The sequence below is a fragment of the Aulonocara sp. 'chitande type north' Nkhata Bay genome, linkage group LG3, assembly GCF_057382095.1.
Source record: "Aulonocara sp. 'chitande type north' Nkhata Bay isolate Kocher_YH1m ecotype deep benthic linkage group LG3, A_spYH_male_GT1.1, whole genome shotgun sequence".
Lineage (NCBI taxonomy): Eukaryota > Metazoa > Chordata > Actinopteri > Cichliformes > Cichlidae > Aulonocara > Aulonocara sp. 'chitande type north' Nkhata Bay.
The window spans coordinates 18,327,900-18,445,575 of NC_141346.1; the positions used below are offsets into that span (position 1 = coordinate 18,327,900).

At 41.2% G+C, this 117,676-nt stretch overlaps 8 protein-coding genes and 1 long non-coding RNA gene across 16 annotated transcripts; 6 read left to right on the forward strand and 3 right to left on the reverse strand.

Annotated features, from left to right (window-relative positions):
• Window positions 1-3,836: 3,836 nt before the first annotated feature.
• On the forward strand, window positions 3,837-23,072 carry LOC147334317 (antiviral innate immune response effector IFIT1-like). The gene is made up of 10 exons (XM_086286514.1): window positions 3,837-3,904; window positions 5,320-5,496; window positions 6,252-6,441; window positions 6,515-6,706; window positions 18,771-18,998; window positions 20,663-20,804; window positions 20,874-21,000; window positions 21,082-21,226; window positions 21,542-21,589; window positions 22,257-23,072. The coding sequence occupies exons 1-10, from the start codon at window positions 3,900-3,902 to the stop codon at window positions 22,467-22,469; spliced, it is 1,467 nt and encodes a 488-aa protein (XP_086142640.1). The 5' UTR covers window positions 3,837-3,899; the 3' UTR covers window positions 22,470-23,072.
• A 10,031-nt stretch (window positions 23,073-33,103) lies between these two features.
• On the forward strand, window positions 33,104-36,225 carry LOC147334318 (myelin-oligodendrocyte glycoprotein-like). The gene is made up of 2 exons (XM_086286805.1): window positions 33,104-33,337; window positions 35,625-36,225. The coding sequence occupies exons 1-2, from the start codon at window positions 33,265-33,267 to the stop codon at window positions 35,966-35,968; spliced, it is 417 nt and encodes a 138-aa protein (XP_086142931.1). The 5' UTR covers window positions 33,104-33,264; the 3' UTR covers window positions 35,969-36,225.
• A 9,108-nt stretch (window positions 36,226-45,333) lies between these two features.
• On the forward strand, window positions 45,334-55,397 carry LOC147334319 (uncharacterized). The gene is made up of 6 exons (XM_086285908.1): window positions 45,334-46,092; window positions 48,246-48,270; window positions 48,840-49,499; window positions 51,642-51,811; window positions 51,943-52,078; window positions 53,613-55,397. The coding sequence occupies exons 1-6, from the start codon at window positions 45,617-45,619 to the stop codon at window positions 54,354-54,356; spliced, it is 2,211 nt and encodes a 736-aa protein (XP_086142034.1). The 5' UTR covers window positions 45,334-45,616; the 3' UTR covers window positions 54,357-55,397.
• A 6,456-nt stretch (window positions 55,398-61,853) lies between these two features.
• Window positions 61,854-68,125, forward strand: LOC147334320 (uncharacterized). The gene is made up of 6 exons (XM_086286499.1): window positions 61,854-62,295; window positions 62,438-62,551; window positions 63,722-63,854; window positions 64,346-64,693; window positions 64,823-64,958; window positions 66,200-68,125. Exons 1-6 carry the CDS (start codon window positions 62,055-62,057, stop codon window positions 66,950-66,952), a joined length of 1,725 nt encoding a protein of 574 aa, XP_086142625.1. The 5' UTR covers window positions 61,854-62,054; the 3' UTR covers window positions 66,953-68,125.
• On the reverse strand, window positions 66,015-77,151 carry LOC147334321 (uncharacterized). Its single transcript, XR_015128478.1, has 3 exons — window positions 77,065-77,151; window positions 72,385-73,044; window positions 66,015-66,731 (listed from the first exon to the last, which is right to left on the reverse strand). It is a non-coding gene; the product is annotated as an uncharacterized LOC147334321 (long non-coding RNA).
• On the forward strand, window positions 73,810-81,103 carry LOC147334322 (uncharacterized). Its single transcript, XM_086286500.1, has 6 exons — window positions 73,810-74,211; window positions 74,354-74,467; window positions 77,631-77,763; window positions 78,255-78,602; window positions 78,732-78,867; window positions 80,109-81,103. The coding sequence occupies exons 1-6, from the start codon at window positions 73,971-73,973 to the stop codon at window positions 80,856-80,858; spliced, it is 1,722 nt and encodes a 573-aa protein (XP_086142626.1). The 5' UTR covers window positions 73,810-73,970; the 3' UTR covers window positions 80,859-81,103.
• Window positions 81,104-82,197: 1,094 nt separating this feature from the next.
• LOC147334323 (uncharacterized) lies at window positions 82,198-87,414 on the reverse strand. 3 transcript variants are annotated; one of them, XM_086286653.1, is made up of 4 exons: window positions 86,934-87,414; window positions 84,810-85,166; window positions 84,535-84,571; window positions 82,198-82,817 (listed from the first exon to the last, which is right to left on the reverse strand). In XM_086286653.1, the coding sequence occupies exons 1-4, from the start codon at window positions 86,998-87,000 to the stop codon at window positions 82,643-82,645; spliced, it is 636 nt and encodes a 211-aa protein (XP_086142779.1). In that variant the 5' UTR covers window positions 87,001-87,414; the 3' UTR covers window positions 82,198-82,642. The 3 variants fall into 3 exon arrangements, with proteins under 3 accessions (XP_086142779.1, XP_086142778.1, XP_086142777.1); XM_086286652.1 differs by lacking the exon at window positions 82,198-82,817 and adding an exon at window positions 83,436-84,503 and having other exon boundaries at window positions 84,534-84,571; window positions 86,934-87,355; XM_086286651.1 differs by lacking the exon at window positions 82,198-82,817 and having other exon boundaries at window positions 83,436-84,571; window positions 86,934-87,354.
• A 7,900-nt stretch (window positions 87,415-95,314) lies between these two features.
• On the reverse strand, window positions 95,315-106,842 carry LOC147334324 (ICOS ligand-like). Its single transcript, XM_086286760.1, has 3 exons — window positions 106,691-106,842; window positions 100,390-100,737; window positions 95,315-99,091 (listed from the first exon to the last, which is right to left on the reverse strand). Exons 1-3 carry the CDS (start codon window positions 106,746-106,748, stop codon window positions 98,916-98,918), a joined length of 582 nt encoding a protein of 193 aa, XP_086142886.1. The 5' UTR covers window positions 106,749-106,842; the 3' UTR covers window positions 95,315-98,915.
• Window positions 104,911-115,832, forward strand: LOC147334325 (low affinity immunoglobulin gamma Fc region receptor III-like). Of its 6 annotated transcripts, XM_086286560.1 has the most exons (10): window positions 104,911-105,048; window positions 108,754-108,890; window positions 109,329-109,364; window positions 110,648-110,908; window positions 110,988-111,233; window positions 111,318-111,506; window positions 112,080-112,163; window positions 113,735-113,818; window positions 114,948-115,040; window positions 115,605-115,832. In XM_086286560.1, exons 2-10 carry the CDS (start codon window positions 108,860-108,862, stop codon window positions 115,688-115,690), a joined length of 1,110 nt encoding a protein of 369 aa, XP_086142686.1. In that variant the 5' UTR covers window positions 104,911-105,048; window positions 108,754-108,859; the 3' UTR covers window positions 115,691-115,832. The 6 variants fall into 6 exon arrangements, with proteins under 6 accessions (XP_086142686.1, XP_086142681.1, XP_086142687.1 ...); XM_086286555.1 differs by having other exon boundaries at window positions 110,988-111,506; XM_086286561.1 differs by lacking the exon at window positions 111,318-111,506.
• Window positions 115,833-117,676: the final 1,844 nt, after the last annotated feature.

Sequence of the window (117,676 nt, forward strand, 5' to 3'; positions counted from 1 at the left end):
ATACGGATCAGTATCTAAGGTTTGACTTTCATCATCCACTGGAGCACAAACTGGGTGTCATCAGGACACTACAACACAGAGCGAACATGATCCCCACTGACACAGGCAGAAGAACAGCACATCAAGAAGGCCCTGAGTAAATGTGGTTATCCCAGCTGGACTTTAGTCAAAGCTGGAAAGGAACCTAAAGAAAGCTCCAGCTAATCCAGGAGAGATGGACGATGGACAACCGCTGCTCAAGCGAAAACCTGTAGTGATCCCGTATATGTCCGGAGTATCGGAGCAGTTGAGACGCATTTTTTCTAAACGCCGCGTCTCTGTGGCTTTTAAACCCTAAAACACGCTTCGCCAAAAATTGATCCACCCAAAGGATCGGGTCCCCCGACACAACCAGAGTAACATAGTGTACGCTGTTAAGTGCCAGGAGGATTGCCAGGATTTATACATCGGGGAAACCAAACAACCTTTGGCGAAGCGGACGGCACAACACAGAAGAGCTACCTCGTCAGGCCAGGACTCTGCAGTCTGTTTACACCTACAGGCCAGTGGACACTCTTTCTATGATGAGGATGTACACATCCTAGACAGGGAGGAACGCTGGTTTGAGCGCGGAGTCAAAGAGGCTATTTACATGAAAAGGAAAAGACCATCACTGAATCGAGGAGGGGGCCTAAGGGTACATCTTTCGCCATCTGACAATGCTGTGATTGCAGCCATTCCCCAACTCTCTGTGAATGGTACTCATGGCCATTGATCAGTGGTTGTTGATCAGTGGGTTTTGGTCAGTGGTTGTTGATCAATGGTGATGAGAATTTGCATCGTTATGATTAAGGAACTGACCTCCCAGCCCATTGTTCCTTCAGTGGGCTGGTTTCAGTCATTATGCAAATGTACTGTTTATAAGATTGGGGAAACCTGCAGTCAGCTGAGACTGAAGAAGTCACTTGGATGAGTGATGAAATGTTTGTCCCACAAAACGCTACGCCCAGATGAACAGAATCAACTTTTGGAGATGCTAACTAAAATGCTCATTCATAACGAAGAAAGCTTTGTAACTATCTGTGGCGTGAATAAGGCACGACGGGACCCCGGAGCACCGTTCAGAGCCAACTTTATTTTCTTCATGTCACACCACACACACCAACCCCTGAGTCCCCGTGTTTTAACACGGCGGGCGTGATTGCGGATGCCGTGCAGGTGCGTCCGCACGGCACCACAGACCACGCCCCACCACATACCCCCATCGCCCGATTGAGGCCGGGGAGCAATCTGGCCGAACCTACTCCTCCCCCCCGGGAACTGGGGCGAGACTCGGCCCAAACCATCGGCGCCCCAGTCCCTGGCCAAGCGACGAGGGAGCGTCCATTCTGGTGGCCGCCCGCGCATCCAGCGGCAACGGCGAAGCTGGTCCGGAGGTCGGCCGCGTAGCAAGCGGACACGGTCCCACCGGCATGGCCGTGAGCTCTTGCACACAGGCGGCTGGGCAGATATCAGGCGCGCCCACTGGTGGCAGCGAGGCTGGACTAGCCAGCCCGCCGACCCCCGGCTTAGCGGGGCTGTCCCGCTCCTCTGTCTCCAACTCCGGCTGCGCAGGCTGCCCTGGAGCAGGGACCTCCGTCTCCTCGCACAGCTGCTCCGCCACCGCCTCCGCCACTCCCGTTTGGAGCGGCTCCCCGCACTGCACCTCCACCTCCAGCAGGCACAGCCCCTCTCGCCCCTCGTCCACCTCTGGGTGGAGCGACTCCTCTTCCTCCGGCAGGCCGGTGTAGACCCTCGCCCGCCTCGTCCTCCGCCTCCGATTGGAGCGGCTCCTCCACCGCTCCCGGCAGGAGCAGCCCTTCACCCGGCTGCTCCTCCTCCTCCGGCAGGCTCGGACCCCCGCGTGACTCGTCCACCACCTCCGGCTGCCGAGGTGCCCCACACAGCTCCTCCACCGCTTCACTGTCCTCGGGACACACTTGGGGGGTGGCGCCCAGGCCCAGAGCAGCGCCACCAGCTCCCCAATCCTTTCCAGGTGGCGCTCGGACCGGTCCTGCAGCTCTTCCTGCTGGCGACGCACCTCCGCCGCCTGCTCCCGCTGGGCGGCCGCCATTTCGGCCACCCTCTGGGCCAGCTCCTCCATTCCCTGGCTCCGATACGGACCCGCCGCCTCCTGGGTCTCGGCACCAATGTGGCGTGAATAAGGCACGACGGGACCCCGGAGCACCGTTCAGAGCCAACTTTATTTTCTTCACGTCACACCACACACACCAACCCCTGAGTCCCCATGTTTTAACACGGCGGGCGTGATTGCGGATGCCGTGCAGGTGCGTCCGCACGGCACCGCAGACCACGCCCCACCACACTATCCCCATAGGAAGGCGAGTCTTGGAGGGGAGTAGAGGTCCGGGTGAGGCTTAGCCAGTTCGCGTACACTCACTGTGAAGTGTTGGGCAGGGAGGCAGGCAGGCAGGCGTATAGCGCCAAGAACAGAAAACAAACCAGCGACAGGAAATTGAGTGGTTACTGACAACAAGATCCAACCCTCAGAGAAGCTGCAGTGGAGACTAGACAGGATCAGCTTGAAAAGAAAGAAAGAAAAAACACTGGAAGAGTATTTACTGAGCTATGACTCTCACTAACGTGGGTTAGCTGACATTCCGGCGAGCAACGTTTGAGAACGCTGGTCTTAAGAGTCGGCCAGCTGATTGCAGGTGCCACAAACGAGGGGGTGTGGTGACTCTGCCCAGTGATGGGTAGACTGGGTGGGTTTACTGTTACCTGTGCTTATGTTGTTTGTTGCTGTAGTTTTCCTACTGTGCTCTTTTCATTTTGCTTGTTTGTTTTTCAGCTGTTGGCGAAGCAGATTTTTAGTGATTTTCTCTCTATCCCTCTTCTCCCCTCTTGTTCTTTCTCTCTCCTTCTGTTTACTTTACTCCCAACTTTTCTTCTTATTTCTCTTTCCTCTCCCCGAGTCCGTCCGTTCTGATTGTAATAACTTGAAATAAGAATAAATAATAAAGCTTGAATAAACTATGACAATCAAGTGGACCAGTATAGCAAAAGGTCCACTTGTGGAAAAAATGAGAAGAAAAAATAATTAAATGTTGATGTAATTTATTAAAACTGGAAATAAATACTTTATTGCATGTTTTCAATAAAATAAATAGACATTTAATTGTTTATCTATTTATTTATTAATTCCAGTTTCAGTTAATTATTATCATATTTTATTCATTCATTTTGGAACTCCTGGCCCTCTTTTTCTACCTTTTAAAAAAACTTATTTTTTACTTGAGCAAAGAAGTTGAATCTGTACTTCAGCTTTTACTTGAGTATTTTTACTGCTGAACTACAGATTGTCTGTACTTTTGCCACCTCCGTTAGTGTCTGTATTATTTGTGGTGGTTTTCAGGAACTAGAAAGTTGCTGTGAAGCTAATGTGGACTCACGTCATGCTACAAGAAACAGCTCCTCTCTTCCTCAGAAAAAATACAGATAAATCGCTTATTTACAGACCAATGGCTGATCAGTGATCTTTGGTGACGCTCTCAGCTGAGATGCAGAAACGAAACCTAACGTTCCCTCGTGGTGCCTTCAAAGACCCCTCCTGAGGTCATGTAAAACAGAAAGCCCAGCCTTCTCGTCGGTACGCTTTCCTCCTGTCTCAAATGTGTGACTCCCGTCTCCTAACATCCTTTATATTTATGGCCATTAAATTCACGAGAGGAGAGGAGAGGAGAGACACGAGCAGATGGATTCTCACTTTTACTTGTTTTCAGCGGGGCCCTGAAGGCAGCAGGAGCAGGGGTGTGTGGTTTGTGTAACTGAGGTGACAGCTTCACAGATCGGTCCACGCACTCTTTGTGTTCAGTCATCACTTTGCTGAGTCTGAGGAGGAGGTCTCTGTGTGCTCCAACATGAGGTCAGTCTGCCAAACCTTTGATAAATAATCGGTCATTTATCACAAATTGTCCACCTGATGGACTTTAAATCCAGCAGTAGTTTAGTTTACCTGGCGCTCAGGTGCACACAGAGGGATACAAAGTAACACAGTCCAGGAGTCTGTGAATCAGAGGAAGAGGAAAAAGTGGAGGTTATAAAATTATAAACCTGTTATGTAATAATAATAATCTGTGCTGCAGGTATCGATTATTTTAGTAATCAAATATTCTATCAGTCAAATAAGAAATAAAATAAAATTAATAACCTCCCACTTGGGTATCAAAATCCACACAATTTAGCCCTGATTGCTCACAACTACCTTGCATGCATGTTCGAGTCCGTGTCCCTGCTTGCCTACTTCAGTGCTTAACTCTTCAACAATATTAATTCCACATCATGAACACTGGTAACTGAAAAAACACGGGCAACTGATGCATCTTGTCAGGGTCCTGGGTTTTTTTGATGAAGTGTTTTGAGTTTCCTGTGTTTTTTGTCACTTTGTGTTGTAAGTTATGTCCTCATTGTTGGTCTTTAGTTACTCCCTTAAATCTAGTTTTTTTTTGTGCTCCATGCCTAGTATTTCCGTCTGTGTATTTTGGTCCTTAGAGTGCTCTGCCTTATGGTTTATATCTCTGTGTTTCTTAGTTGCTCTGTCTCCACGGTGTCAAGTTCACGTCTCAGTGTTGTACTTCCTGTTTTACTTTGAAGGTCTGTCTCATGTGCGTGCATCCTGCTTTGCTTCCTTGTCTCGTCAGTTCTGATTTCTCCCAGCTGTGCCCTCCTTCTGTCTCATTCCCCTCATTACTTCACAGTGTATTTAAGCCCTGTGTTTCTCTGAGTCAGTGTCGCGTTGTCCCTCATGTTGTGTGTTACTTGTGTGCCTCACTGTGAAGTTTAGTTTTGTATCCTTTCCTCAAGTCTGAAATAAAGCGGTGCTTTTGAGTTTATTTCCCGTGTCCCCGTGAGTTTGTGTTTGGGTCCTTTCCTGCCTGAACACAGCTGAAACATGACACATCTTACATCAATAACTAGACATTTTAACACTGGCATGTGATCAAATGAATTAAACATTGTATCACAAAACTTTAGCTGTCCCCCTGTGTTTGTGTCTCACTCCACATCTAAGGTTTCTTTTGGTTCCTCAGTGTGAGATTCAAACCACAGATCTACTTCACATCACTGATTTCATTGGTTGATCACACAAACTGAATTTTTATCAAGGAGAGGAGCTGGGAAGTGTGGGTGAGCTGGCATGAGAGTTTCTGAGTGAGGATGTTTGATCATGTGCTGGTTGTAGTGTGTCAGAGCACTGAGTGAGCCTCGGTTCAGCCAGTCCTGGTTTGATGCTCTCCCTCTGATGCTCCTCACAGCGTTTTCTTTGTGACTCTCTTACAGTGAAGATAGCAGCGCTCTGCTCAGCAGGCTGCAACAGTTGCAGTGTCACTTCACCTGGGATCTGAAGCTGGACGTATCCCCGAAAAAACTGATCACCCGAACAGAGATCGACATAGAGTTTCATCAGAGTCCGTATAAAGGAGCAGGTTGCTTCTACAGCCTCTTGGCTTATTTCAGGTACAGTTTCTGTAGCTGTCTGATGAAGGAAAAGCTAAAGTGGATTTATTCTGCTCATTCAAATCTCAACACTTTTATTTCTGTGACTCTGCTACAGAAGAGAAGAGCAGAGCTAACATTAGCCAGAAGAAAGACAGTTCTTCTCACTGAAGTCCGTCTGACCAAAGAGAAATTTGACTGTCAAAGGAAACAGTGGTCAGCATCAGCAGGATCTATATTTGAATGATAGAGAGATTGTTTTGTTTTCAGGATCAGATCCAACCCTGAGCTGTGTTTCTTCTGCTAATGTTACCTATCAGCAGTGCTCCTGCTGCTAACACAGATGAATTTTGTCTGGACTAGATATGGCTGGCTCATTTTTAACTCACTTCATAAGTTAACAATATAAATAAACAATCACCAGATTGATGCAGCTTAGCAAATACAGCTAGAAGAAAAACGTCAGCTTGCTTTACGTTTACTTCATTATTTCAACCTTAATAGATACACATGATAGAAAGAGAAACATTATTGGAGTATTGGACTGAAGTTTCTGATTCTTTAAGAATCTTGATATAAATCTGATACCTGAAGATTGTTTTGACTCTTGTTTTTCTGGTGGAAATGCAGTAATTATCTAACCCTGGAGTCATGAACCTCAGATAAAAACCTTAATGAATCATCAACAAGTGTTAGTTGAACCCTCAAGTCAGTTTCTTGTCAGGTGTCGTAAACACCAGATGTGGAACAGCTGTTGATGACCTGTTGGTCCTCAGGTATCTTCAGGATCAACGAGAGGAAGCGCTGAAACTTTTAAACCAATCAGAGGAGACCATCAGGGAGAGTTACGGTGATGAGAGTGAGAGGCGGCTGATTGTGACGTATGGAGACATGGCCTGGCTGAAATATCATGATGGAGACTTTGCACAGTCAGAAAGCTACTGTCAGAGAGTCGAGGACATACTGGTATGTAAACCAATCAGATCAAACATGATGATCACTGCTGTTGAACCTCTGACGCTTCCTTCTCCCTCTGCAGGTGAAGTATCCCACTGGTTCATCAGGAAGTCTCCTCCCAGAGGTGTATGGGGAACAAGGCTGGGCCTATTTCAAGGTGTCGAGGTCTTCTATATCAAAAGCCATCGACTGTTTTCGTAAAGCACTTGAGGTACAGACTCATGATGTTGAGTGGAACACCTGCTACGCCGTTGTCCTCTTTTGCGGAGAACAGGTCAGTTTTATGATAAGAATTCTTTATTTATTCATAAGGAACCCCATCAACTTGAACAATAGTGGTTGCTAATCTTCCTGGGGCCCAAGCCATCAAGTATAATATAATAAAACATTATAAAATAAAGATGATTGTAATACAGATGCAAAACATCCACATAATTTGGCTCTTACATCCACAATAATCGTAAAAATATAAGCATTGAGGCACAATACATGTGGAAAACAGGTCACAACATTACCCACTTACAATATTTACAATATTTATTAAAACTGTATAAATAGGCTTTTAAATGTTTTTTTAAATTATGAATAGTCACTAGTTCTCTAATTGCATAAGGCAGTTTATTCCACTTAAAAGATGCTCTGAATGTAACAGAGTTTTTCAAAAAGTTACTTTTTGCTCAAGGAATCTCTAAATTGCTAAAAATGATGTAGCATAATTATGTAGTTTATCTGGATACTGCAGCTGAGCACAGAAGAAATGTGGTGTATTTAACAGTATTGCTTTCTTTACAAATAAAAGTAAGTCATAGTTTAATTTAGCTTTTACTGGAAGGCAAAAAAGTTTATTGTGCTTTTAAAGGATACTGGTATAGTATCAACATCTTAACACTAAGGATGAAGAGTTTATTATCTTATATGGGTCCTCCTCAATTCAATTCAAATTCTTTATTGTTCCACAAGGGGAAATTAGTTTAGCAGCAGGATAAAAGTAAACAGAACAATAATATGAAATAATAATGACAATAGTGATAGAAAGTCCAAGGACAGTTATTTGTGTTAAGGTTCACCAGATGTGGAACAGCTGTTGATGACCTGTTATTGAAACCCCTCTTCTTAACAAAAGACAAAAAATTAACAAATCTTCTAAACGCTATTCAGTTCATTTCAATGAGTAATGATTAAACATGAAAGTGATAGTTTATGCTTTTTCACTGATTCTCTAAAAGGTCCGTCTTCTCGGACCGCTATTAGCTTAAGCTTTACCATTCCTAAATTATTAAAGACACAAATGAAGTTATAAAATGTTCAAATAATCCTGGTTTGATGTTAAAGCTCAACCTTCCCCCCCTTTTTTGACACATTCCAATGTGTCAAATCAACGGAGCTAGAACATTCAAAAAAGTTAGGCAGCTACAAAGTTTCCCAGACTCTTAAGGTGATCCGCGTGTAACGTTCTGACTCAGGTATTTAATATTTTAATAAATCTCGTTTAATTAACTGCCACTATTTAAACTAACCTTAAAGACATAATTTAAGAAAAGACCACAAAGAATAACATGATATCAGTGTTTTGTAAGCGCGTGCGGCCTTCTATGCTCGAAGCCTTTCCCCTCAATAGATCAGTCAGACATTCGCGCTGACTGTAGCTTTTAACCCTTATTAACTTGAGCACAACTCTACAATGAGCAACAAGTTGCAATATGTATAAAAATGATCATGGTTACACTTGCAATGAAAAATTATATCATTATCCTAACACCTGTAAATAGAAGATTCATCAGAAGTTATAACCATCACAGGAACACAGATGTTAGTATAAGGTCAAAAACTTCAATAAATGATCATCGATGCAATGCTTGTTGCATGATTCTCATACAATAATAATGCTGACATTGAAAATAACAGTATAACACCCCCTTTTGTCCCGTTTCACTTGACACCTAAACGTTTATAAATGCCTCTCTAATTCTTGATTTTATTTCCCCCTTTTCTCCCCTTACTGACCACAGCAGGGGGATCTTAGTTTTGAATCAGCCATGAATCCAGCTCACCTGATTCATCAGTGAGCTCCACCATCACTGGCGTCTGACAGGGTGGTGCTGCATACTCTTCCTTTAATATCACTATTTTCAACCTGTTAATGAGAGTGTTTAAACCTGAAGTCGACTACGTCCACAACAAGTCAATACAGCTGTAAATGAGGCCAATTATCAATCTATTACCAATCAATAACAACAGATAACTTCTATTTTATGCATGCTTTTAATCAACCACTCACCCAGAGGATCTCCAATCCCAGGAAATGCCTTCTCCTCCTTTAATGAGTCTGTCCTCCTTCCATGCCCTGGTAACTGGTCCATCCAGAGCCATATGATCTCAAATATACATACAACAAGCCAAACCACACCTTGGTCACACCAACCCCTTTCCACCCCCAAGATGTCCAATGCCATCCTAGTATGGACTGTCAAAAGTGGCTTTAACGCTGACTGTTCTGACAATCCATTTTATAACGTTCCTGGTCAGATTTGCCAATCTCTGCACCAGAGTTTTAAACGTTTCGCCATTTTCATTAGGTTTTATCTTTTATTTAGTTTCGACTCCAGATTTTCAATTTTTTGCCAGTTGTAATTAGTTTTTACCAATTCTTTGCTAGTTTAGGCTAGTTTATATTTTCTGAAAATCCTTAGTTTCAATTTAGTTTTATTTGTGTTTTGCAAAAGTTAAGTGTAACAAAATCTCAGTTGCATCATATCAGTCATGCTCTTCTAATTATCCTTGGGTGTTGAGACTAATAACTATTAACTCTTGCCGCACCGAGTGTTCCTAATTTTGGTTAAAGTTAATTGATAACCTTTTGAAGGCGATTGTTTCACACCTTTATTTAGATGTCCCAGTCCTGTTATCTCGGGATACATCACGCTGCCTTATCTGGGGTTAGCTATTTTCTTGGGATGCGAGTTAAGTGGGTGAGCTCTTCAACGAGGGGGAGCGTGCTCCCCCTGATGAGGTCTTCTAGGTAAGCTAGGTTAACCTTCTTGTGTGAGCTTTTCAAGTGCACTTTTAAAGTTTGTGGGATTTTTTGTTTTATAAATGTCCCTCAAGACCCCCTGATGACCCAGTAATTCATTCTTGCGCACTGTAGTACACATTTAGTTTTTTGCTTGTAGCTCTCATACTCTACTTGCCACTCCTCTAAGTCCTGATGTTTCTTAGAGAGGACAACAGAACCTTTAAAATTATATCACATGTGTGGGGGTGTGGCCTTGCCAATTGTTTTTCCCACCTTTTCAAAATGGCTGACGTGCCCACAAGCACATTTTATGGAAGAAAGAAAGGTAAGCTTGATATTTACAATTAAAATGTTTTGTTAAACTCAGATTTTTATTTTATTCAAAAAATAAACATCTGGTAAATAATTTCAGGGGTCTTTAAGAATTAGGCTCATTTACTTTCACAGGGAACATGACTAATTTATTAATGTGTGCTCTACACATTGGGACTTTATATTTATTTCACTTTTTCCTAATACCCAACTTTTGACAAAGGCGGAGAGAATTCTTAACACAATTATTAAGGGAGATTTTTCAAAATATGAGAGGGTCAGGACCCACTAAAAGCCACACAAAGATTATCGAGATGCAGTGGCAGATGTAATAGAGAAAGACACAGGGCCACCTGAAATCTGTCGTCCTATCTGGTGCAAAACCAACATGTAGTAGAATCTGGAATTTTGATTTTGAGTTAAAAATAAAATATGGGTAAAATGCAGAAATGTTTTCCAGTAAAGTAAAAAATAAGAGTCGCAATTATAGTTGAATCCATAACACCTAATTGTTCCTACGAGATCACGTCATTGCTGAGAGTTATCAGTGATCTCAACGTGTGAAAAGAACTCACAGTATCTGGGGTTTAAGCTCCTCTTGGCTGAGAAACCTGGGACAAACATGTGAACAAGACCTGAATAATATCAGTAATGAAGACTTCTCTCCAAAGATCAATAAAAGGAAGCCCCAATCTGATGAGAGTCTAGCAAAATATGGTTCACTCCACTTGCCTGAAATGGTTAGCAGTCCAAGGCATTTCAGTTGTAGAATGATTGGGTACAACAATGAAACAGATGTGAGATGAGGGAAGTGCCAAATGTTCCTTTGTGTCTCCAAATAAATCAGTACTTACTCAGATATCCTAAATAAATTGACTTTTGTGAAATAGAAAGGTCAGTGCCATCACTTATTCCTAAACCAATAGTTTACAGTTAGTGAAGTGTCAGTGACTTCTGGGTTGGTCCCTGATCTTCATCTTATGAGATTGTTATTTTAATAACACTTGATTCATTTAAAAGAAAAAAGAAAAAAAGAAAAAACGAAAATAATTTCTCCCTGTTTTTTCTTATTCTCTGGGTCTCAGGAGGACATTACGTCCCTCTCCACTACAAGACTCTTGTTATGTCTACAAAACAATCATATTAAAATCATCCTCAATTCTATTCTGGCGCTGTCTCCCGACTTTTCCTGACCAGATTCTGCGGGTGAACGGAGCAGCAACCCAGACGACTCGACTAACGTACTCCCTTAATTTCACTATAGCAGGGCACGCACACATCAATGCAACCAAACACATTTTGCTATAAATCTAGTTAATTTTAGTTAGTTTTGTGAACATTCAGTACAGTTTTAGTTAGTATTTCTTTTTTTTTTTGATTTTATTACCGTTAACGCAAATTCTTTCCACTTCTACTTTTCGTTATTTCATTTGTTGTCTTTAATAATAATAATCTCCTCTGCACCCTTGAATAAACACCATTAACATGATCAACCTTTTGCTGCTTGTTACTTCACCATCTTATTGAATCAAATACTTCATGCTTATGTGGTTTACGACATTATATTTATCTAAATCTCCACTTTGTGTCTAAATGTTTGAAGAATTTTTGAGGGTCAAATTTTGAGAATTTGACCATAGTGAAAGTTATGGCATTATCACCCCCTTTGGGGATTACCTGTTTCCAGTTTTGATGATATTCCTCCCCGTTCTTTATTTTTTTTTCAAGTACCCCTCTTCGGTGGCGAGAAACTGTTGGTGTGATCAAGCGGGTGCTGTAAAAACAAAAGCTCAGGACAGAACAGTCACCAGTCATGTACTTCATTCAAAATTAACAAATATTAAGCTTCATATTGATCCTCTGAGTGTAATGGTACATTTTAATTTGCACTTCTAAAAACAATATTTTCTTTATTTTACTCTTGTTCTTGTGCAGCACCACCCCTCAGCACATGCCCCTGTTATTTTATCTTACTTTTAAATTGTTGACTACTTCAAGAAAGCGCCCAAAAGACGGGGACCAGTGTTTATCATTACATATCTCCATTTTGAGTGTGGCTGTCTATCATTCCCCTCTTATTCATAGACCTCGGTGGAGGGTTTTTTGTTTGTTTGTTTTTTTTTTTCTAAAATTAATTGACTCTCTATAGTGACCCACTATGGTTAATAATAACATGCTCAGTCATGAGTGGGATCAAACCTTTTCTTCACTTTAGCATTTAATATTCCCAACAATATAATGTAATACCTTAATTAAAACACAGCTACTAAAACACAATTTCCTTAATGCAAACATCAGTAGCTCAAAATTAGCAACCAAAGGGTTCAGTCTGCAGTTCACACTGCTGTGAAGCTACAGCTCTTTAGTCTTTGTCATTCTTCTGTTCTTGCAGACAAAACAAAGCAAAACAAAACATCCACCCTTCTTTTACAGGCTGGGTGAATTGTCTGTGGACATTCAATAATCCTAAAGTCAGCACCGTTTTTGTCTCAGTATCAAGTCAGTTAAACTTTTAGTCGTCAGTCCATGACTTTTAGTCGTCAGTCATATGCATACATCCACACACATTCATACCAAAAGTTGCTGATAATGGAGTCTCACGCGCAGCCTATTCGAGGCTCCATCACCAGCAAGATGACGTCATCATTTTAAAGGAAACAGCTCCTTGTTTGTTTTTCCTTCTTTGGACTGGATTGACTCGCTGCAATCCTTTTAGGCTTCAGGATCAGTGTCCCATATAAGTCAATTTTCTCCCAAGCTCATTATAATCATGGAGAAAAAATACTTTGCGACTGTTTTCAATAAGAATATTTTATAGCGCTTTAAAGTTCAATCTCTCAGGCCTGGATTAAAGAGCTGATTTGTTAAATCAGGAACTCACAAAATACCAAAATATCACCACCGGTGGATCACACCTCTCAGATGTTCTTATCTCAGTGCACTGTAACAAAAGCAAACACAGACGTAACCAATTAAACACTCATATAATAACAGATACTGGGGCCCATTGCAAACATGTCCAAAATTCAAACCATCTTTCTCTCTCTTAGAGAAAGAGAACAATCCAAACCTCACTGATAGAATCAACCTAGTGTCAAACAAAACCCAAAGATCAACCAAAACTCCTTTTTGCACCAACAAAACATGTTGGATTTACTTGACTCAATAGTGGACATTAATTACACACCAACTCTTTACTTTGGCAAAAACGTAAACAACTAAGTTGAATAAACACAACCTTTTCATAATCTCTTCGAAATAAAACTCACACCATTCATTCATCATTTTCGCTCTGTACCACTGCTCCTTGTTAGACTGTGTGAAGCACAGTAAACAATTCAGTGGAGGCTTTGAGCCATAAACAGACATCACGCACAGACATTGTTTTCATTATCAAAGTGCTTCAGACCATGTCCTCTAAATCTACACAAATGCCCTCTGCGTGGCATGAAATACATTTAAGCAGTAAATAATCAATCAGTTCTTGCTGTTGTAACCAACTCCGTATTTGGATGTTTGTGTGCAGCATTTGTTAGTAAAGCATTCTTCATTGCATCAGCGTGTGTGTGTGTGTGTGGATCACTTCTCAGTTCATTGAATCAACATTTTAATTTGTGTGTGTGTGTGTGTCATTTCTCCCTCAATCAACGAGTGCATATGCTCATATGTATGTTTCTTTTCACTCTGAGTCGGTGCATGTAGATGTGTGTGTTTGTGTGGGTGTTTGTGTTCATCACTTTCCTGTTGTAGTGTTCTGGGTAAACCACGGCCTGAAGCGTGCCCTGGGTCCTGCCCTCCTCCTTTTCAGTCTGTTTGCATCCATTGGTGCTGCTGCTCAGAGTTCTGTCCATACTGGTTCTGGCCCCAATTGAGGCAGTCCTTTTCTCCAGTGTCCAGCATCTTCTCCTTATTTCGCTCCTCCTTAACTTGACCCTTTTGCTTCGGTCTTCCTTCAGGGTTTTGATACGCAGCTCAATTGTCTGGATGTCCGTTTGTTGCTTGCAGAAGTACGACTGCTGTCCGTTTGTTTGCAGGTGGAACGGCTGACATCCAGAAGGTGTATAGGAGAGTCTGCAGCTTCCACCTCCCCAGTGGAAGACCTCAATCTTTGTTCTGTTAGTTTTACACAGGCCTCAAGGCTCTCTGGGATCCCTTCTTGCACTCTCAAGCCCACGGCTGAGGTCGTAGTCGTGGTCCCATTCCACGGGAATGGAGTCCATGGTTGTTTGGGTGTCTCGGCCCGAGCGTTCAGTCCAGAGCTGGGCAGCCCAGGACGCTGAGCGATCGGAGGACGGCAGAGGCGACAGGAAGCCATCCCCCTAACGTTCGCTCCATAGCAGACCGGACAAATCACACTGCTCATCTAGCTCCAGGATGCTCCGGCCTGATTTCAAGTCCGGTGTCTAGGACTCCAAGCCTGATGGGTTCGATTTTCAGCTAGCTCCTCCTGGGCCATGCTCAGTTTCTGCTCTGATGCCTCGAGGTCTTATTGAGGGCAGAAACCTCAGAGTCTTTTCCGTAGAAATCAGATTTAAGTCCATTGATGTTTTCCTTGCTTTGCTCCACGGCCTTTTGCGGCTCTGCTGTTCGGCTCTTCTCAGAGGTCAGCTCCTGGCCGAGCCCCGACACCTGTGCCTTCAGCTTATTTTCTCCTGGTGTTTTGTCCATTCTGAGGTGACCTCAGTTACTCCTCCTGTCCCTGGCACGCCCTTTTTGCTGCCCGATGGTCATTGTTGGTCCGTCACTGTCCTGCACAGTTTTAATGCAGAGTGGTTAAGGTCAGCATGGTTTTGCTCGGCCTCACTTTTCATCTGGGCTTGATGGGCGTCTCGTCACAGCTCTGTCAGCTGAAGCTGTCTTTTTCCATATGGCAAGAATGTAAAGAGTGTGTGAGAGGGGTGTGTCCAATCAGGCACAATGCTGGTGGCTTTGCGAGTGCCTCGTTTTCCAAATCCAGATGTTTATTTGTCACGTACACAGCAACAGAGAGAACAGTCTGTTGTTGGGATGGCTGAGGTCCTTCACCATCTTCCTGGTCGTGGTCCAGCACCGCCTGCTGTAGATTGAGTGCAGGTCAGGGTGCACCGAGCGGATGGTGCGCTCAGCTGATTGCACAACCCTCTGTAGTGCTTGTCTGTCCGGCATGGTGCTGTTCCCGAACCAGACAGTGATATAGCTGCTCAGGATGCTCTCAATAGTTCCTTTATATAAGGTGGTCAGAATCGGTGGTGGGAGCCGGGCCTTTCTCAATCTTCTCATAAAGAAAACACGCTGACAGAAATCTCCCCGTGTAGTGAAACGGGCCTTGGATTACCGCTCTCCGTCTCTGCTGCATGAGATCATTTTCCTGCAGCACTGTTGACATTTTCAAGTTGTTGTTGCGGGTTCAGCTGCTTTAGCATTTAGTCAGGGTCACATCAAAGATGGTAGAGGAGAGAGCAAAGATGGTAGAGGGGAGAGCAGGAGTCCAGGGTCAGCCTCGGCTTTTCCGGGCCGACAAAGCAGCCTGTAATCAAGCATAAAGAGAAAAAACAAAACAAAACAAAAACAAACGAACAGGAAAATCATGTTGTATTGGCTGTGTTACTCAGAGAGGGGAAAAACAACGGGACCAGGCCCTGTGTCAGCCTTCTCTCCCCCTTTTTTTTTTTTTTTTTTTTTTTTTTTCACCATATAATCCTCTCATAACCCACCAAGCTGACAGGACAACACAGGTACATGTTAAAATTCTTAAGATCATGTTTAAAGCACAAAAATGGAATTTTCTTTCATTCAGTAATCACTTGTATTAATCAATCAGAAGAAAACATGTCACAATTTGACTTTTATTAACCACTAAATTTGTCGTGTAATCACTGGTTGTGATTTTTTTTTTTTTTTTTTGAAGTTAAGTTGTTGTCCTGCAACCCAGAGGGTTTATTTGTTAGTAGTGGATAAACTTTATTGTGTAACGGCGGGTGTATGTTAAGTTTCACTGCTTTAAACTTGCTGGAAAATCTTCACGTGTTCATGGGTGTAAGCTGTTTCTTCATTGCGTGTATGTGCGTTTGTAGATGGGCTAATTTAACGTTTTTTCTCAAACGAGGCATTTCTCTAGCACGTGCCTCTCTCTCACATTTCTCTGCTTGTGTGTGTTTTTGTTTCACCTTCTTGTTGTGATGCTCCAGGCGCCTTCCCAACCTCCACAAGTGCGTTGGCCGCAATTTTATGTGTAAAACTTCTCTTAATTTCTCCTTTAATTCGCTGCTAGCTGCTGTCTTTTCCACAGCTGCTGATTCTTGCTGATTTTGTGTCCATTACTATAATTTTGCTTCGGCCGCCGTGCTTGTGGGGGCAGTTGGTCCAGCCCCATAGCCACCTGTATCAACACACTGAGAGATTTATTTAATATCATTTTCATTACTGTTAAATAGACTAGCAGGCAAGACGCCCACCTTTGCACTGCAGACTACATGCCAGTCTCCCAACACACTCCTCTCTGAGTTTCAGCTTTAAACTCCAACATCATTCACACCCCAGTCATTCAACACCTTATTTGTAGTATCATAATCAGCAAAATCAGCGTTTTACTTACAGGCATGTATCATTGTTTGCAAATCAAAATTATAAAACTCAAAAACACGCTAAACAGGAAGCAAAGTCCTCTGTGCGCGTCACAGCTCATTTGCATGTTCACACACCGTCTAAAAATAGCTCGCAGCGCTGCAGTGCGCTGTCGTCACACACAGGGTCACACAAAGCTCAGACAAAACTCTTCTATTTTATATTACAAAGACGTCTTATATTTACAATTACTGACAGGGCTGACAGATTCAGCACCTAACAAATTTCGACAAATTTAAGTTAACGGGTCCAACCGAAGAAAGCTTCACTTTTTTGTAATCAATTAAACAGTATCTGTTACTTCTGGGAACAGTTTCTGACCTAACTTCTAAATCCCTAACTCAATTTAACTTTGTCCAAACAAGCACATGACACCGTTTTAAACGATGAGGAGTCTCGGTAACTCCTAGCTTATTTCGGGATGCCCTGTACCCCACAGTTAAACCAAAACTGAACTACCCCTGTTCGCCGACAGGTCAAGACCGCGCGTCCACGGCCAGGAGGGAGCGTAACCTCCGGGCTATGTGCTTCTTAGCATCTTCCAGTGCCGTCCTATAATAATTTTAACCTAACCGATTTTGAAAAATTTTACCATAACGGGTCCCACCGAAGAAAGATAACTTTTTTACGACCAATTAAACAGTCTCTGTTACTTCTGGGAACAGTTTCTGTCCTAATTTGTAAAACTATTAAACAGTATCTGTTACTTCTGGAACAGTTTCTGTCCTAATTTGTAAAACTATTAAACAGTATCTGTTACTTCTGGAACAGTTTCTGTCCTAATTTGTAAAACTATTAAACAGTATCTGTTACTTCTGGAACAGTTTCTGTCCTAATTTCCCTACCAAACTACCTGAGCCTTCAGCTCAATATCCAGGGACTCAAACCCAACATTATTACTTTCATATTTCTTCAACTTCATTAAACATTCTTAAGCAACTTTAACTGCATACCACACGGTGATTCTCATCAAAATCAAAACAGACACTCTACCAGTAATTTCAGTGAGTAGACTTTAATTTAGTCATATCCAATTTGGCACATTTTGGAAATCATTCAACAGGTAGTGCCTTACCTTTAGATAAGCCGGCTTTTGTCCACTCACATCAGACCACTGGCTCGTGCCTGTCCGTTCGACAACCTCGGACCGTCCAAACTTTTAAATTCCACCCCAATACCACAGGACGAGCCCCCAAGCTGTTAAGGTTCAAAATATTGGGGATGGAGACAAGAGAAAAAACCACAATAACAACACTGGTCCGGCCGGGTTGAGTCAAACGATGATTTAATGATCACACACGTGGGAGATGGACACTGATGCAGACAGCCTCAAAATCTCAAAATGGTGGAGCATTGCTCAAACTTTTATAACCTCTGGTGCCTCCACCTTATCATAAAAAGCCTAAACATTCACATGCTCTCTCTCACACAGCGCCTAAGCTACGACCTTGGCTCCCTGTTTATCTGCTCCTGCTGAAATGGGGCAGAAAACTCCAGCACACTCTGTTCTCTTCTACTCAGACAAATTAGACAATAACCTTCTGCGAACAGTATTTCTTATAACTCAGCAATATAATGCATCATAAAACAATATCATTCATTCACAACAAGTCAGCAATTTAATGTAATGCAAATCAGTTTAACTAATGCAATAGTTATCAGCTTCTTCTAATTCAGGAGAATAATGCAAACTAAAACTACATAATAATTCACAATCTTTAATTAGGGGTATAACATGGCATAAAATAATATCATAATTTTACATTTGCCATTAAGGAGACAAGATGCAGTGGGGATAAAAGAGACCTGGAGTCTTTTGGTCTTCCTCTGAGGTGCTCTAAAACAGCGCCCGGAAGACAACAACTCAAACTCACTGTGAAGTGGATGGTTCACACAATTAATAATAGAATGAGCCTTACTCAGCACATTTCTATTGTAAATGGCCAAAAGTCCATCGTGCCAATGCCCTGAAATTTTGCGAGCAGTTTTTACCAGAAGTCCCAACCGATTCTTATTCCTCACCGTCAGGTTACCAAACCAGGCAGCGATACAAAAAGACATCACAGATTCGATAAAACTTCAATAAAACAAAGAAACATCTGAGATTAGACATTAAAAGATCTCATTTTACTTAAAAAGAACAGTCTTTGTTGAACCTTTTTAGTAGTGGCATCAGCATGAGATTCAAAACACAGTTTATGGTCAAGTCAATCAGCAGCTTTAATGACAGTAGGTGATGAGCTATAAGAGGACTTCCTAAAATTGAGACAGCACCAAATGATGAGAGTAAACTTTAGGGCTCCTTCAGTGGCCTCAGTTACTTCAGCGTCAGTATATTTTTTAGAAGTTTCAATGACTAATATTTATTCAAGCAAAAGAAACTGTGGACTAACCAGTTTCTCATCTGCAGTGGGTTTTAGAAAACTTACAGGAAGATGAGGAATCCCAGGCCATCAAACAGCTTCGCTTTGCATTGGAGATCAACCCAAATAACGCTGCTCTGCAGTGCACGCTGGGTGCAAAGCTGGCAGCCTATAAGAAATACGAAGAGGCTGAGAGTCTGGTGAAGAAAGCACTAGAAAATGATCCTGATAACCCTCATATCCTCCGCCACTCAGGAAAATACTTACGTGAACGGGTAAGTCTGCAACTTTGGTCTTATAAATTCTTACTTCTGCTCACTGGGTCTTTGGCTTAGTAACAGCAGACCAAACAAAAGTTAGGAAATCCGTCTGTAGAGACTCATCCTCAGTTTTTTAAAAACGTTTTCTTCATAGAAACTATTCTAAGATTATTTACAGTATGTCAAGGCACCTGCAGTGTTATACTTAGAAATTAATTCAATGTTAACAACTTGGTGACAGTGGGGAGAAGAGAACGCCAACTCTGCTTGAACCGAGGGTAAAGGTACCAGATGATCGAAGTCCAAGATTCTAGTCTGGAAATCTTCCTGGGCCCACCATTCATGCCATTAGCTTCTGTCTATAAATGAAAGCACATTCACCATCCACTTTAAGGCCTCCTCAACCATACAAGCCTTAATAGAGCATCATCAACAGCAGCCAGGTCAATAAAGACACTTTATTTAAAGGTTATAAAACCTGTCCTCGTATGACTCCAAAAGTTTGGTGTTCATTTTTGGCTCCTGGGAGTTTTTAGAACAACTCTGTGATCTCTGGGGATGCTGGCTGGCTTTAGGCTTTGGCCTTCATTTCCTTTCCTATTTTGTAATCCTGAACAGCTTGGGTGTTTTTGCTCTCCTTAATCCTGATACTGTACTGATTCAGGGACAGGAACAACCAGCCATTAAACCTGAGGTAGACAGTCAACTGTGGCGTCCACTGCTGCAAATTTGTATTAATGTTTTACAGGAAGTTGCATAAATTTCCCATAGTAAGTACAGACACACTGATTACATTTCAAATTTATGAATATCCATCCATCCATTCATCTTCTTCCACTTATTTCAATGTGGAGGAGCAGCGGCTCTACTCTGAGCCCCTTTTGGACGGCCAAACTCCTCACCCTATCTTAAAGTGAGAGGCCAGCCACCCTTTGGACAAACCCCTTGTATCTGCAATCAGATTTGGTCACTAGTCAAAGTTTGCAAACATAGGTGAGGGTAGAGGCATAGATCGACCGGTAAATCAAGAGATTCGCTTTTATGCTCTCTTTTCACCACATCTGACCGGGGCAGCATCTGCATCACAGCAGCTGCAGGACCAATCCATCTGCCAATCTCCCCTCATTTGTGAACAAGACCCTGAGACACTTCAATTCCTCCACTTGGGGCAGTAATTTGTCCCTGAATCAGAGTGGGCACTCCACCCTTTTCTGGCTGAGGACCACGGCCTCTCATTTAGAGGTGCAGATTCTAATTGCTGCCACTTCACACTTGCCTGCAAACCGCTCCAGTGCAAGTTGGAGGCCAAAACCTGATGAAGCTTATAGAACCATATCCCCTACAAAAGCAGAGCCGAAATCCTGATCCAGCCCTAACTATATGCTTTAGCAAAAAGGAAAGTTTTAAGCCTAATCTTAAAAGTAGAGATAGTGTCTGAGGGATTCCATTCGTCTTTTTTCCCCTTTCCCTCCTTTTTTTTCTTTTTTATAGACTTTCATGCATTTATATAAGTTGTTGGTGTGAACAAGAGAGAATTTCCTTACAAATTCATTACCTTTTCAGTGTTTGCATTTATAGCTGTTAAGAGAGTTTGAACCATTCTTCTGTTATTTTTCTTCTTCTATCCTCAAATTGATCTGAATATTTGTATCTGATAAGTGTTTTTAAATCTGTTCCAGAATCGACTGGATGAGGCTATTGTCGTGTTTGAGCGAGGACTGAAAAGGGGCGATCAATTATCTTCCTTCAACTACCAGCTGGCTCTGTGCTACAAGCAGAAAATGATTGCTGAGGAGCGTCGCAGGCGCTTCAGCAACAGAGGTACACAGAAATATACTGCATATTGTCCTTAAATAAACACCACTCAAATCACCCTTTAATGCTCCACAGAAGAGGTGCGTAAGTGGAGGCGTATTTGTATCAGTCACCTTGAAGAATCTGTGAAGAGGAAGAGACCTTTTGTCCTGGCGTGGGCTGAACTGGCACTGCTGTGTGCAGAGGCAGGGGATATGAGCAGGTACTTGTCTAAACAAAGCTGCAGGTTTTCCTTCTTTCTTTCCTCTGGCTGTAGATTCCTCATCATCTCTTTGTTTCTCAGGGCTGAGGAGGCTTTCCAGAAGTGCTTGGAGACGTTATCAGAGGTGGAGGAGGAAAAGGATTGTCAGACTATCCATCAGCGCTGCGGTGACTTTCTTCATTATCACAAAAAAAACGAGGCTCAAGCCATCGCTCACTATACCAAGGTAAGTTTCCAGGTGCCAGACTGATTGGTCCTATCTGAAGAAAAAATGAAGGTGACAGGTAGCTGATCCATCAGAGGGCAAATTACACCAAGGTGAGGCAGCTGCATGTACAGTGTTAGACATGCAGCTGCCTCTTAATGTCCCACGTTTCAACCCAAGAAGAACAAATGAAAGAAGAAAAACTAACAGGCCTTGTTTGGAGGGTGGAGGTGTCGGGGCAGTAATGTGAAACATTTCACCGCTCACATCCACCACATGACCTTAGTATGGATGGATTTATCTTCACCATAGTCTTCTGCTGTTTTCTCTCTGCAGGGGCTGCTGATACCACTGAAAAAATATAATTGGAGACAGTGTGCTAAGGTGAGCACTAGAGACATAACAAAGGTTACGTGTTATATAAACTCAGTGTTGTTACTAACTCGTGCGGTGTGAGCAAAACCTCATATCAAAGCTCGCTTGATTTAAATGATTTGTTCAATACCACCTACTTGTGCTCCTGAGGACTGTTTTCAACTTACGTTTTGAAAACTACTGGTGACTGTCAGTGGTACTGTCTTTCACTAGGTCTTGTGAGGAGATGTGGCATCCATCCCACTTTGGATGGAAATCCTTTCATTTCAAAAAGTCTGGCCAAATTTATGAAAACCCCCCAAGTCACTATCCAGAGTTGCAGTCTTACACACCTCTCTATAGCTTTTCTCCTTCTGTTGTCCCCCGAAAACTCTTAGAAACATTTTAAGCTGGTAATCAGGCCCCATCTTATCTTAAAGACCTTATAGTACCATATCACCCCATTAGAGCAATTCAACCTCAGATTGTGGGCTTACCTGTGGTGCCTATACTATTTAAATGTAGGATGGGAGGTGGATCCTTTAGCCTCCAGAGTTCAAATTTCAAAATGTCGCTTTTTTTAATTAAAGCATAATGTAATGTTTTCTCCCACTAAAAACGTTACACCCAGATGAACAGAATCTACTTCTTTGGAACATAAATTAATCTTTCATTGTTCCTCTATTTTTTCCTGCAGAAACTGAAGCAGATCGCTGACAGGCGTCTGGCAAAGAATCGGGGTGATGGTGAAGCTCTCGCTCTGCTGGGTCAGGTGGCCAGAGCTGAGGGCGACAGGAAGAGAGCTGCTTTTTTTTATGAGAAAGCTCTGAACTGTGACAAGGACAATGAAGAGTACCTGTCTGCTCTGTGCGAGCTGCGCCTGGAGCTGCAGGGATCATCCTCTGATTAATCAGGATCACTGCAAAAACTGGCTATAACTAACTTACAATCTTACAAGGAGCCAAAAGGTATTTTAATTTTGTTTTGGGAGTGATACACTCAGAGAGAGCAGGATGGAATTCATCTTTTACAATATGTATTTTATCTCTTAGCTTCTAAATCATAAAATGTGTTATTTGCATATGTAATTTTTTGTTGTGTTCATATATCTTGGAGAAAAATGTTAAATGTTGCTCAATTTTCAACAGAAGAGTATTCAAAAACGATAAATAGGAAAGTTAGGAGAACTTAAATGAAAGTTTAAGTGTAGAAAGGAAAATCATGTCAAAATACTTTTTTGCAGAATATAACTAATGTTGATTAATTCATAAGAATAAGAGAAAATTTCCACCCTTTAACTGCAGCCAGGAGGTGGCAGCACATCTCCTTTCTTCTTAGCTTTCTACTCATCTACATGTACCCCCTTAGTGGATTTTAGTCCTGTGTTTTTTTTTTCTGTACCCTCATGGTTGTGTGTTTCCCTGAGTGCCTTTCTGTGTGTCTAGTTTATATTATTTCCCAGAGTAGTTTGTATTGTTTTACCAGCCAGCAAATAAAGCTGTGTTGTCTTCGCCTCCATGAGTCTGCATTTGAGTCCTCTCCTGCCTGCACACAGCCAGGAACCTGCCCAGTTTCCAGACAGTCGGTCACACACTCCCCACTCTGACCAGCTCTGCTCGAGCCTTCATGTTAAAATCTGTGTAAACAATAACCTGGCACCAGAAGTGGCTCTATATTAATTTCTATGAGGTGAAATAATTTGCTTTTTTCCGTTTGATCCCACTCACTCAAACATGCAGTATTTGATGATTAACCCCATCTTAGGAAAAGTCATGTAATGTGAGATCTTTGGGGAGGGGGGGGGGGGTTGTTTTTTCTTAAAGCTTTGAGGTTCCAGTGGTGGTTCTAGTGTTAACAGAGTGGACAGACAATACAGATACAAACAACATGATGCAGACACTAGCAGCATGTAGGAGGACTACAGGGAGGGTGTGAGACTTTTGCAGGATGGTGCAGTAACAGAAACTTGTTCCTGAATGCAGAAAAGACCCCAAACAAAACTGGTATTCGACTTCAGAGGAAAGCGGCCCATGCACACCCCGATATGACTCAAGGACACTGCTGTGGAGGTTGTGTAGCATGTAAGATTCCTGAAAGTCTGCCCTCGACCCCGTACGCCTCCTTCATTGTATAATTTAAAACAGTAAAAGTTTGCCATTACCTGAACGTCCTCATAGAAGAGCTCATCTCAACTCTGCACCTGTCCTTTCTACTTAACTTTATTCCATATTTTACGGCCTCGGATCACATACATGAGTAAAAGTAAAAATGAGATAAAAGGAAGATTTCTGCCTTTATTTCTGTTAAGAATGCTGCAGAAAACAGCTAAAGCGTCCAGATGTGCCGTTGCAGTGCAGGAAGGATTCTGCGTAGGAAAGAAAAATTTCACATTACATGGAACATATTTTTCAGATTTAGAAATTCTCTACAAAGTGATTACATCTGCGATATCCGTCAAATGTTTCAATAATTTTAACAAATGTATGTTCTTACTGGTCCCAAGAACCGGTGTGTTTGAATGTATTTCTTTGAACTGTGTCTCAGGGTTTGCATCTGTTTTTAATTCAAAGCAGAGATTCTTGTTGAATTTGTTTTTATTTATTCTGTTCTTATTCTAATGAAATTGCACATTCAATGCATATAAACATATTTTATCAGACATTACAGTCTGTAAGGCAGGGTTAGGAGAGGTGTGCTCACATGTTGGTGTCATACTCTACATTCTTCTGACAGCTGTAAATAAAAACTGATTAGAGCATCCGAGAGCAAACATCTGGCACTTTAGTTAAACACAGTTTAACTGTGGGCAGGATTGAACACAAATATTGCAGGAGTTGGATTAGAAATACTCCCACATACAGCTCTACTCTGAACTAACCTGAGTTTAATTTCTCTTTAGTTCTGATCTCACTGCTGAGCTGCACCACAAACCAAGGTCAGTAACCTTCTTCTGTCACACTGTAAACCTGACTCTTCAAGGAGACTGTGGGACACATTTATTAAGAACAGGGTGCAGCTAACTGCAGACAGACTTGCCTTCAGTCACATCAGTGATATCTATCCTCCTCCTCGCAATCCAAAGGTTTTCATTTCCCACTTCCTGTAAACATAATACAAATCCTGTTGTTGATGATCAGACAATTTTAAGAAATTAATTTTTTTCTTTTAAACATCCAATACTCAAGAATGGCTGATTTGAGGAGTTTAGTGTTTGTAAGGGGTGTCTCAGTGCTAAATTAATTAAACATTTCTACGTGTCCCTTTTTGTTCAAGATACAATAAATTCTCCCCCAGCTCGTCTGACTGTGAGTCCCAGCAGCTCTCAGTTCTTTAAGGTCAAGGTCAAGGTCAAATTTATTTATATAGCACATTTCAAACAGCCGATGCTGCACAAAGTGCTTAACAATATAAAAATGGTATTAAAAAGCAACGTCATACAATAATAACAATAAAAAACAATACGGTAATAGGACAGTAAAAGAATTAAAACAATAACTAAACTAATTCAAATAAGACCAAAATGCTTGGGTCATAGTGTGTTAAAAGCCAGGGCATAGAAATGTGTCTTTAGTAAAGATTTAAATTGCTCAAGTGTTTGTGCAGATCTAATATTTAAGGGGAGACTATTCCAGAGTCTGGGACCTGCCACAGAGAAGGATCTATCACCACGGGATTTGAGGTTAGTCCGTGGGATGGACAACATTAGTTTTGATCTAGACCTCGTGGTTTTTCCTGGAGCATAGGCAGAGAGGAGCTCAGACAGGTAAGGAGGGGCTCGGGCGTTAAGTGACTTAAAAACAAAAAGTAGAAGTTTAAATTGGATCCTGTAGGAGACAGGAAGCCAGTGTAAAGAAGCTAAAACTGGGGTTATATGCTCTCTCCGTTTGGTACCAGTTAGCAGGCGAGCAGCAGCATTTTGAACCATCTGAAGACGATGGATGGTGGCCTGATCTAGACCATAATACAATGAATTGCAGTAGTCCAATCTGAAGGAAAAGGGAAAAAAACACGCTAAAAGACATTAGGTATGGCTTTACCTTGGCTAGCTGTCTTAACTGAAAAAAACAGGACTGAACTGCTGCACTCACCTGCTTATTCAATTTAAAAGAACCATCAATGTAGACACCGAGGTTTTTTACATGTGTTTTACAATACGAGGAAACGGTGCCCAGAGTGCTGTCGATATGATTAAAGTTGCCAAAAATGACAACCTCAGTTTTATTTTCATTTAGCTTTAAAAAATTTAATGACAACCACTGTTTGACATCATCAAGGCAGCGTAATAAGTGCTGCGGATGGTCTGACCCTGCTTTTAAAGGTAGATAAATCTGCAAATCATCAGCAAAACAATGAAATGAAATGCTGTACCACGAGAAGATGGAGCCCAATGGCAACAAATAGAGTGCAAACAGGGCAGGACCCAAAATAGAGCCTTGAGGTACATCGTATTTAAGAGGGGCTATTCTGGAGTTGTGGGGGCCCATATTGACATAAAAAAAACCTTTCTGACAAATAGGAACAAAACCACTGTAGGGCAGATCCTTTTAGGCCAGCATGAAATTCTAGCCGTGATAACAGGATGTCATGGTCGACCGTGTCAAAAGCTGCTGACAAGTCCAACAATAAAAGGGCAGCAGCAAATTATTTTCAAGTTGGGCACCTGGTTGTTTTTCTTTTGTCCTCTGTGTTCACGCTTATAAGAAGTCTTCAGTCTGTGCTGTAAATATGTTGCAATAATCCACTTCTTTGAAGAACCACAGGAATGTGAGACTGGGCAATCGACTTTTTAACGGAAATTAGACCTCCACCTCTCAGCTGCTGCATGTCTCTTCTCATGGAAAACCTGATGAACGGATGCCAAAGAGCAAACAGCCAACAGCGGAGCTTTGTTTTAGGTGGTGGCCACATTATTCATAAGCGATGTGTGCTTCCTTCAACTTTGTTTAAAGTCAGGCTTACAAATCAGGCTTTTTCTTAGTTATATGCTGACTTATAAATAAGTAAGAAAACTAAAATATTTGATAACATCTGGCAGTAAAACTTCTTTAACTCTAACTCAGAATCAAAGATGAAGTTGTTTGGCTGCTAAAGCTCAGTCTGTTCCTGTGAGACAGAAACAAGAAGACAGATCAGAGTTTGTGAAACTTTTCATTCTTTTTATTGTTTGAGGAATGAAAGTCAGTGTCAGTGGTGATGATAGCTTTGTTCACTCAGGCCCGTATAGACCTTGGTTAGATAGCAGTGATGTTTGTTCATCATCGTCATCATCAACTTTATTTATAAAGCACTTTAAAATAGAATAGAATAGAATTCAACTTTATTGTCATTGCACATGCACAGGTACAGGGCAACGAAATGCAGTTTGCATCCATCCAGAAGTGCTTTAGTGATATAGATATATTACAATATATATTAGCAAAACAACCACAGCTGTACATTGGAACTGTAAAATAAAATTACATGAGCTATAAATAAAAACCAAATAAAAGAAGAGGTCAGAACACACAGGACTCTTAAATAAACTTCTTTACTGTCATTCTGCAACAAACAGCACAGGAATGCAAACACCGGCTTACAGGTGTGGAGAGCGCTCTGTAAACGAAATGTATACAAACGTGCTGAATGTAATTAACATCCAAGTCATATCTTACGTTTAATTAACTCTCTAATAGTAAAACCAGAAACACAAATGAATATGTCTGTGTATGATCACCTTTATGCACAAGTTTCATCCTCACCAAACCAAACAGTACTTTACATTTTGTTGTGTTCACTGCAGACATACAGAAGCTGTGTGTCAGCAACATTTCAGGTGACCAGTGTGTGGTGGTTTAATCTGTCTGAATAACTCCAATCACATTTCATTGGCTGCTTTAGTGTTATAGAAATTTTAGTTTATCCTCACATCTAGATTTATGTGTTTACAATCTCACTGTAGGATTTGGCATAACCTTTGTTTGCTTAGAGGAAGTATGTGTGTGTGTCAGTATGACCCTGTGAAAACTGCTTAGCTTGGCGTAACAACGTTTCACTATGTTATCCGCTAACTGTTTTACTCAGAAGGACAAAACTCCCAAGATGACCAGTGCCAGGAGCTTCCTGGGAAAAGACAGTGGGAGCTGCTCTCTGCCCAGCCACAGCCCGTGGGACAGAAACCTGTTGTACGTAAGTGTGTGGGGGTATAAGAGAGGAGCTGAGACGTCTCAAGGGCAGAGCTGGCATGACTGTGAACTGTGATGTTTGATGTGTGTTGGCCCTCCTTCATGCATGCAGTAATTAAAATAGCTTGACCAGAGCTGACTGTGTTGCAGAACTTTTTTTTACAGAAGATTCCACAACAGTAGATTGAGCAGTTGTCCTTTGACCTTTAACCTTAACGCTCTGTGTTGTTTCCTCTTTTAGACCAGAAAACCATCACATACCATTATTTCTGGTACTGAAAAAAAACACAAATAGAATTAATGAGAATGAAGAGGACAGAGGGAAAGTTTAAAAATCTGTGAAGGTTCTCAGTCATCCAGGTCATCGTAGTCTAAAGAGCTTGTAAAGAAAAGCGTCTGGACTTCTTTAAGTTGCTTGAAGACGTTTCACCTCTCATCCGAGAAGCTTCTTCAGTTCTAAGGTCAAATGGTGGAGAGTCCCAGATTTAAACCCAGTGGGAGTTTCCCCCCACAGAGGGACAAAGGACCCCCTGATGATCCTCTACCTAACCACATCAGCCAAGGTGTGAAAATGGGTGTAGGTCACAATCAGCCAGGGTTTCAGATGAGCTCATTGTGAAACCTGGCCCCACCCTATCATGTGATTTCCTGAGGTCAGATGGCCCAGGATGTGAGTGGGCGTTAAGGCGTCTGGGAAGGGAACTCAGACCCCTTAATGCATTTGTTCCCTGGTTTAATTTTTGTTCTTTGTTTGACTTTAATTTCCCTGTGAATATGATGCACTAACCCACTGCCTTAAACAACAAAATGAATTTTAAAACTGGAATGTTCACTCTTTAACAGATTCAGTAAAAAGGACTGGATGTTGAGGTTACAGTCCCTAATAATGCATTGCTTTAGATGTTGAGGGATGGCTGTTATGAGAAAAAGCAGCCCAGAAACTTTGCCAGCAGCACACATCATCCAAGGAGGCCCTGCCAGGGTTGATCAGGCCCTGGTGTATGGAACGCCAGGACTGCCATAATGAATTAATTAAATACACCATTAAATAATTAATTAAATGTGGCAATAATTAATTAAAATTGGAATTAATTAATTAAATAAATAGTTATGACACATGTAATTAATTAATTATTGACACATTTAATTAATTATTTATGTATTTCACATTTTAATTAATTATTGACACATTTAATTAATTATTGACACATTTAATTAATTATTTAATGATATATTTATTTATTTCATTTTGGCAGTCCTGACGCCTGGCTCTCGTCATGAAATAATTTTATCTGTCAGCCTCACCCATCAAACTCAGGGGGCGGGGTTAACGCTGCCCATGCAGCTTCTCTAACATTTGATTGGTTGCCGTGCAAAGTAAGTCAAAACAGGTCGATCCTAGATAATCGATTGCTTGTGTAGACTTGGGGCAGCCAGTTATCCCAGAATGCAGATCAAATCACAGGCAGCAATGGTGGTGGTGTAGTTTTAAAATACCCCGTTTTTCTGTCACCAGCTACACTTTTAACAGTGTTTTAGCCGCGAATGTCGCGACGTATGTCTGGTCAGGTTGTCAACATAGAACATGTTTGCAAAAGTGCTCAGATGTTTTCAGAGATTTCACTAGCTCTGCTAACAGTTAGCATGCAGAGCGCACCGAGGGGGTACATTAACCGGTTTGTTTACATATTCCACTCTCCGTGTTCCACATGTTGCATTCGCAGATTCTCATTTTCACCGAACGATCGTCTCTTTCCGCCTGGTCTTGTGTCTCTGTGCTTCTGTAACATAAAGAACGAGCTGACATTTTTCTCACGAAACCAGCGATCAGCTCAGCAGACCCTCAGTTTACCTGCATGCATCCTCCTCCTCATCTGTCAGCTGTTTAACACCTGCTGCTAATTCAAGAAACACGCCTAGTTACCTGGTGATAGTCACAGTTTTAACTGGGCAGCCGGTGCTCGATATAAAGCAATGTCAGCACATTTTTCTGCACAAGATAAGGAAATATAGTGTTTTCCCCGAGCGCAGAGCTGCTGGAGCTTGTTTCCTTACAGAGCACTTTATAGGCGAACAGCTTTATCAGCGGCTGATGTCCAATCACCAGCACACAGCTTTCAAACCTCAGCTGAGTTTTAGCTCTCAGTGGTTAAACGCTGGACTTCATTCACTCAGGTTCTGTCTGTCGGGTCACGTTTACTTCGCTGTTTTATTTACAACTGAGCAAATCGGTTTGGCTGAGGTTAAAGTTACGTTTCATAACTGCATAGTTTCACAGACGTTTAATGGTTCACTGGCACATGTGTTAGACTGAACTATCATCTAAATATCATCTGTTTTTTAATAGTTATTCAACTGTATTCTAAGCACCAGCTGTCTGTTAGAATGTGATTTTTTTTCTCTCTCTGTTGGCAGAGGTATAAAAATGCGCAGGAAAATCTGACGTGCATGGCAAACTTCACCGACGATATTTAGGGAGGAATAAACACATCAAACATAAATGAACCATTTGTCTGTCTCCATAATTGAGAGAATTTTCTCTTCTTATGTCATCACTCTCTCTCTCTCTCTCTCTCTCTCTCTTTTTTTTTCTTTTTTTTTGCTTTTTCGGTCATGTTATGTTTACCTGTCAAAGGCTTGTTACAAACTATGAAACACATTGTGCAGACTTCTGGATGTTAGAAGAAAACTAATACTGCTCATGAAGGAGACTACAGGCAGGAAGGTGTCCTTTAAAACTAAACATGTTAATAGGACCTCCCTGTTTATATCATAGTTTATGATATAGCACGTGTATTTCAGTAATAGCCTGCTGAGGCCACTATACGTGCTGGCCTCATATCAAATGTGAAGGCAGACTGAGTCTATGTTTGACGTTTTTTATATCTAATCTTCCTTTTCAAACATTTAAACAGCAGCGAGTCTGCAGCTGAGGGAACACAAACTCAAATTGTCTGAACAGGTTTGCTCGTTTCTTGGATTCATTGGTGATTTATTAAATGTATAACTGTTATTCTAATCTGCTGCTGAGTCTCTTACACTTTTCTTTATGCTGTATATTTTCACGTCTCTGGAATAGTTGGAAGTTAGATAGTCAGCTGGGAAACTTTGTGTTAACTCATGGAGCTGAGGATATCGTGGATATGCTGACCTCGCTGCGTGGTGTACAGAGCGAGGTCAGCATGATTAATATTCACAATAAAAATATTAGCCGAACATCATGAAGTCTGTATGTGTTTCATAGTGTCGAACAACCTTTGTACAGTTAAAGCCAGCAGTTACTACATGACGGAAACACCAACGTTATCTCTTTTATGTGTTTATACACAGGTCACGCTGATTACTGAACAAAAACCCAAAGATCAGATGTTAAACAGATTTATTTGCTCTCTCTCCTCCTTAAACATGTTTTTAATGTTAGTTATAATTCAGAATTGGCGACTGAAACACGTAGGACACATAAGAACATCAGGAAATAAAACACCGATAAATATAACCTCAGTAAAAGAAGTCAGCGGGGGTTACTACAGCTGTGTACCGGGGCCTGCGCTTTGTCGGTGGGATTGCTTGCGAGGCGAGCGGGTCTATCCCACGCTTTGCCGTGAGACTGGGCAGACATCTCCGAAATCATCGAAACACTTTTGCAAAGAGGCTGTATCTTGACAAACCGACCAGACACATGAAGATTAAACCACTACATTCTCGGCTAAAAAAATATTAAAACGGTATTTGGTGACACACAAACAGGGTTTTTCAAAGCTCAGTTCTGTTAGCTTCCACATGCCGGTTGTTGTGTGCTAGAAACAATGGCCACCAGGCCAAAGCAATGGTTTTGACTCGATCAGCGTTAACCCCGCCCCCTGAGTTTGATGGGTGAGGCTGACAGATAAAATTATTTCATGATGAGAGCCAGGCGCCAGGACTGCCAAAATGAAATAAATAAATATATCATTAAATAATTAATTAAATGTGTCAATAATTAATTAAATGTGTCAATAATTAATTAAAATGTGAAATACATAAATAATTAATTAAATGTGTCAATAATTAATTAATGAAATGTGTCAATAATTAATTAAATGTGTCAATAATTAATTAATTACATATATCATAACTATTTATTTAATTAATTAATTCCAATTTTAATTAATTATTGCCACATTTAATTAATTATTTAATGGTGTATTTAATTAATTCATTATGGCAGTCCTGGCGTTCCATACTGGAGTGTGTCACTGGTTTATGTTAAATTGTTATTTCTCGTCTTCTTTCTTCTGTTTAGTTTCCTACAGTTTATTTTTATATATTCACTGCAACTGAGAAATAATGCTTAACTCTTTAGCATTTATGAAGCCTTACTTCTGCAAAGGGATAGAAAATGTGATGTAAGACAAAAGGGACAAGATAGGAGAGAGCAGAGAGGAGAGCCGAAGGGGGGCGCCCGATCTGGCTTCCCACACCTCCCCTCTGGATCAGGCTGTACGCTCTACCTCCCCACTGCCTCCAAGAATGGGGATGAAGAGCAGAGGAGAGAAGAGCGGAACATTGTTGGTGGGACTGTACACAGGGGGCAGGGTGGGTCCTTTCCAAACCACAGCTGCAGATTTATTGGGGAAGGTAGCAGATCGTATGTCGCTCGGATGATGAAACTTAGTCTATTATATTCCATTCCGCAGATTTCACTCCATGAGAGTTTCCTCTTTTTCCACACTCTCCCAATCCTCCTCTGCCTCAGTCTGTTCTCCCAAGACTTTTATGACATTAACTTTTTTTTAGCGGATGTAGTGTAATATAATCACTCAGTAAATAGCCGTTCAGCGGTGTGACTCACAGGGAAAACATCTTACTTTCCATTATGTTGGCAAGTGGAGCTGTGTGCAGCAAATGATAATGATTTCATTGTTTGTTTTAGGTTTTTTCTTTTATTTCTGTATTTGAAAAGAAACGTGTTGGGTTATTTTGAAGAGAATAATTATCACCATTCAGATAATACATGGTTAGGACTGCCAAGAGGAGCATAGCTGACTAAGAAGTCGCCTCTCCTCTCCTGTCTGCCTGGCTTACGTCCCACATCCCAAACAAGCCATGTTACCCTGGTCTGTCCTGTGTGTACCCCACCTCTCCCTCTATGATTGCTGGGGGAAGCTCCAGCCCCCCCGCCTCCTCTCATCAGGATAATTGTCAAAGAAAATGGAGTCATGTTGGTTCTGCCGGGACAAGCTGAATACAAAAGTGTGCTTAAAATCAGTAGTTTACCTCTGATTTACTGTAGGAACAGAACTGAGGAGGAGGAGACACAAGGAGGAGTCTTCAAAGAGCCCCCACCCCCTTTCCCTCACACTTTCTAGAAGCATCCCAAGTTTCAGATGTGTGATAAAAGAGGAACACGCACTTTCCTCCCTTCTTTCATTCAAACATTAGCTCTAGATACAGGTTTATCTAAAAATCTGAATTTATCAGTAGATTAGCCGATTAAAAACTAATTTGGAACATCATTTATAGAAAACAGAAAAACAACGGCTTGATCGGAAAATCTGCGCTGGAATGGATGTTTGGATAACTATGTCACACTTGTTGAGTTTGTCCTCTGTCTTCCTCCTGGAGTTTACTTCTGCAGGTGAGATGTGCTAATAATGCTTTTGATTATGCTGAGTGAGTTCTTACTTGGTGACATGTTTTTTCAGGTGTTTTCTGCTGCTTTTATTAGTGAGCACTTGACATATTTTACCTACATAATTCAGGCCAGGTGGTTACTGACGTCCATTCATTCATTTGCTGATCAGAGAATACAAATGATTGAATCAGTGGGTTGATTAGTTATGATGCTTCCTGTGCAGAGAACAGAAACTATGTACGTGGCGGTTCTGTTCTCCTAATCTTAAGGAGCTTCATTATTCCTTTATTGCGCAGTGTAGTACAGGGACTATCAGTTGTTTATCAGACCATCTGTTCAGTTGTACAATATAGTTTGCATTAGTTATGGCCTTTGCTTTATTGATTATCATAAATTTATGTGTGTGTGTGTTTGGGGGGGGGTTACAGAAAAACATGCATCACAAATATATAGCAAACGAGCGCAATGCCCCCTGCTGGACATAGAATAGAATAAACCTTTAATACCTGACCTGCAGTCAGCTGAGACTGAAGAAGTCACTTGGGTGAAACATTTCTCCCACAAAACGCTACGTCCAGATGAACAGAATCAACTTTTGGAGAACCTTTAATATCCCACGAATGAGAAATTTGGCCGTCGCACAGCTCTTATAGCAAGATGAATATGACATTTAGAAGGAAGGCACAAAGTGGTCTTATATACATAAGCAACCATGTACAGAGATTTGTACATGTAAGTGTGGGGGTGTATGGATGCTCCTGGTGAAATAAACAGTGTACAAACAAGCTGCAAATAAGTAGCAGCAATAAAAAAAAACATATGATCCGTCAATTAAACAGGTGATGAGTAAGATAACAGTGTTAAACTGTGTTATAGAGTCTGACAGGCCCTCCAGACCAGTTTGTTGAGTTCCCCCCTGTCCCTCTCTGCCATTCCACCACTCCAGCAGACCACAGCAAAAAAGATAGCAGACGCCACCACAGTGTCCTAAAACGTCCTCAGGAGAGTCCGGTTCACCCCAAGGGATCTCAGCCGCCGTAGCAGGTGGAGATGACTTAGACCCTTTTTATAGAGTGCATTTGTGTTTGTGGACCAGTCCGGTTTGTTATTGAGGTGAACACCTAGGTATTTGTATTGCTCCACTGTTCCAGTGTCCAAACCCTGGATGTTCACTGGTGTAATAGGGGATGGCTCCTTGCTGAAGTCAATCATCAGGTCCTTTGTCTTGCTGGCATTGATGCAAAGATGGTTCTGTTCACACCAGCAGACAAAGTCCTTGATGACCCCCCTACTCCAGTTTGCTTCCCTCAAACACCCCACCCACAATGGCGGCGGCGTCTGAGAACTTCATGAGTTATACTAAAACTTGCTGATGTCAGCATTGTTATGGAAAATGAGTGCATTACATTCATTTATTTTGGTGACTTTAAGAAGTCATATAAAGTTATATTATTTTTTTAATTGAACTGTTCTATGCAAACAGAACTAATTTACCATCTGCCATTGTCACGGTTAGCGAGGCAAACCATGGGAAAGTGGGGAATGAGGACCCAAATGCTGGACTCTTTGTGCTGAACAGCGCGTTTATTTACAGTGCAACAAATGACAATAAATCCCTGTGCTCTTGCTTGACTGCCGTGTCATGTCTTTCCTCAAAAAGTCTGTGTCTTCGCACTCCCCGTGCTCGCTGCCTTCCTGTTTGCAAACTCCTCCGGGGGGGAAACCACCAAAAGCAACCGTAAGACACAAACTCTGGTAGGGATGCACTAACTGGCTTTACGCTTAGCTCTCACACTGCCATGGAGTCTTACACAACAATCCAGCATCAGTGAGAACTCAGCCACTCTGCTAAAAAGGTCCCATGACGAGGCTTGAGCCGCTGCAGGTGTGTGTGTGATCGTCCTCTTCAGGTGTGGCCCGCCTCCAGGCGGGACACACCCACCAGTCCTGATGATGCCTGAAACCCAGTGTTCTGACACACCCACACACACACTCATACACACCAACATAGTAATCAGGGACAGCAGCAACAAATACATGTCCATAGATTATTACAGCCATGATAGGAAAACACTGTCAAGCTAGACTAGCCTATGTTGTTCAGTTTATTAACGGACATATTAAAAATAGGAACTAGATGTAAAACTATGATATTAAATAACATTTAATACTTGTGTGATGGTTTGACCAGTGTGCATAACTCCAGTGTCTTCTGATTGGCTGCTTTAAAAGTGAACAGTTATACTTGGATCCCTTTAACCTCTCTGATCTGTGTTGTTTCCTCTTTCAGACCAGAAAAACATCACAGCTGAGTCTGGACAAGACATCACTCTGACATGTCGAGCTCCAAACAACAACATTGATCTTGTAGAGTGGAGCAGAGCTGACCTGACAGATAAATATGTTTTTGTGCACCGGAACGGTCAGTTTGATCCAGACAACCAGCATCCATCTTTTAAGAACCGGGTGGATCTGCAGGACAGACAGATGAAGGATGGAGACGTGTCTTTGATTCTGAAGAATGTGATGACTGCTGATGCTGGAAAATACGAGTGTCGTGTCTTTATGGAAGACACACGCTCATGGGAAACCACCATCATCAACCTGACTGTTGTTGATCCTCCAGGTGAGTGAGTAGAGTTGAGTGTGTGTGTGATCAGAGGTGAAGCTGCTTCCTGGTTGTTGATGTTTGTTTCTAAAGATGTTGTTGATGAGACTTTGTAGAAAGCAGCTGGTCTGAGTGATGTGATCAGAGTGCAGTAGATAATGTCTGACAGCAGTTTGAAGAGGAAATGGATTCTGTTCTGTTCTTCACTCATCACCTACCTGACAGCTGACACCTCACACCTGTTTCTCACCTGCAGGTCAGCCAGGAGGACACACAGAGGATGGAGGGAAGGAGGATGGAGGGAAGGAGGATGGAGGGAAGGAGGATGGAGGGAAGAAGGATGGAGGGAAGGAGGATGGAGGGAAGGAGGATGGAGGGAAGAAGGATGGAGGGAAGGAGGATGGAGGGAAGGAGGATGGAGGGAAGAAGGATGGAGGGAAGGAGGATGGATCTGTTGGACTAATAGCTGGTCTGGTAGTTCCTGTTGTGCTTCTTGTTGGTGTTGCTGTTTTTTTTTATCTACATAAACCATAACAATGAGAATCAGGATTGATACTAACCTCCTGTTGAAATGCACTTGTTTGAAACATCTTACGGCTTTTCCACCTGATTCTCCTGCTGTTGCTCCAAATTCCCAGCATGTCACTCAACACAAGAACAAACAGATGATCTGAGGACATGTAGATCATGAAATTTGGTTTCAGGGTTTCAGGGACTGAACTGACTTCAATTCTGGATTCTGTTCTGTTCTTTACTCACCACCTTCTTCTCACCTGCAGGTCCTCCAGGAGGACATGGAGGGTTTGTGGCACTGGTAGTGAGTCTGTCAGTTTTGGTGTGTTTGTTCTTGTACCTAATGATTTGATCTGTAAAAGAAGAAAAGGGAATGGTGCTGAATATGTGATTTCTGCTTCTCAGAGATCCTGTTAAAGTCTAAAGACATTGGGAGGGTTTCACACTGTTTGGAGCAGGGAAACAGGTACTAATGGTGCAATACTGACTGATGTGTTTGTGGATATGAACTCGTACACATGAACATACCTCAGGTTCATGTATTCAAAGTTAGGTCCCAGGACACAAACTTTATATTTCCCATTTTTAAAGAGTGAAAAATGTTACATTTGGACATCTGTGGGGTTGGTGATGGAGGGAATCATTTAACAGCTCACAGGTTTCTACACTTATGAATTAAAAATGCATCACTTTAAGAATTAAATCTATTACATTAGATGAGGATGACGGTTTGGGATAAAATTGTTTACACTCTTTAAGCTCTGTTTCTTAGTTGTCATGGTGATGCATCCTGGCAATGTTACAGACATGAAAAATATCTCAGAGTGAAACACTTTAGTTACAGTCAACATGACTGTAACTAAAGTGTCATTTTTATAACTCCCTCTTTATAACTGTCTTTACTATGTAATGTTTCCTAAATTTACACAAACAGGGATTTTAGACTGCAAAAGGCAATTTTGTGCAGCTAAAAATGACAAATTTTGTTTTATGAAAACTGAAGTTAATGCAGCAGTGACTGGGAAATGACCTGTTCTAGAGAACAGACCATCTCAGTACCACTAACTTTATGGTATTTTTCAAATTTATTTATTTCCTTCAGCAGGTACTTGAACTTCCTTCAGTGGAAAATTGAAACAGTGTTACAAAAACTTGTGTTTTACGTTTCCTATTTGTGAAACATTGTTTTTTGGTGTAAATCAACAATTTAAACAAACTAAGTAATTTATGCTTTTTTTTTTTCTCTGGGTTTAGTGTTTTGCAAGATTATGAATGCATAAATGCTGTGATCTGTATTAAAAAATACTGTTGCTGTCTGTGCATGTGTGAAGTCAGCCACGAAATCCTGAAGGTATCAGAGTAAAAAAAGCTGGTTTAGATTTAGTTTGTTTCTCACCTCTCCTCCAGGAGCGGCTGAAACAGTCCAGGTGTCTTTTTTCTGCTCAGTGTTCTGGAGGAAATTGTGCAAGGAAGGAGGAAAGTTGTGCGACATGTGTTGATTTGATCACTTACAGCAGTTTCTCTCATGTACTGTCTGTGTTCACCTGTTTACATTTTCTGTGAACGATACATCAACCACTGCCGACTTACGGGGTTCAGCCTGGTGCAGAACTTTTCCCTCATTTGTTCCCTGGTTTAATTCTGTTATTTGTTTGATTTTAATCTCCCCGTGAATCTGATGCACTGAGCCACTGAAGTGGAGAACCAAAGAAATAAAAAACTGGACTGTTGACTGTTTAACAGAGATTTATTTTTGCACTTTCTCACTGATTCCTGCTGAATCAGCACCAAAGAACACACAGCAAACCCTCTGAGCTTTGCTTCAGGTCATCGTGTTATTCATAATCAGAGCGATCAGTGAGAACAATCTGATGTGTGTTTACTTAAACTCAGTAAAAGGCTTCTCCTCACTTATGTACATCTTCTAAACCAGAGTGCGTATAGCACACGCTGGATGCTGACATTTATCACACTGTGAGGTTTGTTATCAGAGGATCATTCTGATAACACAAACCCCTCCAGTGTGTCTGAGGCCCACTGAGGAGCTCAGAAAGGACACAAGGAGAGAGGAGTCAAGGAAACAGTCTCAACAGAACGAGACATCAGCGTCTCAGAGCTTCATTTTAAACTCTGGTAATTAAATAACATTAAATTACAACTAGAATACAAACAGTGCTCCAGAACTATCATATAAATGAGAAATTCTTCAGCATGAAGCACTGAGATTGATTTTCAGGTAACAGGCAGGAAGACGGAGGAGACCAGGAGGCACAAATTAGAAAGAGTCCTCAGTTTTCCCACCCCTGAGCAACAAGAGCCAATCAAACAGAAGCAGGAAACATATTAGCCTGTTTAAGCCTGACCACTACACTTTTCATAGTGAATATAAATCTGTTATAAAAATGTGGAATTTGATCTATGTTGTTGTCTGAATGAGGTTGTAAACAGCAGAGAAAAAGAAAAAGATCATTTTACAGAAATGAAACAGGATAAATCCCAAAAAGTTGATTCTGTTCATCTGGACGTTTCAGTGGGAAAAACACTCATCCAAGTGACTTCTGCAGTGAAACAGGATATAAATAAAAGGGATGAGTTCTTCAAAGAGTCCTCCTACTTCCAGGCCTCCTTCTGACACACTGCTCTCCTCTACATAAGCAGCCTTTAGAAGTTAAATCTATCAGTTAAAAAACTACAACCAACAGGTGGCAGCACACCACCTTTCTCCTCAGTAATACCCCACGATAACAGCCACAAAAAGGCCAATACTCCACTTTAAGACCTGTTTCTGTTTGCTCAGTTGTTTAAAAAACACAGAGGACCAAATGCAGATTTAACAGCCTCCAACTGTTCTTCTGCTACTCCATCACAGAGTGCTCCACCTCCATCAGTCTGTTCTGAATTTTGTTTTAACGTCTTTCAGACCAGAAAACCATCACAGCTGATTGTGGATGCCACTTTAACACGTTGAGCTCAAAACAACAGGATGGATGTGTCCTTGTATATGAGATGAGCATTTGGATCCAGAAAACCAGCATCCAAGTTTCTTTGATTCAGTGGTGCCACGTGATGCTGTGAAGGCTGAATCTGAGCCTGTGGGTGCTGCAAAGCTTCTTTTAATAAGGAATACGATTTTTTTTCTCTGTATGTATTATTGTAGGGTCTACTTTCCAATATAACACACCTTGAGGTGACTGTTATGATTTGATGCTGTATAAATAAAAAACTGACACATTGAATGTATAAGAGAACACGGCAGGAAGTCTGCTGAGATCTGAAAACAGTCCAGAGGTGGCCGAGGTGATGATCTTGAATGCGAGATGAGCCGAGAAGGTTTCTGATCTTTACATATCCAGTTCAGAACTTTTCACAACTCATATAATAATGGAATATAACCATTATAATAAAGATTTGTATGTGTTTTAAATAAATATTATGGCTACACTATGATCACAAATTAGATTTAAAAGTGCAAAATAAAAGCTTAAAGGAGTTAATAAAGTGCTTAATTAGCTGTGAGACCCTGTTAACTGTGACCCCTATTTTAATGCACTGTCTGAACTGATTTACTCTACGTCTGTGTCCTCCACCTCTCTACTTGCTAAAAGCTCCACTACGCTCACCTGCTGTTCTCCACCTGCCGCCTGTTCTCATCGTAAAATCAGGCTCTGCAGAAAAGTGCACAGAATACATTTCAGATCAGCTCTTTAATGTTCATAAGAGTCACTGTGTTTTGATGATTTCGGTTTTGAATAAATAAAGCAACACAGACAATAACAAGAAACATCTGCAACAATAACTATAACTAAAAAGTATGTTTCCTTGTCTCTTCTATCCTTGCCTCCTCTGTCCTTGTTATTATCTTCAGTGCATCAGAAGACAAAGCTCCGGTTAGCTCTGAGCTCACAATCCTCCACTGAGAAGAGAGTGAAATTCAAGGTCACATGACTGAAACTGTCATGTGGACCAAAGTTAATTATATGTCATGAATAACAACAATATCATGTTTACATTTAGGATGTACTTGTGAAGTTTACTATAGATAATGAAAACTACACACTCAAATTAGGTGTGAAAAACATAACTTGAAATTGAGCACAAACAATCTACTGAGAACGTTTATGAACAATAAAAGTCCCACTTCAGTGATCACAGTCCAGCCTTTGGTTTAAAATTTATTCTAATATAAGATAATATGGTAATGCTATAGACATAATAATAAAGGTAATGTTTATGGATGGTGGCGCCCTCTTCTAGATTTGTAGACTTTTAACAGTGAAACAGCCACATGTTCAGTCTCCACTAATAAAGTAAACAGATAAGTAAACCTGGTTCAGGCTGTGGTTGCCTTTCTTGTCCTACAAGCATAGACTGAACTTTAGGAGCTCATCTATGTCACAGAAAAATAAAGTTTACTGTCAAAAATCTTTATTTATTGTTGAAAACTCACAAACAACTGATAAGATGCCTGATTTAAAAGCTTTTATCAGATATGAAGAGATACACATCAGACTGTCCTCACCGATTTCTCTGTGAATGATTGTTTCCATTTGTGTGTTTGTTCTTTAACGCTTGTTCAGCTCAATTACAGCAAGAAGACAAGAATTCAGTTTAGACTAAACATATGTATCAGCGCTAAAACTGACCTTAAAAATTAAACACATTCAAAACTTCTGACAGCGTCAGTTTATCAAGTCAAATGTCACAAATGCAAATGTAGACCAGTTTACTATAAGACGCCTGGTTATCCACTGAGGGAAGTTCATTTGGCTCCTGTTAGCACAAAAAATAATGAACGTTAGCTCAACATTTATTACAACAGCAACAACAAACTTTATTGATATAGCACATTTAACAACCAGGGGTATACCAAAGTGCTGAACATACAAGAGGGTCAGATATAATAATAGAGACAGATGAAAAGTACCAAACATGCTCGCAGGTTGATGCCGTTAAAAACACCAAAACAAAATAAATACAAATAAAAGCATAACAGAACAATATGTGTAACAGATAAAAGAGTCAATGAACATTTAAAAATAATTAGTAGTTAAGAATAGGACGATTAAATAAATAGGTTTTTAACTGCGAATTGAAGGATTGAATGGAATCGGACTTACGGATCGTAATGGGGAGGTTATTCCACAAATCGGGTGCAGCCAAGGTAAACATGTGGTCACCTCTAGTCTTCAGTCGGGATCTCGGCTGTACAAAAGTGACTGGGAAGATGATCTTAGTACCCTAGCAGGGGTGTATGATCTACGTAGTTCATTGAGGTAACTTGGCGCTATATTGTTAATAGTTCTAAAGGTGAGCAGCAGGATTTTGAATTGAATGCGATACTTAACGGGAAGCCAATGCAGGTCAGCAAGGATGGGGGTAAAAGAGACACGCTGCCCGGTACCAGTAAGGAGACGAGCCGCCGCATTCTGAACAATTTGCAGTCTATGGAGAAGAGCAGAGTTAAGACCAAAGTAAAGGGAGTTGCAGTAATCCAACCTAGATGTCACAAAGGCCCCTCCAGGTCCCTATGCGGGACATAATGTCTGGCCTTGCAAATAAGACGCAATTGATGGAAGCAGAATTTGACAACAGAAGACACTTGTTTGTCAAATTTAAATAAGCTATCCAAAAAACACACCTAGGTCACTAACAAGGAACCAAAGGCTCACGGAGTTGGCCACGAGGGATATTACTGTCATTTTGGTTTTCCTGTTATTTAAGCTACGGGAGTTACTAGAGAGCCAATCTTTGACCTCACACATACACTCACAAAAACAGTGCACAGACATGGAACGATCATCAGTTAATTCAAAATAGATCTGTATGTCACTGGCATAACAATGATGTTGTACTTCTCAAAGATTGCGCCTAAGAGAAGCATATACAGTGAGAAGAGCAGGGGACCAAGGACAGATCCTTGAGGCACGCCGCAGAAGACAGGTGCAGCAGAGGAAATAATAAGGCCCCAAATTGATTGAGAAAGACGAAAGAAAAGTATGACATAAAAGATGGTCACATCCATGAAAGAAGCAATTTTACTCTCAGCATTAATCTGCATGAATCTGACAGCTCGGGTTACAGGATACCTTCAAATACTTTCAAAACATGAACATGAGTTAACAAACTTTTCCTTTCACAGAGTAAAACCACAGCATGGCTTAGCTCAGCACTTCAGAGTAATCAGAGGATCACACAATCTTAAAGGTGGAAACTTCTGATTTCACCTTTAACATTAAACACTTCATAACAGCAGAGAAAAATAATCAGTGCTTCTGTGTCCAATAAATAAATCATGTAACATAATTGTATGTTCTCTCAGAGTGCTCTACAACCACATCAGACACTTCTGGACATCAGTTTAACCTCTGAGATAACAGAATCTGACAACATTCACATGTTCATTTAGTCAGAGCAAATTTCAGAGACACGTGACTGAAACTGATGTCCTGTATGAGAGCCCCTTATGTAGCAATAATGAATCGCTTTGTTGTGGATCATACACCCAACAAAAATATAAACGCAAAACCTTTGTTACTGCTCCCATTCCCCATGGGATGGACGTAGAGACCTAAAATTCATTCCAGATACACAATATAACCATCCCTCCCAAACAGTGGTCACAAATCAGTCCAAATGTGTGGTAGTGGGCACATCTGCTATATTGAGATAATCCATCCCACCTCACAGGTGTGCCACATCAGGATGCTGATCTGACATCATGAGTAGTGCACAGGTGTACCTCAGACTGCCCACAACAAAAGGCCACCCTGGAATGTGCAGTTTTGTCTCACAGCAAAATGCCACAGATGCCACAAGCAATGAGGGAGCGTGCAACTGGCATGCTGACAGCAGGAATGTCAACCAGATCTGTCGCCCGTGTATTGAATGTTCATTTCTCAACCATAAGCCGTCTCCACAGGTGTTTCAGAGAATATGGCAGCACATCCAACCGTCCTCACAACCGCAGGACATATTCTGATCCCAGGTCAGCTCTGCTCCAATCTGCAACTATGATGTTGTAGTTTGGAGCTCGACATGGCAGAATAACATTCTGTCCAGCTGTGGTGTTTATGTCTGAAAAAGAGGAAACAAAATGAGAAGTTAACGACATCAACAGCATCGCTCACTTCTGGAGCAGAAACCACCTGCGGAGCCACAGGCAGTACAGCTCACACAGCATGCTGAAATTTAACACAGTGAGGTTTTGTGACATAAATTACAAAGGTGACTCTTTCCCTAGATGCCACTTGTCAACTCAATACACACGTCTTGTTCAGTCCTGTACTCCATTCATCACCATAAACACGGGTGTCTGCTCAAGAAAAGATGTTGATGCAGAATTGTTTTGTCTCACTTAAACAAACAAACAAATAAACAAACAAACAAACAAACATCTTTTATCTTTATTAGTAAGTTACAGGTCACAAAAGCTTACATGCATTTGAACCAGAACACAAAAATGTAGACATTATTTAAAAGGATCAGTATGAAAATAGAAACAGACCAGAGTTGATCAATAAACTTTATCAATAAAGTTTGTCTTCAACAGGTTGTAAGAGTGCATGTGCAGGATGAGCTAACAGGTGATCTGTTTCACTCTGAGTGTGTCAAAACTTGAACACACATGGTGTAAATATATATTTATAATATTTAAAATTCCAGATTCACAGATTATTATCACAGTACAGTGAAAAAAATTCTCAACAGTGATTGTGTTGTGAGACAGTGTTTTGGGGTTTTTTTTGCTCTGTGGTCAAATTTGTCAGGCTACAGTTTTGTGTTCGTGTCCCTTCCTGTTGAACAGTCATACCCCCCTAAGTTCTGTGTGGCTGCTGTATTTGCAGCAGAGCTGTTAAACAGGGGGGAAGTTTCCTTGAGTTCACATCAGCACTGTTCTTTTTGTTTCATAGCCAGAATCTCCAGAAATTGTGCCAATGTTTTTAACTACTTAATAATAATAAGCTGACAGAAGTTTTGATAAACAGCACAGTCCCATTTAAGGAAACTTGAACTTCATTCATTTATTTTTTTCTTGCCTGAAATTCTCACTGAGGGCTCATATTTTCTTTATGCCTGGTCTAGAAGTCAATTAAATTTTTAATGGATATTAATCTGGAATTTGTTCCCATATCACTCAAATGTAAGCACATATGACACATGACCATCCCTTAGAGAAATGCATCCAAACTACTCCATACATTACAACAAGCATGCAGCTACACAGCTTACCTTCATGGGCATTGACCAGAACACAGACCAGCAGCAGCATGTAGAGGACTGTACTACAACACAACTGCATCATAGTCGGGCTGTCTATGTGTAGATGGCACAATGAAAATATAAATCCAAGGTCCAAAGACACCGGCTATCAGGACAGACGCTCTCTGTTAACATCCAAGTCATTTAAGCCACCAGCTCTCTAGGTACTCACGTAAAAAGGGTAGGGAGGATGATCCCCCTCCTTCCACCTCAAACTGACTGGCAGAACACACCCACCTGTTCTTATCAGAACAGGAACAACAGCTTCACGTCTCAGCTCTGAAACCTCAAGAGCTTTTATGAAAAGATCTCCAGGTGACAGGAAGATTTGTGGCTGGGTGTGAAGAAAAAGAAAAGAGGCTCATAATAACATTCTGTGTATGTGGAGAACACGACGCGTGGTCGCCTGTTTGCCTTTGGCCATTTAGTCATTTAGTGACCACAACCAAAGGGAGATTGTTTTCTTTAGAGCAGTACATCTGCTGTAGGCTGTGTGGAAACCATCGGCCAGTCTACAATTCCGTTTTTTAACCAGATGTCACGGATTCATGTTTTCTTGGAAGCTTCCGCGCTGATCTCGACAAACAGTGTAAACTTACCTCTCCATTAATCTCCCGCCGTCCGTGGAGGGACCCAGGTGTTCCACGCGCTCGCTTTGGTCGATTAAAATGCCTCCAGTAAACCTGAAATACAACGAAGAACTAAAGCTAGCTTTGTAGGACTGTGCAGGGTTTGTTTTTTCCTGTTGCTGCTCGGTGCAGGGAGATCGGTGAGGAAAGGAAATGACCCTGTGAACGAGAAAACGCTAACTTCCTGTTTTAAGACCGGATGTAGAGTTGTACATTTCCGGCAGCTTTATATTGCGATCTGCCGCTACTGCGAAGAAGATAGACACCAAAATCATGTCCAAAATACGAAAACGGAAAGATCGCGTTAAGCTACAAAGAGCAGAAGGCGGGAACACCCACCACTGCTGTGTCCCGCTGTGCACCGCTGGGGGGAGGTTTAACAAGATGTTAAGTTTCCACTGCTTTCCCAAGGATCCTGAATTGCGCGCACAATGGCTAATGAAAATCAGAAGGCACGGCTTCACTGTTACCACCAGCTCTAGAGTGTGTAGTCGGCATTTCGAGACTGGAGACATCTTCGTGTCTTCCTCTGGGAAGCGCTGTCTTCAGCCCAAAGTTGTCCCGTTGTTATTCCACTGGAATAACTTTTCGAAAAAGACAGAGCGACCTGGAGTTTTGGAGCATCGCGTTAAATATGAAACCATATCAGACGAGCTCGACGAGCTCAGGCTGCAGCTCGGGTCTTATCAGTCGACTCAGGGACTGCAGCGATTTGCTACATCAGCTGATGACAGTCGGGACTATACAAGGTAAGAAATCCTCAAGTTTTCAACTAGTGACCCATGGCTTTTGTCATGTTCGGAGGCAATAAGACGCAGGGTTCTCAAGCACGAACCGCTTTTTAATTGAATTGTAGCAGCAGTGTACGTGGCTACATCAATTTCTGGAAAACACATATACACACCGGTCTTCTAGCGACCTCTAGTGGCTGCCCTCATGGTAGCCTTACTAGGACAACATAAACAGATTTCACAACAGCTTTATAACATTACCACACAAATGTGCATTTTAATACGAGGCTGAAGTTGGTTTGCCTTTGTAACTTCCGATTAGGGAAATGGATAAAGCATGTTTGATCTGCTGCAGAGCAAAAACTACACAACCCTGACATTTCAAACCTGTACTTGATTATTCCACACTAACAGAAGAACAAAAGCACAACAAAACAACGATTTTATGAAAACTTTCTGTGATTTGTGAAACTTCAATAAAGACAGGTTTCAGCACTTTCTTTGAACTTGCTTTAAATGATACAGCATCTCAAATGTCAAATTCTGATCACCTTAAAGCAGACGAAAAGCATTTGATTACATGAAATACACTTTATTGAAGCAAATGAACCCTATTAGTTGACGATATTAACTATCAACAATAACACAAACCGTCAGCTGTTGATTGAAGTCACCTCAGATCTCTGGTCCAGGGAATACAGCTTAAATCCATCAAGAGCAGATAATATAAAGCAAAAGGGCTGCTAACTTTGACTATATATTAAAATACTGACCAAAACAGCAAATGCATATTCTCTTATAATCCTGGCCACTGCTTTCCCCCCTCTCTGTACTGCTTTTTTTAACCTGGATTAATCTTGTGTTTCTTTGCTTTCTGCACAAGTTTTATGACCAATTTCCAAGGATCTCATTCATAGATTTAATTAATTGCATTAATGCAAAAAAAACAAAAACAAAAAAACGCTAAACAATGCAGGGCCCCCTACTGTCGCACAATGTGTAATTTAATATCTCAGAGGAGTTTAACTTAATGTCTTCTCTATGAAGGTATCTACACAGGATGCAGGTCAGATGTAAAGTAGCTGGAAGTGAGAACAACTGAAAAAACCCCCACAAAGTTTAAAGTTGCAAGAACGGCTAATAAAGCAAAATTGGACCGTAGTATGAGATCTGTTCTACTGTGGTCCAGATGCATGAAAATGTATTAAATGAACCTTTATTTAAACATTTCACAAATCCAATATATAGTTTTAATTGTTCTGCTCTTGGTGTAGAATAATCGAGTTCAAGTCGATGAACATCATCTACAGATATATAAATGGTAAATGCCCAAGACATCTCGAGATATGTAAATCAGAATCAGAAAGGGTTTTATTGCCAAATGTTGAGCAGGTTTACAACATTAGGAAATTGCTGCGGTGCTTCAGTGCAAACATACTGTCATAAATTGCGCTTAAATAGACATGAAAAAAATAAAAGTAAGAATAAGAATTAAAAGTGCTACGTAGATAGATATATACATGATATATACATGATATATACATGATATATACACATGAGTGCAGGTGGTGATCAGTGCCAAACATGGAATGATGCAGTCAACACAGCGTAGGGTCATGTGTTAGGGGTGGGAACAGTCATAAGGTTATTGTTCATGTGTCCAACAGCAGAGGGGAAGAAACTGTTGTTATGGCGAGAGGTTCTGGTGCGAATGGACCGGAGCCTCCTGCCTGAGGGGAGCAGGTCAAACAGACTGTGTCTAGGGGGCCGAGATATGTAAATCGCCGCATGATTCATCCATTGGGTTAACTTGTTTTGGAAAGTTTGACCATAAACAAGGCACGAATATCACACCGGAAACGAAGTGCTCTACGGGAGTTTCCCCACTGGAAGTAGCAAATGCCAAGGCGCACACACAGTCTATTAGAGCCGTTAAAGGTTAAAGTGAGGTTAATATTAGAGATTTGTTGAAACTAACAAATTTATAAATTAACATGACTTAAAACATTCAACTTGTTAAGAAAACAAGGTGAAGTATCTGAAAGTTTTATCATTGTTATTTTTCTTGTTATGTGAGACACCTTTGAATGTCCAGTCACAAAAAGAACAAAAGATTAATGTGACATGGGATTTTGTTTTGTTTTTTCTTACTTTTTTTTCTTACTTTTCAGGGACCCTGAAGCCAAGGGTGCACAGGTACGGGTGTAATTTATAAAATGTGGCTTTTGCAATACCCCCAAAATGACAAAAATAATGTCAATATACACAATCACCGAAAAATAAGCTATTTTAAGAAATAAGTGGACCCATAAAAGAGGTCAGCTGAACAGAACTCCTTCAAAAATAATGCTTAGCAAAATCATATCATAACTCAACAAACTCCCCAAATGAGAGACAGCCGAGCCTATAGAGACACTGAGAAAACCATTTTAAAAACTAAAGGGAAAACCACAGGGACAACAACTAAACATAATACAAAAAATAATAATAATCCCAATTACCCCATGTGGTCACAACACACTGTTAATTTCACTTGGCTGGCCTCTGTGTGTACTGTGTTACATAAATCAAAAGAAAGAGAAGCTTGAAGTGAAATCAGGTATGAATAAAATGTGGTCGTCTGAGCGTCAGGAGGAAAGCTCTGGTCAGAAACAGGATTTCTTTCACAGTTTTTCCTTCTTTGTTCTTAAAAGGAATCCCGACTATTATGTCAAGTTACTCTAAATATGTTACAAATTATCTCCACTACATAAACATTGTTGAAAATAACTAAAATGTTTTCGTTATCCATTAAATCTTTGTTGTTTAAAACTATTTTGAAGCCTTGGGAGCGGCCATGTTTTTGTTCACGCAATGCATTCTGGGACGATGATGTATATTGGTTGTGGGCAGGCGCTTTCGTTCAGCTAACCTGTTGTTGCAGGAGAGGAACTACTATGCCGCATTGTGTAGCTTTCGGTTGTAATTTCCAGTCGAAGCTCAACAAAGGAACAGATGTAAGTCTGCACAGCTTTCCTCATGACCAAACAAGAAGAAAGCAATGGGAAGATGTTTGCGGTCGAGTACAACTCCCCAAAGACCCGCGGCTGTGCTCTAGCCACTTTAGCCCTGATGCGTTTGAGGCATTTAGTCGACCACGGTTGATAAAAGAGCTCACAGGTGCTTCTGGTTATAAGCGAAGACTAAAATCAAATGCAGTCCCGACAATTTTTCGCTATGAGGAGACCACGGGTCTGGGAAAAGCGAGTGAAAACCGCGCTAAGAAACGCCTAAGACCAGAGATGCTAAACAGTTTCCGGGATGGTTGTAAACAACAACCCGCTTCTACAGTAGCCAACATGTTCGTGGATGATGGTGACCAATCAGACACCGTGTCAGTTATGGAGAAGACAAGCAATGAAGCAGCTGAAGCTACTAAAGTATCCGTGAGTGTTCAGTGTTCTTCAAGTGAAACTGATGCATCAACCCAGACTGAGATAAGTCCGATGTAGCAGTACAATTTTTCCCTTTATTGTCAAAAAATTACAATACAGCGCTTATTTTACATGTCAACAAAAAGTTATATACAGTTATAAGTGGTTAAGAACAAAGCAGTCGTCAAACAAAGAACATTTAAAGAATATTATAGGACAGAAATACCATAAAGCAGCATAAAAGTACAGTAAGGTGACCTATCATACAAAAGTAGGCACATAGAAATCTAGCTACATCAATTGAAAAGCTGCATCAAAAATTCAAGTAAGGTGTGAGCTTTAAGTTACACTTGTCTAATGAAGCCTTCCACAGCAGGACTTCATTTTTAAAGCCAACAAAAATCGGAGTAATTTTCATGAAGCGACATTTGTGAATGAAAAATTTTGCTACTATAAATAAGTTTTGGGGTTTTTTTTCGGTTTGTAATCCAAATCTAATTACTTGTCAGGTTAGAGAAGGGCAGTCAATGTTTTTAGAGGTTAACCAGTACAGAAAATCATCCCAAAAAGATCTGGAACTTTCACATGAATAAAAAAAAGATGCAGTAGTTTCAATATCAGTATTACAGAAAGTGCATGCGTTCGTATCTATATTTAATTTCTTGTGAAGATAGTCATTGGACAGATATATGGCATTTATAATTTTAAAGTGATTTTCTTTTGCTTTAGGTGGACTTGAAAAAGAAAGATATTTAGTCAAAAACTTCAAATAATAGTCTCTAACCATTTTTTTTCTTTTTAGTTGCGAAGGGAAAATTGTCCTTAAAAATTTATTATTGCATGCCTTTCCTTTAAATTGGTGTTTAAGAATAATAATACTGTGATCTGTCAACGGGGCTGCTGAGATAGAAACATGTAAAACATATCTATAACATATCGAGCCCAACCACAGATCTAGACATAAACATTTACTAGAATCACAAATGAACCATCAATATTCAATAAAACTACCAGCCAGTGTCCTGAATCATCAGCCTGAAAAGTCACGACCTTCCCTGGACATTGGTAGAAACAGAGAGCTACTCCAGCAGAGTGGTTGGATCAGTGGCCGAAGAGGATTTTTCACCCCACTCATTTGACCAGAAGGTGGCATCAGCGTCACTTGAATGAGTTTCTTGTAGTAAGGTGCAATTAGCTTTTAGCCCTTTGATAAACATAAACATTGCTTTTCTTTTAACGTTATCCCTGAGACCTTTAACATTCAACGACACAAAGGATAAACATGTGCGTAGCATTAAAAATAAACAAAAATAGAGTTCAAAATATTAAGAATATCAAACTTGAATAGAAAAAAGAAAAAGTTAGTTTACTTTCCTGTTTAGAAAAAGGTGAAAGAACAGCGGTGCTGGCACCTCCCATCACATTCAAAACTGTCAAACGTCCCTCTTTATGTAGAGTTCAGAGAACAAGTAAGAGTGAACACTTTTCAACCATCCGCCAGAATGCGACGGCCATTAATATAACAGACAGCTCCTCTGTAGTAAGCCTATAAATATAAGTATTTATAATATAATCAAAATATAATCAAGTATTTAAAATATAATCTGCTGACTGGAGCAGTCAGGATCTCCATGCATTAGCATGCTGCTTTTGCTCCCAGTGAAAATGATTCCTCTTGAGTTTTTAGTGTATTTAATTCAGAGTCAGCTGTTTAAATAAAAACAGAACATTTTACATCAGGGGATATGACGGGTGTAGTTCAAAATACAATCACCGCTCTCTAAGTAAGATTTCAGTGTTAAATAAAACCGTCCAGTTATGAAGCTGAACTTTAATCTCAGCCAAACTGACTCAGGAACAAATAAAACACTAAATTAAACCCAACATTAAAATTTAGAAGTTACCTAAGAGACTTAAATATCATGTTTAACCTGAGTAGCAAAAGACCACGGGCGGTTTAAAAATGATATGCTGGGATTTCACTCATCTCACCAGCTGTAGTGATCCTTGACCTCCCGGTCAGCTATTGCTGGTGGGTAACAGATGTCTCAGAAAACATCAGAGTACTTTTGCAAATATGTGACGTCTTGATAAATCAAGCAGCTATTTGAAGTTCATATAGCTACATTCTTGCCTGAAAATATCTCTCAACAGCACAGTGTTACAAGAGATCATGACTACTGCTCAGTCCCTGAGCCATCAGCAGAAGACCTGTCCAAAGACGTGGAGAGTCTGAGGAAGGAAATACAGGCGTTACGTGTCCAGCAAAAGTTTGGGTTACAGCGGTTTGCTGGCTCTGACACTGACATCCAATTCTATACCAGGTACATCGAAGTTCAAGTGTTTCCAGTCTTCATGAAAACAACATAGATATTTACTTTTTATCTGCTGACTGTATGTTTCATGAGTGATGTTAATTAATGATTGACACGATGTTTGTCTCTCTTGTGAATAGATTTCCAAGCTATAATCATTTGATGGCATTCTGGGTTTTGATTGAGCCTTGCATCTATAAAATGATCCGGGCTTCAAGAGCCAAGTCAGCTGCCAACATGGACGAAGAAGTGTTGACACCTGCACGCACACAAACGGTAGGCTATGGCTTTGTTGGTAGTTGGAACTAGAGGTGCGATGTCATTGTGTTTATGTAGATCCTAAACGGCTCAGCATCCTTTGCATACTTACATCTGTGTACTACAGCACCTGTTTTCCCCATCGTTCTGTTGTGTTCATGACATGGGAGAAAAAAAATAAAGATGAACTTTTGCGAGATCTGGCAAATGTTTTGGCTGCATCCTCCGGGAGGTCGAGGCACTATGTGCCTGGAGTGCGGTGTTCCCCCCGGCTGTAGTGGGCCTCGACCTGCTGTTAGCTTTCAGCTGGTGGGTAACAGACATCTTCAAAAACAAAAAAATTACCACTTTTGCAAATATGTGATGTCTTGATAAACTGAGCAGATATTTGAAGTTTACACAGCTACATTCACGTCTGAAAATATCTTAAAAGTTTATTTTGTGACCCAGAAAGAGTCATATTAAAACTAAGTAGCTGCTGCAATTGTTGGAAACGGATTGGCTGGTATGAGTTCTCGGATAGGTTGGGTCACGAAGGATACGCCAACTTGGCCTTCAAATGCTACCTACTTTTGAGAGATCCCGAGTTACTTTTGTGAGATCTTGCAAAAGTTAATCTTAATTTTTTTCCCCCCCTATGTTCCTTGCGGGGCTCCATACTCCATGGTACTGTTGTGTGTGTTCAGAAGGAATTTCAGGAGAACGTTCTGTCATTTAAAAAGATTTAATTTGTGTTAGCAATTCAAATTACAAGTTTACACAGCGCTGTGGACCTCTATGTGAGATCAAGCATCTGGTTCACAAAAAGGATAACCCTCCACAACTTTATATAGTGAGACAATAACAAAGATTGTCATGGCTATCGTGCTCTCACACAGAGATGGCAGTCCTGCTGTCTCCCTGCGAATCTTCCTTGTACATTTGTGACCTCCTCTGGTATCTGCTCTCTCCTCTGTAAGAGAGAAAAGAAAAACACCTCCCCGCCTAGTTTTGATTATTTCTTGATTATTTAATTCTGTCCCACTGCTACTTGCAGACATATTATTTGGCCCTCTGAACCAGAGAATATCCCTGTAATCATGTGTGTGTGAGCGTGTTGCAAGCAACCCTCTGCACTCTACATCATTCCTACAATAATCAGTCCAGACAGTCACGTTGAACTTAGCTTTTGACCTTCAAGAGATGGAGTGCCAACTCGTATGAACACATTTGCAGTATGTATATAAAGATAATAAAAACAACTATTTTGTAGAAAAATTAAAAATGTACGATATGATATGCATAACCATTACAACAACCAATTACATTGACAGCGTAGCATTTTATTCTATTGTACACAGTGTCTTATTCTTATTATATTATTATTCTTATCCCATCTCATTGTTTTTCTGAATTTTTGCCACTTTCTGCTGTAACTCAACAAATTTCCCACGTGTGGGACTAATAAGGGTCTATCCTGTCTTATCTTACAAAACATTTAGCCAAGAAAAGCATGATCTTACTAGTTCATAGATTAAGGAGTAACCTTTTCCCTTTTGTTTTAACCTTTCAGAGGCAGCTGCTCCAGCCAATCGACGAGTTCTTTCTTTTCCTGGTTTTCCTGTCTGTTGGTCTGAAGGAGAGGGACCTGGCTCATCGATTCAACATACACCAGTCCACAGTGAGCAGCATCATTGCAACATGGACAAGTTTTCTTGCCACTGCACTGGGGGCTCAGTGCATCTGGCTTACACGTGCAGAAGTGCAAGCTTACCTCCCTAAGGAATTCAAAGGTTTCTCAGACACCCAGGTGATCCTTGACTGTACAGAGCTGAGGTGTCAGACACCATCCTCACCACTTCTCCAGAGTGAAACGTACTCTTCGTACAAATCCCACTGCACGATGAAAGCCCTGGTTGGCATAGCTCCACATGGTCCAGTCACATTCATCTCTGATCTGTACGCAGGTTCGGTTAGTGACAAGGAACTATTCAAACAATCAGGCATTGCTGAGAAGTTGACTGAAGACATGGCAGTGATGGTGGATAAGGGCTTCCTGATCACAGATTGTTGTAAATGCAAAGTGTACCGCCCCCCTTTTGTATCTAAGCAGAAGAAGAACCAGGTTAAGGAGATGCAGGCCACAGTCAGACTCAGGCTGCATGTGGAGCGAGTCATTAGGAGGATCAAACAGAACAAACTTTTTGATGGCATCATCACCATGTCACCTGTTTACAATATCAACCAACTGTTTGCAGTAGCATGTATGCTGTCAAATTACCAGAACACAGCATTAGTTCAAAAACGGATTAAGTGAGACGAGATGGAGTTGTCCCAAGACACCAGTGCAAGTAACTTATGCTAGACATGGAGCTTGAAATACTTACTATGTAAATAAGTTCTGCAAACATTCAATGTGTAAAATGTTTTTGATATTTTTGCTAAAATAAGAGTTTATTGGTTTCACACAACAGTAAAATGTTTTTTAAAAATTCATTAAATGTAGAAACTTAAAGAAGTCCAGACGCTTTTCTTTGAAAGCTCCTTTGACTACAATGACCTGGGTGACTGAGAACCTTCACCTGTGAAGGTTCTCAGTCATTCACAGACATTTAGATGTTGTATGTTTGCAATATTAACTTGATGTATATTTGCTTCTGATCACCCAAACACATGTTGATTAAACTATCTGACCAGTCAAATTGGGTGTGATAAAGCAGAGAGGAGTAACGCAATGTTTAAATTTGACGTTAGCCAACGTTATTTTTTGTCGGTTAATTTCTGTTTTCTTACCCTCGTAGTTGTGTATCTGTGATGCAGCATATAACGTAAATCCTTTATCTAATTTTCTGGCAGTTGTTCAATTTTGGGAGCTCTTGTAGGCAGCGGGTGTAGAACATCGCCACTGTTTAACCACTGCAGAAACAGTGGGGCAAGGATGAGTATAACGCAGAAGTGATTGTGCAAGTGGCTGCTGTTACAACCAAATTTCCCCTTGTGGGACAATTAAAGGATTATTCTAAGTAGGACTACACATTGGTGGGACCATTTTAGATGGTTCATGTTTTATAACTACAGTGATGCACATTGCTATAAGAATATGTTTATTTCTCTAACACTATTTTAACCAAGTAGTTAGAGGATACTACATCCCATTCTTCATATGTTTAAACATGTCAGAGGTTTATTTTTTAAACAGTTGGTTATGTCAGCAAATAAAAACAAAAAGTAGTCCCCATCCCCACGTTTGAAGTATAGATTATTAAATTTACAGGGTGTAAGTTAAGGCAACACAAAACTTTTGCCACATGTGGAACCGAAAATAAAAGTGAAGATGCACAAAATATTTTCAAGAATAGACTGCGTGACCATGGTACGTGTTTTACTGCAGGTTTGAGACGGACAGACTCCCCGCCTCACCCTCCCTTCCCCAATTCAATTCAATTCAATTTTATTTATATAGCGCCAAATCACAATATAAGTCGCCTCAAGGCGCTTCATAGATACAGAGAAAAACCCAACAATCATATGACCCCCTGTGAGCAAGCACTTTGGCAACAGTGGGAAGGAAAAACTCCCTTTTAATAGGAAGAAACCTCCGGCAGAACCAGGCTCAGGGAGGGGCGGCCATCTGCTGCGACCAGAGCAGATGGCCGCTTCAGACATTGACCCCCAACACATCTTCCACCTCTCCCCCCTTCACCCTCTCCAATCCAGTCTCAACGACCACCACCACCCTCTCCAATCCAGTCTCAACGACCACCACCACCCTCCCCATTCGAGTCTCAACGACCACCACCACCCTCTCCAATCCAGACTCAACAACCTCCATCACACCTCTCACCCCCCTTTCCTCCTCCCTGAAACTCAGAATACACACTGAGGATGTGAGCCGACTATTTCAGAAACAGAAGCCCAGGAAAGCCCCCGGACCAGATGGTGTCTCACCCTCCTGCCTCAAAACCTGTGCTGAACAGCTGGCTCCCATCTTTTCTTGCATCTTCAACAGATCTCTGGAGCTGTGTGAAGTTCCCTCCTGCTTCAAACGCTCAACCATCATCCCTATTCCCAAGAAACCCACCATCACAGGACTGAATGACTACAGACCCGTCGCCTTGACGTCTGTGGTCATGAAATCCTTCGAACGACTGGTGTTAGCCCATCTGAAGGACATTACAGGCCACCAGCTGGACCCTCTGCAGTTTGCCTACTGGGCAAACAGGTCGGTGGATGATGCAGTGAACATGGAGCTGCATTACATTCTGCAACACCTCGACCGCCCGGTAACTTATGCCAGGGTCCTGTTTGTGGACTTTAGTTCGGCTTTTAACACCATTGTGCCTGAACTTCTCTCCTCCAAACGCTCCCAGCTCAGCGTGTCACCAGCTACCTGTCAGTGGATCACCAGCTTCCTGACAGATAGAAAGCAGCAAGTGAGGCTGGGGGAGATCACCTCTGAAACTCGGTCCCTCAGTATTGGTGCCCCTCAAGGATGTGTCCTCTCACCACTACTGTTCTCCCTCTACACTAACGACTGCACCTCCAAGAACTCGGCTGTCAAACTCCTAAAGTTTGCAGATGACACCACTGTCATTGGCCTCATTCAGGATGGTGATGAGTCTGCATACTGGCAGGAAGTTGAGTGGCTGGTACTCTGGTGCAGTCAGCACAATTTGGAGCTGAACACTCTTAAAACTGTAGAGATGACATCCCTCAACTCTGCGGGTTAAATCCATCAACCCATGTTTCCCAATTTATTAATGGTTTCTGTAAAAGACCCTCATCCCCAGTGTTATTAGGAATTGAAGCACACATGCATCACCAAACATCACACACACTCCTTTGTGCCATTTGCTTTGCTCTGTCCAGATGTTTGCCATAAAGGACAGCGACTATATTTGTACCTAAGTGAATACCACAAACATAAACTAACTTCAAAGTTAGTGCTTCCCAAAGTCTGGGGTAAAACCCAGAAGTAGCCATGAATTTCCACACAGCCAACATATATCAAACACTTCTGAGCTAAATTTACAACAGAGAGATCGATCTTTCCTCTCTATCTATGCATTGTGCTGTACTCTTTACTACTGTAGACCCATTTAAACAGTGTAAACCCTCTCAAAGGCATTTGCAATTATCTTTACTGTCCTCACATCAGTGATTGGGGAAACCAAAACAACCACATTTAACTCTAGAAGAACAACCTCATTCTTTAGGTGCTTCCAGCATGTTTGAGACCTATCAAAATCACTCACTGAATTGTGATGAACCCAAAATCCTACTTTAGGGTGTCAAACAACATGTCAAAGCTGAGTATACATGTCAAAAGAACTCACAACTGTTGTTACTATGTTTACTCGGACAGTGAGGGCCTAATGCACTTACACATCAGGAACTGACATGCTAGAAAATCAGTCTACAAAATATACACAAATAATTATTAGTTAGGTTGCTGTAAAACGTGCATCCTAAAACTACTCCAGTCACTTCTGCTCAGGCTCAGGACTCTAACAGAGTTTGTGATGTTCACAGTCATGTAAATGCATATCAGTTATAAGATGATTAGAAATGTCACACCAACGACCCCCTTAACACAAAACCACACGGAACTACTTCCGGCACAACTGCCTGATTGTTTAATAAGGTGTCATCTGCATTCATGATCCCTCTTAGGTGCCACAGAGTCTGCTCTGCAGTCGCTGAGTTGGAGCTTGGCATGCTCTTTTTGGAGGAGGGCGCTCTTTTCACCCCTCACCCTCTCGTTCCAGTGCAGCTTTATGGTTATTGCTGTGGTTCTGGAACCTTCTCATAATGACTAGTAGGGCCCCAAACCGCACGACCTTTGACCTCAACTACTGCCTGGGCTTTCAGCTCTGCCATGACTGTTTCTTACTTCTCGCTGGGTCTCTAAATACTTCTGATCAGCACCCAGTCTCAATCTCTGGAGATTCCACCCTTGGGATGATTTCTTCCAGCAATACTCTGGCCACTGCACCTGTATCTCCCTACTAGAAGGAAAAACTTCTAACCATTTGGAAAATATATCAACCAACATCAATCCACATTTTTCCTTTCAGTTTTGTGAACTTCACTTATAGGTTTTCAAACCCTCATCCGAACATACCTGTCCATAACGTGTTAATCCCACAAGTCACAGTAAAAAGCCGTGGAAAAAATCGTCATGGAAAACACAGAAAACATTGTTTCATGTTAAACCTGGAATTCCTCCTCTTGACGCATCGACACTCCCATGAGTCAACTCATCAGAACTAGGCTCCTTTCTTAAAGAAAAGGGTTAGTTAGATCATTGCCAATGCAACATCAGGGCGTCTCCTCCGGAGTAGCACATGGCGGGCCCAATTCATGCATTCAACAGACCCGTCTGTGTTTTGATTAAAATTTTGTTTCCTAATGAAGTCAGCAGTGGGTGGGTGAAAGCCGTTCATCAGAGCATAGCTTAACTGCTGCTGATGTGGGCTGGCCTTCTCTGCACGCTCTTCAAGGCCGCTATGCTTTCTGCCAACTTCTAACATTTGACATTTTCCAACAATACAGAGTGTTACTATAACCAACAAGCAGCCAGTAAAAACAGTGTTCTTCACACAAAATCAGTAAAACAGAAAAGTAGCAGCTAAAGGGTTTAGTCTGCCCACACTCATGTAAACATACAGTCTCTCCTCCTCTGGTCTCTGTCATCCTTCTGCTTCTGCAAAAACAAGCAAACAAAAACACATACATCCACCCTTTTTTTTCACTGTTTGGGTGGATTAGGCATTAAAAGTGACTAATCCTAGAATAGTTACCGTCTTCTGAATTTCAAGTCGGTCACATTTAGTCCACATCATCAGTCCAGCCACAGCATTTGCATTTATACCAATCACATGCATTCATAACGATCATTGCTGATAGTGGAAAACAGCACACAAATTTAAATGTCCACTGACAGCAATATTTCATCATTCCAAAAACAAAAACAATTCTTCTTGCTTTTGAAATGGATTGAATCGCTACAATCCTTTTAAACACAGGATTTCCCATCTAATATGGTCAGCATCTTATGTAGGTGAATTTTCTCAGAAGCCAATTGTAATCTTGAGAAGCTCACCTTATATTTGCTCTCAATTAAAGTATTTTATAGCACTTTTGCTCCCAATCTTGCAGGCCTGCTTTTAACATCAACACACAAAATATCACACCCAGAGGGATGATACCACTTTTTCCCCTAAGTGCACTGTTACAAAAACAAAAAAGATTTTAGGCCCGGACATGTCTAAGTGTAAAAAATAAAAACAAACAAAAAAAAAACAGTCTTTCTCTTAGGTTTAGGTTGTTTTTCTTTTTCTAACTGGCAGAATCAGCCAGTTAGGTTTAGGTTGTTTGCTGCAGTCACTGCTTCTGGCTTTAATTAACAACTGATGCTTACATGGTCTGAAATCAGACTTAAGTGTCACTACCTTTGTTCATTTTCCCCACATCATATTTACTGGTTGCCCACAAGTGCTCCCGAATATTTCCAATTCTGGAAAGTCTGGGGCCAACTGACCTAGTTTCACCTGCTAAATACACAGAGAAAATGTTTTTCATTAGCAGCTGCAGAGTTCACACAACACAAATGTTCACCATTAAAAACTTCCTAAACACTTCATATCAATGTTTTATCACAGGAATGTGGATTTCTTCCCCAGGTCTGTGCTTTTTTTTTTTAAACTTATTTTTCATTTTCACAGACCCAATCATTTCATTTAACTTTTCTTTCCTTTTTTTTCGTCCCCAAACATAAAACATGTAACATGTCATCATGTATTTCACAAAACAAGTTTGTTCTCGTGTAATCAGAGTGTGTATCTGGGTGCAAGCTTCACCCATACATCAGAAACAGGAAACTCTACCCTCTGTTACATCTTATTCACTTGTTTTATAATACTGTCATCCTTCCCTGATCTAGTAACAATCAACTAATTTGCAAATCAGCTATTAACCCACTAAGTTGACAGGACAACAGAAATGCATGTTCAAAATATTATCACAAAAGAGAATTTCCTTCATACAGTAAATTACTTGTGCTGCACCAATAATGCAGAAAGCATCTCACAATTTACTATATTAACAACTAAATTTATTGTCTGATCACTGGTTGGTCAAACCAGAATCTCTTTTTTTTTTCCCTTCACAAAAGTTAAACTCTTGTCCTGCAACCCTAGAGGGTTATTTGTCAGCAGTGGATACACTCAGCGTTTGATAACAAGTGTCTGTGAAATTTGCACAATTTTAACACTGATGACAGATAACAAGCTGATCTTCATTGCATGTGTGTGTTAGTAGGCAGGTTTAATGGCTGTGTGCAGTGGAGCTGCAGATTCAGCAGGGCGTGTCCTTAAAGCTGCCTTTCCTTCACATTTCTCTGTTTATGTGTGTTTGTGTGCGTTTTATTTTTACCTTTGTTGCAATCCTACGAACTCTTTATCAACCTCCACAAGACAGCCGGCCACAGTTTTCCAACCCAATTTTCATGTGTTCTCACATTAACAACAACAGACTTCATTTTTCCTCCATGCTCTCCACTTCTCACAGCTTCTGTCTCTCTCCTGAATCTGCAGCAGTTCACAGTTGTGGCGTGTCAGGGGCCCAGTGGGCCGTTCTTCTTCAGCTTTGCCTTTTGTCTTTCACTCTTTTCAGTCTCTTCCTTTGCCTTTTCAGCTCCCAGTATGGCAAATGTGAAACTCAGACAGTCTTCTCAAGTCTATTCACACACAGTGATGTCGCTGGCAAACCTCCCAGCTTGTGATTGGGAGCGCATACTTCCATCCATCCATGGTATTGGTACATGCTGCTGAACCCTTTAGGGTTTAGGGCAGTGTTGCTGTGTGTTCACATTGTTGAGTCTTGAAGTTGACGCTGTTGCTCTCGAACTGCATTTTGTCTTCAGGGAGAGATCGGTTGCCCTCGAAGCTTGTTCTTCAGTGTAAGGTGTACATGGAGTGAAGCTGTGTAATATTCAGTCAAAACACGGGCTGGGTGTAGTTCCAATTATGTTAATCTATCATTTGGCTCCAGCCGCTGTGCTTGTGGAGGATGTTGATCCAGTTCTGTAGCCACCTGTACAAACACACTAAAACTTTTAAGGATGATACTCAGTTATTTAATCGTGTATTTAATTAATTCATTATGGCAGTCCTGGCGTTCCATAAGATGAAGCCTCGTGATGAACTGAAGCTTTCCATCACACTGGTCGACTCATGGTCAAAGCATTGTGATGATTCATTTGCTCTACTGCGCCATCAAGTGGACGATTCAAGTGAAACAGACTCTTTAATGGGATGTGTAAACCTCTAAACTGAATAAATTGTTTTCATGGTTATTTATCCCGAATATTGTCTCAGCATGTCTGATACAAAAGAGAAAGTGGAAACTATCAGGACAGAGTTTTGGTATGATTGTGTAACTGTGTAATCATGCTTATGTACATCTGGATAATCACACAAACTGTGTGGCGCTTCACTTTTTAATAAACTAAAATACAGAAATCAGATTATAGGATCTATAGTTTTATTTATATTATGGTACTTATCATTTGTGACATTTATTACTGTGTGCATACTTTATTAGGAGATTAAATTTTAAAAAAAATCTCTTCCTTGCTGGTTCCATCGAAGAAGAAATGCTCAACTATGTAGCACGTACGTAGTCCAATTCCACAACAGTGTGATGGGGAATCAGCTGTGTTTTGCTGCCCATTTTATTTCGAATCTGGCGCGAACCGGCGAGCCAGTTCCTGAATCAGTCACGTGGTACGGACTGCCCGCGAGGCCTCGAGCGTCACTGCACACGTAATCAAAGCGAGCCTCGATACGTGCTTCCCAAAAACTCCCCTGACACACGCTTCGACACACAGGACATCACTATCTTACAGGGCTTGGGCGCGTGATGTCACGGGGTGGGCGTGGAAAGTCTTTTGGGCTGATGCGCCATATTTCAGGGCTCAAGCGAAAGAGGAGCGAAAGCACACACATCAGCCATGGTTCGTAACTGCTGCGTGATCGGCTGTAATGTTCGATCACACGACCGGCAAGGGAAGAAGCTTGGAAATGGTTTATCTTTTCATTCTTTCCCCACCTGGAAGCAGCATGAGGGAGCTCATATAGCGGACCTTACCAAAAGAAGGCGTCTAGCCTGGATAGCAGCCGTGGGACGACTTGATCTCCAGTTCTCTTCCATCTCTAAATATCTGTTGGTGTGCTCCCGACATTTTCACTCCGGTAAGTGAAAATGTAGTATGTTTACATCACTCTTTATAGCTTAATGATTTTTATTGTTGATGCACTCGGAGGTTATACAATCCGAACAAACATCGTATTGAGTGACTTTGCAGACACGTGCAATTCTGTCGCACCACTGTAGGGAAGCCTGCCTATGAAATGGATCAAACAAATCCAGACTGGGTACCAACGCTACACATGAACTCCGAAAAAAGACGACGAACGCAAGGACAACAACAAAGAGCACTAGTCGGAGGTAAACACACCCCAAACCCCAATCCCTAATTCAAAAAAAATGCTCTTAGTGTCCGGCAATCGCCACATAAAGTTTTGAGGATTCAAACGGCCTTAATGTGAAAACCGCTGAAAGTTTCCCCTGTGTGTATGGAGGACAACAATGGGTTTAAAGTAATATCTTGCCCGATTGTCAATGTAGTAGTTTGCATCTACTTTACAATTATGGACACATAATATGACAACGAGATATTTGCAGTTCATTGATAAATGTATAACATTAATTGTGGTGGAGGGTGGACAACAACACTAAGTGCTATACTCCTTTCTGGCATCGTTGTATTTTCACTCAGTTGTACATAGAATTTGTATTCTGTTTTATCCTATTGTATATCTTATTCTATTTATTCTACTGTATATAGTATTTTTATTTTGTTCTATTCTGTACAGTTGTGTACAGAATTTTATTCTTATTGTATTCTAATTTTTGCTATATAACTTTTGCACTGTCCACTAACTGCTGTGACAAAACTAATTTGAGTGGGACATGAAGGTTATCTTATCTTGGCTATTATACTCCATGCACTCCAGCTGACTTAACGTGGTTTGAATGACGACGTACTCACAGTTTAGCGGCTTGAAAACAGCCAGATTTGCACTCAGCCATTAGTAAACTGGATGCGATTTCTTATTTCGAAACTGGTCGTATTTGTGGTACTGCGCAGGGAGCAGCGACCTCTGTTCAGGCTCCAGGAGATGACGTCACACAGGTTCGCCCCCTCCCCCTCCAGGCGTCACTATTTTGGCAGCATCCGGCTGCCGTGGTGAACGCGGCTAACCATTGTTGATAACTGTTGCGCCCCAGGTTGTACAAATAGACGAGGAAAAAAGAGAAGTACTTTCTTTTACCGCATTAGGTGAACTAAACTGAGTAGCACCATTGAAGGAGGAGTAAGCAAAACAAGACTGAAAGATGGGACCTTCCAGCCGGCGTATTCCGCTTGTTCCCATCATTTTGTATTGGGCAACTTTTATATAAGCTTTCTAACATAAGTGTTTTTATTATTTACTAGACTATCGTTGTGGTTTCTGATGATGGAAAACCACATAGCTGCATGCAGAGTGGGCTTTATGTCGTGTTTTCTTAGTTAGCAAGCTCTAAAGTAGAAATAATGAAATGTTTATTTTGTAGGCAGAAAGGCAGAGAAGGCATCTGCAGAGAAGATAAGAAGAAAAACGAGACTGGATGTGTTCAACAGAAGACAGACAGCAAAGCTACAACGGATAGCACAAATCAAGCTATCTGCAGAAGGCATCCCTGCAAGGTGAATATATCAAAGTCTTTCTCTGGGTGTGACTTAATACCGAGGAGTGCTGTCAAGTAAGCATATTGAGGCTGGGTGAGGTGAGACTAACGCTACATGATAGTGAAACTGTGTTACTTTAACCCTGCTTTAGGTGGTGGGAAAACTTAAAAAAAACTACAATAAACACATAGAAATGATTTTAACTTTAAAACTGTTTTAAGTAGGTTCTTCTAATTCTTGGAGCTGTTTAAACCCTTAGCACATAATGCACTCTTTATTAATCACATTTTCACCCACTGTGCATTTATACACCTGTCTGAATTGAATCATTAGTTATTATTAATCTTGCCACAGCGTGCCTTTTGTTCTGTCTTCCTCGCCTCCCCACCCTCTCGATTCTGACTGTTATAAGGGAGTTTTTCCTTCCCCACTGTCACCAGAAACATGGCCCATTTTCTACAAAAGTCAACAAAAAAAAATGAACATGATTTTGTTTTCTCTCTTATCAGGGACCCAGCAGCCAAGGATGCAGGACCAACAACCCTTGATGGTCGAAGGAGGCTTTTTAAAGGTGCTGTCCCGACACTTTTTCAGTGGAATAATTATAAAGTTGAACCAACGCCGAGTAGTGTTTGGGAGAGAACGGAGCGACCCCCTGAACTAGTTCATCCTGGGGATCAAGGTCAGCACAGCGTTACAGGAGATCATGACTACTGCTCAGTCCCTGAGCCATCAGCAGAAGACCTGTCCAAAGACGTGGAGAGTCTGAGGAAGGAAATACAGGAGTTACGTGTCCAGCGAGAGTTTGGGTTACAGCGGTTTGCTGGCTCTGACACTGACATCCAATTCTATACCAGGTACATCGAAGTTCAAGTGTTTCCAGTCTTCATGAAAACAACAGATATTTACTTTTTATCTGCTGACTGTATGTTTCATGAGTGATGTTAATTAATGATTGACACGATGTTTGTCTCTCTTGTGAATAGATTTCCAAGCTATAATCATTTGATGGCATTCTGGGTTTTGATTGAGCCTTGCATCTATAAAATGATCCCGGTTTCAAGAGCCAAGTCAGCTGCCAATCGGAACGAAGAAGTGTTGACACCTGCACGCACACAAACGGTAGGCTATGGCTTTGTTGGTAGTTGGAACTAGAGGTGCGATGGCATTGTGTTTATGTGGCATAATTTTTGGGCTACAAGCCACTACTTTTAGCACAAGCTTTGAACTCTGTGGCTTTCAGAGGATTTGTTTTGTTTGTTCTGCTGTTGTACGGCACTACGTTGGCTGGCAGAAGGGCATGTGATCAGACACACAGTATCGGGGGACAAGAGTGGTATGTTGGTCACATGTCCGTCCGAAAGGCAACGTAGTCCCGTACGAAGTAGCGCGAAAAACAAACTTGATTAGCAAGAGGAGTATTACAGGAGCAAAGGAAGCTTTCATTCACAAACCCTCAGTATGGTAAACACAATAAATGCATATGATGCAGCTTTCAAATTAAAGCTCTCAGCGAGGGGAAGTAGAGCTGCTGCACGTACCCTTGGCATAAACGAATCAATGGTGAGACGTTGGAGACTCCAGCGTGATGAACTGGCTCAGTCCAAAAAGACGACAAAAGCTTTCAGAGGAAATAAAAACAGATGGCCTAAATGTATTGAAGACTGGATGAACACACAGAGAGCAAATGGGCGAGGTGTTTCAACTGTGCAGATCCGACTGAAAGCCAAAATAGTCGCCAACGAAAAAACGAAAAGGACTGTCCATCAGGGCGCGGACGACTGTGTGTCAGCAACTCCCCCCCGACTATGCAGAGAAAATAACAAACTTGCGCAAATTCACACAAAGAAAGTTAAACGAATATTCCATCGGACCGGACGCGATCATAAACATGGATGCAGTGCCGTTGACATTTGACCTGCCCCTTAGTAGGACTGTTAACAAGTCCCACTAAGACTTGTCCTACAACTCATATGAGGACGTTTGCAGTTTGTATATAAAGATAATAAAAACAACTTTATTTACTAGAAAAATAAAAGAATTCAACCCTGACAGTACAGTATGGTGTGCATAACCATCCCAGCAACCATTTACTTTGACAATATCACATTTTATTCTGATCTATAAAGTATTTTATTCTATTGTACACAGTGTCTTATTCTTATTATATTATTATTCTTATCCTATCTCATTGTTTTTCTGAATTTTTGCCACTTTCTGCTGTAACTCAACAAATTTCCCACATGTGGGACTAATAAGGGTCTATCCTGTCTTATCTTACAAAACATTTAGCCAAGAAAAGCATGATCGTACTAGTTCATAGATTAAGGATTAACATTTTCCCTTTTGTTTCAACCTTTCAGAGGCAGCTGCTCCAGCCAGTCGACGAGTTTTTTCTTTTCCTGGTTTTCCTGTCTGTTGGTCTGAAGGAGAGGGACCTGGCTCATCGATTCAACATACACCAGTCCACAGTGAGCAGCATCATTGCAACATGGACAAGTTTTCTTGCCACTGCACTGGGGTCTCAGTGCATCTGGCTTACACGTGCAGAAGTGCAAGCTTACCTCCCTAAGGAATTCAAAGGTTTCTCAGACACCCAGGTGATCCTTGACTGTACAGAGCTGAGGTGTCAGACACCATCCTCACCACTTCTCCAGAGTGAAACGTACTCTTCATACAAATCCCACTGCACGATGAAAGCCCTGGTTGGCATAGCTCCACATGGTCCAGTCACATTCATCTCTGATCTGTACGCAGGTTCGGTTAGTGACAAGGAACTATTCAAACAATCAGGCATTGCTGAGAAGTTGACTGAAGACATGGCAGTGATGGTGGATAAGGGCTTCCTGATCACAGATGGTTGTAAATGCAAAGTGTACCGCCCCCCTTTTGTATCTAAGCAGAAGAAGAAGAAGAACCAGGTTAAGGAGATGCAGGCCACAGTCAGACTCGGGCTGCATGTGGAGCGAGTCATTAGGAGGATCAAACAGAACAAACTTTTTGATGGCATCATCACCATGTCACCTGTTTACAATATCAACCAACTGTTTGCAGTAGCATGTATGCTGTCAAATTACCAGAACACAGAACACACACATAGTTCAAAAACGGGTTAAGTGAGACGAGATGGAGTTGTCCCAAGACAGCAGTGCAAGTAACTTATGCTAGACATGGAGCTTGAAATACTTACTATGTAAATAAGTTCTGAAAACATTCAGTGTTTTAATATTTTTTATACCGTTGCTAAAATAAGAGTTCATTGATTTCACACAACAGTAAAATGTTTTTTAAAAATTCATTAAATGTAGAAACTTAAAGAAGTCCAGACGCTTTTCTTTGAAAGCTCCTTTGACTACAATGACCTGGGTGACTGGTTCTCAGTCATTCACAGACATTTAGATGTTGTATGTTTGCAGTATTAACTTGATGTATATTTGCTTCTGATCACCCAAACACATGTTGATTAAACTATCTGACCAGTCAAATTAGGTGTGATAAAGCAGAGAGGAGTAACGCAATGTTTAAATTTGACGTTGGCCAACGTTATTTTTTGTCGGTTAATTTCTGTTTTCTTACCCTCGTAGTTGTGTATCTGTGATGCAGCATATAACGTAAATCCTTTATCTAATTTTCTGGCAGTTGTTCAATTTTGGGAGCTCTTGTAGGCAGCGGGTGTAGAACATCGCCACTGTTTAACCACTGCAGAAACAGTGGGGCAGGGATGAGTATAACGCAGAAGTGATTGTGCAAGTGGCTGCTGTTACAACCAAATTTCCCCTTGTGGGACAATTAAAGGATTATTCTAAGTAGGACTACACATTGGTGGGACCATTTTAGATGGTTCATGTTTTATAACTACAGTGATGCACATTGCTATAAGAATATGTTTATTTCTCTAACACTATTTTAACCAAGTAGTTAGAGGATACTACATCCCATTCTTCATATGTTTAAACATGTCAGAGGTTTATTTTTAGACAGAGTTGGTTATGTCAGCAAATAAAAACAAAAAGTAGTCCCCATCCCCACGTTTGAAGTATAGATTATTAAATTTACAGGGTGTAAGTTAAGGCAACACAAAACTTTTGCCACATGTGGAACCGTAAATAAAAATGAAGATGCACAAAATATTTTCAAGAATAGACTGCGTGACCATGGTACGTGTTCTACTGCAGGTTTGAGACGGACAGACTCCCCGCCTCACCCTCCCTTCCCCAGAGACATTGCTTCAGACATTTACCCCCAACACATCTTCCACCTCTCCCCCCTTCACCCTCACCCTCCCCAATCCAGTCTCAACGACCACCACCACCCTCCCCACTCCAGACCAACGACCACCACCACCCTCTCCAATCCAGACTCAACACCCTCCATCACACCTCTCACCCCCCTTTCCTCCTCCTCCCTCAAACTCAGAATACACACTGAGGATGTGAGCTGACTATTTCAGAAACGGAAGCCCAGGAAAGCCCCCGGACCAGATGGTGTCTCACCCTCCTGCCTCAAAACCTGTGCTGAACAGCTGGTTCCCATCTTTACTCGCATCTTCAACAGACGCTCAAACATCATTCCTGTTCCCAAGAAACCCGCCATCACAGGACTGAATGACTACAGACCTGTCCCCTTGACGTCTGTGGTCATGAAATCCTGCGAACGACTGGTGTTAGCCCATCTGAAGGACATTACAGGCCACCAGCTGGACCCTCTGCAGTTTGCCAAACAGGTCGGTGGATGATGCAGTGAACATGGGGCTGCATTACATTCTGCAACACCTCGACCGCCCGGGAACTTATGCCAGGGTCCTGTTTGTGGACTTTAGTTCGGCTTTTAACACCATTGTGCTTGAACTTCTCTCCTCCAAACTCTCCCAGCTCAGCGTTTCACCAGCTACCTGACAGGCAGAAAGCAGCAAGTGAAGCTGGGGGAGATCACCTCTGAAACCCGGTCCCTCAGTATTGGTGCCCCTCAAGGATGTGTCCTCTCACCACTACTGTTCTCCCTCTACACTAACGACTGCACCTCGGCTGTTAAACTCCTAAAGTTTGCAGACGACACCACCGTCATTGGCCTCATTCAGGATAGTGATGAGTCTGCATACTGGCAGGAAGTTGAGCGGCTGGTACTCTGGTGCAGTCAGCACAATTTGGAGCTGAACACTCTATGCATTGTGCTGTACTCTTTACTACTGTAGACCCATTTAAACAGTGTAAACCCTCTCAAAGGCATTTGCAATTATCTTTACTGTCCTCACATCAGTGATTGGGGAAACCAAAACAACCACATTTAACTCTAGAAGAACAACCTCATTCTTTAGGTGCTTCCAGCATGTTTGAGACCTATCAAAATCACTCACTGAATTGTGATGAACCCAAAATCCTACTTTAGGGTGTCAAACAACATGTCAAAGCTGAGTACACGTGTCAAAAGAACTCACAACTGTTGTTACTATGTTTACTCGGACAGTGAGGGCCTAATGCACTTACACATCAGGAACTGACATGCTAGAAAATCAGTCTACAAAATATACACAAATAATTATTAGTTAGGTTGCTGTAAAACGTGCATGCTAAAACTACTCCAGTCACTTCTGCTCAGGACTCTAACAGAGTTTGTGATGTTCACAGTCATGTAAATGCATATCAGTTATAAGATGATTAGAAATGTCACACCAACGACCCCCTTAACACAAAACCACACGGAACTACTTCCGGCACAACTGCCTGATTGTTTAATAAGGTGTCATCTGCATTCATGATCCCTCTTAGGTGCCACAGAGTCTGCTCTGCAGTCGCTGAGTTGGAGCTTGGCATGCTCTTTTTGGAGGAGGGCGCTCTTTTCACCCCTCACCCTCTCGTTCCAGTGCAGCTTTATGGTTATTGCTGTGGTTCTGGAACCTTCTCATAATGACTAGTAGGGCCCCAAACCGCACGACCTTTGACCTTAACTACTGCCTGGGCTTTCAGCTCTGCCATGAATGTTTCTTACTTCTCGCTGGGTCTCTAAATACTTCTGATCAGCACCCAGTCTCAATCTCTGGAGATTCCACCCTTGGGATGATTTCTTCCAGCAATACTCTGGCCACTGCACCTGTATCTCCCTACTAGAAGGAAAAACTTCTAACCATTTGGAAAATATATCAACCAACATCAATCCACATTTTTCCTTTCAGTTTTGTGAACTTCACTTATAAGTTTTCAAACACTCATCCGAACATACCTGTCCATAACGTGTTAATCCCACAAGTCACAGTAAAAAGCCGTGGAAAAAATCGTCATGGAAAACACAGAAAACATTGTTTCATGTTAAACCTGGAATTCCTCCTCTTGACGCATCGACACTCCCATGAGTCAACTCATCAGAACTAGGCTCCTTTCTTAAAGAAAAGGGTTAGTTAGATCATTGCCAATGCAACATCAGGGCGTCTCCTCCGGAGTAGCACACGGCGGGCCCAATTCATGCATTCAACGGACCCGTCTGTGTTTTGATTAAAATTTTGTTTCCTAATGAAGTCAGCAGTGGGTGGGTGAAAGCCGTTCATCAGAGCATAGCTTAACTGCTGCTGATGTGGGCTGGCCTTCTCTGCACGCTCTTCAAGGCCGCTATGCTTTCTGCCAACTTCTAACATTTGACATTTTCCAACAATACAGTGTGTTACTATAACCAACAAGCAGCCAGTAAAAACCGTGTTCTTCACACAAAATCAGTAAAACAGAAAAGTAGCAGCTAAAGGGTTTAGTCTGCCCACACTCATGTAAACCTACAGTCTCTCCTCCTCTGGTCTCTGTCATCCTTCTGCTTCTGCAAAAACAAGCAAACAAAAACACCCACATACACCCTTTTTTTCACTGTTTGGGTGGATTAGGCATTAGAAGTGACTAATCCTAGAATAGTTACCGTCTTCTGAATTTCAAGTCGGTCACATTTAGTCCACATCATCAGTCCAGCCACAGCATTTGCATTTATACCAATCACATGTATTCATCTAGTCACATGCATTCATAACGATCATTGCTGATAGTGGAAAACAGCACACAAATTTAAATGTCCACTGACAGCAATATTTCATCATTCCAAAAACAAAAACAATTCTTCTTGCTTTTGAAATGGATTGAATTGCTACAATCCTTTTAAACACAGGATTTCCCATCTAATATGGTCAGCATCTTATGTAGGTGAATTTTCTCAGAAGCCAATTGTAATCTTGAGAAGCTCACCTTATATTTGCTCTCAATTAAAGTATTTTATAGCACTTTTGCTCCCAATCTTGCAGGCCTGCTTTTAACATCAACACACAAAATATCACACCCAGAGGGATGATACCTGGCAGGTTTTTCCCTAAGTGCACTGTTACAAAAACAAAAAAGATTTTAGGCCCGGACATGTCTAAGTGTAAAAAAAAACAAACAAACAAAAAAAAAACAGTCTTTCTCTTAGGTTTAGGTTGTTTTTCTTTTTCTAACTGGCAGAATCAGCCAGTTAGGTTTAGGTTGTTTGCTGCAGTCACTGCTTCTGGCTTTAATTTAACAACTGATGCTTACATGGTCTGAAATCAGACTTAAGTGTCACTACCTTTGTTCATTTTCCCCACATCATATTTACTGGTTGCCCACAAGTGCTCCTGAATATTTCCAATTCTGGAAAGTCTGGGGCCAACTGACCTAGTTTCACCTGCTAAATACACAGAGAAAATGTTTTTCATTAGCAGCTGCAGAGTTCACACGACACATATGTTCACCATTAAAAACTTCCTAAACACTTCATATCAATGTTTTATCACAGGAATGTGGATTTCTTCCCCAGGTCTGTGCTTTTTTTTTTTAAACTTATTTTTCATTTTCACAGACCCAATCATTTCATTTAACTTTTCTTTCCTTTTTTTTCGTCCCCAAACATAAAACGTGTAACATGTCATCATGTATTTCACAAAACAAGTTTGTTCTCGTGTAATCAGAGTGTGTATCTGGGTGCAAGCTTCACCCATACATCAGAAACAGGAAACTCTACCCTCTGCTACATCTTATTCACTTGTTTTATAATACTGTCATCCTTCCCTGATCTAGTAACAATCAACTAATTTGCAAATCAGCTATTAACCCACTAAGTTGACAGGACAACAGAAATGCATGTTCAAAATATTATCACAAAAGAGAATTTCCTTCATACAGTAAATTACTTGTGCTGCACCAATAATGCAGAAAGCATCTCACAATTTACTATATTAATAACTAAATTTATTGTCTGATCACTGGTTGGTCAAACCAGAATCTCTTTTTTTCCCTTCACAAAAGTTAAACTCTTGTCCTGCAACCCTAGAGGGTTATTTGTCAGCAGTGGATACACTCAGCGTTTGATAACAAGTGTCTGTGAAATTTGCACAATTTTAACACTGATGACAGATAACAAGCTGATCTTCATTGCATGTGTGTGTTAGTAGGCAGGTTTAATGGCTGTGTGCAGTGGAGCTGCAGATTCAGCAGGGCGTGTCCTTAAAGCTGCCTTTCCTTCACATTTCTCTGTTTATGTGTGTTTGTGTGCGTTTTATTTTTACCTTTGTTGCAATCCTACGAACTCTTTATCAACCTCCACAAGACAGCCGGCCACAGTTTTCCAACCCAATTTTCATGTGTTCTCACATTAACAACAACAGACTTCATTTTTCCTCCATGCTCTCCACTTCTCACAGCTTCTGTCTCTCTCCTGAATCTGCAGCAGTTCACAGTTGTGGCGTGTCAGGGGCCCAGTGGGCCGTTCTTCTTCAGCTTTGCCTTTTGTCTTTCACTCTTTTCAGTCTCTTCCTTTGCCTTTTCAGCTCCCAGTATGGCAAATGTGAAACTCAGACAGTCTTTTCAAGTCCATTCACACACAGTGATGTCGCTGGCAAACCTCCCAGCTTGTGATTGGGAGCGCATACTTCCATCCATCCATGGTATTTGTACATGCTGCTGAACCCTTTAGGGTTTAGGGCAGTGTTGCTGTGTGTTCACATTGTTGAGTCTTGTAGTTGACGCTGTTGATCTCGAACTGCATTTTGTCTTCAGGGAGAGATCGGTTGCCCTCGAAGCTTGTTCTTCAGTGTAAGGTGTACATGGAGTGAAGCTGTGTAATATTCAGTCAAAACACGGGCTGGGTGTAGTTCCAATGATGTTAATCTATCATTTGGCTCCAGCCGCTATGCTCGTGGAGGACGTTGATCCAGTTCTGTAGCCACCTGTACAAACACACTAAAACATTTATTTAAGGATGATACTCAGTTATTTAGTCATGTATTTAATTCATTCATTATGGCAGTCCTGGCGTTCCATAAGATGAAGCCTCGTGATGAACTGAAGCTTTCCATCACACTGGTCGACTCATGGTCAAAGCATTGTGATGATTCATTTGCTCTACTGTGCCATCAAGTGGACGATTCAAGTGAAACGGGCTCTTTGATGTGATGTGTAAACCTCTAAACTGAATAAATAAATTGTTTTCATTGTTATTTATCCCGAATATTGTCTCAGTATGTCTGATACAAAAGAGAAAGTGGAAACTATCAGGACAGAGTTTTGGTATGATTGTGTAACTGTGTAATCATGCTTATGTACATCTGGATAATCACACAAACTGTGTGGCGCTTCACTTTTTAATAAACTAAAATACAGAAATCAGATTATAGGATCTATAGTTTTATTTATATTATGGTACTTATCATTTGTGACATTTATTACTGTGTGCATACTTTATTAGGAGATTAAATTAAAAAAAAATCTCTTCCTTGCTGGTTCCATCGAAGAAGAAATGCTCAACTATGTAGCACGTACGTAGTCCAATTCCACAACAGTGTGATGGGGAATCAGCTGTGTTTTGCTGCCCATTTTATTTCGAATCTGGCGCGAACCGGCGAGCCAGTCCCTGAATCAGTCACGTGGTACGGACTGCCCGCGAGGCCTCGAGCGTCACTGCATACGTAATCAAAGCGAGCCTCGATACGTGCTTCCCAAAAACTCCCCTGACACACGCTTCGACACACAGGACATCACTATCTTACAGGGCTTGGGCGCGTGATGTCACGGGGTGGGCGTGGAAAGTCTTTTGGGCTGATGCGCCATATTTCAGGGCTCAAGCGAAAGAGGAGCGAAAGCACACACATCAGCCATGGTTCGTAACTGCTGCGTGATCGGCTGTAATGTTCGATCACACGACCGGCAAGGGAAGAAGCTTGGAAATGGTTTATCTTTTCATTCTTTCCCCACCTGGAAGCAGCATGAGGGAGCTCATATAGCGGACCTTACCAAAAGAAGGCGTCTAGCCTGGATAGCAGCCGTGGGACGACTTGATCTCCAGTTCTCTTCCATCTCTAAATATCTGTTGGTGTGCTCCCGACATTTTCACTCCGGTAAGTGAAAATGTAGTATGTTTACATCACTCTTTATAGCTTAATGATTTTTATTGTTGATGCACTCGGAGGTTATACAATCCGAACAAACATCGTATTGAGTGACTTTGCAGACACGTGCAATTCTATCGCACCACTGTAGGGAAGCCTGCCTATGAAATGGATCAAACAAATCCAGACTGGGTACCAACGCTACACATGAACTCCGAAAAAAGACGACGAACGCAAGGACAACAACAAAGAGCACTAGTCGGAGGTAAACACCCCCCAAACCCCAATCCCTAATTCAAAAAAAATGCTCTTAGTGTCTGGCAATCGCCACATAAAGTTTTGAGGATTCAAACGGCCTTAATGTGAAAACCGCTGAAAGTTTCCCCTGTGTGCATGGAGGACAACAATGGGTTTAAAGTAATATCTTGCCCGATTGTCAATGTAGTAGTTTGCATCTACTTTACAATTATGGACACATAATATCAATCAATCAATCAATCTTTATTTATAAAGCACTTTTCATACAGAGAAAATGTAGCACAAAGTGCTTTACATAGTTAAAAGCAGCCCACCCCACCCTCCAACTCACTCCCCACACTCTCAATACACATATATCCCCCCACCCACACACACATACACACACGCGCACACTTAAAGAGTAAAAATTGGGCTGGGCTCGCATGAGCCAAGTGAGGAAACACTATAACAGGGAGCCGTCTGCACCGGGAGCCGGTCACAGACCGCAGCCTCCAGGCTGGGCACACAGCAGGAGGGAGGCAAAGGAGCCCCCCAGCCAGGCTGAGAGGACCCCAGAGACCCAGCAGCCACGGTCAATAACAGCCCCGGTGCAGAGAGCGCCCTCCGAGGAAACACTGGAGATATGACGCAATACAATATATATAGGGTAAAATGATAAAATAAATAAGAACAGGATACAATATAAATAGAAATAGAATAAGAAGATTAAAAAATGAATAAGAATAAAATCAAACAAATATTAGGTAAATCCTAAATTAATAATAGAATAACAGGATAGAATAAATAAGCATAAAATAAATAAACGCTAAGTAAAAGCTAAATTAAAAAGGTGGGTCTTGAGCCTGTTCTTGAAAACATGTACGTTCTCTGCGGCCCTGAGCTCCTCCGGCAGGCTGTTCCACAGACGAGGACCATACCACTGAAACGCTGCCTCTCCGTGAATATGTGTCCTAACTTTAGGGACAATCAAAAGGCCAGTACCAGAGGACCTCAGGGTCCGCGAGGGTTCGTATGGTAAAAGCAGATCTGAGAGATAGGAAGGCCCAAGACCATTAAGACATTTAAAAACCAATAAAAGAACTTTAAAATCGATCCTGAAACACACGGGGAGCCAGTGCAGCGATTCTAAAACCGGTGTAATGTGGGCCCGCCCTCTGGTCTTCGTCAGCACACGAGCTGCCGAGTTTTGCAAGAGTTGTAAAGTTGAAATATTCTTCTTAGGAAGACCAGAGAGCAGGGCATTACAGTAATCAATGCGACTGGTAATAAAAGCATGCATCAGCATCTCCGTGTTGGCCCGAGAGAGAATAGGGCGGACTCTGGCTATATTTTTTAGATGATAAAATCCAATTTTAGTTACGTGTTTAATATGTGGGATAAAACCAAGCTCAGAGTCAAAAATAACACCCAGGTTTTTCACTTGTAGAGAAGGACATAGTGAAAATGCCTGTAATTTAGACAAGAGTTTCTCTCTCTGAGCCTCAGGACCGACAATTAAAACTTCAGTTTTGTCCTGGTTAAGCTGTAAAAAGTTTTCTGCCATCCAAGATACAGTTAAAAAGGGCATCCATTGGTCTGGTGTCATCAGGAGACACGGAGATGTACAGCTGCGTGTCATCAGCGTAACTGTGGAAGTTCACTCCATGCCTCCTGATGACACCGCCGAGAGGGAGCATATACAAATTAAAAAGTACAGGGCCTAGAACCGACCCTTGAGGCACACCACATGTCATTTTATGGATCTTAGAGGAGCATGTATCCATACTCACCATAAAAGTTCTGTCAGAGAGATAGGAAGTGAACCAGCTGTGTACAGCACCAGAGAGGCCCACCATGTGTTTCAGTCTGTTTAAAAGAATAGCGTGGTCTACTGTATCAAAGGCTGCGCTTAGATCCAGTAGCACCAGGACTGAGAGCTTTTGGGAGTCCCAGTTACATCTAAGATCATTTAAAACCTTTAGGAGAGCCGTCTCTGTGCTGTGGTTCACCCTAAATCCAGACTGGAATATCTCCAGGATCTGTCTATCATTGAGAAAATCAGTAATCTGAGTAAAAACAAGTTTTTCTAAGACTTTACTTAAAAATGGTAAGTTGGATACAGGTCTGTAGTTATTAAAATCATTACAATCCAAATTGCTCTTCTTCAGAAGGGGCCTCACCACCGCCGTTTTAAAGGCAGCAGGGAAGACACCCAACTGAAGAGAGCAATTCATCATGCATAAACGAGATATTTACAATTCATTGATAAATGTATAACATAAATTGTGGTGGAGGGTGGACAACAACACTAAGTGCTATACTCCTTTCTGGCATCGTTGTATTTTCACTCAGTTGTACATAGAATTTGTATTCTGTTTCATCCTATTGTATATCTTATTCTATTTATTCTACTGTATATAGTATTTTTATTTTGTTCTATTCTGTACAGTTGTGTACAGAATTTTATTCTTATTGTATTCTAATTTTTGTTATATAACTTTTGCACTGTCCACTAACTGCTGTGACAAAACTAATTTGAGTGGGACATGAAGGTTATCTTATCTTGGCTATTATACTCCACGCACTCCAGCTGACTTAACGTGGTTTGAATGACGACGTACTCACAGTTTAGCGGCTTGAAAACAGCCAGATTTGCACTCAGCCATTAGTAAACTGGATGCGATTTCTTATTTCGAAACTGGTAGTATTTGTGGTACTGCGCAGGGAGCAGCGACCTCTGTTCAGGCTCCAGGAGATGACGTCACACAGGTTCGCCCCCTCCCCCTCCAGGCGTCGCTATTTTGGCAGCATCCGGCTGCCGTGGTGAACGCGGCTAACCATTGTTGATAACTGTTGCGCCCCAGGTTGTACAAATAGACGAGGAAAAAAGAGAAGTACTTTCTTTTACCGCATTAGGTGAACTAAACTGAGTAGCACCATTGAAGGAGGAGTAAGCAAAACAAGACTGAAAGATGGGACCTTCCAGCCGGCGTATTCCGCTTGTTCCCATCATTTTGTATCGGGCAACTTTTATATAAGCTTTCTAACATAAGTGTTTTTATTATTTACTAGACTATCGTTGTGGTTTCTGATGATGGAAAACCACATAGCTGCATGCATAGTGGGCTTTATGTCGTGTTTTCTTAGTTAGCAAGCTCTAAAGTAGAAATAATGAAATGTTTATTTTGTAGGCAGAAAGGCAGAGAAGGCATCTGCAGAGAAGATAAGAAGAAAAACGAGACTGGATGTGTTCAACAGAAGACAGACAGCAAAGCTACAACGGATAGCACAAATCAAGCTATCTGCAGAAGGCATCCCTGCAAGGTGAATATATCAAAGTCTTTCTCTGGGTGTGACTTAATACCGAGGAGTGCTGTCAAGTAAGCATATTGAGGCTGGGTGAGGTGAGACTAACGCTACATGATAGTGAAACTGTGTTACTTTAACCCTGCTTTAGGTGGTGGGAAAACTTAAAAAAAACTACAATAAACACATAGAAATGATTTTAACTTTAAAACTGTTTTAAGTAGGTTCTTCTAATTCTTGGAGCTGTTTAAACCCTTAGCACATAATGCACTCTTTATTAATCACATTTTCACCCACTGTGCATTTATACACCTGTCTGAATTGAATCATTAGTTATTATTAATCTTGCCACAGCGTGCCTTTTGTTCTGTCTTCCTCGCCTCCCCACCCTCTCGATTCTGACTGTTATAAGGGAGTTTTTCCTTCCCCACTGTCACCAGAAACATGGCCCATTTTCTACAAAAGTCAACAAAAAAAAATGAACATGATTTTGTTTTCTCTCTTATCAGGGACCCAGCAGCCAAGGATGCAGGACCAACAACCCTTGATGGTCGAAGGAGGCTTTTTAAAGGTGCTGTCCCGACACTTTTTCAGTGGAATAATTATAAAGTTGAACCAACGCCGAGTAGTGTTTGGGAGAGAACGGAGCGACCCCCTGAACTAGTTCATCCTGGGGATCAAGGTCAGCACAGCGTTACAGGAGATCATGACTACTGCTCAGTCCCTGAGCCATCAGCAGAAGACCTGTCCAAAGACGTGGAGAGTCTGAGGAAGGAAATACAGGAGTTACGTGTCCAGCGAGAGTTTGGGTTACAGCGGTTTGCTGGCTCTGACACTGACATCCAATTCTATACCAGGTACATCGAAGTTCAAGTGTTTCCAGTCTTCATGAAAACAACAGATATTTACTTTTTATCTGCTGACTGTATGTTTCATGAGTGATGTTAATTAATGATTGACACGATGTTTGTCTCTCTTGTGAATAGATTTCCAAGCTATAATCATTTGATGGCATTCTGGGTTTTGATTGAGCCTTGCATCTATAAAATGATCCCGGTTTCAAGAGCCAAGTCAGCTGCCAACACGGACGAAGAAGTGTTGACACCTGCACGCACACAAACGGTAGGCTATGGCTTTGTTGGTAGTTGGAACTAGAGGTGCGATGGCATTGTGTTTATGTGGCATAATTTTTGGGCTACAAGCCACTACTTTTTGCACAAGCTTTGAACTCTGTGGCTTTCAGAGGATTTGTTTTGTTTGTTCTGCTGTTGTACGGCACTACGTTGGCTGGCAGAAGGGCATGTGATCAGACACACAGTATCGGGGGACAAGAGTGGTATGTTGGTCACATGTCCGTCCGAAAGGCAACGTAGTCCCGTACGAAGTAGCGCGAAAAACAAACTTGATTAGCAAGAGGAGTATTACAGGAGCAAAGGAAGCTTTCATTCACAAACCCTCAGTATGGCAAACACAAGAAATGCATATGATGCAGCTTTCAAATTAAAGCTCTCAGCGAGGGGAAGTAGAGCTGCTGCACGTACCTTTGGCATAAACGAATCAATGGTGAGACGTTGGAGACTCCAGCGTGATGAACTGGCTCAGTCCAAAAAGACGACAAAAGCTTTCAGAGGAAATAAGAGCAGATGGCCTAAATGTATTGAAGACTGGATGAACACACAGAGAGCAAATGGGCGAGGTGTTTCAACTGTGCAGATCCGACTGAAAGCCAAAATAGTCGCCAACGAAAAAACGAAAAGGACTGTCCATCAGGGCGCGGACGACTGTGTGTCAGCAACTCCCCCCCGACTATGCAGAGAAAATAACAAACTTGCGCAAATTCACACAAAGAAAGTTAAACGAATATTCCATCGGACCGGACGCGATCATAAACATGGATGCAGTGCCGTTGACATTTGACCTGCCCCTTAGTAGGACTGTTAACAAGTCCCACTAAGACTTGTCCTACAACTCATATGAGGACGTTTGCAGTTTGTATATAAAGATAATAAAAACAACTTTATTTACTAGAAAAATAAAAGAATTCAACCCTGACAGTACAGTATGGTGTGCATAACCATTCCAGCAACCATTTACTTTGACAATATCACATTTTATTCTGATCTATAAAGTATTTTATTCTATTGTACACAGTGTCTTATTCTTATTATATTATTATTCTTATCCTATCTCATTGTTTTTCTGAATTTTTGCCACTTTCTGCTGTAACTCAACAAATTTCCCACGTGTGGGGCTAATAAGGGTCTATCCTGTCTTATCTTACAAAACATTTAGCCAAGAAAAGCATGATCTTACTAGTTCATAGCTTTAGGAGTAACATTTTCCCTTTTGTTTCAACCTTTCAGAGGCAGCTGCTCCAGCCAATCGACGAGTTCTTTCTTTTCCTGGTTTTCCTGTCTGTTGGTCTGAAGGAGAGGGACCTGGCTCATCGATTCAACATACACCAGTCCACAGTGAGCAGCATCATTGCAACATGGACAAGTTTTCTTGCCACTGCACTGGGGTCTCAGTGCATCTGGCTTACACGTGCAGAAGTGCAAGCTTACCTCCCTAAGGAATTCAAAGGTTTCTCAGACACCCAGGTGATCCTTGACTGTACAGAGCTGAGGTGTCAGACACCATCCTCACCACTTCTCCAGAGTGAAACGTACTCTTCGTACAAATCCCACTGCACGATGAAAGCCCTGGTTGGCATAGCTCCACATGGTCCAGTCACATTCATCTCTGATCTGTACGCAGGTTCGGTTAGTGACAAGGAACTATTCAAACAATCAGGCATTGCTGAGAAGTTGACTGAAGACATGGCAGTGATGGTGGATAAGGGCTTCCTGATCACAGATGGTTGTAAATGCAAAGTGTACCGCCCCCCTTTTCTATCTAAGCAGAAGAAGAAGAAGAACCAGGTTAAGGAGATGCAGGCCACAGTCAGACTCGGGCTACATGTGGAGCAAGTCATTAGGAGGATCAAACAGAACAAACTTTTTGATGGCATCATCACCATGTCACCTGTTTACAATATCAACCAACTGTTTGCAGTAGCATGTATGCTGTCAAATTACCAGAACACAGCATTAGTTAAAAAACGGGTTAAGTGAGACGAGATGGAGTTGTCCCAAGACACCAGTGCAAGTAACTTATGCTAGACATGGAGCTTGAAATACTTACTATGTAAATAAGTTCTGCAAACATTCAATGTGTAAAATGTTTTTGATATTTTTGCTAAAATAAGAGTTTATTGGTTTCACACAACAGTAAAATGTTTTTTAAAAATTCATTAAAAGTTTTGCCAATAAAATATCACTTTGTTCAGTCCAGCCTGAAGGATCTGTTTTTCTTTTTGCTGTTGCTTTCACTGTTCATTTTTCAAACACCGGTATATGTAGAAAAAGAAATAGTCAGCTTATGCACATCTGTATCATGTATATTCTTTGCACTAGGTAGTCCTTCGATGCCCACACAACTTAGGCTCACAACAGTTTTTGTTTGCTACATGGATCATTTTAGTTCAGCTGGGCGTCTTTCCTTTTGTTATATTTCTTTAAGAGTTCAAAATGTGTTCATTACATAAATAAAATTTATTTTTCTTTGTAGCACTTAATGGATTTCATAAGCAACACACCTTAGTATTCACACAAAGCATAAAGGTAATAAGAAATATACAGTGTTATCTTCATTTCTTTGGCGTGGAAACCGGGTCCAAATGGCTCTTTGGATGTGAAAGGTTGCAGACCCCTGATCTGGACCAAAACACAATTTTCTTAATATCCATGTACGAGGACATTAAACTGCTACTTTATCAAAATGTCAAACAAACGTATGTGGATAGAATTAAATAGAACAGAATAGAATTAAATAGAATTCAACTTTGTCATTGCACATGTCACAGGTACAAGGCAACGAAATGCAGTTTGCATCCATCCAGAAGTGCTTCAGCCATGATATAGATATTACAAATATATATTAGCAATAATATAGATTATACAGTAGTGCAGTTAAGATAAGTGAAACATGGATAATTAAGCGATCTCACTTTTCTCAAAAACAAAAATAAAGGTACAAGAAAAAAAAAGGAAATCAGGTAATTCTTTGTTTTTACATTCATCAGGTCCCAATCAGCCCAAATAGCAACGAGAAATTAAAAATGCCATGAAAAAGTTCAGGTCTTGGCAGGTTAACTATGTGAGATAGCCTCACCTCAGACCTCAGAAAAATGCTTTTTTCCCCCAGACTGTCAGTGAAGTCAGGGACCTTTGTGGGGTGTTGGTGGCCTCTGTGCGTTTTTAGACGATTTCTGTCTCTGTGATCAGCAGCAGGAGATTCATAATTCAGCTGTAGAAAGATCTCAGACATTTGATTCTGCGGTTCACTGCGAGGACAATGTGAATCTCGACTGTGTTGTTCAAAAAAAGCAACAACAACAAAACCAGTATTGTACCATTAGCACCTGTTTCCCTGCTCCAAACAGTGTGAAACCCTCCCAATGTCTTTAGACTTTAACAGGATCTCTGAGAAGCAGGAATCACATATTCAGCACCATTCCCTTTTCTTTTTTTACAGATCAAATCATTAGGTACAAGAACAAACACACCAAAACTGACAGACTCACTACCAGTGCCACAAACCCTCCATGTCCTCCTGGAGGACCTGCAGGTGAGAAGGTGTGAGCTGGTGGTGAGTGAAGAACAGAATCCAGGATTTCAGTCAGTTTTTCATTCACAGAAATAAATCCCCTTTATAAAAACCCTGAAAACCAAATGTTGGGCTCTTTTCATGACAAACACGTCCTCAGATCTGTTTTTTACTGTGCTGAGTGACAACGATGGGAAATTGGCACAAAGCCAGGAGACTGAGAGCTCATTTGGAAAAGCTCTGAGACATTTCAAACACGGTGCATTTCAACAGGAGGCTGGTATGAATCCTGATTTTGCGTCTTATGTTTTCTGTAGATCAAAAATCCAAAAACAACAGCAACAAGAAGCACAGCGGGAACTACCAAACCAGCTATTAGTCCAACAGATCCACTCTTCTCTCCTCCATCCTTCTTCCTTCCATCCACGATTACACTTGCATGTATGTCTGTTGTGTCTTAAAACTGCTTCCTCAAACTGAACAGTGGTTTTAATGAACCTGAACACAAACCACAACACTGGCTTGTTAGGAGTTGTGCAGGTTACATTTTAATTGCATTTTCTCTGTATCGTGGTTAAAGGTCAATATTCAGGTTTATTAGCAGCTTTGAATGGACAGAATCATCCTGTGATGTTAGCCTACACGTCTAACCTGCATGAGATCTCAAATATATTATTAATACATAATTTATTCTCACCAGATAATTATAATATGACAGTCTAAAAAAGTTATATTCATTGTATTAAGAAAATGTTTGTCCTTGCCATTGATGAGCAAGTTTGACTAGTGTGATCACTGATGTTGTTGCAGGTAGAAATTAAACTGTGTGGGCACAGCTGTCACTCCTGTGTAGTGTGCACACTGAGTACGATCCTCTTTCTCTGTAGAAACCATTTTGTTGGGGCTGAGCTGAAATAAAAATTCAGTCACTTTAGATCAAAAGATCTTTACTTTTCTTTAAAGAACATGAAAGATTTGAAAAGCAGAGCTTACAAAGTTTCAACACCTGGACATTATTAATAACACACATGAAACACTGAGAATTAACTTTGACATCATTTATTTCTTCATTATTTGATCATTTACAGAATATAAAACATTATGATCTTTTCTGATCTGCTTCTGGCAGCTGAGAATCCCTGAAAAATGTGTCATGGTCTGTTTGTATTCTGCTCTTATAATTTCTGAGAATTATGTGTAATAATGTATCAATACAATAAAGAAACAGAAACAAACTAATGAGAACATTTAATAACAATGAATGTCTAATGTTACTGATCACAGTGTTACCTCTGTGATGAAGAGGCACCTGTCAGACTAGTTGATCTGTTTTCTATAAAAACAATGAAATGACAGTAAATAGATTTTCATGTATCCAGTGCTAAAGCTGAAATAGACTGATTCAATTTTCTACTGAAGCTTCATTAACTGATAGCAGAAGGAACATTAGTTGGACAATTTGTAATGAGGCAAATAAATAGGTTGTAAAGCATGAGGTAGATAAAATAGTACTGCAGTAATCTGAAAGCTCAACTGTCAGATTTTAGTTATGAAACATTTCATTAGCTTATAATATAAATATAGCTTAAGACCAGCTTTTGTTCGGTACAAAGAGAAGGTGAAAAAATTGTTTCAGGTTTAAAAATAAGTCACACCAAAAACTGACAGACCAGCTTCCAGCCCAGGGTCTCCTCCTGTCTGACCTGCAGGTGAGAAACAGGTGTGAGGTGTCAGCTGTCAGGTAGGTGATGAGTGAAGAACAGAACAGAATCAAACTGCTGTCAGACATTATCTACTGCACTCTGATGTTTCTCTCTGGAAGCAGTCCTGCTGTTTCCTGAGGAGTCAGCAAGTGTCAGAGTGACACCAGGGATCCTTCTGGAGTGTCCGTGACAGTTGTTTGCTTCCAGGTCATTTCTGTCATTGTATTCAGCAGCAGGAGATTCAGAGTTTAGAAAACTCTCAGACATTTCAGTCTGTGGTTCAGTGGGAGGATGGTGTGAGTCCTGATTACATTTTTTATGTTTTCTATAGATCAAAAAAAGAACAACAGCAGCAGAAAACACCACAGCAACAACTGAAAGACCAATGACGAGTCCAAAAGATCCATCCTCCTTCCCTCCTGCTTCCTTCTCTTCTGCCTCCTTCCCTCCATCCTCTGTGTGTCCTCCTGTCTGACCTGCAGGTGAGAAACAGGTGTGAGGTGTCAGCTGTCAGGTAGGTGATGAGTGAAGAACAGAACAGAATCCATTTCCTCTTCAAACTGCTGTCAGACATTATCTACTGCACTCTGATCACATCACTCAGACCAGCTGCTTTCTACAAAGTCTCATCAACAACATCTTTAGAAACAAACATCAACAACCAGGAAGCAGCTTCACCTCTGATCACACACACACTCAACTCTACTCACTCACCTGGAGGATCAACACTCAGGTAGATGATGCTGATGGGGTCACCATCCAGATGAGCTCTCTTCCTGCGGTTTGTTTCTTTCTGGACGACACGACACTCGTATGTTCCAGTGTCATTAATCGTCACGTTCTTCAGAATCAGAGACACGTCTCCATCCTTCATCTGTCTGTCCTGCAGATCCACCCGGTTCTTAAAAGATGGATGCTGGTAATCCGGATCAAACTGCTCATCGCGATAACAAAGGACATATTCCGTCTGCAGGTCAGGTCTGCTCCACTCCATAACTATGATGGTTTTGTTGTTGTTTGGAGCTCGACATGGCAGAGTGACGTTCTGTCCAGCTGTGATGTTTTTCTGGACTGAATGAGAGGACACAGTTTGGGTTGTAGACATTAAAAAGCTAATTTACTCCTTTGTGCAATCTAATCATCAAGAGCTGCAAACAGACTGACATCTGGGGAAAAAGATGAATTACAGCACACACTGGATACTGAAATTTAGCACACAGTGATGTGTGTTATCAAAGGAGACTTTAAATATGTGGAGAATCCAGCAACATTAAAGTCTGTGGTCACTTCCTTGTGTAGTATGAACGGCCATGAGGTTTTTATCAGTAGGAAAAGCTCTAAAGCTTCTGTAAATACAGTTAAAATCTAAAATTTCTTCTTGTGCTTGTTTGTGATGACCAGCAGCTCAACCTAGTTAAGAATTACAAATGACTTAAAATCTAAAATTTCTTCTTTGAGTATTTTGATAAAAGCCTTATTTTTATGCATTTGCTACTACTATGAAGAACACATGAGAATTAAGGCATGGACAAGTTTGAAAGATGCTGCTCATTGTACGTTTTTGCATGTTTCTTCGCATTTGTTGTGCCAAAGTAGTTACCTCCAGCAAAAATTGTTCCCCCATCCACAAGAGCGTACAGAGGAGGAGGAGACACTTGTCTGGCTACGTTTCTTTACTCTACTTGTTACTGATCTGAAGTCACTGAAACAAATCACAAAAGCTGAAAAAACGCATTTTAATGCTAATTTCATGACATTGTAACGTACCGTGCGGAAGACTATTTACCTTAAACTGTGCACTACAATAATCTGATGGGAACAGTTTGTTCAGACAAAGACTTTGATACTATAATAGTGTAAAACCAGACGTGAGCATGTCATCACATCGCACCCCAGTGAATTAACCTGGGTTTATCCCTCTATAGATTTTATCAGGCTGTGTGGCTGCATCTGCCAAAATGTGTGCGTCCCCCTATAATGCACATTAGCAAGGTTTCCTTTTGAAACTAAAAACTAAAGATAAATACACAGATCTTTTTCAGTAACAGGGGGTTTCAGAAATTTGCAAATCAGTTCTGTTACTGTGGTTTTTGGTTATAATCTGATTTATTTAGCAAATAAACCTTTGAGGTAGCACCTCTAATGTGCATTATAAAAGGATAAACCCAGGTTAATTCACTGGGGTGTGATGTGATGACATGATCACGTGTGGTTTTACACTGTTATAGTATTCAAGTCTTTGTACAATGTACGTACAATGAGCAGTCTCTTTCCAAATAAGCATTTAAATGCATTCACAAAAAAAGAGTGTGATGTTTTTCAGCTTTTGCGATTTATTGCTGCGACTTCAGATCAGGCTACAGAAACGGAGAAGAGGTAACCCTTCCTGCTTTCACATGATCACGTGATCTGTCTGATAGTCTGATAACCCCCTACGCCGGCCTGCATGCGTTCCCACATAACAGACAGGCCATTAATAACAGACATTAACTTGTGTTGCGGCCCGTACGATTGACACCCCAGCGACAGCTGGCCTGCAACTGCAAGAGCACATGCCGGTCGAAGCCTGACAATGGCTGGTGTGTCGAAGCAAGGGGTGGGAGGGGTCAGTTTGGAAAAGGAGCTTTTGGAGGAGTTTTTTTCAGAACTTGTACTAAGTGATAACCCCACTCTTTCTTCATGCGTTAAATGTGCAGTTCTTCCCACCCGTAACTGAATCAGAATAGGTGAAGCGATATTTAAGTGTACTTTTACAAATTTTGTATAACCGATCTACAGTGATATAGTAATGTCAGACTGCACCGAGGAGGAACGTCTTAACAAATAACCCCAACTTACCGTTAAACGCAGAGACCAAAACCACAGTCGAGAGGAGTGCAGCGTGAACCAAGGGCATCGTAGCCATTCCTTTGCATTAGATCCGTCGAGGAAGTATACAGCCTCGCCCTGTGGCACCGTGACGTGCTATTCTGGGGTGGAGCCTCCAATGCGGGGCTCCACCCCTTACGTCCTACGCCTCGAAATGACGTCGCCATCTTTGTTCCAAAAAGGACGTGAGAGGTCAGGGTGAGCCTGAACCTCTCTCCATAGCCCGTGGTGGGACGCAGATGTTTCACCTGCTCGTCTTGTTCCATTGGAAAGCCTTTCGTATAGTTCAAATATATCTAAGAATAATCTCCGAATCTGAAAATATAAAGAAAAGCCGAAGCAGCGCGGACTCGCAGCACTGACGGGGAAGTCCCGATTGAGGCAACAGCTGACTGTGGTGGGTGTTTTCTGCACTGGGAGGAGGAGCTAACGTGGATACTGGGCGATTGGATTGGACAGCCACTTTTGGCCCAGCTGGTTTCTGAAGTCACGCGGAACCAATCAGACTGGAATTCAGTTATGGCTCATCTGATAGACATTTATGCTCCAGACTGTCTCCACCCACAGAAAACAAATGTAGAAATACAAACAGAAGCAAATGAGAATATAAATAAAGACATTTATGTTATTTTCTAGTTCATCCTAAAGACACACACACACAGACTGAGCAGCTCCCTCTGCAGCTGGATCCTTAGCTTCCTGTCTGACAGACGCCAAGTGGTCAGACTGGGCAGCATCACCTCATCCCCCATCACACTGAACACTGGTGCTCCACAGGGGTGTGTACTGAGCCCTCTCCTGTACTCACTCTACACCTACGACTGCACAGCCACTAACAACTCCAACATCATTGTGAAGTTTGCGGACGACACTACAGTGGTGGGTCTTATCACCAACGGTGATGAGACAGCTTACAGGGAGGAGGTCAGCGCCCTGACCCACTGGTGTCAAGACAACCATCTCACCCTCAACGTCGCAAAGACAAAGGAGTTGATAGTGGACTTCCGGAGGTGCAGAGAAGTACACACCCCCATCACCATCAACGGCGCTGCTGTGGAGAGAGTGAACAGCTTCCGGTTCCTTGGTGTACATCTGGCTGAGGATCTTACGTGGTCAGTACACACAAACAAAACAGTGAAGAAGGCCCAGCAGCGCCTCTTCTTTCTCAGGAGACTGAAAAGATTCGGCATGAGCCCCCGCATCCTCAGGACCTTCTATCACTGTGCCATTGAGAGCATCCTCACTGGATGCATCACCACCTGGTACGGCAACAGCACCGCCTACAACTGCAAAGCTCTCCAGCGAGTAGTGCGGTGCTCTGAACGGATAATTGGAGGTGAGCTTCCCTCCCTCCAAGACATCTACAGGAAGCGGTGCCTGAGGAAAGCGGGGAGGATCATCAAGGACTCCAGTCACCCCAGCCATAAACTGTTCAGACTACTTCCATCAGGAAGGAGGTTCTGCAGCATCCGGTCCCGTACCAGCAGACTGAGAGACAGCTTTTTCCATCAGGCCATCAGACTGCTGAACACGTCATAGACACCTCAGCTTCACTACTGGAACTTCAACATTATGCACTCCACACTGTATATAAATGCCACTTGTTTTGCACATGTCTCAACTCTGTATATTTTTATATATTTATTTATTGTTTAATCTATTTAATTTGTAAAAATGTATACACACACACACACACACACACACACACACACACACACACACACGTAGAAAAACGTTTAGTATACACATCCAGAAATGCATACACTATTATATATTGTACATATATTTATTAGTTTCAGGTTGGCCATTCTTGTATTTTGCTCGTTTGTGTTGTTGTGTTTTGCACATCTCTGTTGCTTGTGGGGCTCGCACACAAGAATTTCACTCGCATGTGCTGTGCCAGTGTGCCTGCACATGTGATGTGACAATAAAAGTGATTTGATTTGATTTGAGGTGGTTAAAATGTTCTGATTGTTATATGTTATTCTCTTTAGTTGTAAAATGATCTGTGCCCTAGTCTCCAATGAGACAGTGCTGGTGAGAGTAGTTATGCCTCCGTTACACCACAAGAGGGAGTATCTCCTGAAATGAGGAGCTTTAGTGCGAGTAAACAAGCCACTCGCCATACTGCAGTGCGCCTAACAAAAGCTGTGTGAGACTGTGTGACGGTACTATGTCTATATATTTGCTGAATACACAGTAAAGGTGGACTCACAAAGCCACACTGGTTTCTATTTCTTTTAATCTAAATGTGCAACATAACCATGATCCCGAATTTGATACTATTCAAAAAAATGAACGTTTCAAAAAGGATCTGTCTGCTGCTGTAACCCAGATTGTGCTCTCTCTGCTGTGACCATATGCACATATGCAAATCTAACATAGGAGAATTAAACGCGCAAAAATGGTAAATGGCCTGCATTTGTAGAGCGCTTTACTCAGTCCCAAAGCGCTTTACACTACACCCAGTCATCCACATCCTGGTGATGGTAGCCACAGCTGCCCTGGTGCGCACTGACAGAGGCGAGGCTGCCGGACACTGACAACCACCAGTAGGCAAACGTGGGGTTAGTATCTTGCCCGAGGATATTTGGCATGCAGCCAGAAAGCAGCCTGGGATCAAACCACATCATTTTATTGTTATAGACTAAACAATGTAGAAGATGTATTGAAGCGATTTAAATAATTTCACAGCTTCAGTGATAAACCAAGACAACAGGTGGCAGCACATGTCCTTTCTTTAGACGTTATGATCACAGCCACTCTTATTCTAAACGTAAGCTGTCTGCCCTGCTCACACTTCAAAGCTCAGCGGGATCCATGCTACTCTAAACCAAAAACTTTTTTGCTGGAGTAGAGGGGACCTTATCTGGATATGTGTAGTGGTTATATTAGACAAAGGATGTCAAATATAGAGCTGTCAGGTATGGTAGGAGGAAAAGATGGAGCCCACAGAGAAGATTCATGGATGTAGTGAAGGTGGACATGCAGAGGGTTGGTGTGACAGACATGGATGCTAGAGACGGGTTTTAGTTTGTTATATGTTCAGCAGTTTTACTCATTTCAGTGACCGTAGTATAATCTGCTACAGGATAGTCGTCAGTTCAGCTTATACAGGAAAATAATTAATAATCACTCATGTCTACTATTTACTAATTATATATAGTAGTGTCTGGATTAAAAAAGTGTGTGTGTAAGAGACAGTTAGAAATACTTCATGTTAACATCAACCCATGGGCTATGTTGTATAAGACACTGGCTGACATTGCTAAGGATAGGTGTGAAACCTTCATCCAGCTGTGGGAACCTTGCATGAATTTTGTTAGAAAGATGGAAATCTGAGTGCAGGAGGTTTGTGTTAACTGTGTGTGTGGTTGAATATGTTTAATAAAATAAGTCTAATAGAATTTAAAAAATCAAGCACTAGTTTATTTTCAGTGATGTGAACATGGACAGGAATAATACACAATAATGGCGCATTTTTATTACCTCAATCTTATAAGAATGTGTTTGTTTGTTCTCTGAAACAATTTAAAAACATTCAGCCTAACGTCATAGTTGTATAGTTGACCAGAGCTGACCTGGAAGATCTATGTCCTTGTTTCTGGAATGAGCGATTTGATCCAGACAACCAGTATTCAGTTAAAGGATTATTCTATTCTATTCTATTCTATTCTATTCTATTCTATTCTATTCTATTCTATTCTATTCATCTTTTAGGAATCGGAAGGATCTGCAGGACAGACAAATGAAGGATGGAGGTGTGTCTTTGATTCTGAGCTAGAAGAAAGTGTACATTATTGTACTTTATTGAGCCCCGTGGGGAACAATGGTGGTGCTCAATACAGTTCCAGTGTGGCTCCAACTGCTCAGTATGTCTCATTCTCTCTGAAACACCTCCCATAAACTTAAGACTCTGCATCCACCATCATTTCAGTATTATCCAAACCTCAGGTGAGTTTCCAAAAGTTGATTCTGTTCATCTGGAAACTGGAACTGAAATGGAAGAAAAAGACAGGAAACAGTAAACATTGCATTTACAAAGCAAATAAATAACACGCCCTAACCCAGAGCAGCAGAGTTAAGTATCTGGTTTACACCCATTCAAAAACTTGCCAAATCTTCTCTCGCAGCGCCAAACAGACTATTCTTCTTTTGAATCTAGTTTTAAGATTCTGGTACTCCACGTGCTGACAATCGGGTGTCTGATTGGCTCCTTATCAGCAGCACCTGTGAGCATGGACCCTCTTGCAGCGCACAGTTAGCGTCTGCTCCTAGCGGGGGTGACAAGAGGAAGACAGTTCATATATAGCTAATGTATCTGTGAATAATAAGGAGATCTCACAGCTTTTTCCATAATGGTCTGGAAATGACTCCGTGTTGAAAGGACTCATCATGGGTGGTTGTTGCTGGTGTTCCACAATATTCCCACAGAGCTCCTGGAGAAATGGCTGATGGAACAAGATTATTTTATTTTATAAGCTTATTTATAGCTTTTAACTCTAAGACCTCAGAGGCAATCTTTAAAAAGACACCCAAACCAAAAATGACAAGCTGAATGAGGAATAACAGAGGTGGAATATAACTGGAATACAGCTAAAATGATAATGTACATTTGCACTTTTAAGAAAGCTCATTTTGAAATATATTGCTAGACACACAAATGGATAGGATTCAGCCTGACACAAGGATAGGCCGAGGATCAAAGGATCTGCTGTTAATGACTACCATAGCCCATTACTTCAGAAAACTGTAGTTACATCAGTCATAGAAAACATTGCCTAATTAGTAACAAGGTGTCTTTACAGCACGGTTTACAACAACAATACAATAATACCATAGTTTTACAATAATATCTAAGATGGTCGAGGTCATCGTGGAATGCGATTCAAATATAAAGCCCTAAACTCACAGCACACCTTTAAAGGCTGGTTTCATTTTTCATTTTAACTAGCGTGACTGTAGCTAGATTATGATAAGATACTGTAATCAGTCAGTCACATCTTGCTGCTTTTGTTCTGGTTTTTTTGTTTTTGTTTTTTTTTTTCTCCCTCTGATGGATAAATCCTTTTGATGCATTGTTAGAGTGAATTGTTAAATGTTGTCATTTCTACGCTTGCCAACTCTGATGAAAGAAATTCCACTGTCCTTCCCCCCAGATTCTCCAGGTTCTAGGTGGGGGGCTGTAGTCTTTTATTACAGACACATCCTTGTGCTTTTGATGTAAGCTTCCTGCGTTTACAACCCTTTGGTCAGCAGGAGGTCTGACACACACACACACATACATTCTCACATAACACACACACACACACACATTCTTACAGAAGTTCACACATATACATACAATGCCTTGCCTTAGAACCATGTGGGCGTGGCTTTGTTCTGATGTTTTGTCTCTCAATAAAAAGGCAGCAAGGGAGGTCATCGCCGAGGTCATTTTCGTGGTGGACACAGGCCTCCCTAGCGCAAGTGATCGATCGATCGACTGTCTTGTTTTCTTCATGATGAATACGTTTCTAGAATTAGCGAGGCTTGTGGAAACACAGACCCAACATTCATATTTGTTGCAAGTAGAACAACACAGAAATCTTTATACCAGTAGTTTTAAGTTGTCATATCGTTAGCATATTTATCTTTCTGCATGAAACCAGAAAATGACCTAATGTGTTACAAAACAATCGCATGTTATTGTATTTAGCAATGTAGCTTCCAGACATATAGGTTTATAGATGTTGTTCATATCAGTGCAATTTGATGTTGCCTTTGAAATCTCAAAAAGTTGATTCTGTTCATGTGGACGTAGCGTTTTGTGGGAGAAACATTTCGTCACTCATCCAAGTGACTTCTTTAGTCTCAGCTGACTGCAGGTTTCCCCGATCTTATAAACAGGTGAGTTTTGTTTGCACCTTGCATTAAACATTTGTATGAGTTTTGTTTTGAGTCTTGAGGTACTGTTGTCCTTTCAGTTTCATTTATAAGTGCTTCGGTATAGATGGTCCTCACTTAGGTCCTCACTAGGTCACACTAAATACTTTGATCCACTGTGTAACACCATCTGAAAGAGTCTGACTGACAACATCTTTGTTTTGTGTGCTGTTAAGAGGTGGTTAAACTTCAGCTACATTTTTATTTGAGACGTTTGATATTTGTCCTGTGAACAGGAGCCATGGTTTGATAAAGTGCTGCTTTTGTTTTGAATAATTTGATGTTAATGTGAGGACCAGTTTGATCTTGTTGCTTCAGGTCAATTTACATTGACAATTTTCTGAAGGGTCGAAGAACCCAGAGCGCGCCCTCTGACCTTTGCTTCTAGAAACTGTGAGGAGGGAAACAGAGACATTATTGTCTATTGGAGGATTCAGGAAGGAAAAATCTGACACACATCTATAGGTCTTATACTATCCCACATGATGTTCAGAGATGTTGTAAAGACATTTCAATCGGTCTGTTTTATTTGGTATTTTAACCAGTGTTAGCATCATGATGCAGGTACATCCCAGCCAGCAGATCTGGACACACCAGGCTCTTCAGCTTCTTCCTTTAATAGGTAATTAACATGGAATTATACAGGAACGCACGGCTTTGCATTTTTCAGCCCTGATTACACAGAAATTATCACACAAGTTTTTAGATAATAAGCCACAACATTGCAAAATTGTTATATTCATGTTAGATATCAACATAAACAAAAGCATTAACGTGACGCTGGTGGAAGTTATTGTTCGAGTGTTTCTCTTGTAGCCGCTAAAACTGGTGGACCCAAATCTTCACCTCCAAGTCCGTTCACATACAAGAGGAAGGGGAGCGAGTGGGTCAGTGCTCTGGGCACAGACACTAAGCTGACTTTGAACACACACCATTTATTTCCATGGAAAAAACACAGCCAGAATCACAAATACAGGTTACACTAAAAACCCTGCCGGCAAAAATAACTATACACTATTAAAACAAAGCTAAACAAATGTCTCCCGTATGCAAAATTTCCCCCTCACAGTCCCATAATCCCACAGTCCAGCCACAAGCGGGGAAATGTTCCTTATCTAAAACAGGAGAGGAATTTCTCTTCCGGGATGGAAACCACGCAGGCCAGAAGAACAAGGAGGGGGCTCCTGTCGCAGACCTGTCTCCTACTGACAGCGCGTCACCGCACAGTCCCGCCCCACTCCACACCTGAACACGGCCTCCCTCGTAGCACCGTCAGATGCAGGCAGAGGGACACCCCTGCCCTGCTGTGAATTGCGGCCATCGCCACCCACTGTTGCTGTTCCTGCCGTTGGGACTGGATCGCCGAACGACTCGTGGCCCCCCACAGTCAGGCAGCAGGTCCTCCAACACATGTGCGGGCTTACACGCGTTTCTTTTTCTCCTCCTCACCTTTCGTGCGTCGCTCCCCTTGTCTCTGCCCTCACCATCCCCTTTAACAGGTCAGTCTGGCGGCTGATAGGCCACCTCGGGGAACGCCCCCACCTCACAGGGGCCTACAATTGTCTGCTTAGTCCACAGTGGATTAGAAGAATATTGTGCAACAACACTAAAATACATAATATAAATATGAGGATAAAACCATGCAATATAAATATCACAATAAAACCATGCAAATAAAATCAACACGATGTACCAATACACAGATTGATAAAACGTAGCAGTATTTAGCATAATTACTGTGCCTATTTTAAAGAAGCATATCAACAGTAGGTCTGAAACAACACATGAACCAGAGCTTGGAGCATGTTGGGAGCCTGTTAAATTGCTTCCAACTAATGAGCTTAAAGAAGAAGCATTAAAAAAAACAAAAACATTCCTATGTGTACCAGTCCTGTCTGAAACAGTAAACTCCTGTGTGCTGTTCAGGTCTGGTGGACCTGTTTTCAGTGTTTACCAGACATATTAATCATTATTAAAGCATTCAGTAATGACAATCTGATCGGTTTACTTGAACTTGGCCAAGAAAGACTTATAAATGAGACTTCCTCTCAGTTATGTGCTGAATTTTGATAAACTCTAACTATAAACCTTCTTCAACCAGAACTTAGACTCAAAGATAAAAGCTGTTTGGCTCTCAAAGCTCAGTCTGCTCCTCTAATACAACATGTTAATACAACATTTAATCACCTTCAAGGTGCAGAATGGATTTACTGAGAAAGTTTTAAAACGAGAAATGTCATTTTAGATCAATATACGGTGGCCCTGTGGTGCCAAACGCACACACCACAATGAAATATGATGTCTGGCACAGCTGCAAAATCTGTCTGCTGAATTTTATGAGGTCAAGTGTAACAGTGTGCATAATAAAGCCCCCGAGAGTAGGTGTTAGTATTATTTATTTCTGTCATGCACAAACCATTATTTTGTAGAATGTTTTAAAGCGAATTCATTCATGACAACAGAATATAATCTCATGTACACATTTCACCACAGCTTCAGTGACAAACTACAGCCAACAGGTGGCAGCATCTCCTTTCATGTCATGAACACCTGATAATAATCGCAGCCACTCAACCTCCATTACTCCTCACTTGAAGGCCTGTTTCTGTTTTGCTCATATTTTAAAGCTCAGCGGGAAGAAACAGATGTTCAGCAGCTTCCAGATGTTCTTCTAGTCAGGAATTAACAACTGTAGGGATGAAGATGCAGAAAATCAGCCAGCTTACAGAAGCACTGCTGAGACACACACACACGCACACACACAGCTTTAGTCTTATTAAGTCTGACCACATCCTGTTCACAGAATTACACACAGACAAAGTGGTGACCAGCAGAAAAGAAAGAAAGTACAGCAACGATCTGATGATCTGATTGTGAGGGATGTGCAGTTGTTCGTTTTTACGTGGCTGTTTCGGACAAACAGGAACATCCACAGCAAAGAACATTAGTGAAATGAACATTTTGACCAGTTGTGTTTGTGTTGTGCTGAGTCATTTATTTACAGGCTGTGACCAGAGAAGTCATCCTCTGACCCGTTTCATTTTCCTAGAAGTGAAAGTCACAGTGCATCAGTCCCCACAGTATCACAAATGTCTATCTACAGGTCACTGTGACACACGTCACCACTACTGAGCAAGTCAACAGTTTGTATCATCAGACAAACATCATTCCCATCCTCTCTGTGGGTTCAGAAAACATAATCTTGGTAAAAATATGAGGAAACATGCAGAACTCTGACTTTCAGTATGAGATAAGCTTCAACTGAAAACATGACTTATCTTTATTGGCATTCGTGATAAAGTCTTCGTGAGCTGTACTCGTGGCTTCTGACTGATTTAACCAAAGTGACTGACGGTCAGCTGTTTTTTTATTTTGAAAGCAAAGTGCACTCATCATTAACAGACGCTGCAGATTCCCTAATCCCAGTCTGATTTTATGATGACAGAGAAAGAAAAGCAGCTCCTGTTAAAAAGAAAACATTAAAACAGACCTAATGGGTCCTGTTTTGGTAGTTATTTTTGAAGTGTTCCCAAGACATAAAAAGTACATGTACAGACTCAGCAGTCAAATCTGATCTCAGGTTTTTTTTTTAAACCTGCTGACTTTGCCCAAAATAAGGTTTTAAATAGCTTTGCGTGCCCTGGAAGTTAAACTGTCTTTAAGGTCAATGTCAGCTAACCAGACATGTGACCAAACAGTCGAGTCAGTAAAGGTTGATAGCTTGCAGCTGGAGCGATATACTGTGTCGTGTTTGTGAGCACAGTGTACTTCTGAGCAGGAGTGGAAATAACCCGAGTGCATCTGAAATGAGCCGCAGCCATTCCTGCTACATACCAACAACAGTACCAGGGGGAATTTAGGAACATTTTAGTCACAGTTAAAGGACACTTCAAACATTTTCTGTTTCTTGACTGTGCCGATTTAACTTTTTATTTGTTTGGCATATAAAGATCTAAAATGTCTTTCAATGCTGGACTCAACTAAGAAAGTTCATTTCTACAGAGAAGCATTTACGAAAAAACACCCATAATTATAATTACTTGAGTTTAGAAGAAGGAAGTGCACAAGTGTAAACAGGCTGAAGTTAATGACATAGTTCCCCTATTTTTGCTTTAATCAGAGAAAAAGCCCCTAGAGGGAAAAAACATCAAACAAACCCGTCATTGTGTTAGTTGTGATATGAGGCTCTCACTTTATTTCTATGATGAGTTCAGATCAACAGTCCAGCCAACTGCACAACACTTACAGTTAATTTAAATGAACAGAAGACAAAAGAGCATGAATATAATACAAATATGTCACAAAAAACAAAGTTCCAATGTAAAAATGGTACTGTGAAATGAACATGTTTTCCATCATACATATGAACACGTATTTTCTATGTATTATTTACTAATTTGAGCCAACAGATCCACTTGGCTTGGACACAAAATATACAAACAACAGCTAAACATGGAGGGAAGCCACATTTCTCTCCATGGGTTTCATACCTCGTTCCTCCTGCCGACTCCTGATATGACCGCTCATCCTGCTCGGTTTTAATTTTGAACGCCCGTCCATCTTCTTCCACTTTCCTTTTACACATTGCACTGTCCCTTTTGAGCTTCAAATATCGATTTATTCTTTTTTTTGACAGTGGATATTTCCAATGAACTTTGCTTATCACTCTGTCAGAGTCAGACTGGATATCAGTAAGAATCCACAACATTTGAACTGACAAACTAAAGAAGATCAGTGGGGACTAGCAAAACAGAAAACAAAGAGTGAAATATTAACACACTGAGTACATCAGATAAATAAAGACTTAAATTCTGAAAAGTTCTGAGAAGAGATCGATAAAAATCAGAAACCTATGGACTGTTTTGAGAGCCGCTGCTGCTTTTAGATCTCAGAGGAAGTCCCTCTCTGACCTCTGCAGCCTCACCACACACCTCAAACGACAAACAGCAAACAAATTGTATTTAAAACTAACCTGAACTTCACGACTGAGCAGTTTTCTGATGAGTTTCAATGCCTGAAGGCAGCACAACAGGAGAGGGCGCCGATCAGGAGAAAGGGTGAGATCCTGAGGCATCAGGACAGGAAACGAGCCGAACTGTCAGGGGCTGAAAGCACCAACTGACTCAGATTGTGTTAAAACGTCTTCAGAATTAAAATCCTTCCTATTCACCAGATTAATGTTCGAGTGAACTCCTGAAAATGAAAGTCAATGGAAACATCAACCTTGCAACTTGTGCAGAGGAACAAATTTAAGTGGACATGACAGGAAGTCTAAAAACAGCGACGCCCGATCTGAACGTGAGATCAGCTGAGTTTAAATAAGGTTTCTGATATTTACAGATCCAACTCAGAACTTTCCACAACTCATATAATAACACAATAAAACCATTGTGATAATGGTTTGTATGTTTTTTAAATAAATATTATGGTTATACTATAATCACATATTACATTACCTGACTTGTGTTTGGCGAATTATTTTGATCTAATGGAGGCAATGGCCAGAAAGAAGGAAGTCGCTGATTGGCTGCAGTTGCCACAAATAGCAGCAAGTATAATAAAGTGTTTAAAAGTGCAAAATAAAAGCTTAAAGAACTTAATAAAGTGCTTAATTAGCTGTGAGAACCTGCGAACCGTGCTACTGTGGCCCCGTTTTAATGCACTGTCTGAACTGATTTACTCTACGTCTGTCTCCTCCACCTCTCTACCTGCTAAAAGCTCCACTACGCTCGCCTGCTGTTCTCTACCTGCCGCCTGTTCTCACAGTAAGATCAAGCTCTGCAGAAAACCGCACAGAATAAAGTTAGAGCTTAAAAGAAAAAAAGGGAAAAGAAATAGAAACAGTCATGAAGCTTGTTGCAGCCACAGCATTGACCTAATGTTACTTTTAATGATTGATGGGAGAACATGACTTGAGATCAGAGGAGCGGTGCATCGAAGCCATGTTGCTGTGAGGGGACCCTTGTTTGTGCTGTCTGCTTGATAACAGGGTCAGAAAATAATATTTTACACATCGCCTGATACATTTCAGATCAGCTCTTTTTCAGGTGGATGTTTATAATGTTCATGTTCCCTGTGTGTTGATGATTTCTTTTTTCTGTGGATACATACAGCAGCACTAAGAATAACAAAAAGACTTAAAACAACAGCAACAATACCTATAGCTAAAAGAAATGTCTTCTTGTCCTGTTCATCCTCGCTTCCTGCAGAGAAAAAACAAAACAGGTGTGAGGACTCAGGTATGCTGACAGTATTTCTGCTTTTATACTTTGAAATCCTGCAAACAGTAATAAACGCTGAGCAGCATCACTGCGTCGTGTTTCAGAGACTGACACTTTTATTTTCTCTCTCTAAAGCTGCTGCATGTATACCAAGTAAAGCACCAATCAAATAAAAGCATAAAAACAAGAAACAGAACTAAATATAAACTTAAATATACAATTCAAAATACATTTTCCCCATAGAAAGAAGAAAAGCAGGGGTGCACCCAAAGATGAGAGTGCAGGGTGACGCTAGACCCCAGAAATATGAAACTTCAGTTCATTATTTTACGGTACCTTGTTAGTTATAATTGTACTGATACTGATATATTGCTCGATTAATATAGATAAAACCACCCAGAAGTATAACCCAATAAAATATCCATCTTATACATTAAAAGGAAGCACATTTTAATGCTGCAACAACTATGATCCAATCATATCACGGACATTTTTCTGCATAATAAAAGATTCTGCTATAGGTACTCGAAAGCTAAAGTACTAGAGTGAGTACACAACTTTGTAAATCAGTTATTCAACACTACACTCAGTTTAAACTCACACAGACTCTTTTCATGTCATCTGTGTCTCGGCTGCACACCAGCCTCAAAATCGGAGTCTTTTCAACCAGCTGCCTGCACCGTCTTTGTTTCTTGCTTCACTGAACCACCACATTCAAAACTCTGAACTATGAGACAGTGCAGGTTAGTCCGTGGACTTCAAACATGTACAACACACTCAGGTGGTATAATAATGTCACACAGAGCATGGAAAAAAAGAGCAATAGCAGATGTCTGAATAAAAATAAAACAGCCAATAAACAACTGTGTCAGATCAGATATGTCACCACCTGTCACTGCAGGATGCATCATTATATCTCAGACCACAGTAGAAACAGAAAAATAAGATCACTGCAGTTTGCAGTGAAGATTTCATAAACATCAAAGTCTGCGCTAAATTCAGAGCCCATCCAAAGACGATATTTTTTAAATCCTTTCCAGTGACGTAGGTTGGGGATTTTTCTCCTCTTTCTTTTATCAGATGGTGGAAAATAACATGCAGGGTCTTCTGTTTTTACCATGAATGAACAGATAATGCTTCCTTCCGAAAAGCCAGCATCACAGTTCACAGACACAAAAAGCTCTTTTGTGCTTAGCCGTGCAGTGAGGGCTGCAATTTGCCTCTGCATGTCCCTACAAGTCAGAAGAAGAATAAGTAGTAAAGTGAACCTCTCAACTCACCAGAGTCTATGACTGTGAGGTCGATGGACTGCCTGGACTCACTCTGAACTCTCTGACCGCTGCTGAGATCACTGGTTATAATTCGACACTCATATGTTCCTGTATCGTTGACGTTGACGTTCTTCAGAATCACAGAAACGTTTCCGTTTTTCATAGACGGGTCTGCCAGCTCCACTCGGCCTTTAAAACGCTCGTGCTGGTAGCTTTCATATGAGCGCCGGTTTCGGTAGAAGAAGACGTATCCGTCTGACTTAATCTCAGGTATGCTCCACTCTAACAGGGTGATATTTACACCACTGGGATCCTGACAGTGAAGAGTGACATCTTGTCCACACCTCACTGTTATATCTGTGTGACCAAAGACAAAAGAAAAAAGCAAACATTGATAACGTGTCATACTGCATCTCTTTAAGATATATTGTGTAGAAGAACTCATGTGAGTCCCTCTAAAGTAAAGTTGTTTTCTTTCCAGTACATGAGCATATTCAGAGACTTCTGACAGGAACAGGACAGGAAGCACTGAAGACATCTAAAAAAAACATCAGCGGACTCAAGTAATGGATTCCTGCAGCTCGACATGCATCCAAAACAAGCCCAAGGACCTTAGAGAAGATGTGCATCTCTTGAAGATGCACTTTCACCACCATCTCTGCTGTATTTTAAAGTGACATGAAAAGTCACAAATGTCCTTGATAGGTGTAGGTTAGAGTCTTCTGCTTGCATTCAGGATTTCATGCAGGATTTGTGGGGATTGGTAGCTTTTCTGTCTCGGTTTATGCTTTATTTACAAGAAACAAAGAACAAAAATGCACTGCTGAGACAAATCACATACAGATGTTAGGAGAGTCAGAATACAAGCTCCTATTCAAGTCTGTAATGAGCCTAGTGTTGTGTTGTTTGTTGGAAAAAGGGTCCTCCATAAATGTGAATGTGTCACCTGCTTGTGTGAATAACTTTTTATTCCAGGAGATCCACAACAAAGGAGAATAAAAAAAAATAAAAATCAAGCTCAAAGTGACCTCATCCACCTCTGTGATTATAACCTACTCTGTGCACACAAACACCTGACTCAGGTTACAACATTCATTGTTTGTGTCTGGCTCGATTACTTAAAATCACCTCAAGGGATTAACAGGTTTCGTGAAATTCCCTGCTGAACAGAAACACCTTGAGTAACAAGCTCTTCTCGAAGAACACCAGACTCAAATCATATGGTACAAAGTACTGGTCAGACTTTGTGGCTCTCTTTTTTAGAATTTGCACATTTTCTTCCCAGCGCCGTTCCCAAGAATCCCTATCAATATGTTGACTGTTACAAAGAACCCACAATGACACAGCTGCGATGCCCTTGAATTCTCAGGAAATGTTTTCCCCGAAATTCCCATTGTACCATTTGTATAACCTTAAAGATTTGTAAATAAAAACCAAATAGAATAGAATAGAAAAGCCCTCTCCTGTCATTGTACACGTACAATGAAATTGTGGGTGTGCCACACAAACTGGGCAAGTATCAACTCTAAAAAGTAAGAGAGCAGGAACAAACATGATTAATGTGTACAAAGCAGGAGAAAAAGCGGGGATTAAAGTGATTAAAGAGCAGTTTGCAAAGTGTCTTGTGTTTCGTGTGGCACGCTACGTGATGATCAATGGCAATCAGTACAATTCACACAGAGTTGAGGAATGGCTGCAATCACAGAATAGTATGATGGTGACAGATGTCCCCTTAGGCTCCCTCCTCCATTCAGAGATGGTCTTTCCCTTTTCACATAAATGGCCTCCTTGACTCTGCGCTCAAATCAGCGTTCCTTCCTGTCCAGGATGTGTACATCCTCATCATTGAAAGCGTGTCCACTGGCCTGTAAGTGTAAATAGACTGCAGAGTCCTGGCCATCTTACAATGCTGTGATTGAAGCCATTCCACAACTCTATGTGAATGGTACTCAAGGCCATTGATCAATGGTCATGTGAATTTGCATAATTAATATTAAGGAACTGACCTCCCAGCCCATTGTTCCTTCATGGTTTCAGTCATTATGCAAATGTACTCTTCCTAAGATCGGGGAAACCTTCAGCTGAGACTGAAGAAGTCACTTGGATGAGTGACGAAACGTTTCTCCCACAAAACGCTACGTCCACATGAACAGAATCAACTTTTGGAGATTTCAAAGGCAACATCAAATTGCACTGATATGAACAACATCTATAAACCTATATGTCTGGAAGCTACATTGCTAAATACAATAACATGCGATTGTTTTGTAACACATTAGGTCATTTTCTGGTTTCATGCAGAAAGATAAATATGCTAACAATATGACAACTTAAAACTACTGGTATAAAGATTTCTGTGTTGTTCTACTTGCAACAAATATGAATGTTGGGTCTGTGTTTCCACAAGCCTCGCTAATTCTAGAAACGTATTCATCATGAAGAAAACAAGACAGTCGATCGATCGATCACTTGCGCAAGGGAGGCCTGTGTCCACCACGAAAATGACCTCGGCGATGACCTCCCTTGCTGCCTTTTTATTGAGAGACAAAACATCAGAACAAAGCCACGCCCACATGGTTCTAAGGCAAGGCATTGTATGTATATGTGTGAACTTCTGTAAGACTGTGTGTGTGTGTGTGTGTGTGAGACCTCCTGCTGACCAAAGGGTCGTAAACGCAGGAAGCTTACATGAAAAGAAGCAGATCTTCCAGATAGTTTGTATCTGCAATAAAACATTACAGCCCCCCACCTAGAACCTGGAGAATCTGGGGGGAAGGACAGTGGAATTTCTTTCATCAGAGTTGGCAAGCATAGAAATGACAACATTTAACAATTCACTCTAACAATGCATCAAAAGGATTTATCCATCAGAGGGAGAAAAACAAAAACAAAAACTAAAAAACCAGAACAAAAGCAGCAAGACGTGACTGACTGATTACAGTATCTTATCATAATCTAGCTACAGTCACGCTAGTTAAAATGAAAAATGAAACCAGCCTTTAAAGGTGTGCTGTGAGTTTAGGGCTTTATATTTGAATCGCATTCCACGATGACCTCGACCATCTTAGATATTATTGTAAAACTATGGTATTATTGTATTGTTGTAGTAAACCGTGCTGTAAAGACACCTTAGGCAATGTTTTCTATGACAAACGTAACTCCAGTTTTCTGAGGTAATGGGCTATGGTTAGGGATGGGTATTGATAAGATTTTAACGATTCGATTCTTTATCGATTCTCTTATCGATTCTTTTTTTTTTTTTTTTTTAAAAAGGAGAACACTAAGGTCGATTAGCTTAGAACTTTGTTTTATATCTTCTCTTTGAACAAGATAGAAATTTAGGAGTAACATGGCCTTACAAACCCAACAATGACATCTTAAGAGATCCACAGCCTATGGCTCTTCAATGGGGTGTCACAGGGTCCCCAGGAAAAAAAATTGTAAATGTAAAATAATAAAATAAATATTCGTCTGCAGCAATAACAAAGTATAACATAAATTGTTCTCTGGCAATTACACAAGAATATCCAGTAATGTCCCTGCCTACAATTAAACACATTCACTTACCAAAAATCGGGGGCATCTGCTGTGGCAAATGGGTTCAAGCCTTTTACCACAAACTTAGTCACTGCTCGGTGACATTCGTCTATCCTGGCCTGAAAGGAGACGCTACGGGTAGACTGCAGCGAGAACTGCCAGCATCTGAGCCAGACTCTGTCTGTCTCTCTCATCATGGTCACCTATAGGTGACCATGATGAGAGAGACAGACAGAGTACATGTACATGTACAGTAATGGCAGGTCTTGTAATAAGGCAGATTGCGCTAACATAATTTGCACTGTTAGTTGATTATTTACCCGCCGCATTAACGGGAGAGGACGTGCAAACGTTAGCGCTGCTGCTGGGTTGAGAGTCACGAGTCCGGAGCGGAATTAAAAACGCGTGTCATCGCGTGTTTTGTGAGCAAATGCTTTTGCATATTCGTAGTGTTTCCTCCCTTAAATGAAATATCTACTTTGCAAGTTGCCCTGTTGTCATCGGTTCTCATAAAGTATAATCAAACTTTTGAGCGTTTGAGCCGCTTAGGCGCCGTGTTTCCTGCCAGGTAAATGACGCGCCGCAACGTGGTGACGTCATTCGGGGCGACTGGAATCGATAAGGGAATCGTTTGCAAAAATGGCAAACGATTCCAAGGAATTGAAACAGTGGGAACCGGTTCTCAACAAGAACCGGTTTTCGATACCCATCCCTAGCTATGGTAGTCATTAACAGCAGATCCTTTGATCCTCGGCCTATCCTTGTGTCAGGCTGAATCCTATCCATTTGTGTGTGTCTAGCAATACATTTCAAAATGAGCTTTCTTAAAAGTGCAACTGCACATTATCATTTTAGCTGTATTCCAGTTACGGAGTCATTTCCAGACCATTATGGAAAAAGCTGTGAGATCTCCTTATTATTCACAGATACATTAGCTATATATGAACTGTCTTCCTCTTGTCACCCCCGCTAGGAGCAGACGCTAACTGTGCGCTGCAAGAGGGTCCATGCTCCCAGGTGCTGCTGATAAGGAGCCAATCAGACACCCGATTGTCAGCACATGGAGTACCAGAATCTTAAAACTAGATTCAAAAGAAGAATAGTCTGTTTGGCGCTGCGAGAGAAGATTTGGCAAGTTTTTGAATGGGTGTAAACCAGATACTTAACTCTGCTGCTCTGGGTTAGGGCGTGTTATTTATTTGCTTTGTAAATGCAATGTTTACTGTTTCCTGTCTTTTTCTTCCCTTTCAGTTCCAGTTAGATAGAGGCGGGGGAACTCCAGGCCTCAAAGGTGGCCTTGAGGTTTTAGATGTGTCCTTGATCCAGCACAGCTAATTTAAATGACTGAATTACCTCCTCAACATGTCTTGAAGTTCTCCAGAGGCCTGGTAATGAACTAATCATTTGATTCAGGTGTATTGACCCAGGGTGAGATCTAAAACCTGCAGGACTCTGGCCCTTAAGGCTTGGAGTTCCCCACCGCTGCAGTAAGACATCAATAACCGATGTTTTAGATGTGCAAAAGATCAAATATGGACAATATATAAGTATTGGTGGTGCTGAGGTGGGTGGTAGGCGATGGAAGCATGCAGTCCAAATTAATCTCTGCTTAGAGCCACTCAACACCTCGTGCTGGTGTTCCAGGTAAACTGGTTCTTATGTTAACTGGTTAGATTTGTTTACTTATTCGACTCTCGGTGTTCCAGATGTTGGATCCGCAGATTTATCATTTTCACTGAGTGTTCATCTGTCTGTCAGTGGCTTATGTGGTTTGACAAGATTAAAGACCTCTGCAAAAAAAACAAAAACAATCTCCAGCTCCTAGAAATTAGCATCAATATTATCTCCCGACAACAATGAAATTATTTTAATTAAAAAATAATAATAAACTTTAGACGAGCCAGTGTTTTCTCACGACACCATCGATCAGCTCAATAGACCTTTGAGTTTACCTGCATATATCCTGTTGACCTGTCAGCTGTTTAACATCTGCTGATTTAGGAAACACGCCCAAGTTAACCAGTGATAACAGTCAAAGTTTAATGTAATCAGCTGCTGCTCGATATAACATGATGTCATCGTAATATTCTGCACAAGATAAGCAAACCAGCAGGGTGTAAAAGAGGAGCGATGTACACCGAGATGACTACAGAGCACTTTATAAGCAAATCTGTTGCTTTAATGAGAATCTGGGCTGTTCGCTTTTGAAATAAACAGATTTCCTGGCACGCATCTATCCGATTGGTACCTCAGTATATCTTATTATTATATATATAAACTATATAGTTTTGCCACCATTTGTTTAAATGCAAAAAACATCATCCTCTCAAAGTGGAAAAAAACCAGTTAAGCTGGAACACCGGCTCTGATTATAACAAATGGACTGGAAACGCCTTTCATTTACTTAACAATATTCATGCCTGCAGCCAATGAATTCAATCTCACTCGCCCATCACTTCAAACTCTTTTCTTTGATGCAACATTCTGCCTATATCAAGTAAAGAAAACGCAGTTTCGCTTTTGTTTCACTGCAAATCTGCAGATTTAAAGAGCAGCAGTGAATCTCAAAGATATGTTTATCATCTCGCTCGCATTTGATTTTATTTACCATCAGCCGGGCCACAGTTACGATTTTCAGGTGGCTGCTCGCTGCAAACACGCTGCTATTAATAATTACATTTGAACAGCTGTTTAAAAAAAAAAAAACTTCCCTAAAAATCGTGAGTCACAGCGTTTGGCAGACTGCCAACTCCTCTGCTTGTTTGGCACTCACCTTCTGATGCCGCTGTCTCGAAAGTCAGAAGAAGAAGAAGAAGAAGAATGTGAGACATTTCTGCAGAACAACTCACAACCGACCACCCTGAAGTTGCTGGAAACTGGATGTGTGTACATTTGTTTTGCCAAGGAGTCAAAGGCGGTCTGCTGCGTTTAGGACACGCCCCCAGTCTTACGTTTTACACAGTCTTTACAATATCTCTGTGCGACGGTGATCACTGTTTTTTTTTTTGTCTGTTTTTTTTTATTTGTGTGTTTGTTTGTTGCCGTTTTTGTACAGTGGGAATTTAAAATCACTCCATACATCAGTTACATCTAACTATAAAACCTGTGCTGATCTATTGTATGTCTAACGTCTCACTGTAGCGGACTGCAGTGTTATTCATCATTTGGTCGAACTCGCAGCGCGCACACACTGTAAGGTTCACGGAGACGTGGGCTGGAAAGCTGCATTAGCTGTCTCAGCGGGGTTTAGCTCTGAGGCTGCACACACTGTTTATCTCGCCTTAGATCACACGCTAGTGGCAGGGCGTGGAGCTGTTTGTTTACTGAGGATTCCAACCACAAAAACATATTGCAGTCTATGCTGTTAACCTCAACCATCTCTGCTCGCCTGCTCATCGTCACTACCCCGGCATATCCTCCTACACACCGCAGCACTGCCCTGATCTCTCTCCCCTGTTTGAGTAGCCTAGACGAAGTGAGATCATCCATGAAGTGTTTATATTGTTTATTAGTGTTTATTATATATTAATTTTGCTTTTGGTTTGTTTTTTGTTTCTATTATTCTACTATAGATGCTGGAGAAATGATATTTGGTTTCAACCTGTGTATTTCTGTAAATGTGAAATGACTGACTGCCCTCTAGTGTCCGTCAGCGGGCACTGCAGGTTTAATTCTTACTCATAATGATCGAAATGTTTAACTAACACTGCGCAAGATGAACTAACCTGTAATAAACTGTCTTCAGCAGCAGTTTTACAACCAGGAAACTCAAAAGCTGTCGAAATGCCTCTGAGAATGCACGTTGATGCATTCAGGGACATCAAGGGAAAAGCGCTTATTCTAACCCAGGATAGACGAAGACGTCAGGGGACGCTTGCTTTCTAAGTGCTCACGTTTAAAAGGCTTCATTTAACAACAAGCTGTTCCACATGTGTGCGGGTAGAGAAAGAAAAGGGACTGAAAAGTTGTCGACTCGAAGAATGACACGAACTCACCTGATCACCGTCTTTGGCTTCCTGAGGTAAAACTGCCCCCCTTTGCATTCATGTGTGCGGACGACCGTCACACGGACGTCCATGAGGGAGAAAAGGAATGAAAAGCAAAACACTGCGTTTAAATCCTCCCAGTCTCCCAATTCTCGCTGAGTGACAGCAGGGCTGTCACTGGTTTCGATCAGGTGGCACTTTGAATGAAGCATGGCTGCAGCACAGCAGCGCATGTCCGTCACTTTTCTTCCGCATCGCTTTTTTTTTCAAGTTAACTTTATTAACACACTGACATGTTCAACAAGTTAAATCCCAAAAGGGCATCTTGTAGTTTGCGTGTAAGTGCACCAGCGAGTAAAAAAAAATCTCTCCATGTGCGTGAAATACACACTAGCGTTAAGAATTTGCTCAACAACACAGACAAATTTCCATTTACACAAGAAAGATATAAAGATATATAAAGTCTACTCTCACAGCTGTCATTTCTGTGTTGTTTGTGTAGCAAAGCTGCATTTCTGTGCATGAGAAGTTAATCAAATACCTGAAAGTTTAAATTTTGTTATATGGTGCAAATCATATACAGGCCAGAATAACAGCTTACATAAATGTCCTACATTTTACATGTTGAGGTTGGTTCATTCAGGTCATGATAATTTCCTCAAAGACTAAGCGACAAACACTAAAACAAATTTTATGAAGGTTTAAAACTAATAATATTCAGGTGCCCACAGCTTTGACATGTTTCATTCCTTCCCGTTCATCGCTTTAATAAACTCTGTGATTCATATTTCAGCTTCAAACCTGAAACTTACAGGACTTTCCTTTTTTCTTTCTGTCTTTTTTTTCGTAGAACTGCTTCAGAGAAACCACAGGGCCTCTAAACTGCGCTGCCGAGAGGAAGGAGGAGGGTTCAAGTGCTTCTGTGGAACAAGAAGATCTCAGATCTGTGTGGCACGATGGGACAAACACGTCTTCTGTGGCCGCTCTGTAAGTACCACATGCTGCCTGTAAATCTTATTGCGTGACTTGAAGCTGTTCTGCTGAGAGTGGCAGCGAGACACTTAATACTCAATAACTGTGATAATGACCTCGAGATAAATGGACAAGAGACGAGACTACAAAGAGGAAGATGCAACTTTTAGGATTGTCTAAGAAGGTTTAAGTAGAAGTGTGCACATCAGCTCTTTCTATCCAGCTGCTTTACATCTGTAACAGGAGGTTATAACATTTTACTTTTTAAACGTCATTAAAAATGTGATTTTGCACATAAACCACTGCAGTTTGAAACTGTATCCTCACCTCCTCCTACACGGCACGTCCTGTTTAAAGAAGTCGTTTTGAGTTCATCGCTTGGAAATTAATTTGTGGTCACCGTTCTGCTGCTCCTATAAACAGATGTTGGTATCTGTTGTGCTTCGTTTTCAGGCCTGATGTCGCTGCTCTGCTGCACAACTAACCAAGGTGAGGGACAACCTGCTTTATTACCAACTAACACTTTTTATAAAAAATAAAAGAGTGTAAAAACAACTTGGAACTGTGCTGAATGTGACAAAAGTAGAGACAGAATAGAAACTGGTTAGGCTCAGATGGACCAGCTGAGTCAGAGCAGCTTTAATGCACGGTTGGTGAAGTGAAACTCTGTGTGGTAAAATTCAGTCAAACATTTAATAAAATGTCTTGATTCAGTTTAATATTTGAATAAAAATCCTGCTGATTGTATTTTTAATGATATTATAAAAGCTCAGCCTTCTGGTTTCAAATAGTGTCAGCTAGATACCAAGACGTGAGCAGAAGCAGCTCCTGACACGGAAGTCGATACATTTCTTGTCAACGATATTACTATAAGAGTCCAGTGAACAAGCTCCGTGCACTTTTGAGGCCTTATTAGTAAAAAAAAAAAAAAAAGAGGGTGAATGTAAAAAGGTTAGTATCTTCATGTTGTCTTCAGAGTGACCTGTAAATCTTAGTTAAAGTGATCGGATGTGCTTTTAACATAGACTGAGAGAAAATCCAGTCACATACATGTTCAGCTCTCACCAGACTGTCTACCTAAAAATATTAAAAATCCGTTTTTGCAGTTCGGTATCTTTTTTCCCATCAAACATGCTCAAAATTTCAAATTGAATTGAGTCTTTTTTCTGCTGTTGGTTGTGTATGATGAGGTTTATCCCTTATATTTAAATGTGTGAGCAAAAAAGCCCCACAGTGCTGCTCACACCTATTTGAGGGGGAAGAAGGTTGGTGTTGAGTGAGAGGAGCTAAAACATTTTGCTTCAGAGAGACGATGAACTAAGAGGCACATAGGACACTTATGTAAAACCCACAGTGTTTGATCACTACATGAACATCTGCACAGCTGGTTAGTTCAACCTGTCAGCCATCAGGATTCTGTCTAAGTAAACAGAACAGCAGCACTCACAGAAAAACGTTTACTGAGTAGAGCTGTTCTGTTTATTGTTGTATTACTGTATTGCACCAGATTTAGGATTTGGAATTTAATAAACTGTTACGTTATATTTTGTTTAACAAGATCTACCTGCCAGTGACTTTTAACATCTACTAGTGTATCAGGATGGAGATGAGATTCATCAGGGTGATTTGTGACAGAAGGATAGCAGCAAGATTGAAAGGGAGGGCTTATGGCATCTGATCAACAAGCTGTTTCAGAAGCTGCACTTGTGGATCCTCTTTTATGCTCTCTATGTGAGAAAATATATAAATAATTGTTTATGTTTTTCTCTCAGTTCATTTAAGTGTGAGTCCCAGCAGCTCTCAGTTCTTTGAATATGACTCTGTGACTCTGAGCTGTGAGGAGGACGACAGCTCTGCTGGATGGACTCTGAGGAGAAACACAAGCAGAGACATCAGAACTGAGTGTGACAAGTGGGGAAAACCAGCTGGTTCTTCCTGTACCTTCAACCACATCGTCTTAGTAGACAGTGGAGTTTACTGGTGTGAGTCCAGAGAGGGTCCCATCAGTAACATGGTTAAGCTGACAGTCACTGGTAAGCTGAGTGTGTGGAGTTAGTGTTGATGAAGCTGTGTGTAAATGGATGAAATGCTGTAGTTTGTCTCTGTGTTGAGGTGGATCAGTGATCCTGCAGAGTCCTGTCCTCTCTGTGATGGAGGGAGATGACGTCACTCTGCTCTGTAAAACAAAGACCACTCCCTCCAACCTCCCAGCTGCTTTCTATAAAGATGGCTCCCTCATCAGGAAGCAGCCTACAGGTCACATGACCATCCAGCATGTTTCCAGGTCTGATGAAGGCCTCTACAAGTGTGACATCAGCGGTCATGGAGAGTCTCCATCCAGCTGGATCACTGTCACAGGTGAGGCTTCTGTTTATATTACAGATTTTAGACCAAAAGCGACTCAAAGTGACCACAAAGATCCCTTTTTCTCTTTAATTCCAGGGTCTTCCACCTCTCCTCCTCCATCAGCTTCCACTGCCTCTTTCTCCTCCTCGTTTTCCTCTACTCCTCCTTCTCAGCGCTCCTCTCCTCCTCTCTCTGTGCTGGTTTCTGTTCCCTTCATATTTGGGCTGCTAATGCTGGTTGTATTGGTTGTACTGGTTAGGCGATGTGTCCAGAGGAAACCTGAAGGTGAGACACACATTCTGCTCACACTTAATGTGAACATGTTAAATAGTTTAAAGGAAAAAACTGTAATCAAATATCTCTAAGTTTGGCCAGTCACTAATCTGAGTGGATAAGCAGCACTGGAGACCAAACACATGTAGGTGTGATTATGAGGTGAACTGTTCCTTTAAAAATGGTCACATGGTGCACAGGATGTGTTAATTTCACATTTTTATATTTGTGAGTTGTTGAGCCATAGACCTTCACATTTTTAAGTAAATTCTAAAAGTCCATTTTAAGCTACTATAATTTATGATAATCATCATATTTGAAATATATCCCTTATATTTTAATATTTATGATTAGTTTGTGTTTTCAGACTTTGTGGTCAAAGAGACTCGATGAGAGCAGAAGCTCTGCTGCCATCCAGCTATCTGACTGTAAAAAAAGAGACATTTTTTTCAGCGTTCAGAAAGATTTTTGAAAGAGTTACTGTTTTATTTCAGCTTCATTAAAAACACAATGCTTTATACATATTAACATGCCGAAGCAGCAGTAACGGTTGTATTATCAGAGGGAAATCTTTGGTATTTGCAGAGAGAGATCCTGCAGCTGCTGCCTCCTACTCATCAGTGAAAAGAACAGCAGCAAACCACCGAAAGGAATCAAACAGCAAACGAGGTACGCAAAGTTTCCTGTTATATAATCTCAGAAGTCTTTGATGTTCCTCTGATGGTTCCACAACAGGGTCTGCCCAGCTCGTGCTTGGGGTTTTTACAACATGTGTGTTGGCCCAAACACCCATGTTTGATTAGGTAGCATGTTAATACTGTCAGTACTTTCAAAGCTTCACTTTACGACCAAATACCCGTGTGTTTGAACTGCACATCAGCATGCTGAAGAAGAAGGAGAAGAAGGAGAAGCTCTGCTGCTGTCCATTTTCAGTTTCTCACCCCTGGACTGAGAGAAAAAAACACCTCGATTTTTTTATTTCGGTTTTACTTCTCATGTTAAACATCATTAGCTCTTTTCTATATTTTACACACCATCCACCAAACGGTTGCAGTGATTTTCAGATCTCATAACTTTATATTTCTCACAATCAGAATACTTCATTAATCCCTAATAAAATAATAAAACGTTCCGTTCACAATAGAACAAAGAAAACAATGTGTAAACTGAAAATATGTACTTTTTAAAGAAAACAAAAGTCTTTTTACATTTGAATAAAGTTGGCCAGGGTCATGTCAAACAAAAACAACAGTCTGTAAACATGCGGGAACTGAGGACTGGTGCTGCTGGACTTTTAGGAGAGCAATGTGGTCTCATTCTTGTCCCATAGAGGATTCCAGCTGCTCAAAGTCCTGCAAGAAGGACAATTCACCACTTGGACTCTTCTACTACAAATTCACACTGTCGTAATAGATGCAGTATGCAGTTTGGCATCGTCTTGCTGAAATATGCTGAGCCTTTCCTGAAAAATACATCTGGACAGCTTGCTCCAAAACCTGCATACGTTTTTCAACACTGACTTTTGCCTTTCCACATGTGCAAGCTGCCGATTCCGTACAAACATCCCCAAATGATCAGAGATACAGACTTTCAGGCAGAGGTCTGATATGAAGCCCAGTGCTCCCTCTCCTTCACAGACAGTACATTTTTGCAGTGCTCCTGAGCCCGTGCAGTGATTTCCATGAAAGAGTCGAGTTTGTGCTGTCTGAATGCTCAAAACAGGGATCTCAAGTAGCACTGAGGGCCCTGCGCACAGAGATTCCTTCAGATTCTCTGAATTTGTTGGTGATATTCTGCACTGTAGATGATGAGATGTCCAAAGGTTTTGGTAATTTTATGTGGAGAAACTTGTCATGTTGAGAAATTGCTTGACAATTTGTAGCCGCAGTTTGTTGCAGATCAGTGGTCTTCATTTCTGAGAAGCTCTTTTTATACCCAGTCATGTACCTGACCTCCTGCCAGTTAACCTGATTAGATGCAGCATCGTTCTCCAGCTGTTTCTTTTTTACTTTCCCAGCCTTTTGTTGACCCGTCCCAACCTTTTCATAAAACATTAAAATGAGTCTTTTTCGACATTTCAAATGTTTTCTGTGCTTCATTGTGAATAAAATAAGTGGTTAAGAGATTTCACACAGTGTCAACATGTTTCTGGATTTCAGCTGTATTAATATTCCAAATGCTGAAGCAGCAGCAGCAGTACCAGTCCTGTTGTTTATGGAAAGTCTGACTTTGTTTTACAGAGCAAGATCCTGCACCAGATGCCACCTACTCCTTAGTGGAAAGAACAACAGCAAACAGCCAGTATGAGTCAAATGTGACCAGAGGTATGAAACGTTTCCTGTTACACAGTCTCTAAACTCGTCGATGATCCTCTGACATTTCCTCAGGATGTTTAAACGTGTGCTGGATGCACTGTGATGAAATCGACTTCAGACAGCGGTGATTCATTAAAGATCGTGCACTGCAGAAATGTTGAAATGCTCTCTCTTTGTGATGTGCTGTCATCAAATGTTTAAGAGATTTATTTGCACTCTTTAGTTTTTTTCCCCAGGTTTTAATAACGTGTGGGGTCATTCGTAGCCAGGTTTTAGTAGTTGAGCTTTTCCTAAGCTGCTTCTTTGCTTGACACAGGCCAATAATTTGACCCGTCTGAAACACAGCAACATCATATCTTCTGACATGTTTAGGAACTGAGAAGCTCCTCCGATGCTTTCCTCGGTTAAATAACCTGCTGCTAAAATAATAATAGTAATAATAACATTATACATTGTAATAACAAGCTTTTATTTCTCAGTCCTCCTTTAATAAGGCAGAAAGTGCTGCTGGAGGAAGTAGCTGTGTGCTCTCTATACTAAAAATTAAAAAACCTCATTAAACAGAACACAGTGAAGTTCAGGCCGTCCAGCATCCACAGCTGAATCCTTTGTTGGGAACTAAAGCTGGTTCCCTGTAATGATGTTAATAAACCACATTAACACACTAAGCTCATCATGTCCTTTTTATTAAACACAGCCAAAGTTTGTCCATTGGACTTTCACAGAGAGCCAAACCCACTTTGTTTGTGACGTATCGACAAACCAAGTTAAACGTTATAATGATGCGTTGCTAAATGGTAAACACGGTCAGATCAACGTAAAAAAACAGAACAAAACAAAAATGTTTAGTGTTTTTCTTTGAAATTGGTTTTGCAAAATATTTTAATGCATCATGTAAAAGTGAAACATGTTTCTGAGTGAGTTGGGGAGCTTTGTGGCCATTGAGCTTCCTGTTTTATTAACTAACACAGTCTGTAAACATGTGGGAACCTTAGCTGAGGTGTAAAAGCAGCTTTCGGTGAAACACCAGACACGCTGCATCCTCCTGCTTGCAGGTCTAATTTATGAAAAGTCCAAATTTTTCTCACCCTCAAACAACAGTTGTGTATCAGTCGCATGACTCTGTCTTGTCTTGCAGAGAGCGATCCCGCTGCAGTTTATTCTTTACTGTATGGAACAGCTGATGTCAGCTATGCACAGATCGCCATCAGGACAAACAGCAGTTACAGAGGTACAGCTGCTCCTCTTTCATGCTCGCTCCACAAACTCCTCTGTAGGAAAGTTTAGCAAAAGAGTAGCAGCACACACTGTGAAAATCACTGTGGTCACATGAATGTGGTTATTAGCTCTGGGAGGAGGATAAATTATAATATTAGAAGCATATGAAGAGGTTAAACACATGATACACACAGCTGTGGCAGACAAACCCCAGTTTGTGTGATGAAGACAGTACATTCTGTAACTATAGTAAGAAAACATGTTGTATAAATGTGAAGGTGGTGTAAACAACTCTGAGATGTCAGGAGACGAGGAAATAAAAGGTGAATTTGTAAGTTAGCAAAGTTATCACATCATTCATACACAAAAGGCCTGAATACAACTACAAATGCATGTTTATAATTTAAATATTGGTTACTATATTCGTGAGATTCAGGTGTTCATACAGTGTACAAGACAGATTTAGTTTTATTCTTTCACCTGCAGTGTTAAACTCCTCCTGCTCACATCAGCTCCTCTGTGATAAACTGAGCCGGTGCAGGACTGAACCTTCTGTAATCTGTGTGTTTGTCTTCAGACTTTGCAAAAGACTCAGCCGTCATCTACTCCTCGCTGAAGCAGACCCACACACCTTCACCACAGCTTAACCAGTCTGACCATTGACGTCCAGCTCGCTGCCAAACACATCCCTGCACTCCTCTCTATATTATTTATTATTTATTTAATCCTCTGTGTGTTTACAGTCGTACAGCTGCACTGGACCAGTTTGAATGTAGAGCTCAGGATGAAGTGGAAAGTTTATGTTTGTCTTTAATAAAAGATTTTAAAGATAAAGCAGTCTTCCGGTCACTGAACACACCCGTGCAACACCAGAGATGTAAAGAGGAGACTGATTTCTGCCCTGAAGCAGGTGGTGTCAGAGGAGAATGTAGCTAGGCACCATCACATGTAGTTTATAGGATGACTTCAGACATCAAGAAGAAGAAGTGAGTGAAGGCAGAGGCAAGGATCACATGGTGGAAGTTGAAGAAGGAAGATTGTTTCTAAAATTATAATAACTTAGCATAGATTTATGAAAAATAGCTACTGAGCAGGTAAAGATTGCTTGCTTGTCACACTGCAGTCTACAACAGAAGTCAGTATTAACTTTTTATAATCTTTTGGAACATAAAAACTGAAAAAGTATCAAACATAAGTGTCAAAATGTGTGCAGCCTGCAGAACACTGACTCTCCGTTCCTGTGTGATCTCTTTTCTGATGATGTAGCTTTTTCTTTCGGACTCTGTATTTACAGTTTTGTGCCATTAAAGCTCAGAGTGGAAGCCACTGTGGGCCAAACTTAAGCTCCTGTGCTGCCACCTAGTGGCTATATTTATACCACACTCTGATGCTAAAGTTTGACTCACACTTGCACATCTCAGGGTGAAGAGGAGACCTGAAGAGAGAGGAGTAAGGCAGCAGGTGTTTTAACCGACGAACCCATCCTCACCTCAGAGCCTCATTTCAAAGTGATTTAAATGTGATGTTCGCACAGCTGCAACATCTGTCTGCTGTATTTAATCATGTCAGGTCTAACAGTGTTCATGAAAGTTACATGTTTACAGCCTTCACATAAAATTGCATAAAATTCGCAAAATGACACACAGTTAAACTGTTGTTCGTTCATTCATTACTCTCAGACGCACATGGCAAAACAGTCAATGACGAAGAATAAGAAAAGGAAACTGAAGAACTGAGACTGATTTCTGGTTCACATGGAGAAGGATGAAGGAGACAAGGAGGGGCAAAACATCAAAGCATGATGTTGAAGATCCATAAGGAACGTAACCTTCAAAATACAAAGGAAGTAGTAAGAACTAGAGATGTGTCGGTCGCGAACGAAACGGCTCTTAGAGCCGGGTCTTTGAAGTGAATGACGCGAGCCGGCTCCTTATCGCGAGCCGTGAGAGTTTTTTTTTTCTTTCTCTCTCTCGCACTTTTTTTCCGCTTCACTCCGCATGTAGCACAGGAACAGAGCAGGAGGGAGAGAGAAAGAGAGCCAGGGACAACAACGTCACATTAGAAAGGTATAGTAATCATCCACAACTATTTTCAGTTGCAGATGATAAAGGATTCAGAAAGTTTGTTCATGCAGGTCCATATGACAGAGAATGTGCATCTTCTTTTTGTTTTCATATTATAATTTATATTTAATTGTGTTGTGTTTTGCAGTGTTTTGTGTTGTTTCACTTTAAATTTGTTTAAAAGGAAAAAGCTGAAAATTTAAATAGTTAAAAGTTGAACTGTAGTTGGTTTTTGTATTATATGATTTATTTATTACATTTTATGTGGAGTGAATAAATAAAAGTATATTTACGGTGGCCCCTACAGACAAAGCACATACAAACTTCAAATCATGTACAAAACACAACAGGAGTGCTCCAGGATGCTAGGCACAGTGTTGAGCTTTTGTTACCTAGCGGCTACACAAGCCAGGAAGTACCAACGACCGGATTTGGTGTAGTAACAGGTAAATTAATTATTTGAATATATATGAGTGCCTGTGTATAAATACACAAACAATACACATATGCTTTCAATTGTGTAATTTAAGTGATCTAGTAGCTCTGCTTTGGAAATTCAGTTCATGCTAGAAATGTGTTTTGGAGT

Excerpts from the sequence above, each read along its gene's own strand:
- LOC147334317 (XM_086286514.1), top strand. Across the intron at positions 5,497-6,251 it reads AGCCTCTTGGCTTATTTCAG|GTATCTTCAGGATCAACGAG; the intron begins GTACAGTTTCTG and ends GTTGGTCCTCAG. Across the intron at positions 18,999-20,662 it reads GAAAATACTTACGTGAACGG|AATCGACTGGATGAGGCTAT; the intron begins GTAAGTCTGCAA and ends AATCTGTTCCAG.
- LOC147334318 (XM_086286805.1), top strand. The coding sequence starts at position 33,265 with ATGGATGTTTGGATAACTATGTCACACTTGTTGAGTTTGTCCTCTGTC. Across the intron at positions 33,338-35,624 it reads CCTGGAGTTTACTTCTGCAG|ACCAGAAAAACATCACAGCT; the intron begins GTGAGATGTGCT and ends TTCCTCTTTCAG.
- LOC147334319 (XM_086285908.1), top strand. The coding sequence starts at position 45,617 with ATGTCCAAAATACGAAAACGGAAAGATCGCGTTAAGCTACAAAGAGCA. Across the intron at positions 46,093-48,245 it reads GACAGTCGGGACTATACAAG|GGACCCTGAAGCCAAGGGTG; the intron begins GTAAGAAATCCT and ends CTTACTTTTCAG. Across the intron at positions 49,500-51,641 it reads CTGAAGCTACTAAAGTATCC|CACAGTGTTACAAGAGATCA; the intron begins GTGAGTGTTCAG and ends ATCTCTCAACAG.
- LOC147334320 (XM_086286499.1), top strand. The coding sequence starts at position 62,055 with ATGGTTCGTAACTGCTGCGTGATCGGCTGTAATGTTCGATCACACGAC. Across the intron at positions 64,694-64,822 it reads GACATCCAATTCTATACCAG|ATTTCCAAGCTATAATCATT; the intron begins GTACATCGAAGT and ends TCTTGTGAATAG. Across the intron at positions 64,959-66,199 it reads CACCTGCACGCACACAAACG|AGGCAGCTGCTCCAGCCAGT; the intron begins GTAGGCTATGGC and ends TCAACCTTTCAG.
- LOC147334322 (XM_086286500.1), top strand. The coding sequence starts at position 73,971 with ATGGTTCGTAACTGCTGCGTGATCGGCTGTAATGTTCGATCACACGAC. Across the intron at positions 74,468-77,630 it reads ACAAAGAGCACTAGTCGGAG|GCAGAAAGGCAGAGAAGGCA; the intron begins GTAAACACCCCC and ends TTTATTTTGTAG. Across the intron at positions 78,603-78,731 it reads GACATCCAATTCTATACCAG|ATTTCCAAGCTATAATCATT; the intron begins GTACATCGAAGT and ends TCTTGTGAATAG.
- LOC147334323 (XM_086286651.1), bottom strand. The coding sequence starts at position 87,000 with ATGGCTACGATGCCCTTGGTTCACGCTGCACTCCTCTCGACTGTGGTT. Across the intron at positions 85,167-86,933 it reads TTTGGTCTCTGCGTTTAACG|TCCAGAAAAACATCACAGCT; the intron begins GTAAGTTGGGGT and ends CCTCTCATTCAG. Across the intron at positions 84,572-84,809 it reads CCTGAGTGTTGATCCTCCAG|GTCAGACAGGAGGACACACA; the intron begins GTGAGTGAGTAG and ends TCTCACCTGCAG.
- LOC147334324 (XM_086286760.1), bottom strand. The coding sequence starts at position 106,748 with ATGTCTCACATTCTTCTTCTTCTTCTTCTTCTGACTTTCGAGACAGCG. Across the intron at positions 100,738-106,690 it reads CGAGACAGCGGCATCAGAAG|ATATAACAGTGAGGTGTGGA; the intron begins GTGAGTGCCAAA and ends TTGGTCACACAG. Across the intron at positions 99,092-100,389 it reads CCTCACAGTCATAGACTCTG|GAAGCGAGGATGAACAGGAC; the intron begins GTGAGTTGAGAG and ends TTTTCTCTGCAG.
- LOC147334325 (XM_086286555.1), top strand. The coding sequence starts at position 108,860 with ATGGGACAAACACGTCTTCTGTGGCCGCTCT. Across the intron at positions 108,891-109,328 it reads ACGTCTTCTGTGGCCGCTCT|GCCTGATGTCGCTGCTCTGC; the intron begins GTAAGTACCACA and ends CTTCGTTTTCAG. Across the intron at positions 113,819-114,947 it reads TGAGTCAAATGTGACCAGAG|AGAGCGATCCCGCTGCAGTT; the intron begins GTATGAAACGTT and ends CTTGTCTTGCAG.